At 46.0% G+C, this 144179-nt stretch overlaps 1 protein-coding gene across 2 annotated transcripts; it reads left to right on the forward strand.

Annotated features, from left to right (window-relative positions):
- The first annotated feature begins 54161 nt into the window (after window positions 1–54161).
- Window positions 54162–103612, forward strand: LOC146796223 (cathelicidin-1-like). Of its 2 annotated transcripts, none has more exons than XM_085628729.1 (5): window positions 54162–54389; window positions 69804–69911; window positions 73827–73910; window positions 79543–79687; window positions 103029–103612. In XM_085628729.1, the coding sequence occupies exons 1-4, from the start codon at window positions 54204–54206 to the stop codon at window positions 79669–79671; spliced, it is 507 nt and encodes a 168-aa protein (XP_085484855.1). In that variant the 5' UTR covers window positions 54162–54203; the 3' UTR covers window positions 79672–79687; window positions 103029–103612. The 2 variants fall into 2 exon arrangements, with proteins under 2 accessions (XP_085484855.1, XP_085484856.1); XM_085628730.1 differs by having other exon boundaries at window positions 79543–79691; window positions 103029–103098.
- The last annotated feature ends 40567 nt before the right edge of the window (window positions 103613–144179 follow it).

Raw genomic sequence — 144179 nt, forward strand, 5'->3', positions numbered from 1 at the left:
TGGCCTCTGTAAAATGGGCACGGAGCAGCCCATCAATTTAACATCAACACACAGAGAGAGGCCCAATACTTGCAAAACTCTCGTTTATTCAGCGTTCAGCACGGCAGTATCCTTCCAGTACCTAACGTTTCAGCCACACTGGCCTTGCTCACAGGTGGAAGGAGGACAAACTTTCAAATGCTCATTGCGCTCTGCTGCGTGCTTTTAAGTTCTTTTTAAACTCACGTGACCTGGTCTGAAATACTGGTCCCAGAGTGCACCACAAATGTCATTGCAATAACAGCTGGAAGTCCGCATTAATATTCATCCTGCGTATGATTAATGTCTTAATTGTGGTGCCACTCATCCACGGAAAATACTTCAAAGGACAGGTGAGTAAATATTCATTTGCACATTGCTGTAAAATGCTCCCATGACGTGAAATCACAAAAGTTCAGCAAGCACGATCGTTAGTGAAGGTCATTCACCTCGAATCCCTTCCAAAACGCGTTCCCTTTTACCACATTGGCATCTCCTTAGTAGGCTGGGGCGCGCTTCGTGGGTCATGCTCCTCGATTGAAATCACAAAAAACATCTCCTGTTACTGGAGCCTCCGACCCTTCAGGGTGGCCTCTGTAAAATGGGCACGGAGCAGCCCATCAATTTAACATCAACACACAGAGAGAGGCCCAATACTTGCAAAACTCTCGTTTATTCAGCGTTCAGCACGGCAGTATCCTTCCAGTACCTAACGTTTCAGCCACACTGGGCTTGCTCACAGGTGGAAGGAGGACAAACTTTCAAATGCTCATTGCGCTCTGCTGCGTGCTTTTAAGTTCTTTTTAAACTCACGTGACCTGGTCTGAAATACTGGTCCCAGAGTGCACCACAAATGTCATTGCAATAACAGCTGGAAGTCCGCATTAATATTCATCCTGCGTATGATTAATGTCTTAATTGTGGTGCCACTCATCCACGGAAAATACTTCAAAGGACAGGTGAGTAAATATTCATTTGCACATTGCTGTAAAATGCTCCCATGACGTGAAATCACAAAAGTTCAGCAAGCACGATCGTTAGTGAAGGTCATTCACCTCGAATCCCTTCCAAAACGCGTTCCCTTTTACCACATTGGCATCTCCTTAGTAGGCTGGGGCGCGCTTCGTGGGTCATGCTCCTCGATTGAAATCACAAAAAACATCTCCTGTTACTGGAGCCTCCGACCCTTCAGGGTGGCCTCTGTAAAATGGGCACGGAGCAGCCCATCAATTTAACATCAACACACAGAGAGAGGCCCAATACTTGCAAAACTCTCGTTTATTCAGCGTTCAGCACGGCAGTATCCTTCCAGTACCTAACGTTTCAGCCACACTGGCCTTGCTCACAGGTGGAAGGAGGACAAACTTTCAAATGCTCATTGCGCTCTGCTGCGTGCTTTTAAGTTCTTTTTAAACTCACGTGACCTGGTCTGAAATACTGGTCCCAGAGTGCACCACAAATGTCATTGCAATAACAGCTGGAAGTCCGCATTAATATTCATCCTGCGTATGATTAATGTCTTAATTGTGGTGCCACTCATCCACGGAAAATACTTCAAAGGACAGGTGAGTAAATATTCATTTGCACATTGCTGTAAAATGCTCCCATGACGTGAAATCACAAAAGTTCAGCAAGCACGATCGTTAGTGAAGGTCATTCACCTCGAATCCCTTCCAAAACGCGTTCCCTTTTACCACATTGGCATCTCCTTAGTAGGCTGGGGCGCGCTTCGTGGGTCATGCTCCTCGATTGAAATCACAAAACACATCTCCTGTTACTGGAGCCTCCGACCCTTCAGGGTGGCCTCTGTAAAATGGGCACGGAGCAGCCCATCAATTTAACATCAACACACAGAGAGAGGCCCAATACTTGCAAAACTCTCGTTTATTCAGCGTTCAGCACGGCAGTATCCTTCCAGTACCTAACGTTTCAGCCACACTGGCCTTGCTCACAGGTGGAAGGAGGACAAACTTTCAAATGCTCATTGCGCTCTGCTGCGTGCTTTTAAGTTCTTTTTAAACTCACGTGACCTGGTCTGAAATACTGGTCCCAGAGTGCACCACAAATGTCATTGCAATAACAGCTGGAAGTCCGCATTAATATTCATCCTGCGTATGATTAATGTCTTAGTTGTTTGTGAGGGACACCACATGCCCATATAGGGCTATATTTATGAAGTTTTTAACTTTACTTCTAATTTGGATTTGATTTTGAAAGCCGATACACGGCGAAATTAGTATTATTGTCTAATTGTTTTGACATTCCAAAATGGCGATGAATTACCAACTGTGATTCTTTTAATGTGTTTGTCCTTCTATGATGTCTATGAATAATGAGGTCATGTGATCCACGTAACGTTGCATTGAAATGTGCTGCTTCTTTGGCGCGAAATTTGTAAAACATCAGACTAAGGCATAGCCGAAACGCGTCATGTTTTCCATGCTCGCTATGCAATAAACGGCCTGAGAACTGCTAAAGTGTCCCGTGAGTGCTTCCCCGAGTTCTTGATGTGACTGGGATTGAGCGTGTATATATATATATATATATATATATTACCTACTGGCGGTCGCCAGTAGGTAGTTATAGTTAGGACCCCTTTTCCATAGGAAATCCGCAACATTCTATTTTGAATAACTTTGGCGCCGGTCGATGAATCCTCGCGAATTTCTCAAAATAGGTGGGGCGCTACGCTCCGCTCCTACCCTGAAAGTCTCGGGGGGATTCGTCAAGCGGGGGCTGAGATAAAAGGGGGGTCCCAAAACGCGTTTTTCCCATGCATTTTTCCATAGGACCTTTAGAACGAGCTACAGCCCGAACGGCTGAACAGAATTACTAGAAATTTGGCAGAGAGGTAGTCCCTAGGTCAAGGAAGTGCCTTTTGTAGGTTTGGTGTAAATCTGTTCAGTAGATTCTGAGAAAATAGCCTTTAAATCAATATATATATCTGAGCCCGCTTACGGTACGCTTTCCGTATGCTTACCGTAAGCGTACGGCGGCGTGCGCGAGCGCGATTCTGATTGGCTCTTAGATCTTAGTAAACATTCGAATCGGCCGAAACCAGGAAGCGGCGTCCGCCATTTTGTCTCTCGCACTGAGTATTATTTATCAAACATGATGGCCAAAAACATGTTACGGGGCTGTTTTGACAACTCCCTCCCACATAGTCATGTTGAGGGAGTCCCCAAACATCCCCCAAGATCAAAAACGGTATTATTTTTTTTTCGGCAATTTCGCCGATTACGCTTACCGTACGCTTACCGTGAGCGTACGGTAAAAAAATAAAAATAAAAAAAACACTATCCACACTTACCCCACCCCCTGTGCTTTTGGTGGCCGCAGGCCACCAAATGTGCAGGGCTTATTAATAGAGAAAAAAAACATAATTTTGGCAACATGAAATTATAAAATCGAAATAAAAAAAACACTATCCACATTGACACCACCCCCTGTGCTTTTGGTGGCCAAAGGCCACCAAATGTACAGGGCTTATTAAAGTTGATAAAAACCGTGCACGGAACGAACTGCGTTAAGTGGGCGCGCACGCCTCGAATGGCGTAAAGTAACTTAGCATTTAAAAAACCGTACAAATTCACTGAAAAAACCATAGGTTTCACACACGTTATAGTTAGGAATTAGCATTTAAAAAACCTTGCAAATTCACTGAAAAAACCATAGGTTTCACACATGTTATAGTTAGCGGAAATTTTACTGATAAAAAACCAGTGAAATTGCCCCGTTATAGTTAGTGCTGGCAACTATAACTCACGCGACCGCAATCTTCTGCTGATGACATATGTGTCTTTATGAAAAAAAAATATTTGTGATATATGTATAGCTAAAAATGTATGGAAGAAGACATGGGCAAATAAGTGTCTAAATACAGTATTAGCATCAGCAGAGGATTGCGGTCGCGGGAGTTATAGTTGCCAGCACTAACTATAACGGGGCAATTTCACTGGTTTTTTATCAGTAAAATTTCCGCTAACTATAACATGTGTGAAACCTATGGTTTTTTCAGTGAATATATATATATATATTACCTACTGGTGGTCGCCAGTAGGTAGTTATAGTTAGGACCACGTTTCCATAGGAAATCCGCAACATTCTATTTTGAATAACTTTGGCGCCGGTTGACGAATCCTCGCGAATTTTTCAAAATAGGTGGGGCGCTACGCTCCGCTCCTACCCTGAAAGTCTCGGGGGGATTTGTCAAGCGGGGGCTGAGATAAAAGGGGGGTCCCAAAACGCGTTTTTCCCATGCATTTTTCCATAGGACCTTTAGACACAGCTACAGCCCGAACGGCTGAACAGAATTACTTGAAATTTGGCAGAGAGGTAGTCCTCAGGTCAAGGAAGTGCCTTTTGTAGGTTTGGTGTAAATCTGTTCAGTAGATTCTGAGAAAATAGCCTTTAAATCAATATATATATCTGTGGCAGCTTACGGTGCGCTTACGGTGCGCTTACGGTGCGCTTACCGTACGCGTACGGTGACGTGCGCAAGCGCGATTCTGATTGGCCCTTAGATCTTAGTAAACATTCGAATCGGTCGAAACCAGGAAGCGGCGGCCGCCATTTTCTCTCTCGCACTCTGACTGGGGGTTAAAAAACAAAGGGCAAAAACATGTAAAGGGGCTGTTTACACAGCTCCCAAGCACCTAGCCATGTCGAGGGAGTCCCCAACGATCCCCCAAGTGAAAAAAGGCAATTTTAATTTTTTTGAAAATTTCGCCGATTACGCTTACCGTACGCGTACGATAATAAATAATAAAAAAAAAAAAACAATATCCACATTCTCCCCACCCAGTGTGCAAAAGGTGCCCGAAGGGCACCTTTTGTGCATGGCTTACGCGAACTAAACCAAACATATATTTTACCTGTCACAACGATGCTCATCATATGTCCTCCATGTGCGCACGGTGCGCGAAGCGCATCGTGCGTTCATGGCCCATCTAGCGTAACGTGGGCACGCGGTGCGCGAAGCGCACCGCGTGCTCACTGTGCGCGCACGGTGCCCGAAGCGCACCGTGCGCGCACGGAACGAACTGCGTTAAGTGGGCGCGCACGCCACAAATGGCGTAAAGTAACTTAGCATTTAAAAAACCGTACAAATTCACTGAAAAAACCATAGGTTTCACACACGTTATAGTTAGGAATTAGCATTTAAAAAACCTTGCAAATTCACTGAAAAAACCATAGGTTTCACACATGTTATAGTTAGCTGGACATTTTACTGATAAAAAACCAATGAAATTCCCCCGTTATAGTTACTGTAGGCAACTATAACTCACGCGACCGTAATCCTCTGCTGATGACATATGTGTCTTTATGAAAAAAAAATATTTGTAATATATGTATAGCTAAAATTTAATGGAAGAAGACATGGGCAAATAAGTGTCTAAATACAGTATTAGCATCAGCAGAGGATTGCGGTCGCGTGAGTTATAGTTGCCTACAGTAACTATAACGGGGGAATTTCATTGGTTTTTTATCAGTAAAATGTCCAGCTAACTATAACATGTGTGAAACCTATGGTTTTTTCAGTGAATATATATATATATATATATATGGGCATCCACTAGGGGGCGAAGACCTTAAAATGTGTAGAAAAACTTGCCGGTTTCACTGTCCTCAACAATGTCAGCGGCGCACCTTTGAAAAAGTTCAAGGCGAACAAAACATGTCAGGATTGCCGAGTGGATTAGAAATAAAATGGATACATCTATCATTGTGGAGTGCGGCTGATTCTCTGTAAAAGGAGCTTGTGTTAATATGTTATGGCTTGGTTCTGCCACAGCGACGCACCACCAGCAAGAGTGTCACCGTTTGCCCGCAAGAGAACCGTCTTTGTTTGAACGCGAAAGCGACAAGGGTAAACAGACACCGCCAAAGACCAACTTTGGTATGGATCACGGAAGCCTTGAAAATGGCCTGTTTCTGAGACGCAATGAATCCATGCAGATAAATGAAGTAAATCTCCTGACATCACCCACTGGAGGGAAAAAATTAGGGGAACTTTGAACCGCAAGGACCACAATGCACCAGACTCACTATGGGCATCCACTAGGGGGCGAAGACCTTAACATGTGTGGAAAAACTTGCCGGTTTCACTGTCCTCAACGATGTCAGCGGCGCACCTTTGAAAAAGTTCAAGGCGAACGAAACATGTCAGGATTGCCGACTGCATTAGAAATAAAATGGATACATCTATCAATGTGGAGTGCGGCTGATTCTCTGTAAAAGGAGCTTGTGTTAATATATATATATATATATATATTATCTACTGGCGGTCGCCAGTAGATAGTTATAGTTAGTACCGTGTTTCCATAGGAAATCCGCAACATTCTATTTGGAATAACTTTGGCACCGGTTGACGAATAAATTTTCAAAATAGGTGGGGCGCTCCGCTCCGCTCCTACACTGAAAGTCTTGGGGGGATTCGTCAAGCGGGGGCTGAGAAAAAAGGGGGGTCCCAAAACGCGTTTTCCCCATGCAATTTTCCATAGGGACCTTTAGTCCAAGGTACAGCCCGAACGGCTGAACAGAATTACTTGAAATTTGGCAGAGAGGTAGTCCTCAGCTCAGGGAAGTGCCTTTTGCAGGTCTGGTGTCAATCTGTTCAGTAGTTCCTGAGAAAATCAAAAGTAAAATCATATATATATGTGGGCGGAGCCTAACCACACATCTCATCCTGAGATCTGATTGGCTGTCAGCACTTCATCCAAGAAGTGTTGGCAGCCATCTTGGGACCAATATACATGATAGCACCTCATTAAAAAGCATTGCAGTTTATAGAAGGTTTTAAGACTTTAGTTACATTATAAATCATTTGTTGTTGGTACCATACTCATTTTAGGAATTGTGGTATGTTCTAAGGTGATTTCACCATGTGAAAAAGCCTTCTGCTGGGATATCATGATTGAGAGAAAAATATTTTCTCATGCTTTTCCCACAGAGGTTTGGAAGGTGATCTATAAGCTAAACTGAGAGCTTATTTTCTGTAAATTCACATTATCTTTCTCAGTCATGTGAGAATGAAGTCTGACATTCTCAGTAAAACATGTACATCAAACAAGGGCAGAGACTGTCAGTTGATTCCTTTGTGTTCTACTGCAGCTTCCCAGAGTGTTCCAAAGAACAACTAGAGCGCTAACAGTCCTACTTATGATAAACGTATGGCACACCTGAAGCCATCTTGCTTGGATTAAAGTGGTAACTCTTAAAACATTTAATTTAAAAAGGAACAAAATGAGGGGGTTCATTTTTCCATAACAAGTATGATTAGTGCTGCAGAAAGAAAAACTAGGGCACATTTTGACTTCTGAAATCCTCTTTTATTTCATTAAAAAATTCTGACATGCAGACTGAAACATGCACTTTCAATACATACCAGCAGCAGTTTTCCCTGGTGAGCAGTAGCTTTACTACAGTGATCTAATGAGCAAAAAGAGTGCTAACATTCTGAATTTATGGCAAATGTGTGACACATCTGAATGCCTTCTTGATGGAATCAAAGTAAAAAACTGAAAGTATTTCCTACTGCGGAGACTGCAGGAAATGAGGAAATTAGGAAACTTCATAACAAATAAGTCTCCCAAGATGGCCACCAGAGACAAAAGAGCCCAAATGTAGCCCAAATATCACCCAGATGTAGCCCAAGTATAGCCCAATGACAGAATGTCCCAGAGTGTTCTTAAAAACAACTAGAGCGCTTACTGTCTTCATTATGACAAACGTATGGCACACCTGAAGCCATCTTGATTGGAATAAACTGGTAACACTTAAAACATTTAATTTAAAAAGGAACACAATGAGGGGGTTCATTTTGCCATAGAAATTATGATTAATGCTGAAGAAAGAAAATGAGGGCACATTTTGAGTGACTTCTCAAATCCTCTTCTATTTCATTAAAAAATTCTGACATGCAGACTGAAACATGCACTTTTAATACCAGGAGCAGACTTCCATGGTGAACAGTAGTTTTACTACTGTGATCTAATGAGCAACTAGAGTGCTAACTTTCAGAATTTATGGCAAATGTGTGACATATCTGAATACCTTCATGATGGAATCAAAGTAAAAAACTGAAAGCATTTACTACTGAGGAGACTGCAGTACATGAGGAAATTAGGAAACTTCATAACAAATAAATCTCCCAAGATGGCCACCGGAGACAAAAGAGCCCAAATGTAGCCCAAAATCACCCAGATGTAGCCCAAATATAGCCCAATGACAGAAGTGTGCAAAACACTTATTATTTTGTGTTTTTGCAGTGTTTTATAGTGCAGACTTGTCAGGTATTGGAGTGCTTTACATGCGCATTGGTTACATCACACAAGAACAAATTCATTTTGGTTGTAGACATGGGGAGACTAAGTGATTTGACCAGAATCACAGAATGTCGAGATGAAGCAGAAACTCCAACCTGGTTCCCCAGTTGCAAAGTCTGCAGTTCTGGAAGTAACACCACATCCTCTCCCCTAAGTGCAACATTTAATCAAGTGGTCAACTGGATAAAAAAACATAGGGATAACAAATAATTTAAAGTGCTTTGTCGCTATTTGAAAACTCAGAAAAAAGTCCTTATTTTAGTCTTTTAGAGCACTAACCATAATTTTGATGCCAATAAGACCCTCTCATATATGTAATTTCTAAAGGAAATGCTCTAGGTATTACAGTTTTGATTACATCAAGATGACGTCAGGCGTTCCACACTTTTGTAATAAATATAGAATGTTAGCAATCTAGTTGTTCATTAGGATACTGTTGAGAGGCAGAGGCCAGGGGCACGGACTCTGAAAATTGAAGGCAGGTAGGAGGGTGCAAAGGCAACAATTTAACCACACTGAGCAGGCAGGAAGGGCCGTGGCAGCACAACAGACTATGGAGGGCAGTGGAAAGGGGGGTAGGGGCAACAAACCAACAATACAGGACTTGCAAGAGAGGCTGTGGCAATGACCATTGTGGGCAGAAGGAAGAGGCAATGGTAGTACAACCATACATGCCAACAGACCCGATTCAGCCAGGAAACGTCCAATGTTTTTAAGCTCAAATGGGCTTTATTTGATCTGTCTCCTGTCTACAATCTCCTCTTTTTCAATGTAACTCAAAGGGGAAAATCAATACCCCAGTTTTTTTTCAAAATCTCCCTCTTACCAAGTTCAAAATGTTCGCAAGTATGGTACATTGGATCATGGAAGGAAATGGGGTAGGGACATGGACTTGGATAACAGAGGACAGGAGGGACATGGAGAGGTGCACCAAACTGACCCTGCAGGGCAGGCATCAGGGTTTGCAGCAGCACAATACACCACACAGGGCATGCGGGACGGGAGTGCAGCACAACAATCCATAGAAAGCAAGAGGGAGGGGACAGGACCATGCACATGGACAACAGAGAACAGAGGGGCAAGAGGCAATGGTCGCTAGCTGACCATAATGGACAGACAGGAGAGAAAGCTGCAGCATAACAGACCATAAAGGGCAGGAGGGACGGATCAGGGGCATTACAATGGAACAGACAAGCCAGGAGGGAGGGAGTAGGGGTCTGCACATGTAAACAGAGGGCTGGGGGCAAGGGGGCAAGGGGGCAGGGCAGGAGCAGCAAGATAGCCATGGAGGTCAGGCAGGATGGGCACTAGAAGCAAGACACACCATGAAGAGCAACAGTGAGACTGTGATGGCATACACACAGACCATGGAGGGAAGGTGGGAGGGGGTCAGGGGCAGCTAACTGACCACACAGGGAAGGTGGGAGGGGCCATGGCAGCACAGAAGACCATGCACGGCAAGTGGCAGCAAAATGGCTATGATGGGCAAGAAGGAGGGTGCAGGGGCATGCACAAAGGACGATGGAGGATAGAAGGGAGGGTCAGGACCTGTGCACAGACAAGAAAGTTCAGGGGAAGGGGCCTCACAACAGACCGCACGGGGCAGGCAGGAGGAGCAGTTGCAGCACAACAGACCAGGGAGGGCAGAAGGGTGTGGCAGTACAATGAACCATGTAGGACAGGAGGAAGAGGATAGGGGCATGGCATGTGGACAGGCAGGGTGGAGGTGGCAGGGACAGGTTACAGTCACCTGACAATGCTAGGCAGGTGGGAGGGGAGTGGCAGCTCAACAGAACACTCACAGTAGATAGGAGTGGCAGGTCCATGGAACATGGTGGGCAAAAATGATGGAGCAGGGGCATGCACAAAGACATCGGAGGGCAGGGGGAAGGAGAATAGGGGCAGCAAGCTAAGCACAGAGTTTAAGCAGGAGGTCAATGATGGGGCATAGAATTGGGCAATGGAGGGCAGGAGGAAGGGACTGGTACATCATACTAAATTGAGGGCAGTGGCAGCACGTCAGACCATGCATGGCAGGAGGGAGGAGGCTAGTCCATGGATTCACACAACAGAGGATAGGGAGGAGGGGGATGGGGCAGCAAGCTAACTGTTCAGAGAAGGCGGGTATTAGGAACTTTATTGTTTTTAAAACGTGTGTCTGTGCGAACTACTTAAAATATGAACAAGTATGCAGCATAATCTCACTTTTAGTCAGGAAGAAGAGGACGTTTGTGACTGTGACTCCGGGCTCACTTGGCAGAAACACCCCCTGACCCTCCACCCCCTATCGCAAAATGTAATGCCCGTGGAAAGGGTAGGTGAACACAGTGTTATATAGAACATAGTCCTGAGAGCACGATTGAAAATGAAAACTAGATATAGTGTATGGTATAAACTATGCACCAAAAAGTGTGATATAAGATGAACCGGGCGTGAAATATAATATGCAATACATTGTGCGCAATGACAGATTCATTGGAGAGCGCGAGATAGCACAGGCACTAGCGCGTGCTATGCGATGTGCGCCTTGGAGTGTAATATGCACAGGGCAGTGGTGTATATCCTAACTAGTCTCTAAAGTTGTAATATAAAATATGTGCTGGGGAGTGTAACGTTGTATATGCACTGTGACAAAGATATGGATCCCAGATTGTAATATGTATGGCATAGCACTGTGCGTTATAACATAGGCATTGAGGAAGGCACGTTAGATGGGGCAATTTAACCCGTGCAAAGACAAGTGTGGCATGACATATTCACGGGGTGGTGTTACAGTGCACATGGGCTAGAGTATGTCATAGCATATGCACTAGCTGGTGGAATACAACACAGAGGTGTGTGGCACTCGGCAGGCAATGGTGGGTGTAACACAGCATTGGGCTCTGCCAGGAGCACGCTGTGACTCTCAAGTGATGTTCGTCCCCTTTCCAGAGAGTAAAATAAAAAGTATTACACATCCGGCAGTGGATGTGTGTTTTATTAACCGTGAGGGGGGTTTCTTACATAGTTTTGGTCGAATTTTTGTTGACTCCCCTTTGAATGGCTTGGTGTGCATGTGTATTAAATGTGCCCGTCAATAGCTACCCATGTTTGTATAAATAAACGACAAGGGTGTCTACCGGGATTAGGTATGGTAGGGCATCAGACATGTCAGAGCTTCACTAGTGGTGTAAATACATTCCACGTGGATTCATTGTATGCATAGTCGCCTTTTAATGAATATCACTCAAATCATCATGGTGATAGGTACGTACGGTTTGTCCAGCATGTCCTAGGTGTGTCTGTAAATATATATTTTTTAAAAATGATAAAAAACAGTGGCCAGCCCTGGGGATTGGGGTCAAACAAATATAATTAGGAGACTGGCCCTGGGGGATGGGGTCATCAGGGCCAATAAATTAGAATAAGAAGGGGAACCACACAGCCCGCTTTCTTAAAAAATTAAAAAAAATAAAAGACTGGCATCGTGCCGGAGGCCACGCCCCCTCCTTGCAGCACTCTGCAAACGCGCCTCCTGGCCAGTTGTAAGTTGGGGAATTAATTCCTCTTCAATACTGAGGGTCCCTGAGGGCCAACTAGCCCAACACGCATCTCCAGTATGTGCCAGGGAGCTGTGCTGCAGACAGGTGTTCTAAGGCCAAGCCCCTTTTTACACCTCTCTGCAACGCAGCTCTGTGGCGCTTTCTGGAGGTACCTAGTGGTCTAGTTTGACCCTAGGGACCCTTAGGATTCAAGGGGACTTAATCTCTCAACTTAGAACAGCCACAGGGTGCGTTTACACAGTGGTGAAGGGAGGGGACGGGGCCTGAGGTGACGTGTGCAAACATGCACTATGGCACGTTTTAAATTGGGGATATAATTTCCCTTCAATACTGAGGGCCCCTGGGGGCTAACTAGCCCACCAAGTGCTTCCAGTAAGCGCCACTGAGCTGCATTGCAGAGAGGTGGTCCAGGCTGTGACACTTTTTACACCTCTCTGCAACGCAGCTCTGTGGCACTTACTGGAGGTACCTAGTGGGCTAGTTGGACCCTAGGGACCCTCAGGATTCAAATGAACTTAATCTCCCAACTAAAAACGGACACAGGGCGTGTTTACACAGTGGTGAAGGGAGGGGACGGGGCCTGAGTTAACGTGTGCAAAAACGCCCTGTGGCCTGTTTTAAGAGGTAGTTTTAATCCCCCTGCCCTATTATATACTAGGGGCTTACAGAGGAGGTCATGCTAATCACAGGGGGACCCCAATGCATAATGTTCCCTAGTGTATGTAGGTGTTTTCACTGTATTCTAAGTGTCTTTTAACATAGCACTGGCTCTAGGACTGGTTAGTCAGACTCAGTTACCACCAGTATCCGTCTGAAAAAGTTGAGGGTACAGGATGATTTTGCAACAAGGATTCTTTCTGCTCTTCTTTTTGTTCTTTCTGCACGTTATCCTTCTTCCTGCACTTTTCTTTGTCTTTGAGGACTTCTGTTGCTTCTTCACTCACTCAGTGATGTCATTTGAAATGTCATCAGTGATGTCATGATTGATTGATGTCACTGACCATGTCATGAGTGATGTAATATGTGACGTCATCAGCAGTGCATTGCGGGCGCGCGAGTTATAGTTAGCTGAACTAACTATAACGGGGGAATTTCAATGGTTTTGTACAAGTGAAAAGTCCAGCTAACTATAACACCCCTGAAACCTATGTTTTTTTCAGTGAATATATATATATATTTATATCTACTTGTTGAGGAAATAAGTTTCTTAGTGGCAAGATTGAGAAATAATGTCTCTAGCAACCACTGCTGTTGACTCAATATAGTTGCGCAAATGATAAACAAAGCGTTTTTAAGAAAAAATGTCTTTGTGCTTAAGCGCTGGCATGTAGGCTAAAAACTGAGGCAGAACTTAAGCTACATGAGAACCTAGCACCTATTAAATAAAATTTGAGTAAATAAATACCTGAAAGTTCCTTGGACCATAGGAACTAGATAGGTGAAAAAACAATAACTGAATCCCAAAAATCCGGTACCTGAAGGACGCCCAGAAACTAGAAACGATTCACCTTGCTGAATAAACTACGGAATGTGAGCTAAATTCCTTCGCTCTGTCAGGAGTCCTTGAGTCTCTGTGGAGCATGAAGCGATGCAAGTTCTCTCAGAAAAAATGACAGTTGAAGTGCACTGAGTCCTGGGGGAGCGCACACAATGCAGCTGGGCAGATGACAGGCAGCAGAGAGAAGTTATGAATGAATCGTCAGTAAAAATTTGCAAAACCCAGAAAACTTTGTATTTCCTTAACTGATCGTGAGGCTGGCCAGTCTTTAATAGCCCTCACCTTGGAATTATCCATGGATACCCCTTCAGGAGACAAAATGAACCCCAAGAACTCAACTTGCGTAGCATGGAACACACACTTCTCCAGTTTGACAAACAGTTGATTTTCAAGTAAACGTTCCAAAATGACTCGTACATGCCGAACGTGTTCTTCCATATTTTCAGAAAAAATGAGGATGTCATCAATATAGACCACGGCGAATCGATCCAGAAATTCTCGTAGAATGTCGTTAACGAAATGCTGAAAAGCCGCCGGGGCATTACACAAGCCAAAGGGCATAACCTGGTATTCAAATAGGCCTGCGCTAACTATAACGGGGGAATTTCAATGGTTTTTTACGAGGGAAATGTCCAGCTAACTATAACATGTTTGAAACCTATGGTTTTTTAAGTGAATTTGCAAGGTTTTTTAAATGCTAATTCCTAACTATAACGTGTGTGAAACCTATGGTTTTTTAAGTGAATTTGTACGTTTTTTTAAATGCTAAGTTATGTATTTATTAATATATTTTTTTTATCAGGTTTTTCACCGCGCGCGCACGGTGCGCGCACGGTGCGCATCGCGCACCTTGCGTTCTCTGTGGGCGCATGGTGCCATGGCAAACTGTCCATCCTGCCCCCTTTTCACGTTTTCCACCTTTGTTTTTCACTGCCTCAGACTGCGAGAGACAAAATGGCAGCCGACACTTCCTGATTTCGACCGATTCGAATGTTTACTGACATCTAACAACCAATCAGAATTGCGCTCGCGCACGGCACCGTGCGTGTACGGTATGCTTACCGTACGCGCACGGTGCGCGCTTATAGATATATATGTACTTTTAACTGCAATTTTCTCAGGAACTACTGAACAGATTTACACCAGACCTGCAAAAGGCACATCCCTGACCTGAGGACTACCTCTCTGCCAAATTTCAAGTAATTCTGTTCAGCCGTTTGAGCTGTACCTTGGACTAAAGGTTCCTATGGAAAATTGCATGGGAAAAATGCGTTTTGGGACCCCCCTTTTTTCTCAGCCCCCGCTTGACGAATCCTCCCGAGACTTTCAAGGTAGGATAGGAGCGGAGCGCCCCACCTATTTTGAAAATTTCGCGAGGATTTATCAATCGGCGCAAAAGTTATTCCAAATAGAATGTTGCAGATTTCCTATGGAAACACGGTCCTAACTATAACTATCTACTGGCGACCGCCAGTAGATAATATATATATATATATATATATATCGCCAAACAAAGGGACCCAAAGTTCCGGGGCACACTGGCAGCGGGTGCTCTGCATACGGGCCGGATCCAGGCCCCAAAGTCAATTGTAAATCCAAAGATGCGGCACTCAGGAAAGAGATTTTCAAAGGTTAATTTATTTTGCAACACAGCTCCACCAACGCGTTTCAGCCAACAAGGCCTTGATCACGGTCAGTGAGTCCTTTCTCTATTGCACCTTTTATACACCCACTAGGCCTCAATGTTGCATTGTGGGTAATGTAGTGCATTAAAAAACAATAATGTATTTAAATCCAAAAGGAAACTCATTTTCGGCTGTTGAATAACAGGAAAAGATACTTTAAACTGAATTAAGGTCTAGTACCAGACATTTTATATACTAATGGTTATAGATTCTTGTGCTAGTAAAGAAACATTCAGTAACAGTAATATCATGATGTCTCAAAGAGTGTAAATTTCATCCTCATGTAGCTGTATAGTACAATTGTCATACAAGCGGCATAATTGATATAGAATAAAAAGGTTTCGAATTACTCTGTTTTCATGGACGGAAGTAAAGAGAAAGAGAGAGGAACACAGACAAGAGAAGAGAACAAGAAAAGTGAGAGAAAGAGGGTCCCAATCAGGTTCATCGGAGGTCAACAAGTTCGTCATGTAACGGGACGTTATTCTAAGTGTACATAGAGTTCTTCGTCATTATTCATGCCTCTCGGGTTCTTTGTTTTGAGTTTAATTATATAGCGTGATTCAAGTTGACGTAGCTTCTTAATTCTATTGCCACCTCGTTCGTTTGCTGGGATGGTGTCAATACCATAATAGCACATTGATCTCCAGTTCCCCTTCTGGCATAGTATCATGTGTTTAGCAGTTGCATAGGCAATGTCTTTGTTTTTAACTGCTCGAATGTGCTCAAGAATACGCTTTTTTAGTGGGCAGATGGTGCTCCCCACATATTTCTGTCCACATGTGCACTCAATGACGTAGATCACAAATTTGGTGTTACAGGTTATTCTTGTCCCTATGGTTATAACATTTCCGTTAGGCTCTGTAATAGTTCTTATGTTTTTGCCAATCTTACATGCCTTACATGAATTGCATTTGGTAAATCCATTTTGTTTTTCTGTTAGCCAAGTTGTTTCTTCTCTTTGTACGAAATGGCTTTTGACAAGCATATCCCTAAGAGATTTGGTTTTTCTGTATGTGACAGTTGGTTTGGTGCCAACTAATTTCCCTATATCTGGGTCTTTCATGATTAAGTGCCAATGTTTTCTAATTTTGCCCATGATGGTACTACTTTCTTTGCTGTAGGTAGTAACAAATCTCGGGATTTGTTTTTCGTCTTCAGGTATTGGTGTCATTTTAGGTATTAAGGTCTCTGCTCGAGTTTTATTGTCGATTCTTTTTTTATTTTTCTTGAGAGTATATATATATATATATATATATATATATATATTTATATCTACTTGTTGAGGAAATAAGTTTCTTAGTGGCAAGATTGAGGAATAATGTCTCTAGCAACCACTGCTGTTGACTCAATGTAGTTGCGCAAATGATAAACAAAGAGTTTTTAAGAAAAAATGTCTTTGTGCTTAAGCGCTGGCATGTAGGCTAAAAACTGAGACAGAACTTAAGCTACATGAGAACCTAGCACCTATTAAATTCAAAAGTATCATAAGCACTTCAGAAAATTTGAGTAAATAAATACCTGAAAGTTCCTTGGACCATAGGAACTAGATAGGTGAAAAAACGATAACTGAATCCCAAATATCCGGTACCTGAAGGACACCCAGAAACTAGAAACGATTCACCTTGCTGAATAAACTACGGAATGTGAGCTAAATTCCTTCGCTCTGTCAGGAGTCCTTGAGTCTCTGTGGAGCATGAAGCGATGCAAGTTCTCTCAGAAAAAATGACAGTTGAAGTGCACTGAGTCCTGGGGGAGCGCACACAATGCAGCTGGGCTGATGACAGGCAGCAGAGAGAAGTTATGAATGAATCGTCAGTAAAAATTTGCAAAACCCAGAAAACTTTGTATTTCCTTAACTGATCGTGGGGCTGGCCAGTCTTTAATAGCCCTCACCTTGGAATTATCCATGGATAGCCCTTCAGGAGACAAAATGAACCCCAAGAACTCAACTTGCGTAGCATGGAACACACACTTCTCCAGTTTGACAAACAGTTGATTTTCAAGTAAACGTTCCAAAATGACTCGTACATGCCGAACGTGTTCTTCCATATTTTCAGAAAAAATGAGGATGTCATCAATATAAACCACGGTGAATCGATCCAGAAATTCTCGTAGAATGTCATTAACGAAATGCTGGAAAGCCGCTGGGGCATTATACAAGCCAAAGGGCATAACCTGGTATTCAAATAGGCCTGCGCTAACTATAACGGGGGAATTTCAATGGTTTTTTACGAGGGAAATGTCCAGCTAACTATAACATGTTTGAAACCTATGGTTTTTTAAGTGAATTTGCAAGGTTTTTTAAATGCTAATTCCTAACTATAACGTGTGTGAAACCTATGGTTTTTTATGTTTAAAAACGTTTTTATTGAAACTAAACAAACCATGGGGGAGGGGGATAGGAGGTTAGGATACATAGAATACAATTAAAGAAAAAGGGTGCAACTCAAGAGGGTTGGCGATGGATAGCTCAGTGGGCCAGGGGAAAAACACAGTAAATGAAAGGCTAGAAATGCAGTCTGTGGAATCCCCGCATGCATATCCGACACGCCAAATCTAAGCAATGAAAGCCAGCAACAACTCAACAAAGCACAATCCCCCCCCCCATCCCCCATCCCCCCAGTAACGAAAAAACAACACCCCACCCCCCCCGTCCTATGGTCCCGCGCCAGATTAATCCTCACCAAGAAGCCCCGCACCCCCCCCCCCCCCGGGAGGCCCCCATCTCACATGTGAACTAGTCTGCCGGGGTCTCCGGCGGCGTCAACCTGAGAAGCCTAAGATACCTCGGGCAGGTGAGCTCCCGGAATTCAGTGGACAGCAGCGCTAGAAAGGGTTGCCACAGCTCTTCAAATTGGTCTATCCCCCCGCAACCGTAAGCGTCAGCTTCTCCATTCCCAGCACATGCCAAAGCCTATGCAACCAGCCCGTGATGGAGGGGACAGTGGTGGTGCGCCAGTGGATAAGAATGTTCTGGACCGCAGACCCCAGCGCAATCGCGATCTGCCTACCCCTGCGGGACTTCAGTGGGTACATTAGGTCATTGGGGAGGCCCAGCAGGACATACGCCGGGAAGCGCGGCAGCTCTATCCCAAAGTGCTTATCCACCTCGTCTAAAACTTCCTTCCAGTAGGCGGTCAGCACGGGGCAATCCCAAAGAATGTGTGAGAGGGTACCTTCCTGCCCGCAGCCCCGCCAGCACCCCTTGTCAGTGTGTTTATGCATTTCATACAGTCTCTCCGGGGTGTAGTACCAATATGTGGACACCTTAGTAAAGGTCTCCGTAAGGCCCGTGTGGTATGCAGAGTGCCGCGCCCGATACGCAATTTTGTCCCATTCCTTGTGGCTGAGTGTCCTACCCAATTCCCTGTGCCAGCGCTCCCTCCCCGGGTTGTAATAGTGAAACGGCGGGGGTTGTAGGTACTTGTACAGATCGGTAATTAGCTTAGCGTCGGAGGTCCGAGTAGCCAGCCACCTCTCATACGGTGTAATTTGACGGGCGGCGGTGGCACGCACCTGGGGCTGGAGGGCCCAATGCCGAACCTGCATGTAGCGCAATCTGTCCAGCTCCGTCAGGCCGAACTCCTGGCGGAGTTGCTGAAAAGGAACCACTCCCTCCGGGCCATAGATCTGGAAGAGTGCCCTGCAGCCTGCCTGCACCCAGTGGGAAAAAACCCCCGGCTCCATCCCTGGGGAGAAGTCCGGGTTGCCCACTATGGGCGTGAGCGGCGAAGGGAAGGTGGTGAGGCCCCGAGCCTCACAGACTGCGTCCCACACCCGCAGGGGGACCCGCGTGACAAAGGAAGCGTAAAGATTAGGGGGGCGATGCGCGCGGCGCAAGAATGGAACCTCTTGTAGGGTGCGGCCCGCCACTGCCTGGTCTTGAAAGAGCCAGTGTTTGTCGGACTCCCACCTGCTCCACTCCACCAGATATCGCAGCTGTGCCGCCTGAAAGTACTTACGGAGGTCCGGAATACCGAGACCCCCCGCCTCCGGAGCAAGCGTGGAGAGGACCCTCTTCATTCGGGGCTTGCGGCCCTGCCAGACAAAGCGGGAGACGTCAGCCTGCATTTGACGTATCCAGCCCACCGGGGGCTGGAGAGGTAGGGCCCGGAAAAGATACAGGATCTGGGGCAACACCGTCATCTTAACCGCCGCGATTCGCCCCAGCCAGGACAGTAGGCCCTTGCTCCAGCGACCAAGCTCCTCCTTGATCTTCCTGCTGAGGGAGGCATAATTGGCCGTAACCATCTCCGGTAATGTGGGCGCCAGCAGAATCCCCAGGTATGGCACCGTGGACGAGGACCACTGCATGGGGAAGAGCCGCTGAAGGTCCCTCCTGGTATCCGCAGCCAGGGACACGTCTAACGCCATCGACTTGCTCATATTCATTTTGAAGCCGGCCACACATGCAAAGGCGTCCAGTTCCCGGAGGCAAGCAGGCAGCGACCTCCTAGGGTCGTCCAAGGTCAACAGGACATCGTCCGCGTAGAGACTGACAGTGTGGACATACTGGCCCCTCCGGACCCCAATAGCATCCGGATTATTGTGAATCCTCTGAGCAAACGGCTCCATGTAGAGGGCAAACAAGAGCGGCGAGAGGGGGCAGCCCTGCCGCGTGCCGCGTTCGATAGCAAATCCACCGGAGCTGCACCCGTTGACCCGCACCGACGCTGAAGGATGCTTATAACAGTTGAATACCATGGTGCGGAACTTATCACCGATTCCCAATTTCTTGAGGACCAGCTCGAGATACGGCCAGTGAACTCTGTCGAAGGCCTTCTCCGCATCAACGGACAGCAACATCCGCTCCCCCGGGACCCGCGAGGCCTTCTCCAGAACATGCGTCACCCGCTTGGTGTTGTCAACCGTCTGTCTGCCGGGGACAAAGCCAGCCTGGTCCGCCTCCACCAATCCGGGGAGGTGTGGACCCAGCCTGGACGCAAGAATCCCTGTATACAACTTGAGGTCGACATTTAAAAGCGAGATGGGTCGATACGAACCGCAGAGGGCCCGGTCCTTCCCAGGTTTCGGGATTACCGCGACCGTCGCCCTCAGGAGATCCGGTGGGATGGCTCCCGGCTCGGAAAAGGAATTAAATAGCCGAGTAAGGACAGGGGCCACAGCCGTGCAAAAAGTCTTGTAAAACAGAGACGTGTACCCGTCCGGGCCCGGGGCCTTACCATGCTTCAGCCGCGCGATAGCGGAAATCACTTCCTCAACATGGATATCCCGCTCCAGGCGGTCCGCCTGAACCGGATCCAGCACCGGAAGGGTCACCGACTCCAAATAGCCTTCGGCATCCCGTGGCGAGGAGGGCTCTTCAGCATACAGCGCCTCGTAGAATCCGCGGAAAGATTCCGCTACCTCCGCGTCCCCAGAGACGACCCCCCCGTCCGTGCCCACCAGTTCTCTCACAACGCTACGCTGTTGCGTGACCCGGAGCCGGTGTGCTAGGAGCTTGCCACATTTGTCCCCCCCAGTGTAGTAGGCATGTTTCAAGCGCAGGGCGGCATACTCCGCCCTGTCAAGATCCAGTGCCGACAGGAGCTTCCTCGCTGCCTTCAACTGCCTCCACACCCTTGGCGCCCCCGTACGGCGGTGGACCTGCTCAAGCTCCCGGACCTGAGCTGTCAGCTCGTCCCTCTTCCGTTGCCACTCCCTATTTTCGGCTGCGGAGATAGAGATAAATTCCCCCCGGAGGACTGCCTTCAGTGCCGCCCACTGTGTCGCCTGCGAAGTGTCGGTGTTGCTATTGTGAGTGAGGTAGTCCTGTATGACCTCCCCAATGCGCTGCACCACCGACTTTTTGTGTAAAAGGGTATCCCGGAGGCGCCACACCCCCCGAGAGGGGGAGGCCGCCGGCCACCGGAAAACGCCGGTGACTGGGGAATGGTCCGACAGGGTCAGGACCCCGATGTCCGCCGCCGTGGCAGCGGCACGCAGCGGTCCACTCACCAGAAGGTAGTCCAGCCGTGAGTAGGTTCAGTGTGCGTGCGAAAAGTAAGAGTAGTCCCTATCCGTGGGGTGCATGGAGCGCCAAAGGTCGTGCAAGTCCATTTCCGCAATCCGGGCCTTTACAGCCTGGGACAGTTCCCCCGTCTGCGGGAAGCGCTGCGCCGATCTGTCCATCACAGAATCGAAGACAATATTAAGGTCTCCCCCCAAAATAACGTGGCGGTCGGGAGAAGCAGTGACATCCACCAACACGGAATCTAGGAAGCGCTCTTGGTGGTCGTTTGGGCTATAAACGGAGCCGACCGTAAACGCTATGCCTCCTAAGCGCATGCGATACGCAAGAAGCCTCCCCTTCTGTTCAGCACACTTATACAAAACCTCCCCCCGAAAGGAGCTCGCTAGAAGAATGGCTACCCCCGCCGTCTTGTTCGCTGCCGAGGAAAAGAACTGGGTAGGGAACTTAGCAGAGCGCAGCCTATGGCAATCCCGGGGCAATAAGTGGGTCTCCTGCAAAAGGCAAATGTCCGCCTGCGTCCCCTCCAGCAAAGATAAGATCGCCCTGCGCTTCACGGGGTTATTCAGACCCTGAACATTAAGGGTCACTACCTTTAGGCCCGACATTCCTCTCGGGGATCGGGAGCGCCATGCAATGGGCAGGGGATCAGTGGGTGGGGAGCGCGGGGCAGCCGCGCAGGACAAGCCAAAACAAGGTGGGCATGGACAACATCGGACGGGACCTCCCCAACCCCAAAACAACCCCCACACCCACCCAAAACACAACCCTGGCAACTAGCCACACTCAAACTCAAACACCCCATTGTCCCAGTCAAGCCCCAAGACGGGCAAGTCCGTAGAAAAAAACGAAGTGGACGTCCAGCCACTCACCTCCATCCGCTCCCCCCGACCCCCCGCCCCGTACCAAGCATGTAAAGAAGCTAAAGGCATCTCCCCCCGGAGTGAGTGTTAGGCCGTCAAGGCCACGCCGGAGGAGCCGGCCGAGTCCCCGGCCGCCGCCCTCAGAGCGTCGGCCATGTCCGCCCTGATGGTAGGGGAGTCAGGACGCCCTGCGCTGGCCGCTGAGCGCCGCCTCGTCGACCTCCGCCGGTTCCGTCTCTCCGAAGACCTCCACGACGGTGTAGCTCCTTCCTCCTCCGCCGCCGTGAGCCCCAGGACACCACAAATGTCTTGCAAGGAGCGTAGCTGGTGTAGCATCCCGTTCCACCGAAAAATCAGGCGGAAGGGGTGACCCCAAGAGTACGGCGTCTCGTGTTCGCGTAAAAAGTCAGTGGCAATCCTAAAGGACCTGCGTTTCTGCAGCGTGATGGCGGAGAGGTCCTGGTAAAGCGCCACCGGCCGATCCTGGAAAGTCAGGGGCTGTTTCCTGCGGGCCTCAGCCATGATGCGTTGCTTCAGTGGGAAGTCGGGCAGGAAGGCCAGAATGTCCGGTGGAGGTGCCGATGACTGGCGCTGCCGGCCGACCCTATGCGCCCTATCAATGCTGATGGGGAAGTCCGCGGCTTCCCCCAGGATCTCTCGGAACAGGGCCCGCAGGTAGCCCCCCAGATCGGACCCCTCATCCGCAGTCGGCACACCACGCACTCGAATGTTGTTCCTCCGAGATCTGTTCTCAAGGTCCTCAGAATGGGCCTGGAGCTCCACACACTGCTCCCGGAGGCGGAGAACGTCCTGTTGAAGATGGACTATCTCCTCCGCTCGGTGGTGGGCCTCCGTCTCCACCGTTTCAACTCGCTCACCAAGGCCCTCCACCTCCCTACGCACTTCCCGGACCTCGCTGGCTACCTCCCGCTTCAGTGTCTGGAAGTCCTCCCTGAGGGAGCTAAACAGTTCCTCCATAAAGGTCCTCGTGACGGGTGGCTCCCCACCAGTCACATCCGCCAGGGCCCGGGAGGACCCCGGCGAGGGCTGTGTTCTGTCCCGCAGTTGCTGGGCCCTGCCAAGCATGTCCGGCAGGGTGCGGTCCCCCTTCTTCGGGCCGCCTCTTCCAGACATCGCCAGCACCGCGGTCGGTCACAGGTCCGGCCGCCCCAGGGATGCCCAGCCGCTGGCAAGCGCTCGACGTGGGTGTCCCCCCACAAGCAGAGTCGCTGCGTCACAGGTGACAAAATGGCGGCCCAGTCCGGTCACCGTCAGCCGCGGGAGCCCATTCGAGACAGCCAAGGGAGCCACAGTGGGGGGGGGTCTCATCAGCACATCCCCCAGAAAGTCAGCCCAGCAGCAGCGGGGGTCACGTACATCCAGCAGCAAGGGCTCCGGCGAAGGCCACCACCACTGCTCCCTCGGGGACAAGATGGCGGCAGGGCGGAGCAGGGCAGAACGACAAGGCCCGGCGACACCACCGGGGCCCCCAAAACGCACAACAGTCAAATAGGTTCCACCGCCGGCTTCAGTCCGTCACACACAGGGGCCCAGGTGGTCCGACCCCATCAGAGAGTCCGCCGTACCTCGGCTAAGGGTTAGGGGCCCCGCAGTGCGAAGTGTCGCCGACACAAGTCCGAGTGCCAAGGCACCCGTCCTAAGCCTTCCGCACCGTCGGGTCCCCTCCCGTAAGGCTCCTTCAACCTCCGTCGAGCGGCAGGTCAGATTCCCTCCAGATCGCAACTTTCAGCACCAGGCCCAGCCGAGGCGCCCGGACAGCACTCGATCGGACTTTTGGGGGGCTTCCCCCGAGGCGATCCGAACCAAAACGGCAACAGCGTGCGCCCAGCGTGCCGAGCCTCAGCGGGGGGAGAAAAGCATAAGAAAAGGGCTCAAGCTTGGCCGGGCCGGAGGAGCTACGGGAGGAAGCGTCCGCTCACCCCGCCATCTTGGCCACGCCCCCCCACCTATGGTTTTTTAAGTGAATTTGTACGTTTTTTTAAATGCTAAGTTATGTATTTATTAATATATTTTTTTTTTTTATCAGGTTTTTCACCGTGCGCGCACGGTGCGCATCGCGCACCTTGCGTTCTCTGTGGGCGCATGGTGCCATGGCGAACTGTCCATCCTGCCCCCTTTTCACGTTTTCCACCTTTGTTTTTCACTGCCTCAGACTGCGAGAGACAAAATGGCAGCCGACACTTCCTGATTTCGACCGATTCGAATGTTTACTGACATCTAACAACCAATCAGAATTGCGCTCGCGCACGGCATTGTGCGTGTACGGTATGCTTACCGTACGCGCACGGTGCGCGCTTATAGATATATATGTACTTTTAACTGCAATTTTCTCAGGAACTACTGAACAGATTTACACCAGACCTGCAAAAGGCACATCCCTGACCTGAGGACTACCTCTCTGCCAAATTTCAAGTAATTCTGTTCAGCCGTTTGAGCTGTACCTTGGACTAAAGGTCCCTATGGAAAATTGCATGGGAAAAATGCGTTTTGGGACCCCCCTTTTTTCTCAGCCCCCGCTTGACGAATCCCCCCGAGACTTTCAAGGTAGGATAGGAGCGGAGCGCCCCACCTGTTTTGAAAATTTCGCGAGGATTTATCAATCGGCGCAAAAGTTATTCCAAATAGAATGTTGCGGATTTCCTATGGAAACACGGTCCTAACTATAACTATCTACTGGCGACCGCCAGTAGATAATATATATATATATATATATATTACCTACTGGCGGTCGCCAGTAGGTAGTTATAGTTAGGACCACGTTTCCATAGGAAATCCGCAACATTCTATTTTGAATAACTTTGGCGCCGGTCGAAGAATCCTCGCGAATTTTTCAAAATAGGTGGGGCGCTACGCTCCGCTCCTACCCTGAAAGTCTCGGGGGGGATTCGTCAAACGGGGGCTGAGATAAAAGGGGGGTCCCAAAACGCATTTTTCCCATGCATTTTTCCATAGGACCTTTAGACAGGGCTACAGCCCGAACGGCTGAACAGAATTACTAGAAATTTGGCAGAGAGGTAGTCCTCAGGTCAAGGAAGTGCCTTTTGTAGGTTTGGTGTAAATCTGTTCAGTAGATTCTGAGAAAATAGCCTTTAAATCAATATATATATCTGAGCCAGCTTACGGTGCGCTTACGGTACGCTTACCGTACGCGTACGGTGGCGTGCGCGAGCGCGATTCTGATTGGCTCTTAGATCTTAGTAAACATTCGAATCGGCCGAAACCAGGAAGCGGCGGCCGCCATTTTCTCTCTCGCACTGAGAGTGATGTTTAAAATATAAAGGACAAAAACATGTAAAGGGGCTGTTTAGACAGCTCCCACACACATAGCCATGTTGAGGGAGTCCCCAAAGATCCCTCAAGGGCAAAAACAGAATTTTAATTTTTTCGCTAATTTCGCCGATTACGCTTACCGTACGCGTACGGTAATAAATTATACAAAAAAAAAAATTATCCACACTCTCCCCACCCCGTGTGCAATCGGTGGCCGAAGTCCACCAATTGTGCATGGCTTATTACAGATGAGATAAACTATAATATTTAAAAAACAAAAATTAAAAAAAAAAATTCTCCACACTATCTCCCCCCGTGTGCAAATGGTGCCCGAAGTGCACCATTTGTGCATGGCTTATAAAAATTACGAAAAATTAAAATATTACCTTTCAAAACGAAGTGCATCATATGTCCTCCATGTGCGCACGGTGCGCGAAGCGCATCGTGCGTACATGGCCCATCTAGCGTAACGTGGGCACGCGGTGCGCGTAGCGCACCGCGTACCCACCGTGCGTGCACGGCACTAACTGCGTAAAGTGGCCGCGCGGTGCGCGAAGCGCACCGCGTGCTTACTGTGCGCGCACGGTGCGCGAAGCGCACCGTGCGCGCACGGAACGAACTGCGTTAAGTGGGCGCGCACGCCACGAATGGCGTAAAGTAACTTAGCATTTAAAAAACCGTACAAATTCACTGAAAAAACCATAGGTTTCACACACGTTATAGTTAGGAATTAGCATTTAAAAAACCTTGCAAATTCACTGAAAAAACCATAGGTTTCACACATGTTATAGTTAGCGGAAATTTTACTGATAAAAAACCAATGAAATTCCCCCGTTATAGTTACTGTAGGCAACTATAACTCACGCGACCGCAATCTTCTGCTGATGACATATGTGTCTTTATGAAAAAAAAATATTTGTAATATATGTATAGCTAAAAATGTATGGAAGAAGACATGGGCAAATAAGTGTCTAAATACAGTATTAGCATCAGCAGAGGATTGCGGTCGCGTGAGTTATAGTTGCCTACAGTAACTATAACGGGGGAATTTCATTGGTTTTTTATCAGTAAAATTTCCGCTAACTATAACATGTGTGAAACCTATGGTTTTTTCAGTGAATTTGCAAGGTTTTTTAAATGCTAATTCCTAACTATAACGTGTGTGAAACCTATGGTTTTTTCAGTGAATATATATATTTTTATATCTACTTGTTGAGGAAATAAGTTTCTTAGTGGCAAGATTGAGGAATAATGTCTCTAGCAACCACTGCTGTTGACTCAATGTAGTTGTGCAAATGATAAACAAAGAGTTTTTAAGAAAAAATGTCTTTGTGCTTAAGCGCTGGCATGTAGGCCAAAAACTGAGACAGAACTTGAGCTACATGAGAACCTAGCGCCTATTAAATTCAAAAGTATCATAAGCACTTCAGAAAATTCGAGGAGATAAATACCTGAAAGTTCCTTGGACCATAGGAACTAGATAGGTGAAAAAAAGATAACTGAATCCCAAAAATCCGGTACCTGAAGGACACCCAGAAACTAGAAACGATTCTCCTTGCTGAATAAACTACAGAATGTGAGCAAAATTCCTTCTCTCTGTCAGGAGTCCTTGAGTCTCTGTGGAGCATGAAGCGATGCGAGTTCTCGCAGAAAAAATGACATGTGAAGTGCACTAAGTCCTGGGGGAGCGCGCACAATGCAGCTGGGCTGATGACAGGCAGCAGAGAGAAACACTAGAACGCTAACTCCCTGCTATGTCCTCCATGTTGGGTGTCCCTGACTGAGCAAAGCTCATTGCTACCAAATCACGCCATCCAATAGGTGAATGCAAGAGCGTGTAACCCTGCCTACACTTAAAAACGGGACCCCTGTGTACTGACCTAGAGTAAAACTGCTCAGTCCTGACACCTATGACCGGTTTTGTGGTTTCACCCCTCCTTACCCAGGATAGCTTGATTCCAGTGGCATGGAGGGCACGGGACCCACGTCTGGGCATACCCTTCCCACTCGGGGTGACAAATGCAAAAATAACAGTTAATGGACAGAATGCAGAACAATGTCATACATTCACCCCAGTACAGAGATCTGGGCCTAAATCCATCGTTTTTTTGCTCACCATGCCGTTCCAGTTTGAACCCAGCCATATGCAAATCAGTTTTGACCCTGTGCCTCATGGGTACAGTCCAGCCCGAACTGCCAAGCCAGGTCCTCCCTGGACTGCAAACAAGCATCCTAGGACCGGTTTTGGGGTTTCACCCCTCTTCAGCCAGGGTAGCTTGATTCCAGTGGCATGGAGAGCACGGGACCCACGTCTGGGCATACCCTTCCCACTCGGAGTGACAAATGCAAAAACAACAGTTGATGGACAGAATGCAGAACAATGTCATACATTCACACCAGTACAGATATCTGGGCCTAAATCCATAGTTTTCTTGCTCACCATGCCGTTCCAGTTTGAACCCAGCCATATGCAAATCAGTCTTGACCCTGTGCCTCATGGGTACAGTCCAGCCCGAACTGCCAAGACAGGTCCTCCCTGGACTGAAAACAAGCATAATAGGATTGGTTTCGGGGTTTCACCCCTCTTCAGCCAGGAGAGCTTGATTCCAGTGGCATGGAGAGCATGGGACCCACGTCTGGGCATACCCTTCCCGCATACCCTTCCCACTCGCGGTGACAAATGCAAAAACAACAGTTGATGGACAGAATGCAGAACAATGTCACCCCTCTTCAGCCAGGATAGCTTGATTCCAGTGGCATGGAGAGCACGGGACCCACGTCTGGGCATTCCCTTCCCACTCGGGATGACAAATGCAAAAACAACAGTTGACGGACAGAACGCAGAACAATGTCATACATTCACCCCAGTACAGAGATCTGGGCCTAAATCCATCGTTTTTTTGCTCACCATGCCGTTCCAGTTTGAACCCAGCCATATGCAAATCAGTCTTGACCCTGTGCCTCATGGGCACAGTCCAGCCCGAACTTCCAAGCCAGGTCCTCCCTGGACTGTAAACAAGCATCCTAGGACCGGTTTCGGGGTTTCACCCCTCTTCAGCCAGGATAGCTTGATTCCAGGGGCATGGAGAGCACGGGACCCACGTCTGGGCATACCCTTCCCACTCAGGGTGACAAATGCAAAAACAACAGTTGATGGATAGAATGCAGAACAATGTCATACATTCACCCCAGTACAGAGACCTGGGCCTAAATCTATAGTTTTTTACTACACTCCAGAGCTCATCTCTAAATGGGCTCTGGACCAATCATCATTTAGGGAATGAAGGAGCTGTACAAATATGCAATGACATGCATTAGGAAAACAAGGCAATTGAGCGAGAACGACATCCAGGTCCACATATTGCTGACATGACAAAGCAATTAAATAGTGCAAAGACCTTCTCTCGCTGTGATTTAAATAAAGGTTGTCATCAGTTGGAACTTGCTGAAGAATGCAGGTACATTGCCAGATTTTCTACAGATGTTGGCCTGTTTTGATACAAGAGACTCTGTTTTGGCATGCCATTTGCTGTCCAACTTTTCCAAGGCATCAATCGCTGTGTCACAGAGCCTGTTGAATGCACTTAATTATAGCTATGAGATATTGATTTTTGGAGCTACACAGAAGAAGCATGATAAAGCTCTCATACAAGTACGTCAATTAGTTACTTGACTTTGAATACCGTCAAGTGTGAGTTCCACACGACAAAATTAAAGTTCTTTGTCCTTAACTTTTCAGATGGTGGTATTACACCTGATCCTGCAAAAGTACAAGCAGTGTCAAATGCAGTTCCCCCAAAAGATGTTTCTATGATGAGTTTATTTCTTGGCATGGCTTTTACTGTTCAAGATACATACAAGACGTTGCTACCATAAGTACTCCATTAGAAGAGTTAACAAAGAAAAATGGTTCATTTGAGTGGTCACAAGAATGTGAGAGAAGTTTCATGAAAATTAAACAAGCTTTAAAACTGCTGCTGAATTGGCCTATTTCAATCCAAAGCTTCATATGGAGGTTGTCGTTGTTGATAGTCCAGTTAGGTTAGGCACTATCGTTGCACAGCACAGTGGACACCCAAATGCACTAAGGCATATTGTGGCATATCAGTTTTATCAATGGTGGACGAACCCAACGGTGTGTGGTACGATCACTGTAAGACAGTGTTTGGGAACCCACTAGGTAAGTTAAAAGACCCCTCACACACCAACCTGGTTGGTGTCACGCTTCATCATTGGGGTCCCAACCGGGTGGCCGAATGCCCCCCGGTTGTGCTACGACGCCTGGCTACAGCGGAGCTGGTGTGGTGCAAGAGTGTGATGTCGTGAAGATTAAAAATATATCTCTGAGAGTCCTTGCCGTTGGGAGTTTATTGCTGGCGGCTCAGGATATAATAAAAACAAGATATGTGATGCAACTACGAAAGAAATTATTATCTAATAGTTGTTAGTGTTGTAGGTCTACATGTTTCAGCTCTCATGGAGAAGTATGGAGCTTTCATCAGGACCAGTGAGATGAGTGAGTTTCAAAGTGAAAAGTGCCACGTGATAAGTGAAAAAGTTAAAAAGGTTGTTTACCTACACATTCGCTAAGGTGTGTGGACCCATTGTCTGCGAACTTGCGGACACCGCAGCGAAAAAGACCTGTGGGAGGAAAAAGACAGCACAAGAACATGTATAAAACTGACACATGGGTGCCGAATATATCAGCAACTATAAAATGCAATCTTAGGTGCTGTGATGGAACAAACCTATCTGTAAGAGGATCGTACCTGTGGCAACACACAAACTGTGATAGTGTTGCATGCTGCTAAGCGTATGGTTTGTCGGAGGCAAATCAATTAAAGGTGCTAGGAAGACGCAAGCCTCTCTGTTAACTTTAGAAACCAAGTGGTTGCAATCAAGACAAGACAAACAGTGAAAACAGATGGTGGTGCAATCTTTGCACGTAAGATGCCTAGTGAGTAAGAGGCATCAGTCGAGTAGGTAGTAGTACCGTGAGGCCTCAGAGTGATAATAATCGAGGTGTGTCACAGTGAAAAACCCAGTGAGCGCATTAAGGACAGACCTGGCTGGGGCCGTGAGGCAGAGCGCGTTGCTAACTAAGTCTGGGTTTGTGATATTAAAAGAAAGGGAAGGGGGTTGCTATGCCCTTGTGTGCAGCGCTAAGGAAGAGGAGAGAGTAAAATAATTACACTATGGCTGAGTGATATCGCTGCTCAGGATGCGGGAGGAGTGCGCTCCTCACGCAAATTCTGTGAGGAGAAAAGAAACGAGCATGAGAGGCACAGCGTGGAAAGCCTGTGCAATCCACAGAAAAAGGCGCGCGACACCTTACTTGATCGAAGAGCTGCACCCGCCTGGCACCTAATAGGGGTCTCCCGTGGTCCCGGATAGTGTGGGACCCGTTGTGGAGGGAGGTTAAGTAGTACTGAGCTCCATAAGGTACGTGCAGGCTGGCCAGTGGGCGTGGGCGGGGAAGTGGAGACCGCGCATGTGCAGAGGAGAAGTGTTGGCCTTTCGCGCATGCGTGAATAAGTCACGTGCGCATTAGAGATGGAAGAGTGTGCCGCGCATGTGTGGGAGGTAGAGTGTCCACCCTACACCCGCGCGTGCGCAGTGAGATATGCAGAGCAAAAATGGCAAGTGGCCAATAAAATGTGCGAATCGGACCGCTGGGCATAAGGAGGACCAGTGGAGGACCGGTGCAGATGCGTGTGTAGAGACCAATGGTTAAGGACTGCAAATAAGCCAGATAAATAAATAAAGGGCAAAATTAGGATTTTCTGAGACTATTCCAGGGGATATTATCGTTTAAGCCGGTGATATGGCTGGACAGACGATATATCCACCTCTGTTCTTGTTCTAAGAGGCGGTTCTGGATGTTGGGGAGGTTGTGGTCTAAAGCTTTCAGTACGACCCATCTCATGTCATTGGTCGTATGGCCTTTTTCCAGAAAGTGGTTAGTCATTTTTGTGGTGTTTTTCTTGCAGCGTATCGTGCTGCGGTGTTCACAGATCCTGGTTTTAATTTTGCGGGTAGTCATACCGATGTAGATGAGGTTACATGGGCAAATGATCCGGTACACAACATGTTCTGTGTTACAGTTGGTGTGCTTGCATAGTTCCCATGTTTTTCCAGGTTCTACGTTGAGGTGTTTGGTCGTCTCATATTGTGGCATATATCAGAAAAGGTGTGTCCCAGACAGAACATTCTTACTCACACCCTCAGAAAGAAAGGTTAGTCGTGCTATGGGCTTGTGTACATTTCCATGTATTCCTGAACAGAAAGCCTTTTATGCTGGTACCTGATCATCAAACATTACTGACTATCTTTGGCAATCCAAAACCCAAGATGCCTCCTCACATTGAATTGTCGGGACTATGATGACAAGAGTACAATTAAACTATTATGCATCGTTCAAGGAAGGATCAGTACTGGCATGGGTCTGTGAATGGGTGTGTGCGGGGTTGTATGAATTGGCATACGAGAGGTTGTACGGGGTGTTAGTGTGTGTGTGTGAATGGTTCTGTGGATAATGTCATCAGTGATGTCATTTGAGATGTCATGAGTGATGTCATAAGTGATGTCACTGACCATGTCATGGGCGATTCAGTATGTGAGGTATTAAGCAGTGCATTGCGGGGGCGTAAGTTATAGTTTGCTCAGGTAACTATAACTGCTGAATTTATCTGGTTTTGTATGAGTGAAATCTGAGTCAAGCTAAAACGTTCTTGTGACCTTTAATTTTTTCAGTGAATTGTAACATTTTTTCAAATTCTAGTTCCTAACTATAATGTTGCTGTAATCTTTGGTTTTTTAAGTCAATTTCTAATGTTTTCCAACTTCTATTTCCTAACTATAACATCCCTGTAACCTTTGTTTTTTAAGTGAATTTCAATGGTTTTTAAAATAGTAGTTGCGTTTGCAGAGTTGTGGTGAAAGACAGCGGGATCTCCATCCAACTCCCAAGAAACCTGCTGTGTTGGACTTACTGGAGGTAAAAGGAGGGCCTCTGGGCCCCCAAGAACCCTCAACATCCAAAAAGACTTTATCTCCCAAACAACAGTGTGCCAATGGGCTCGTTTGCAGAGTGTTGGAGAAAGGGGGCATGGCCTCTGAACACCTCTCAGAAATGTTTACTGCAGTCAATAGGAGGGATTGTTGGCACCGAGGGACACACCAGAGCCAAGGGGACTTCATCCCACAACCAGCAGTGCTTCAGGAGGCATGTTTGCAAAGTGGTGGAGAAAAGGGGCGTGGCCTCTGAAGTCTTCTCAGCAATCGTGCTCTGTGGGACTTCCTGGAGGTAACAGGAGGGCTTGTTGGCCCCAAAGGACTCTCTGGAGCCAAGGGGACTTCCTCCCCAAACAGCATTGCACCAGGTAGTGTGTGTTTGCAGAGTGGAGGGGAAAGGGGCCGTGGCCTCCAAAGTTCTCTCAACAATTGCGCTCTGTAGGACTTATTGGAGTTAACAGGAGGGCTTGTTGGCCCCGAAGCACCCTCTAGAGACAAGGGGACTTCATCCCCCAACCAGCAGTGCACCAAGAGGTACGTTTGCTGAGTGGTGGAGAAAGGGGGCATTGCCTCCAAAGTTCTCTCAACAATCACCCTCTTGCCAGTCACTTTAAAAAATGTGTTTTATTATGGCCCCCCTTCCCTGGGCTGATTTTGGCACTGCAGACCCCATTCCCCAGGGATAGGCCTTTTCTGAATTAGGGAGGGGGCTGCGCAGCTCTCTTCCCCAGACTGATTTTGGCCCCGGGGACCCCATCCCTCAGGGCCTGACTTTTTCATTTTATTAAAGGGATGGGGGCCAAGCAGCACCCCTCCTAGACTGAATTGGCCCTGGGAATCCCATCACCCGGTGCACGGCCTCTTGTGTGGGTGCCCTGGATCCACCCAGGGCATCCATATTGTAGTGTTTTTAGACCGTGGGGGGACCCTCAAGACCTCTGCGGTCCCTGCCTGCTCTCTGCCTCCTGGGGGAGCTGGCATTTCTTTGAAAGAGAGGGAGCTGCTGAACATGAAGCTCCCTCTCTGTCAACGCAATTGTGCTCTCTTTCAGCAAGCCAGAGCATTTCCAATGCTCTCGCTTGCTGAAAGTAAGCACAGTTTGCTTTGGCTTGGCTGGAGCGGTAAAACTCCAGCCAAGCCATAGCAAACAGCTGTGTCCCAGGGATGGTAATCCCGGGACATAGCAGAAGCTCACCCTGGGTGGATGGTGGACCCCAGGGCCTTCTATGGCTCCTGGAGGTGGGCCACATGGCCCGCCTCCATTGCAGGACACAGTCCCGGGAAGGTGGTGGTCCCCGGGGCTGCGGTGGGCCGCCATCCCACATTAATATTATATTTAGGCCAGAGGAAGGGGCGATCCCCCTGCATTCATACAATATTTGCCCTGGGGAGGTGGTGGTCCCCAGGGCACAGTGGTTTCCCAGAATCCACATAAATGATTAAGAATGCCCTGGGTAGGTGACTGTCCCTGGGGCTTTAGAGCTCCTAAGAGGGGGGCCAGTGTGCCCCCTTCCTACATATTTTGGACATCCCCTTGGGACCTTGCCCTCCTGGGGGCCGACTAGAAACAAAGCATGGGTACCTCCATTTTTTAAAAATTTAAGGTGAGATTTGGTGATCCAGTGCGACTCCTGCTGGAAATTTCAAAATAAAAAATGCTTTTTTGGCCCTGGATACCCCCCCCCCCCCCCCGAAGGCGTAGGGCACCAGGGTGTTTCTACCCTGCTCCCTTTTCTTTTTTTAATGATTGTTTTGTTGTGACTCGGTGCAATCGAGTCACAAGATGGCCGCTAACACTTCCTGGTTTGAGGTGTTGGCAGTCAATCAGATCTCAGCACGGAGTCAGAAGGGGTCATGGATCTTCTGCTTCTCCATATATACAACTGTAAATGTCTTTACATTACTTCACAACTACTAAATGGGTTTACACCAAATCACAAAAAGATCCAACAGCTACCTTTCTGCCAAATTTGGTGTAATTCCGTTCAGCAGTTTGGGTTGTAGCCTTCTCTAAAAATCCTACAGATATTAACATTGGGAAAAACATGTTTTTTGACCCCCCTTTTGTCTCAGCCCCCTCATCACCCTGAAACTTTTAAGATAGCAGCTGAAGAGAGCGTCAAACTAGTTTCGACAACTTTGTGAGGATTTGTCAAACAATTCCAAAGTTATTGGCAAATAAAAAAAACACTCTTACAATGGAAACTTCATCCTAACTATAACTCCCTACTGGACACTGCCAGTAGGTAATATATATACTGATTTGTGAAAAAATTTACTTTTCTATTTAACAGAGGTGGAGATGTAGTGTCTAGCATGTTTTATGATGGAAATCCTTTTGGCTCCTATCAGACGCCGTAGAGCTGTGACGTAGATGTCAGAGCTGAATGCAATGAAACCTTGTTTTATAATGTTGATTTCATAGTTACACGCTAATGAATACAGACATGTAATATTAAGCTCCATGTGTGTCATAGTAATTTGTGGGTGCCTAGGCTGGTGAGGTGGCTTCACATGTTCGGGTTTCTGCTATACGAAAATGCTCAGAGAGCCTATTGCAGAACTAGCTTTGATTAAATAAAAAAAGGCTAATTCTACAGGAGCAATACTTGAAGATGGGGATTGGTCTACAATTAATTATATTACCTTTTCCGGCACTGCCCAGCACCATTTCCACTGTATGATGTTCTTGAACAAATTTTTGCTTTAATATACACTTTCTTAACTCTATAAATTCTACTTCAATATATCTTCTAAATATCCGAAATGTAGCTATCATACAGTTGGGATCTGCAGCATATGTTTATCCTGGCCACAGCATGCGCAGTGTTGGGCAGATATTTTTTCCTTTCTCTGCACAAAGTTTAAGGTCCATCTAATGCCAACCCCTAAAGGCATATCTTTCGGCTTGTTTGAGGATCCTTTACTGCTGAATTTTAATTTCTTTACTAATTGCCTACTCTTTACTGGATCAAAGTTTGACCAATAATTCCACAAGGTGCAAAACATAGGTTGTCAGGAATGATTGCTTTGCCAATATATAACTAAAGAGTCATATTACAATTTGGGGTTATTTGTTAGGATAATAACATATTTTAGAGTAGAACGTTTGTGTGTCTGAGAGTGGGCAGGCGTGTACAAATTATATATTAAAAAAGCGAGCAAATTTACTTACTGTGCACGAACAGGACATCCTCCAGGCCTCATCTCTTCTTTGGAACTGGAACAGGAAGCAGCAACTCCCTTGGCCTATCCTAGGGCTGCTCTCACCAGCATGAGAGCAGCCCTAGGATTGGTGAGAACTGTCTCACTCGGCACATCACATTGTTCTGGAGGCTTTGGCTTGCTCTAACCTAGCTGTTTTAAGACAGCTGGGTTAGAGCTGTTTAAATTGCGTATGTGCGGATTCCAAAAAGACATGCGCACTTTGAACAGTGCTTTGCCAGCTCACCCTCCGCCCTGCTGAGTGACATGCTGCTGTCCCTCTGCAGCGGCCCTGCCCCCGTCCTGACAACCTGTTCGGGATGGGGCATGAAAAATAAAATGGTAAAAAACTTACCATCTCTAGGGCTTTGGGGGGGGGGGGGGGTTAAGTGGGGCGACACGAACTGCCCCTGTAATTAGAAGGGCACAACATGTTGAACGAATCAATACACCCCCTCACTATATCAGCCACATAGAGATTGAATAGCAGATTCCCAAGCATAATTACCTTGTTGATTCTCTTATTTGTGTTAATCTATGCCAATCATTCATTGTATAATGACGAATTTGCTCACAGTAAGACAGGGTAGAGACCCCCAAGTATTTGTCTCGCTGCACAATAAACTGCTATCTATTAATGCATTTATGAAGTCAATAAATCTGTTATATAACTAATCCCAAAATCAGCCAGTCGTTTTAAAGTGCGTGGATAGTGCAACCTGCTTGAAAATAAATTAAAAGCTATGGGTCATATTTGTGGCAAAGTCGTGCAGCACGTAAGTCTCCTTGCTGTGCTACACTGTGTAAGACGGAAAGGGTAGGAATGTGTCATATTTAAAAGAATACAACGCATTCCTGCAGTTTGTCCCTGCGCTGGTGCTGTTTTACCAACCTAGCGCCAACTTCCTGCACAAAAACAATCTGCTGAGGCATTTTCCTCTGTCTAATTGAACTACAGAATGCAACACATAGAAAGAGGACGTAATGAGGAGAAATAAAGATACTTCTCCTTATTATACCTCACCTGGGAAGGCGTAGCATTTTTATATATTCCTAGGTCTACCACGTTTTGTAAAACTGAAAGTGCATCAAAATCCATAGATGTTGCTTTGGAACACCCAGGCAACACCCATGGAATGCCTCCCTGGCACAGAGTAACACAACGCGGTTTGCGCTGCATTGCGTTACTCCAGATTTATCAGGCCGCTCAGGTCAGCGCACGGTGGCCTTGCGTGGCTTGATAAATCACATTTTGGGCTTGCGACGTACATGCCCCACTTTGCGTGATGCAAGATCGATGCAACCTCAGTCATAAATATGCCCCTTACTTTCAAGACCCCAGTTGTCAATTCATCTAATAGAATCATGGTATAAAGTTTCACCTCTATATCAAACAGAACAATTATCATGTACCCACCAGGTTCCCCTGAAGAACCCTATTGTACAACATATGAAGTACAGAACCTCCCCAGGAGTTTGGGATCATGCTTTTCTGAAAACAGGTTTGGTATGGTGGGAAAATTCATCTAACCAAAACATGTACATCATATTTGCCATATGTAGGGCGACTTGGAAGAGATTGAGGTCTGAAGCCCCATCTATCCTGGAGGCCTTTATCACCTTTATTATACCTTCTTCCCCTACAGGAAGCCATACAAAATTCCATACAAATTTCATGTGAGGAACTAGTACCTATAGGTGTTGATGTAAAATTCACATTCTGCAAGGGTCACTATGCATTCAATGACTTTGTGAGAAAATCCCAGAAACTACTGGGATTTACAGTAATACTTATTTCATGGATTCATACTCATTGAGTGAGTTTCAACACATTACCCACTGCTTTCCAGACTGAGAAATTGACCTTTCCCATAGTGGAGATGTCGCCTTGATTTCTGTGAGCTTGATTGATTTCTTTGTTTAATGCGCTCTTTTTAAACCTTAGGATCTTTGAGAAACAGCTAGGATAATTGAGGTGAGGTGCTAGTACATATTAACTATTCTGCTAACAAGAGGGAAATTAACACGGTGAGCAAGGGCTGAATTCTTCCTTTTGTCGAAACAACTGCTGATTGTTTTACACCCTCGAACTTGTTCCTCCCGCTGCAATCCATTGTTATGCCTACTTACTCTATGAACTGTTCTCTTTTCAGTCGTATAAGTAATTGAAAACATATAGGGAAAGTGACTGATGTAAGTCGCAGGGCTTTCCTGATAACACATTCATGCTACACACAAATCAGGCCTGACCTACGTGTAAGATAAACTTTAGAGTATTCACTCTTTAGAGTCCCAGGGTCTAGTGAAACTATGGGGCAGATTTACATGCCCCTTGCGCCACCGGTGCGTCACTTTTTGCGACGCACCGGTGGCGCATTTTACTGCCCCATATTTACAAGGACAGGAAAAGCCACCCTGCAAGTGGCTTTTCCTGTCCTTGTAAATATGGCCCCTTTACACGCAGCACTTTGTGTGAAAGCGGTGTTCCAAGGGTTTTGCTGTGCGTGTCCCCACGCAACACCCATGGAACCTGACACATTTCTAGATTTATGAGAAATCGCGACTCTGGAAATGCGTCTGAATACTACGCCTCCCCAGGCGTAGCGAGGCACAACGAGGAGACATTTATTCATTTCTCCTTGTTTTTTCCTATTTCTATGCATGCTGCATTCTGCAGCACACATAGAAAGAGGAGATCGCCTTTGGTGATTGTTTCTGTACAGGAAGGTGTCCCTTTCTCCACATGAACAATCCTTTAAAAAAAGATGTTTTACAAGTTCCATGTGTGCTAATGCAGCACTCATAGAAGTTGGAAAACACCATTCTGGGAAGGGAAGCCTTCCTGCAGATAAACAACCATCTCCGTGACGCAGACAACCTTGAACCATGATGGCACATGGCAACAGTGTGTGCACCAGCGCAGGGGGAAGCACAGAGATGCGACGTTTTGTTGTAAATATGTTGCATCCCTGTGCTTTGAAACTAACGCAGCGAGGCGCAGCAAAATGATGTGCTGCACCCCGCTGTGTTAGTTTATTGTAAATCTGCCACAATGTTTTCAATAGGGTTACTAGCAAGATCACCTTACTATTTTGACAGCAGGTTGGCATTAGTCATAATAACAAAAACAACAAAAATGCATCAAGAGGAATCTTTCCTTCTGTTGTCTGGAGAGCTATGTGTAGTGAAAAACGTTACAAGACAATGTGGCCTTGCTTAGGGCAAATGTGGAAGGGAGGAGAAGATTGACTTTAGGCCCGTTTCCCTACATGTATCTGTTCAAACCAATTGCATTTGTAATGGCTTGCAAATGCACCAACCACCCAGAACCCACAAGTTAAGATACAAGTTGCTTGGAGAATCCATACAGCCTTTATTTTTTAGCCATGTTACGTATAAATAGATCTCTGTCGAATTGACTATACAATGCAGCCTGGTAAAAATACGCAGCTTCTCACTATTCCTATGAAACTGAAAGACAATAAGCTTGAAATAGAGTTAAAAGGCATATAAAAAAAAATCTACATAGAAAAAAATTACATTAGATTTCTCTAATTGGCTCCTGGGATGTGACCATAGCCGAAGGGCATCTGAGTTGCTTAATTGTCGGCACGAAGACTGCTGCCTCCTCAGAATGAATCAAAGAACCAAATCCACCAGGGCGGCGCCACAGTTTCTTTTTTGTTGCACTAATATTACATTTGTACAAAACAATGGCTTCTCCCACTGGAACTCCAACTCTATTTGTTATGCGGTTTCCATAAGGTACCTAGGTACAAAATAAGAGTTTAAGTGTCAGAGGTAATGTTCATTTTCATCATTTGCTTAAAGATTTGATTGATTGTGTCTTTTTAGGCCTTCATTGTTGGAGATACAGGGAGCAGTACAGCAATCTAGCACCCGAAAAAAGTGCAATAAAAGCACCTTCTGTACTTCCGATGCAGGCATAAATACGTGTTAATTCCCATAATGGAACTAGAATTTAGCCATATATAAGAGCCAATGAAGGCTTGTTCCCTAAAGTCTAGGGACGTCTGAAGTTGCTACATTGCAACTGTGTATCTTTGGATGAAACTTGACAACCTTGAGAAGTGCAAACTTAAGAAAGTGGGCAGTTTTAGTTTGCAGTAGCATGAAACCATACCCGTTTCTGCTAGTCTTTGAGTAGAAGCAGGTGGAACAATGATGCTTGGCGGTAACACCAGTGGCGGCTCCTCCGCTATGGTGGAGGAGCGTCGCCCCACGGCTTTCAAGCAGTGCAAGAAGCAAAAACATAAAAGGATAATAACTTTTAGTTATTATCATTTTATGTTTCTGCTGCTTTGTGGGCGGGCAGGTGGGTGAGGCTGCTCTGTGAGCAGGGAAGTGGAGGAGTGGTGTGCCCACTCCTAAGGGCACAATGACTGTTTGGTTAGCCCTCTCAGGCCGCCCAAACCAGTCATGCACACTTTCACACTTCTCCATGCAGGGTAAATTACAGCCTGCATGGAGAACTTGCCCACCCCTCCAGCCCCTGGCTGAGTGTCATGTCATAGCTCTCAGACCAATCTGATTGGCTAAGGGGAGGGTGCCTGGCTGCCTGCTTTATGTTCTTGAAGTCAGAGGCAGGAGAGCAGAGACAAGGGACCCGGCGGCGGCAAGGTAGGTTATTTGTTTATTTAAAAAAAAAAGAAATTCACTCCCTACTGCAATTGCGACCCCCGTGTCTGCCCCCCCCCCCCCCCCGCAAGCCATGCCAACCTCCACTGTGTAACACATTTGCTTTCAGGCCCTCAATGTATGGCTACAGTTGCCTACCAAACAATTTGCTGTAATTGGATTAAAGGAAGAAGTGGTGGCATGTGTAGACGAGTTTTAATTTGCTAGAAAATAATGATTAATTTTGGCATGCTTCAGTTTCCATAACTGGCCGCACATTTTCCATTTGCAAGCTACACGTTTACCATGTGCATGTGTCTTTCTCTATTTCAGAAATTCAATGAAAATATCACCTCAGCAATGGCCTCTGTTTATAAAATGTATCATCTGTTCTGCTTTCCGGAAGGAAGGATGTTAATACTATAACAATATCAATGACACCTTACTGAACTCTGCTGGTAGTTTAAGAAACCATTGCATTCTTATGTTTCATAACAATTGATTTTATTTTCTTAATTAATTGCTTGCAGCTTTAACCAATAGCATGCTTTAGGAAGTATTTATCTGGAGGCAGACCTTATTTCGGTTTGCTTAATGTATTAATTAACTACCTTTTCTTTCTGTAATGGTACCACATTTATGAATAAATCAACATGGTTATTAACTTTAGAATCTTGTCATGTTCAGGTATTCTTAATAGCCTTGGATTAACTCTATGAAAGAATCGGATAGTCCCATACCTGTCTAATGACCCTTACACCTCTTAATTAAAGAGTCAACATATGCAACAAAGAGCCAACTGCACTGGGCATCCTACACTCCACCTTGGAAGGGCTTCAGTAAAAAGCCCCTAAAAGCAAAGGAAAACAGAATCCTAAAACAAAAGAAAATAAGCTGATTCTGACTACCTACCAGTGGCCTGCCTAGGGAAAAGGTATTCTGTGCAGTACAACTGTAGGGCAAGCTAGTGGTAGCCAAGCCAGAGCCAAGAAAATGAAAGACTAAAGCGACTCTGCCAGTTGAAGTACTCATCATAGAGTAGACACTTTGTGGAACAGGTGAGAGACTGTTTACCCCAGCTAACCAAAGACATCCTTGCCTTGCCTTCAGGGGCTGAACATAGATGGGGTGAGTACTTTCCTCAAATGTACTCAGCATTGGTGGCATTACGGACCAATGGGCAGAAAAAGGGTCAGGTGACAGGACCAGGGTTCAGGGGTCATCTCTTCCTTGACTCCGTTAGCAAGAAAAAATACACATGAGCAAACATACACATCCACGCACACACACACACACAAACAAACTCACACACAAACACAGACACATGCTACACTAACACACACATGTTCCCACATCCAATGTGAAGGTTCCCCCAAAAAGAAAGACTAATTACTGAGGCCAACTCAGGGAAGCAAATGATGAGTGTTTCACAACACACACACACACCTAAAGGATCCCTTAAAAAAAAACAGACTATCTACCTTATCATGCCAAGTGAAAGGGTTTCCTTATTTGAGCCAGGCGAGCCCACTGTACCATCAGCAGCAGGGTTCAACGATTTAATATTTTTGATTAGCCTGAAATGGTATTGAACCTTGGCCTGGTCAGGGATGGAAAGATCAAATCTGAACTCACTAGCTTGGGTGGAGCGGAGAGGTAGGGCACACTTTACAAGCTTAAGGGCGATGCCCAGCGTGGTAATTGAGGTCAGACAATTTTGAATTATGAGCCAATCAGAATAATCTGTGTCTTCACAGGATTCAGACTGAGGAAGTGTTGAGCTATTGATAACTCTGTTTTTTCCAGTATGATGGGAATTTGAAGTCACAGTCAATGTGTATTGTTGGGACTCAATGCTAAGGTCATCCATTATGAAACGTAGAGGTTCCGCACATAGATTAAAAGGTGAGGGAGCAAGGACTGCTGCTTGCAGAATACCACAACAAACATGGGAGGGACGAGAAAGGGGCCCATTACATGTCAATTATTGGCTGCAGCCCTTAAGAAAAGAAGAAAACTACCTCAAGACATCATCTTTGGTGCTTAAGCGCTGTTCAGGGATGTTAACAAGTTATGATCTGCAGTGGTGGATGAAAGTAAGGAATTTAAGGAGTGAAAGAGGAAGGAAGGAATCAAGGAGAAATGGAAGGGAAAAGGGGGTAACATACCAGGAAACGAGCAGGGAAGGCAGGAAGGAAGAAAGGGATGCAGGTGTACTTTTCTTAAACATGACACACTACACTAACATTAGCAGGGCACCCTACATTTTGAGAACCACCTTGTAGTCACCTGCAAAGAAGCATTGAAAGTTCAAAGCAGTTCAAAAAAAATTCTTAGGAACCACCAATGGTGCAACAATATTTAGAGGTTACTAAACCCCAAGGCTGACGATTCTTGGTTTCACTACTTGTCTCATTCTCCCACCAGCCTACACTTACTGTCTTTTTATCTCATTCCTAGAGTAATTTTATTCTCAAATGTATTTCTCTTTGTCCTTCTTTTGTCTTATCTTTCTATTTCTCGTTTTCCCCCCTTTTTGACTTTCTCTCTATTCCTCTAGGTCACAGTCTGATTATAGAAAATAAGCCCCAATCCTCAAAAAATGAGTGCCGGTTACCACTTTCTGCAACTACGCAAAAACGAATCACTGAATACACATTATAATGACATGGAGGGTTCCACTGTAACAAACCTTAAAGATAGCTACACTCAGCAGGAAAAGATGCGAGAGGCACCATCGTCCACTCTGAGGAGGAATGTGTCCTGCACAACAGATCTGTTTCTTCACCCCGGGTAAACCAGAAAATAGACTGCAGGTCTCGCAAAATATATTTTTCTTCAACAGACAGCTGCGGCTACAAGTATGCTGCGTGAAACTGTGCCAACACTACTGTAGTGTCGCGGTCTAGTTGACGCGCACTATGGATTCACGCAATTACGTGGAGCAGCCATTTTGGACACTACTGCGCATGCGTGAAAACGCGCGCGGAGATCCGAGCGATCGGAGCAGTCTGCCCGGCGCTCTCTTGGTGTAATAATTATCTGGCAAATAAATATAACCCTACAACAGCGGCCAGACTACCTCTCTTCATTGGGGGGATGCAGAGAAACATTTCAGTGGCGACGAGGGTGGGATCAGTCAACCCTGAAGGACACACCCAGAAAAGGAGAGACCCCCACCAGCAGGAAAACCGGAGGTGGCGGCTAGGCACAGCCCTACTGTAGTAAGTGCACCAGAAGGCCACAAGAGGGGCACTAGGGACACCACGAGAGAGCGCGGCAGCGACAGACGGAAGCTAGAGGGAGGCACGAGGAAAGCAAATGTGCCGGCCAGTCGCACGGAAGCATAAGGAAGCAGACCGGAGCGAGACATAGTGGAGGCCCTGGCGGAATCAGGGAGGAACAGCGCAGAGGGCACGGAAGAGGCCCGGACGACCTGAAGAGGAGAAGAAGGGACGGAAGCGCCAGGCAGTCCTAGGAACCAGGCAGGAGAGAACAGGGAGCACGCCGAAATGTGCGCACAGGCGTCAGCGCTCACGACACCGATCCCGTTCCTGCCAAGACCCGGGGAGCCTCAAATGAAATGGGAGGACTGGAGAGAATATTTAAAAAATTACCTCGAAGCATTGGAGGACGAGAATGAGGAGGCGTTTTCCAGCAGCCGGAGGAAGAGGATACTCTTACATAAGCTAGGACCAGAAGGCATACGAGTATTCCAAAATTTAGTACCGGCCACCCGACCACCAGCAGACGATGATGTGTTCAAACACGCCATTGAAGACTTGGACAACCACTACCGCCCCGCCGTGTGCACGTCCATCGACCGCTACAATTTCCAGCAGAGGAAACAAGAAGCGGGGGAAACGATAGACGACTGCGTCGCGGCATTAAGGAAGCTAGCGATAACGTGTAAATTCGGAGCCCTGCACGACGAATTTATAAAAGACCAAATAGTAATGCACACAACAAACAAGACGGTGCAGGATAAATTGTGGGCAAATGGAGATGCGACGCTAAAAGAAGTGATAGCCATGGTGAAAAGGGCTGAACTGTCCAAGCGATGCGCAGACACAGCGAAGAGAGAACAAGTCCCGAGACCAACGATAAACAAAGTATAAGACGCCGACCAATATGGAAGAGGAAAACCGGCGCCAGGAGAGTACAAGGGAACGCAAAAAGTGAAAGGAAAATCAGGACAAACGTGGAAACAAGACAAAGAAGGCACGTCAAAGTGCTACCGGTGTGGTAGCCCGAACCATGCAGAACAGGACAAACGATGTCCCGCTTTCAGAGCAAAGTGTGCGTTCTGCGGCCTGATAGGTCACTACGAGAAGGTTTGCCGAAGGAAGTGGAAACATCGCACCGTGAAGTACGTGGCACAAGACCAAGGAGAGGAAGAAGAAGATCAAGAGGAAGACGACGACGTCCTTTGCGTGGAAGACCAAGTGCTAGGCATTGACTGCGGACGGTCTCGCAAACCCCAGTGCGACATGCGCATAGGAGGAGTGGAAATCACGATAGTGTCGGATTCAGGGTCCCCATACACAATTGTCCAAAGGTCCGTGTGGAATACGAAATTTGAACCTATAGTAGGCCCACATCTGGAACCTCCCGACATACGACCGGTCACATACACAGGGGAATCTATCCCAATGGTAGGGTTCCGAAGACTGCTCTTTCAATTCAAAGAACGCAGCGCCCAGTGCAAATTGTACGTCGCAGAGAAAGGACCCTCGGTCCTAGGGTGGATGGACCAAGGAGAATTGGGAATGCAACTGAATCCGGGAGGAGACACCCAAGTGTTAGCAACGTCGGAAGGAAAATGGTTTGAGTCAGAAGGAATGCGAAGCGAACACCTGAAAATATTTGGAGATAAGATAGGGAAATTGGGAAAATTCACCCACAAAATTGTGCTCAAGGAGAATGCCCACCCGGTGACACACAAAGTGAGAAACATACCGATCGCAGTGAGAAAGGCGGTGCAACAGGAGCTACACCGACTGGAGGAAGAAGGGATTATTGAACCCATCGACAGCGCGGAATGGTTGGCGCCATTGGTGGTGGCCATGAAACCGACGGGCAAGGTGCGCTTATGTGTGGACCTCAGAGAACTTAATAAATGATTTGTGGTGGAGAAGTTCCCTCTACCGCGCATAGAGGAAATGCTGGCACGGACAAAAGGAGTGAAGTGGTTCTCCACCATTGATCTCAAGTCGGCGTATCACCAGGTAGTCCTGCACCCCACGAGTAAGAAACTGATGTCCTTCATAACACCATTCGGATGCTATCAGTTCTGTCGCATGCCCTTTGGTCTGGCCTCAGCAGCAGCAGTTTTTCAAAAACTAATGGCCCGTCTGTTCCGAGACATAGAGGGAGTACAATACTTCCAAGATGACATCCTAGTGATGGGCAAGGAACAGGAAGACCACGACGAGAAGCTGAATGAGGTACTTAGGATATTGGAGAAGAACGGACTAACAGCTGAGTGGGAGAAATGCCGCTTTGGCATGTCATCAGTCACCTACCTGGGGCATGAGATCGGAGAACAGGGAATAACACCAAAAAAGGCGAACGTAACAGCCATCTGTGATGCTCCTCCACCCGCCACCAAGGAAGAAGTGAGATCCTTCCTAGGGATGGCAGAATACTACAGTAAGTTCGTCCAGCACTTTGCTATGAAAACGCACCACATGAGGCAGCTCACGAGAGAGAAAACAGCATTCATATGGACGGAAGAGACACAAGAAGAGTTCGACACCGTAAAAAGAGAAATCAGCCAAGCTATCCCGCTACAAGGGTTCGACCCCCTAGGAAAATCGATACTGATGACGGACTCCAGCGAAAAAGGGCTAGGAGCAGTGCTTATGCAAGAGAGACAAGATGGCATGAAGGAGACGATTAGTTTTGCGTCCAGGTCACTAACGAATTTCGAACAAAAGTTCAGCGTGATAGAGAAAGAAATGTTGGCTGTAGTTTGGGCCATGGGGAAGTATCGCCAGTTCTTGTGGGGCACGAGATTCCTACTGAAAACGGACCACAAACCATTAGTGAAGGTACTAACGTCAAGTGGACATGCCAGCGCGACACCCTGCATAGCGAAAATGACACTGAAACTCTTGGAATATCGTTATGATGTGGAATACATACTGGGCTCACGAAACAAGATAGCAGACTATCTCAGCAGAGCATCGGCAATGGAAAGTGCCACCAACAGCACGGAAGAAGACGATGTGATGGTAGCCTTGACAGAAGATCCAGAACGGTCAATAAGTATACAAGAATGGAGGGATGCATATGAGGCAGATAGAGACCTGGTAGAACTCAAGAAATGCGTAGTTCAATGGTGGCCCGAGAAGAAACAACAGATGAGTTGTCGGTGGGAGATGACGGAGTGTTTGTGTACAGGGGGGACAGAGTGGTCCCACCAGCGAAAGTAATACCATATCTATTGACAATATTACATGAAGGGCACCTGAGAATCGTGAAGACTAAAGCGAGAACCAAACAAACGTATTGGTGGCCAGGAATAGATCTACAAGTGGAGAGACACGTAAGAGACTGTGAGCAATGCCAAGGAGCAGACAAAATTCTGAAACCTATGAGACCCTCTCTAGGGAAGTTCACGAACCCCAATAATCCCTGGGAAGAAGTGGCGGTGGACATCCTTGGACCAGTACTAGACAACCAGGGAATTCCAAAGTACATGTGTGTTATAGTGGACAAATACTCAAAGTGGCCAGAGGTACACATTCAAGAGGAGATGGACACTGACACAATACTTCGATTTCTCACAACAGTCTTTCTCAGAGAAGGCATCCCCAGAGCCATAATTAGTGATAACGGACCCAATTTACTTCAGACAAATGGGTCAGATTTGCAGAGAGAAATGGCATTATGCTCAAACACACGTCGGTATATCACCCTGCCAGCAACGGTCAAGTAGAAAGGTTCAACAGGGTGATAATGGGCTCTATACAGGCAGCCATCTCCAGGGGCGAAGACTGGGAAAAGGAAATACAAAACACGGTGTGGGCCTACCGCATCACTCCTACTAGCACGGGGTACAGTCCGTTTCAAATTCTACGAGGAAGACAACCCTTCACCAAGGACAATGTCGCATGGAAAGAGAAGACAATCACGAGCAAATGGTCTCCAGCAGTGGTGCAACACAACCTGGAGAAAGCACAGAGGATCTACACAGAACATTAAAACCGCAGGAAAAACGTGAGAGCTACAGCCTTCGAAAAAGGAGAGTGGGTCAGAGTCAAGTTAGCAGTACCCAAGAGAAAGGGAGATAGCAAATATTCTCCACCCCTAAGAGTGGAAGAGGTGTACGACCGAGCGGCATTGCTCAGTGATGGCAATGTGTGGTCCCAAGACCGAATGGGCAAATGCAACAAAATCCTACAGTGGCCCCGCGAAGACAACGAAGGAATGACGCAACCAGAGGACACGAAAGACGAAGGAGAAGCTCCTCAAGGGGAGAAGGGAGAGAGTGATCCTGACGACCGTAACAGTGAGAGGAAGGTACGAGAAGGACCAACAACGGAGGAAAGGACAAGGGAAGTGGGCGAGAATGGAGACAGAGAAAGAAAAGGTACCCAAGAGGAAAGAAGGGGGAGCCCAGTCGAAGAAAGAGGTCGAGAAGGATACTCCACCCCGGTAAGATGCATCCGAGCTGGCAGAGCGGTGGTGAGACCATCCAAGTTTAAAGACTATGAACTGGAGTGAACTTTAAGTGAAATGTACATAGTTTTTGTGTGTTATAAAAGGGGGAGATATGTAGTGCCGCGGTCTAGTTGACGCGCACTACGGATTCACGCAATTGCGTGGAGCGGCCATTTTGGACGCTACTGCGCATGCGCGAAAATGCGCGCGGAGATCCGAGCGATCGGAGCAGTCTGCCCGGCGCTCTCTTGGTGTAATAATTATCTGGCAAATAAATATAACCCTACAACAGCGGCCACACTACCTCTTTTCATTAGGGGGACGCAGAGAAACATTTCAACTACGTAATGCTTTTTTCCAAGACATCCAACCTACTTTGCAAGGAATTTCCGATTTTATATTACAAAAAAAAAACCTGTGCTTTGCCCGTAGGGCACTTTGCTTGACTTGTTCTTTCCTGCCTGTGTCTTAATTCGAAGTATTTAAAACACGTTAACTCTAGGTTTTCTGAACGGCACGTGGTCTTTGACGTGAGGCCTCCAGGGGACATTGCGAGGGGAGCTGAAACAGCTGGCTATATAAGGGGCTTTCTGCACGGCGGAGGCGCATATCCAGTCCAGTCCAGTGGTCGAAGTGGGCGGGAACGGAGGGGCACGGCGTGCCCCTACTTATTTAATTTAACGAAGTCCGTTCCCCTACTTCTTCGTTTCAAAAATGCGTCCCGGGACGGCAGGAATGCTCTGAGCTTACAAGAAATACTACAGCATCATCCAGGCCGGTGTGCTGCATAGCGAGGAAGGCCTCTGCAGTTGACAGGACCCCCTCCCCCTTCCCCACTGTATCTGTGGGCAGGGACCTGTCCAGCAACACTGTAGGAGCCGTGGTGCACTGGAGGAGCAATCAATCGGCACAAAAACCCAGCTACCTCTGATGGGCCCGGCTGTGCGGTGATTTACACCTCATTTAGTGAGGAGGCCACCCACCTGCCCCCACTGTGACCAATACAATGGACACATTAGGACGCATTGGCGGCCCCGCCCTTGACCTCATCTGCCCTTTATTTTCGAGCTCACCCAGACAGGGCCGGTTTTAGGGCGGTGCGATCCACTCACTGGGTGCTGGCTTCCTGGGGGCACCGTGTTTGAAAGTTGTGCTTTTGAAGCACCTGCTGCAGCGTTTCTTTCCTCCACAATTACCAGGCCTTGCATAAATGTCAATAAAACTCGTGTGATTAATTATCTTCCTGGAGAGAGATGAGCATTTTGTATAGTTGAGGTTTTGACTTCGGTGAAGTTAGTGCAGAGGGTTAATATGCCTGCTGCAAAGAACGTGTACCAAGTAGATTACAGAGTGGGTATGATGTAAACAGATCAGCAGGTTACTGCTTTCAAAAGAGACATCTTTTTTGTTACTTGCAATTTATAACTTAAAGTCCTAATATAGAATAGTGAGCTACTAACTTTCATCCTAGAACTGCACTGCATACACACTGCAAAGTATACATTATTAGAACATTGATTAATGTTGCAAAAAGATGGCTAGAAATCGATTGTTATTAAAGAAAACTCCCAACTATGCTGTTTCTTGTTCGACTCCGAGTTTGTGCTTCTCCACACCAAGAACTCTTAAACTATACTAGTATGGATGACATGTGACTCCTACACTTTTAGTCCTTTGGGTTATGTAACATTTCCTATACACTGATTTACACACGTATGATTGATTGTCTCTGTGTAATGTGTGTGTGATGCAAAGTGCTTGGACACCCTACACTGGTATGATTGGCGCTATATAACTAATTCAATGCATCTGAGAGACTGTGGTTATGGAGACTTGGTCACTGTTAAAGGGTGCTAGTGAGAGAATCCGTGGTGGAGGTGGTCATTGGGGGGGCGCCAACAAACATTGTCGCACAGGGCGCCACCAGCTCTAAAGCCGGCCCTGCACCCAGACTGACAATACCACACGGAAAGGAAGAGGACTGGAATTCGTGGCAGACTGTGCTCAAACCTTGGCGCGTTTTAAAAATAAATGTGGAAAATGTTTAATGTCTTATCTGCTGTTTTCCGTATTATATTTTATAAAATGTGTACTGCTTCTCTGTCTATGTTCAGGGATGTGGTCTTTTTGAAAATACTGTTTACCCTTTTCCAAGGATATAACATAAAAGCAGCCCGAGGTGTCCATTTCTGTGACACCCGAGCACCAGAGCCCCTTGTGAGCCCCATCCAGGGTCTGACTGTGAAAACAAATAAGCCCTGGCTCCAAGGCCGGGCTGGTGTACTGGGCATCTGGTTTTATTACTGGAGGCTGCAAAATCGACCCCCAGTAACAAAACCCGCAGGGCTGTCCAGCACAATGACTCACTTCTCACTCTCAAAAACGCAAAAATCACTGCAGGATTCCTTGTAAGCCCAGCAGATTTCAGGCAACAATAAAAGAGTCAAGATTTATATCTCTGGTGGTTGATCTTCCTGTTGGAGAGAGATTGGAGTATTGTCTATTGCCAGTTTTGACCCATCCATTGTAGCAAAGAGGGTTAAAATGCCCGCTGCAAAGAACCTGTACCATACAAATCACAGAACTGTATTTAATGGGCAAAGCTCAGTGGGTTACTGCTTTTGTCACAGAGAGCTACATGCACACTGCATGGTGAGGGTTTGGAAGTTATGTTTTTCCCCAGTCATTCATTATCCTAATACTGCTAAAATTGGTTTGTTTGGGAAGAAATACATTCTTTTTAGAAAATCCAACTACTGTGTTACATTTTGAAACCTCGGGTTGTGTTCCAGATCTTAAAAAAATGCCAACCAGAATTGATGGCATGTGAATCCTAACACCTTGTAGCCCTTTTTGTGTTGTAAACATTTTCTAAACATTGATTTACACACGTATGATTAATTGTCTCTGTATGTGTGCATGATGTAAAGTGCTCCAAGTCCCTCACTGGTATGAGAGGCACTATCAAACAATTTAAATACATGTGAGAGAAGGGCAGTGGAGAGATGAGGGGCGCTGTTGGAGGGTGATAGTGAGGGAATCCTTGAAGGGCCCCAACAAGATTGTCGTATCCTGGTGCACCGTAAGGTCATCATTTACTGTTCTCTAAAAGCTAATACAATGGAATACATAATACAATGTGTTGTAGAATGCACCATTTATGTAATTTTTTCCAAAATTTTCTAGGGGAGAGAACACCCTCTCCCCGTGTCCCTTGTGCAGTCATCAGGCTTGCTTGCTGCGTTCACATGCATCACACTGTGCAGGGGATGGACACAAATTTCCCAGGGCTGCTTTGGGTTCCCAGTTTGGCCCTGTCTGGCACCAAAGTAAAAGTGCCCCATTTAGTAAATGAGATATCTAAACAAGCATTGGCAAAGCCAATAGGTCTTGCCCTTGGGACCTCTTAGGTTTGTGATTTTGTTTTAGCAATGCATTACAGCCTAACTAATGTACGATTGTGTCACCACAAAAAATAAAGTTGGATGTATCCTTCACTTCCCGAATGAAAATATAATTTTGCCTTTTACCCTCAAGAGCTCTTTCAAGTTTTTTGTGGGTAGGAGAGTTAGCAAGCCAGACAGTTCAAAAGGTATAGTTAGCAGGACACTTGAATACATAATGTCGATGTTTGAGCAGCTTGCTGGCTGACATGAATGTGGAGGAGCCCTGTGGGTTTCTGTGAGTCAGATCAGATTTTCCTCAAGAATCCCTTAATCTTCTGAGCCCTGCTTATGCCCTTCCTTGCTGTCCACGAGTACACCAAAGGCTTACCTGTGTACACTAAGAGCACCGTTTTCATGTCCTCAACGTTTGAGGCTAAAAACACTCATTGATTTCTAAACAAGGAGTGTAAAAACTAAAGTAGCCATGTTGTTCCTGCTTATTTCGCACGCTTTACATAATCTTCCTGTGCCTATGAGTGTTTGCTTTTTCCAGGATGTTGTTACTTTTTTCAGGCAGTGCGTAATTTGAATTGAGTCACAGCCAGGTGTTTATAATGGGGCAGAATTGGGTTGTAGCTGAAGGCAGTGCAAGTATCTCTCAGTGGGACAGAAGGGTGCTCAGGGAGGATAGGATGTGGCACTACGGCCAGAGCTACCAAATCTGGAACTGGGGAATCGGGCTTCATGACCAGTCCACCAGACCACTCTCCTGAGGGAGCACATTCCCCTACTAGACCTTAGAAGGCCATACTAGACCATAGAAGCCCTGGTCTCTAAGCACCAGCAAGTGGACCCTACCGGTGGCCAGTGTGGGTTAACCTTGAAGGCCTGTCCATCACAATCCATACTGAAGTTCACCTACAGTCTTGCGAGTAGGCCTACGAAGCAGCACACCCTAGAACAGCAGTGACTTTGTCACTGAGGTCACAGGACCCTTGAGGCCAGTCCGCCTCACACATAGGTGCCTCCATTGGCCTTGTTCCAGCAGTATTAATGCAACTCACCAGGGATTGGCAATGCAGGATTTGCATGCACACCAGACTAAGGGGCATGTTTACAAGGGCCTTGCGTCATGCTTGCACCATGGAACGTGGTAAATGCACGTCACAAATCTGCAAGTCATATTTATGAAGCCACGCAAAGCCACTTTGCCTGGCTTTGAATGGTTTCATAAATATGGAGTAATGCAACACAGCGCAAATTGCTGCTTTGACTTACTCTGCACAAGGGAGGCGTTGCAGTGGGTGTTCCCACTCAACTCTCAAGTTTTTTATGCATTCCCAGATTTACAAGGACTTGTAAACCTGGGACTGATTCAAAATCTTACGCCTCCCCAAGGGAGGCACAACAAGGAGAGAAATCTTTATTTCTCCCTGTTTTCCTCTTTCTATATGTGCAGCACACATACAAAGAGGAAAAAGCCTCTCAGGTTTGCTTTTGTGCACAAAAACAATGCTGCATGCAATGGAGGCACCCTTGCACCATGGTGCAAGGGTGCCTGCGTTGGCGCTAGGCTGACGAAACGGCACCAGCACACTTGGAAAGGGCAGGAATGCACCGTATTGGATAAAGACGGTGCATTTCTGCCCTCTCCCGGAGAGCCAGGGCAGCACAGCAAAGTAACTTGATGCGTTGCACCACCATTCCCGTAAATATGTCCCTAAGTTCTCAAACTTCACGATGTCTCTTTGCTTCAAGCAGCCAGCACTTTTAACATGTGCTGCCTGCTTTTGGGCCGCTGCAATTACGCAGTAATGGAGGGCAAAATTATGTTGCAGTGTTGACTAAATTATGCAGCAATGAAAGACTGCAGGTTAATGTGGTACATTTTCTGATACTTTGTCATTTTGAAATTTTACACATACTAACAGTCTCTGCAAAGCTTTCGCCTCATTAATAGCAGCCCTGAGAACATGACCAGTCAACCTTTGTAAAGGGCCCTCCACTTCACAGCAACACAAGTCACGTTGTTTTGATCCATTTGAGATACAAACAAATTTTTAGGTAAAACCATCAGCTTATGAAGCAGATGGTGCTTTATGTGGCAAACACGGCAGAGTTATAATTATGTGGAAAACATTTGCAAACTAGGATATTTTGCCATTCATGTTTGAACTTCTCTCATGCAGTCTCTGGTGGGTGGTATTCCTAGACACCTACAGTGCTAATGGAGAGACAAAGGAGGAAGGTGTCTAATAGTGATTGCAGAGGATAGTAGTCTGTAGGGGAGAAAATTACTGATTGAAATAATCGGAGGACCACTACCTATTTTTGACTCTACCAATGTCTGAGTCTCATAATTTCAGAATTGATGCATTTGCAATTCTGATTGCTATCTAACTTGAGTGGTAAATACACAAACTACTCATAAAATAGTTGTATCTCGTTCATCTGATACTGCTAAAAACATCTGCAAAACCAACAGGTCTGGGTTGTTTTATAGTGCTAGGTCTAGATACAATAACAGGAAACTAAGAGGCATCTAATGCTGGCTTCATGGCATGTTGCTTGAAGCATGTAAAAACACATGAATACAATTTTGCATTGACCGTGGGGCACAGAATGATGTCATCAACAGTGCTCCCCAACACGTGGGGCTTCCTGTCATCGAATCTAAAGCCAAATGTTATGTTCAGAATTGGTTAGAAAAAGGGAGAAGTGCTAATGAAAGAAACTGCATGGCTCGGACACAAATGGCTTATGATTCCACCTATATGCGTTTGGGACATTCTGTGATTGAATACGTATCCCAAATTGTAAATGTATTTTAATGTCAATAACTCATCTATTAAACCTCAAATAAACGTGTATCTATTGGTTGCATTAAATAACATTATAAGCTGTAACTCGTCAGTGAAATGCCAAACATACTAAAAATTGGGATGTTTTGCTCTTTCTAGCCACACCTCTGACTCCGCCCACTGACCCAATCCTCGGAATATTCCCGCCCCCTGATGCTCCGCCCACAGTTCCCCTACTTTTTTTTCCCCACTTCGACCACTGGTCCAGTCGCGTATCTCGCTGCAGCCACCAGGATGGAGCTGTGCCTCATACTCACGCTGGTCCTCGGCGGGACTTCGATAGCCACCTCGGCGTCCCTCCAGAACATTCCTGCAAGTAGCCGAGATGCCTTAATCGTAGGCAAGGCTCTCGAAATCTACAACCGAGAGCCCGGTGTGGCTTATTTCAAACTCGTCGAGTCTGAGCCTGACGCAGGTCTGGTGAGTACTATTTACTAAATTCAATTAAAGGCTACTTACTAACTACTGGCGCATTGGCTACTAAATAGAGGCGGTCCTGTGGCTTGTTTCCCTGCTTACCTATCCGAGCAGAAAAGGGGGTAGATTGTTTAAATATGAATCCCAAGCCAATACATATTTATTAAAAATAGGCAAGCGAAAGCTTTGTGCTGTGATATTTCATGCACTCGTCTCAACTTCAGAATTAGACTCGAAGTAAACGCTGGTCGAAAGAAGAGCGCGCGCAGTGGTGTTTCAGTAAGTTAGCTCAGAGGGTTAAAGCAGGTTGTGTCGTAGTTCCAAGTGCATGTTGAAAACTGTTTTTTCAATCTATACAAGCAGACTTTACAACTTGCACGTTGCCATCGTGTGCCAGACGATGCCGGCTCTCATCTCGTCCCTGTGTAAGAGAGCCGATACCACACGGTGAACACACGATCAACCACACGGCCTGTCCTACGGGGTGTGAAACTTCCAAAGCAAATCGGCGACAGCCTCAGAATGCTTTGTTCTGTTGTTGTGGGGTGGGTGGGTGGGGGGGAGGGGGCGGTGAATTTAAAGTGGCTAAACCTGTGTGATCTGCACAACACCCATCAACCAAGAACCGCTTGTTCAAGACCCCACCCTCCCCCCCCCAAACGGTGAAAATCGTTCCTTAATTGGCAGGTCTGGCACAGGCATACATTATGCACACAGAGCAACACGCCTTTGGGCACTCAATTTCACAGATTCCAACAGACAAACAGCCATGCACGCCGAATGCATGCAGGCATCCATGCATACAGACCAGCAGCCCCACATAAAAAAAGTTAAGCAGGCACAGGGTGACGTAACGTCAGCGGTGTATTTTCACCACAGTAGCACGAGCATAGCTGCCATGATATGCTGCTTCAGTCCATGATTTTTCTTTGCATTCTGGGACTTGTGGTCCAGTTTTATAATGGAATAAACAAGATTAAAGCTCCCAGAATTCAAAGAAAAACCTGGAATGGAGCAGCACATTCCTCATGGACCAGTATAACTTTATTGGATTGCACCAGTAATGCTCCTCAGAGAAGAACTGTGCATTACACTTCAGGGATACACTGGGCGAGACGCTTTAGGGGAACAGTGGGCGATGTACATCTCTAAAGAAAGGAGTGATGTCCAGTTCAGGACCACAAGATTCTATGCATTATGAGGGAATCGGGTGCGAAGCATCAGGGCTCTTAGGGCCATGATCTATGGTGTACGTGGCGATGGACAGCAAGGCGCGCACACCGGTGTTTAGTGGGTGAGCTGACTCAGGGTGATGTGAGGTACAAGTGTTTTTAGCAGCAGCAAGACCAGATACGCTCTTCATGTCTAATGTTGGGGAACACAAACTAGGACATGTTCAGCTTTCCTTTCTAATGTTTCTGAGATATTTGTTTTGCAGGTCAGAATCTATTGTGGGTAGATATAATTTCGTCTTTTTTGTGGGTAGCCGTAGACAGTTTACATTGGGCACGCATCCACTGACAGCTCATATATAAGTTCACAAACGTATACATTGCAGCAGGAGTGCTTATGTCCTGTGCGATTGCTCTTCCCAGTACGGCAGTTTGGTTAAAGTCTCTAACCTGTACTCCGTTAAAACAAGCATTGGCATAGCCAATAGGTCTCGCCTTTAGGACCTTATAAGTGTTTAGCCATGCAGCCAATTATCCTGGGTGCTACAACATCTACTGTTACTTCTCATAGGCTAAAATAACCCCACCTGATCAACAAGCTGAAAAAAAGGAGTAATTTCCAGGCAAGCGCATCAGCGCCCCACATAGGGGTATAAATGTGGCAATACAAAGTCAAAATAAGATATAATATGGTGCGTGAGAATTCAACTCTCCCCCACACCTTCCTTCCATGTATAAGCACAGCGACACATTTACCACAAAATTGTTGAATAGAACGTAACTCCTAACTTCACAGGCGACATCAAATTTCTTCCCTCAATACGAAACACACACTTTAACAACCATGTATAAGAGGGTGGCAGCTTACAGGCCCACCCAGAAAGCGTTTGAGGTCTAAGTAATGGTAAAAATGAACTATATAAAACGCTATGACATAACATATTACCTCCAGCCATACGGTGTATTGTATGAAATGTCAATGAGCACTTGCTAGATAGCCTCGAGTCCTGACTTTCAAAACCATTATTTTAGCAAAGCTGTATTATTAAACATGACCTAATGCTGACATGCAATTCAGACATGCCTCTATGTTAAGGTGAACATGTATTCTATACTTGCAAGGCGCGTCCATGAGCTCCAGCCTAACATCCACGGCCAGTTGTTGATATTCTCTTCTATGGTAGGAGTAAAGTAATAAATAATTATGTCCCTGTGCCTTAGCTGCGTGGTCGTGAAACGACAGTGCCTATATATTCCCTCTCGTGGAAGGAAAGTAAGTTTAAACATTTAAGTCCCCACAATGTGCATTGACGTTGAATCACAGTGGAATGTCCGAGGTGTGTATTTGTCATCGGGCGGGATGGTGTCCCCAATAACTACAGACTACATTCTAGTGTGGAAAAGGCTGCCTTAATGAAATAGGTGCACAACATGGCCCCCATCAACCTGCCTCTACGCCATGCATGCTAATCATAACATTGGCCTTGCTATACATTTTATTAACTATCCACAAACCCCTCTCCCCTTAGCAACCCTTCCAAACCAATCAAAATCCAATCACATACTCATCACTGGTAAATCCCCGCATCCATCCATCGTGCTTCCATCACTGTTGTCCTCTCATTCCATAACTCCTCTCCCCCCCCCCCCCCCCCAAATTCAACTGGATCTCAACATTGGCTAATGCTTTCTTTTATAAACCTTTTCAACTCTAGGAACCTACCCTAGAAAATCCCAGAATTTTTCTGTCCCCTCCCCCCGCCCCCCAACTAGGAAAACAAAAAAAACCTTCATTCCCACAGGCAAATGCAGCATCTCAGATCGAACATTCTTTATTTGCATCCGACAGCTCCACCTTATAAACCAATAAATTAATCCCGTCTTCTCTGAAAAACTTTACTGCCTCGTACGTAATGTAGGTGTGGTTCAAAACCCCATGCACCGTACAAAATTTCCAAATCTGTTTCCTTTTTGACTTGCTCTGTCTATGGTCCCTGGTTTGTTGGCTCTCCTACATACTCTGTGGCATAAACTCATTGAATACTATATTCGTGCCTGACCATGCTTTCTTAATCTCCAATAAGTCCTCTTTTATAGCATTTACTGATGCCAAACCTTTCATCTTGACTAAGTCATTTTCTCCTAATCACAACAACAAAATGTGTGGGCCAGGGGTTCCCCATATCAAATCATTCAATTTTGGCAACCGCTCGTGCCATCGCATGCTTCCTTTGCCAAACCACTTCAACTGTACTGCCGTATCCGGCAGACCCAGTTGACTTCCTCCTTCTCTTGACACTGCATGCCATACTGCCCACTTCACAAAAGAGTGCCTGCAGATCCAAACCTCTTTATGGCCTGTTTGAGGGCCCACAATGCAACCCAGGAGAAAATAAACTCATGCTAGTGAATGTTCTGCAACATCCACCCAAATTGCAAATAGCGCTGATAGCAACCAGATTGCAACCCCAACTGTATAATCTCCCCTGCTGTCCAACCCCTGCCTTCAGCCTCCATCGCTATTCCAATCTGTAATGAATGCATCACAAAATCCCTTGAACCATAGCCCACCAAACCCAAAGCCCTCCACAAAACCCACAACTCCTACGAAGCTGAAAAATGCACACCATTCTTGGGCGGAAAAATCTCTTCTTTTCCGCCACCTTGCTTTCGCAACATCACCCACCAAGCATATGGACAAACTGTCACACACATGCCCCTGCCTGACTGATAGTCTTGGACTTTGGTATCCAGACCTGCACCCCCCCCTTCCAGCATACGGACTTCACACCAACATATCCCTTTGTGTGCCGCAGATCCAACAACTTCTGTAAAGCAAAAAGCTCCAGAAACAGCCACACCATGATGACCGTAAAACGAAGCATCTACCATGCAACCCAACACACCCTTGAGAGCATTGCAACCACTTGCTTCAAAATGCGCAGTGTGATGGCACGCCTCAACCTGTCTTCCACACCCCCATCTCGTGACCACCCTTCAAGGATGTGCTCCCCATTTCTCCCACAGATGGCTCATATCCCCACTTCAGCTTTCCAAAAAAGGCTATGGTCCCCAACTTACTGGCTATCGTGACCACCAACAAACTCTTGTCAATCAAAGACATGATAACATTTACCACATCATCCCTGCAAGCTGGACCTCCATCCGGACTCCCCTGGGGCACTGCCCCCGACTGCTAAATATCCTTACACACCAGTCGATAAGCTTTACGCATTGAGTCCGATAGTGAACCCAGGATCAGCTGCGTCACATGATCTCGCCTACTGGCCAAAAGTGAGCTGGCATTGCAGTCTTCTCTCGTCCACCCCTGGGGGCACCCACGGAACCTCATCCACTGAAATTGAGAGAGAGAGCATCAGCAATTTAATTGTGTATTCCTGGAATGCTTTGTACCCTGTAAGTACCGTTTGCCCGCAAACACTCCAACACAAAAACTCTCAACTGCCACACCTTGGGTTCTTTTGCATATTAGAAAATCTGCTGTCCAATTTTCAGTGTTGACTAGTACCCTGGGCCTACAGGACAACTCATAATCCTTCTCCTTATAGCCCTCTATAGCCTGTATCTCCCGATGTAGCAACTCAAATAGCTCTACATATTCCCCTTTCTAAATACGCTCATTAGTCACAGCCATTAAGTGCGCCCCCAGTGGTTTGGTAATCCCCATGTATGCCATTCACTACCTCTTTACTCTCTCGTATTTGTCCCCATCCTCAACCTCCAAACCTTCATTGGTCCCTGTGACTTGTGACCTTATAAGCAGTTCTGCCGTCGCCTCCTCCTTGTCCCCCACTACGTCCATACCCATACGTTGGTCCTGGAGATACTTATCCCGCCGTAGCCTGGTACCCCCCCTGTGCTTGTGCATCTTACCTCGCAGCCTAAACCTCGACCTATACAACCCCCCACTGTTACCATGTATTCTGCCTTACCTGGCTTTAAGACCAAGACCCATGCCAAAACCGTCCGTCCTAACGCTGCAGTTCTTTCCTTTAGAGCAGCCGTTGAGCGTGTTGCTACTTCCTCTAAACCACCAATACTACCCCTCAAATTAGTCAAAACCCACCCCTTATGACCTCTGGGAGGAGCCTTCCGGCATTCTTGCCAGGCAGACATCTGTCTGGCCTTTGCTCGCTTGACTGTGGTCCATCGCCGTCCCAGAGCCGCCTGTAGGACAGATGCCCTGTCCTTGGGCCGGAGTGGACAGGCTGTACCAGACCTTCCTGATTGACCAGCATGTACCCAATCCTCCGCATCTACCTCTGGCCCCTGGTTGGCACTAAACTGTCCCTGGCCTACCTGCCCTGGAAACCCAGGGGGAGGCATATGACACCACATTCATCACCCTGTGCCCCCATCTTGAAAAACCTCTGCCCCTATCAAAACCATGGAGGAAGTTGGGGAGTGGGGGTCAGGAGCCACGACCCTCACAGCCTGGGACTCATGCCGGTGTTCGACCTGCACTAGAGCTTCATGCTCCTCCACCCACAAGGGAAAGGACCTGCCCTTCCCCCTTAAGTCCCACCCAGCACCAGAAAGCACCCTCCTTCCCCTTGTCCGGATGCCCCCCACTATGTCACCATGTCCCCTGGGGACCGATGTACCAGCCTTGGCGCTCAAAGCCTGCCCTGTACTTGTCTTAAAGGAGGAGAATGGCACCCCCTGAGTGGGCTACCCTGCTCCTGCCCAGTCCCCACCTTCACTTGCCTGAACAGGGCCTGCCTTTGAGGAAACAGGCCCTGCAGTTGCCTCGCCTCCGTGATGTCATGGTATGCAGTCTAGGCCTGGGCAAAAATTTCGTTCCGTTCGCGGAAATTGCGATAATTTGACATTTTTGCGTTCCGCGGAGAGCGCGAAAATGTCAAAAATTCCGGTTTCCGCAGCTTGGCGATAATTTGTTTCTTGCTCGCGCTGTAAAATGATACATTCTCGCGCGCGCGCGATCGCCTTACCTGAATCCCTGCGTTCGCCGACAAGTTTTCTTGATCCGGTCGCGTTCTCCATGAGATGTTGTATTGTTTTTAGCCATTTGCGCTGTCTCGCGACAGTTCGCGCCCGCAGTGACGTCATGCGTCGCGCGATCACGTCTTTCTTCTCGCGATCATGCACCGCGAGAACAACTCAAAACAAGATGGCCGCGCCCGCAAGCAACCACATGGGTAAGTTGGCGACCCGCAACCATGCAGAAAATCTCGCGAACATGCCGGAAAAAACCTTCCGCATCTTCGCGATATTTCTGCTTGTTTGCGATAATTTTAAACATTCTCGCGATAATTTGCGAAGGTTAATTCCGCAAATTCCGCCCACCCCTAATGCAGTCCACTCACGGTCCAATGGTGTCACCCCACCCTCTGGTGGCACACTTCCAGACAGGCCCAGGCTCTGGGGAACAGCTGCATCATGGGCTGGGCCTGCAGCCTCCTTCCCTCTGTGTGCTCCGACTGGCCCGGACACAAAAGGTAAGGGCCTAAAATGGAGATGCGCCCCGCCTCCCGACCCACTTCCCCTGCCACCTCTGCTGCCAGTTGCACTCGCTGCATTACGGATGATGCAACCTTTTTTACTCGCATTTCCGCTCCGTGGCACTCAAAGCGCGCAACGTGCTGAGCCCGCTGCCGACGGCCCCCACACCTGTATCTCCCATTGAGCTCAACGCGGAGCCTCATCCCTGGACCCACGGGCAGTCCCTTTTGCCATGCCAGAAGTCGACCCACCTTTTTGTACCTTGAGGGAAGTTTACCCACAAGCCATGGCGGCGGCCACCACCCCCCCCCCCCCCCCCCCTTTGGACCTGCGCTCCTGGGCAGTTAACGCGTCCTCCGAAAGCCGGTCGACTCTGCCTGCTTATTGTAAAATGAGCAGCACCTGCTTGATATCATTTTGGACTTCCATGACTCCACCACAAAACTATTGCCTGATGCTATTTCTGACCCTGCCAACCGGGACGTACTCAATAAAATGGGACCTAACCCTGGTAACTAACGCATAAAAAAACCTAAGAACCATGCCCAGCATCCAGTGGACCAAACACTATGCCCTTCGACCTTGGACCCTACCACCTGCCTAAAAATTCTGGAAATTTAAGGCCTTTTGCCCACTCCCAAAACCATCATTGGCATATGCACAATGTATTATTTGAGTCGGTTCTTTGTAGGTGTAATCTTGAACAATCACTTTTTGCATGTGCAGATTTATAAGAGAAAAATGATGCCCACTGCATAATGAATGTGTGTGTGGTCAAATGTGCCTGCTGATTAGGCTCACTGACAGCAGGCCCACTGTAACTGTACAATTGTGATGCCACAGTTTTTTCCCCTCATAATTGTAGATTTGCCAAATAATCCATCATCTGCCACGTACTCAGTAGTTTTTAGCAAAAAAAGATTAGTTTCAAGCTCAAACAGGTTCAAAAGTTACTAAAAATGCGACCACGTGTTGCAGCGAAGTGGAAGGCCCTTTACAAAACTGTGCTGGTCACCTTTCTTTTGCAGATTGTTATGTTTGGATGTCAAACTGGTACTAATGGGGCGCAGCCAATGCCAAGAGTGTTACCAAGTTTTAAAGAAATGATGAAATAATTAAGTGTTACTATAACAAAATGTGCTGCATTCTGCTGCATAATTTGCCTTTTCTTACCGCATAATTTACCCATCCCTGTCATATAAATTGGCCCTTTCCTGCCGCATAATTCCAGTGGCTCTGGCTATCGCCGAATATGCTTTGTGATTTATTCAGTGGCCCTCATATCTGAAATCCAGAAACAAAGTAGGTGTGGTACGCTGACGTATGTCTGTTCCACCACTAAGAAGGATGATGGGATAACTGAAGCCAGAAAGAGATGGAACATTGGAACTGAAGCCTTTCAGAAGTTGTGAGGATATTTAATTGGTCTAATTGCAGAGCTGGGCATTGTGGGAAAGGTCAGACTGGGCGGCTCTCATTTCCATTTCACTCACGGTACATGGCTACACCTCAGTGAAGCCTCAGACTGAACAGAGGCCTGGTTGCAGGGGCAGCGGGTGCACGTATCGAAGGGCGATTAAAGAAAGAGCTGTCAGCAGATTAAACTTCCTGCCAGTCGTTTGCAGAACAATTGGGCCTGTTTTGAGGCTGGCATCTTGATAAGAGAGGCTGGAGTGGGAGGCGGGGTCTGATGGGTAGATGGATGGGTATCTCAGGATTGATGAGGGTAATTAGCACTCGCTCTCCCTTTGTTCAGGCTCCCCACAGGGTTGCAGCTTGCCTCCAATTATGGCCAATGATTACGCAAAAGGCCGGAGCGGGGTGGGGCATGGATTGAGAGTGACAGTCTGCATTCCAGCATTCAAGTCCTGGCTCGGATCCCTCGAAATGTAGTGGATGGGGATCAAAATTAAGTCCTGGTGTATAGCAGGCGAACTAGGAGCTTTGTGGAATCGGGGCTCCGTGAAACAGAGGTGGGCAGTTCTTTTTCTGCTACATGTCTCGTCATGGTGTGGGTGGCAGCTTACAAAGCCTTCTTCCCCAGTAGAAGTACGAGTTTCATGGCCATTTACACTAAAACAAGCACTGGCATAGCCAATAGGTCTCGCCTTTGGGGCCTTATAAGTGTTTAGGCAGAGCTATTGACTTTGCCAATGTGTTTAAGCTGTGCTGTAGAGAAGTGCGGCTGCTGTGCAGCGTGCTGAAAAGTTGTAATAAAAAAGTGCCAGAAGCATTTTTGTTACTTTAAATATGACCAAGAAGGCATTATGTCCAACAGAACGACCATATTAAAAAATGTATGTACAATAAAAAAAATTCCTCATTTTTCTTTTGTTCTTGCAATGCTGGCAACTTGTTTTTGCCTATTTCACTGGTTGTTTGGTAAAGTTTTGTTTTTTTGAGGGGCATAAACAATTGGAGGCTGAAGGTTGTGAACTAGTAACTGTATTATAACACTAGCAGTGGCCAGACGCAAGGGGAGAATCCACAGATGGCAGATTCCGAGAGCAGGGTGAGGAGGTGTTGAGGTGGTGATGGTGGTGACTGGTGCTGAGATGATGCTGAGGTGATGCTCAATGATACTTAGGTCTTGCTGAGTGATACTGATGTGGTGTTGAGTGATGCTGTGGTGGTGGCGCTGAGTGATGCTGTGGGGGTGGCGCTGAGTGATGCTGTGGGGGTGGCGCTGAGTGATGCTGTGGTGATGGCGCTGAGTGATGCTGTGGTGGTGGCGCTGAGTGATGCTGTGGTGGTGCTGAGTGATGGTGGGGAGTGAAAAAGAGATTGAAATAAGGTGATAGAGAGAGTAAATGAAGGGAAGAGCAAGAGAGAGAAAGGGGGGGAGAGAGAGAGAGAGAATGAAGGAGGAAAAAAGAGAGAGAAGATGCAGTAAAAAATGAATACATTAAAACATTGCTAAATGCCTCTGCTTATGTCACCTTGCCCTGTATCGGCTGCTTGCTTCTGGAAAAAAAAAACTGTGCACGAGGGAATAACAAATGCTATCATTTCAAAAAACATCCATGTAACATAGATTGTGTCACAACAGAAAGCTAATAATAATATTTTAAAGCACACGCAAAATAAAAGGAGTGATTAACTAATGCTGATGTGCGATGTGCTCACGCAGTAAGGGTGCCCTAGAGCGATGCACTTAATTAGGAAAACAGAGGAAAGCTAGATGGCGCCTCTGCGCGTAACTGTGTGCGTGACCGCACGCTCTGGGCCACACAAAGCATGTGGTCGGATTTTTCAATGCCCACTTACTAAAAGCCTCGCCAGATCAGCGCATGCGCTGGCTCAGGCAAGACCTAAACAGGAAGGGGTTAAACAAGTCGAGCATAGCGATGTCGGATACATCTTACTATGAACTGCTATCTGGCCCAAAATAGCTGCAAACTGCATAGCACCGTTTTACGTAGGCCATCTGGAATAAATGCATCTGCTGCGTGCGTTTCATATTCAGCTGTGCCGGGCATTTGGCCTTCTTCAATTTCCATTGTAAAAGCATTATGTTATTGGATGTAACCCTAAAAGTGGATGCACTAACATAAATAACACGTTTTTTCAAAGCAGAACTTTAAGCAGCACTTCTGCCGTTTTAGCTCATCTCACGAGAAGTTAGCTTTTCTTAGTTGTTTTAACATCAATTGTTCTACTCACTGAGCCACCCTGCTAACTCCGAGTGTTTCGACAGCAAAACAGTGCTTTGTGATAAGTGGTAGAAATACTGCAGCTGCTACTACTTCTCCTAAGAACAACACCAACAACAATAATATTGTTGATAAAGTAGACTACCCCAACTTTATCCAATGCGTACTACAAAGCTAAAGATTCACTGTAGATGCACACAGACGTAACACGATTAAAACCAATGTTCACTAAATGCTCACACACATTCTTTATTGATCAGTATCATTTAATGTTGAGTGTGTGCAGTGAGCTCATTAACTTCTAGGCACCTGGTCTTTAGTATTCACGAAAAACGATTGAGGCAACTGAAGGAGGCATCCTCCAGTGAAAAGGAAGACCACTCACCCCTCCCAAACTGTCCAACCACTGGAAAATAATTACTTTATAAAGAGTTTGTACTAGTTTGCATCAATTTGCGTGACTTTATGGTACAATGCCCCGAGTTCTGGCCCTATGACTTTAATACCAAGCATTGGCAGAGCCGATAGGTCTCGCCTATAGGACCTTATAAGCATTTAGCCATGAAGTACATACGTACACATGAGGAAGGACACTAAAAAAAAAAAAATGCAAATATGAAGAAAAAACATACCTAGACATCTCTACTCGCAAAGACCAACAGACTTGCAGCCAAGAACACAAACTCACCACCTAATATGCAGGGACGTTGTTTTTGTTGGTTGAGCATGAAACCGCTTTCATGTCAGTCTTCGAGAAAGCTTCATATAATACCTGTCTGGAATGCCAAACTACAACATCTTCCTAATTGCAGGCAAGTCTTGAACGCTTGGCTTGCCCCTGGCGGGTAAACGTCCACGATACTGGACCCATCAAACCCTTGGATCTTAAAATTGGCAGCTCTCACCTCCACCTCAGAGGAGGCAAGAGGCTCTTCTATAAAGTTTATGACGGAATACTCTAATAGACTTTAGGAACAAAATAATATTCTGCATCACCTGAAAGTAATTTTTTTGAACCGACAGTCCAGATTCATATGTACTGTGTCTCATAACCCCGGTGACGGACGGCTGATGGAGTATAAACAGTCTACTCTTTATAAAGCATCGCAGGCACACTGGTCTGCCAGTGGGGCTCAACCAAAGCGTGGCATTATCCTAAACTTTCGATCCTGGTACTCTGCCCAAAAACCCACTTCTTACATGTAGCACTTTACCAAGATCTTCGTGCTGCAACCATCTTTGCTGGCACACCTCAATACGAAACCACTGCGCAGTCGTGCACTTTGTTGGGAATGTGTATAATCTTAGCCAGCAATGCCCAAACTGTGCAAATCCTTTACCCAACATATAGCATCATCCTTCAACATTCAAGATGGTCAGAGTCACTTTTGACAATTAATTGTACACAACGTGAAAATAGGTCTGTGACGTTTTAAAGACAATCACTTTGAAGTACAAACAAATTGGCACATTAAAGCATACAATTTAATATTGTGACTGGACTAATGGGTGCTTTGGAAGCAGGGTGTTAACACAAGGCAGAGATATGGCCTCTTGGGCACAGTGTTGACAGCAGAGGTAATCTTAGTTTCATAAAAACCACTCTGGCACCTATTACGTGTTTTTGGAGGAGCGGTTGCGCGGCGGTGCAACCCGGCGCACTACCGCTCCACCAAAGGTCACGCTGCGTGTTCGCCAGATTTTGTCTTTTTAGTAGTCTGGCAAGTGGGTGGCATGGTGGTCCCATGGCGGTGCCTTTTAAAGGTGGCGGTGCCATTAAAAAAGGCGTAGCAATGGGACCTCACTACAAGGTTCCTGAGATGCGCGGACTCGAAAGTCCATGCCGTGCAAGAACCTATGTGCATGCACACAGGGGGGCACATTTTATACCCACATGTGTGCATCTGCATATGTTTAAGGCATAGGGGGTCCCTCTCTGTTTTCCTCTCCTCCAGGGTTTTCATGGCGGTGGAACCACCATGAAAATCCTGGCTGAGAGAACTCTTAATATGGTTGGCAGGACCGTGGCTGTCCTGCCAAGCATATTGTGGCCTCTGACCGCCACTCCTATGCTGGGGAATAGCAGTTCCCGGGCGGAGCTGACCATCTCAGGACAATCCGGTTCCTCAAGTCGTAATCGGGCAGTCAGACCGCCAGTACGGTGGTGGCTGCATCTGCCACCGCCATGCCACCAATAATTGAGTCCTCAGTGTTGTAATGGGAACAATTTTTATGTACCTCATTTGTCAGCCGCTTATCTGCAAAACGGAAGTTGCTCAGACCTGGGCTGCTAAAACCAACTATTTGGACTCCGATGAGGCCTATCCCTGTAAATATTTCTGCTTTGGTTCAAATGTCTAAGGGATTGGGTTGCGCAGTTTTTCATCTGTATTACCTGTCTCGATAGAACCACTTCATTGTCTTTGAGAGGAGGAAAAGTTAGTTAAGTAGACACTCTTCGATTCTAAGACATGGCACGCACATTAGTCACATTTCAGCGCAGTTCATTTAAAACCCTAAAACATCCTTCGGAAATTGAAGCTTGTAATCTGCACGTTACTCATAAATCTTGACAGCTGACATGAAACTCTTGAGCACCTGCAATCTGCCAATTACAGTTTGCTGCAGTGTGCACCCAACCTGCTGTGCTATCTTATCGGTTCTTTAATTGTGTTTACTAGAATTTGAACACAAAGCAAATGAAACCAAAACATATTTACTTTGAGACATGCATTGCTTCCTATTAAATCTTCGAAGTTATGCATTACTGTAAAATAGGCCCACAGCCTTGGGTAGCATTGAAGTCGAATGCCTCTACTTTGCAAGCAATTATGAGCATTGTAAAAAAATGCAGGAACCCGAGAAGAGAAGCAATTCAAATTTGATATATACACACACAATGTCGGCGTTGCAGAAATCCTTACAATGAAAGGGAAAAGTGTGAAGAACCAAGAGCTCCTGCAATTATTCCAGATGTGCCCTCCCAGTGCATAAAATATTCATCTCCTCGTTAAATAACCCTTTCCAGTCCCAAAAGCCTGTGCTGTGCTGTGGGATCAAAGCGTCCGTGTGGTGGTGCCGAGTTGAGGAATAGTATGGTGGGGAACAGTCCCTGTGCCCAAACAGTCTCTTTTGGAGGCCAATGAGATGAAGATCGCCCCAGTGACTCGAGTAAAGATGCACTTGTGTTATTTAAGGTCTTAAAAATAGTATGGAAAAAGGGAAACAATGTCCCTGTATAACTAAATGGAGTGGCGGGAAAGTGATGGCCCTGGCAACCGGGAGATGGATATGCTTGCAGTATGAACTGCAGCGGTGATTTCGGTGCTGCCCCTGCGTGCCCAGAACAAGAGACAAGAGGCCCAGGAATTTACAACTTGGAATTGAAACATATGATTATAAATATGGGGCAGCGTGGGGGAGAATAAAAACTAAAGATTACCTACCTGCTGCCAGCCACCACCTCAGTACTCTTCTCCTGTCCAGTCAGTCTATGGGGGTGCACAGGCTCCCAAACTCCCCCACCCTAATCCAGACACTGTTCTCATGCTGGTAATACTATATTCCAGCATGAGAGAAGCGTTGGGATTGGTCTGAGCGGACTGGTATTGATCTCACACAGGGACTTTGAGCCTGTGCCTGTTCTCCCCAGCTCTGTAGCACAGCTCAGGTTGGAGAAATCTAAGTGCGCATGTCAGTTTGGCCATCCAAAGGCAGCAGGCCAAACCGGCATGCGCATTTCCTCTGCAGTTGGCAGATACTGTCAGGATGGTCTGCCCATCCCTAACTGGCTCACGCTCAGTAGGCCAGGCTGGAAGCCTGCAAGATGGAAAAATAAAATAATAAAATTGTTTTTTTATCATTTTTATTTTTCATGCTTGAATTTGCTGGCTCTCAGCAGTGGGGCGACACTCGCCCTCCCTAATGAAGGGGCTGCCACTGAAAATAGTATGGACATAGGGAAATAATGTCCCTACATAAAAAAAAAAAATGGAATAGCGGGGAGGTGATGGTGTTGGCAACCGGGATGAGGTTGCGCTTGAAGCATGGATTGCAGCGGGGATTTGGATGCCTCCTCTGTGTGCAACATACGAGAGACCGCAAGAGGACCAGGAATTTACAACTTAGAATTAGAACATATGATCATGGGACAGCACGGTGGAGAATAAAAATGTAAGACTACCTAATTGCTGGCAGACGCCACCTCAGTGCTCTTCTTCTATCAAGGCAGTACTTGGGGGTGCACAGGCTCCCAGATTTCACCAATCCAAAAGCTCCTTTTATGCTGGTAATGCTGTTATCCAACATGAGAGAAGTGCCAGGTTTGGTCTGCATGTGCTGGTTTTGAACTCACACAGGGACTGGGAGCCTGTGCCTGTTCACCACCTGGCTGTGCAGCACAGCTCTGGTTTGAGAGAGCTATGTGCGCATGTCAGTTTAGCTGTCTTAAGACAATCAGCCAAACCGGCATGAGCACTTCTGCTGCAGCTGCTGTCTGCCAGGATGGCCCGCTCCTCCCTAAATGGCTCAGATGCTCAGTAGGCCCGGCTGGCAGCCTGCAAAAATAAAATGATAATAATATTTTTTATTATCATTTTATTTTCCATGCTTGAATTTGCTGGCTCTCAGGAGTGGGGCAATGCTCCTCTGCCTAACGGAGGAGTCGTCGCTGGTAACTTCGTGAACGGCTGCCATGGAAATGGTGACCGGCATTGATGGAAAGGGAATTATGGTGTCCGAATCATGCTGGGAAGGCCTCCCCCAAGGTTACATTTGGCAGACGAAATGTAGCACTGACTGTGAACCCCCAAATGGAGTTATATTTTCAGGACACTTTACTATTATTGCATGCCACTAGTTAATTTTCCACCCAATGATTCCCAGGGAAAGTGGCCTTTCCCAATTAGGATTAAGACACTTTTGCGGATAAATCTGTTTCTATAATGGATTACTTAATATGACAAATCCTCCAACTTTGGCAAAGAAGTTGAAACCTCCACAACAGTGGATGGAAAACGAATTTGATAAATTGTAAATAAGGTCTATTTTGTAAAAGTGGAAACGTTATGTCTCTTACTCAAGTTCTCACATTCAATGTGTTCTTGCAGGAAATGCTTGTTAGTCCTGAGCAGCTGCGGTTCACCATTAAAGAGACGGTGTGTGTCAATCCGATGGACAACCAACACATGGACAAATGTGACTTCAAGGACTCGGGAGTAAGTAGCCGCTCTTGAAAACTGATGTACAAAATGGGGTTGTGTGGGAGGCAATGTAATTGTTTTCTACATTAATTTGTTTTTGTTAAGGGCAAGCAAGCTTCACCAAAGATTTTCCTCTAGGGTTTGAGACGCTAAAGGTTATGCACATATGCATATAAAAAGCTTACTGCTTTAGCAACATGGTTTTGGTAATTTCCTGGGGCATATTGTCCTTATGGAGTGATCATAGAAATATTATGCAATAGGGAATCATTAAAAAAAAAAGTCAAATTTCCCATCAGCATCACCAGCAAAGAAACGGTACTACCAAGAGTAGTCCAAACTATGGACTCTTCTATCTTTGTAAAGGCTTGAACTTTCCTCTGACATAAGAAGATGATCAGCTACCTGAGGTATACTGACTGACAGACTACCATGTCCGGCACAGTTAGCTTTGTGAATGGCAGTCATGGAAGTGGTGGTGGACACTCCTGAACAGGGAAGTATGACATCCCCCAACTGGAAGGGAAATGGGATGTGTGGGCACTGACAACATACCCCACTTTGGTGGCACATTTGCAACGCCCCAATTTTGTGACAGCGATTTCAGCGACAGTAATATGGTGGATTTGCAGCCGTAGTTTTTTTCACAAACATGTTTCTCTCACAGAGAATACGTCTATTTTGATGGCGAAACCTTTGTCTCCCAGGGAGAACCCTCAAACCGTGGTGTATTTTCCACTGCTACCTTAGTGGAGGTAAACATTTCCTGGTATTGGGAGGTGATCACTGAATTGTCTAAGCTCTAAATCATGACCTGAGAGTATCCAATAGAGAACTGTTTCTTGAACATTGCAAACATTAGCAACGGAGCATTAGAGGAATGCAGCACCGTGACTTGGCTATGGCAGTATGACTGGAGTTTCCATCGAAAAATGGAGGCGGAAACCGTAGTATTCTTGTTTAACCACACATCGAGCCTGTGTAGGAAATTGTCAGCACACGCAAAAGGTGGAATGGGGTGGAAGAGAAGTACAAAAAGGAGGGAATGATTTCTGGTGATGCCTATTGAATCATCTTGAGCTTCAATAAGGCATATTTTATATTGATGTGATATGTGCTGCTGTGGCAGTCAAATCAAGATATCACCACTGCTGCAATAAAGGGCATAGTTGATACTGAATGTTGTTCCTGGACTGCAGATGAAAAAGTTTCTTTAATTTTTACTGCTCATATCGGTCCTTCTCAGGGTACCCAAGAAAATGGAAGAAATAATGGTATTGCCCAAGCCAACATTGGCTGCAGGAGCAGAAAGTTACATAGTAAAAGTGCTGGATGTGCAATAAAGTTGAAGGGTACGAGTAGGGAACCAGACCTCGTGCTCACAAAGAAAGTGGGGAAGAGAAAAAAGGAGAATAGTCGAAATTTCCTGCTTAAAAATGCAAATAAAATCTAAAACGTAAAACATCCAAAAATCAAATTTAGATCTAAAACAATTATAACACATTGTGTTGGCATTTTTATTGCAAATGTGCAACAAAGATCTGGTCAAAGCAATGGTGGAGTTCAAACAGTTCCAAGCTTTGGAGCCATTGCATCTCAAACTTGGCTTCTTCTTGGAACCGGTGCATCACCATTGTAGCAATGAGAAAATCAACGTATCGCCTCAACTGCGTAATCGACACAACGCTCGGCTGCACCACGCATCTTCCCTGTTGCTACCAAGATCAAGGTACTTTTGTTGAGGCGAGCCTTGCGGTTTCCCTGTATCCGACCTGTGCTCTATTACAGTCGGCCTGAACTTTTGACTTTGTCCCGGTCCTGCGCAACCAAATATACTAAATAGGCTCTTATTGCTTCTAAGCACTATTTTCACTTTTAATCTTCAAACTACTTCATATCTCGACTTCTACTTATTGGAATTCTGGCATTTTATCAAAGTTTTGGGTCGACCTTGCACCATGCAAGGGGACTTGTGAGCCATGCAAAAGCTAAATGAGATTTATCAAGCCACTTAAGGCCCCCTTGCTTTGCCCTGAGGGGCTTGATAAATCTATAGTAACACAAGGCAGTGCAAATCGCTGCCTTGCCTTAATCAGCGGTAGGGAGGCATGTCATAGGGGAAGCTTGGATTCTGACATATTCTCAGATTTATCAACATTGTTAAACCTGGAAATGCGTTAGAATTGTACACCTCCCCACCAGAGGAGAAATATATATATATATATATATATTGTTTCTTCTTTGTACATGTGCTGCATTCTACAGCATACTTAGAAAGAGGAAAACGTCTGAGTATTGTTTTTGTGTAGGAAGGTGTCCCTTTGTGTACAAAGTGAATCCTGCCTGCGTTGGCGCTACACAGCCAAAAATGTGCCAGCTCTAGGAAAGGACAGGAATGCGCCTTACAATGGTGAATACTTTATGTGCATTCCTGTGGTGTTATGTGATTTTTTTTTTTTTTTTTATTTGTTAGCTTTTATTAATAAATATGACCCTTAGTTTGGAAGAAAGGGAGGGTGAGACTTAAAATTAAGCCATGGAAATTCCTAAAACAATGCCATTATGTCACATTTCTCAATTATAGCATGAAAGCACATGAACAACCTAAACGACCAGAAAGCAAGCGGCTGTTTTTGCAGCACTTTGTTTTGCGCAAAATGCATCTCCGCATCCTAAATAGACCTGAGGAAGCACTTTATGCTAAAATATAGCACCAAAGGCTGGTTTTGAGCTTGCATAGTTTTACTTAAAATGCATATTTTTATGAAATTTCACATTATTAAGAAAAAGTAAATTGTGCAAATTTTCACACTCCCAAAGACCAGATTTTGAGAGGCAAAGAATGGGGCTCGTGATTTGCGTGCCAGAAGATAACTTAACATTGTGGCTGGAGGAGGAGGAGAACTAAAAAGACCAGGGCAGAGGTTGTTACCAGTTGCAGCTGGCATCTATAAGGAGTTGTGGGGTGAGCACATGGGTGGTGGATTAAAAAAAAAAATCATTTACCTGGAACACGGCCTCGTCCACTGCATGTCCTCCTCCTGCTGCAGTCCGGCACGGGTCCCTGCCAACTGCCTCAACCAATCCTTTCACTGCTCTCACCATCATGAGAGAAGTTCCAGGATTGGAGGGAGGGGCCTCTTGTGCCACTCCCGAGCACACTGGAATCCTGCACTCGCTCTAACCCAGCTGGCTTGAGAGCTTTCAAAATGTGCATGTCTGACTGACCATCACAAGACCGCTGGCCAAAGGGACATGAACACTTTGAAAAGTGCCCAGGCAGCCCACCCTCCTCCCTGCTGCTGACTCAGCAACCCCTACAAAGTCCTGACCCTCGGTTCAGGACTGGGATGAAAAATACAATGGTAATCACTTTATTACCATTTTATTTTTCATCTGTGGGGCTTTTGGGGGGCAATTAGGTGGCAATGCTCCTCTGCTCTCACAGTTGTTACTTAATAAGGAATATTTGAAAAGGCTTGTTGTGAGCTCCCCTTCACCACATTTTCAACAAATTAGATCTAAAAAATTCATTTTGTTGAATATGGAGGAATGATACCTAATGCCCTCCTGGAAGGAGGGGGGAGAAAGGCCTACTTACTCTTGGGGAGAGGAGTTGGCCTAACGGCTAGGGCGGTCGACCTCGAATCTGGGGAACTGGGTTTGAGTCTCGGCAATGACGCTGAACATCCTGTGATTCTGGCCAAATCACTTAATCTCCCCGTGCCTAACAAAAATGAATGTGTGTCCTCCTGTAATGGAACTGGTGCTATGTAAAGTGCTCTGATACCCGATTCGGGTCAAGTTCGCGCTATATAAAACTCTGTAAACAATTTTTTTTAAATCTTTTTCACACTAGTGCTTTCAGACATGTAAACTGTCTTCTCAGCTCATGATTTCGTGTTGTAACATTTTGTTTTTCCCTTGCAGACAGTGAAAGACTGCAGAGCAACTGTCTCCTCTGTGCTCGGAGATGACGTAGTCATGGTGATTTGTGATACAGTAACAGCAAAGGTAGGTCGTGGTTCAGGGTTCACCTTTGGCGGAAACAACATCCTGTGGATATGCATGACTGGAAGTTCCAGGCTGCTGCATGGCTCCATGGTTCTGAGCGTTACTTAGTCCAAGTACTCCAGCTCTACAAACGCCTACAATTGCCTTTCTTCACTTAATGCTTCACCATCTCGGGCTATTTACTAGTTAATAGCCTCTCCATCTACATTTCCAGGCAAGGCCATACATTGTAAGAGGATATTTTATTGATGGACAGGATGAATATCGATTGGGTGGAGGGGCAGTGGTCCTACAGTGCTGTTACAAATATGGAGGTGTTAAAATACTTTCAGATTTTGCATTTGAGCTCTAAGACAATTTTATTTCAGGATATACAAAGATAACGCAATGCAACAGACAACATTGGGACTTAAAAAAATATATATATATATTTGGGCTGTATTCCATTTGAACTTTTTCCATATTCTGCAGATAGTCGCAGTGTTAAAAAAATAGGTCACGTTATCAAATGATCAAGTTGTGTGGAAAAATGAGTCGCATACAATAACTTGAAGAACCATAACATAACAGGTCATAATGGAGGCTCTTTGTCTTTGCATGGTGGCCATGTAATCTGGGAATTTGAAGACTTATGTGTTCGTCACCTGAAAGGGGCCCATCATGCGGACCTGTAGCAGCAAATAGTCACGGTCCAGGAAATGAGGGATGTGGGCCACCACTGGTTGTGGGAGATCCTGGGGGACAGAGGCGAAGCAGGCACCCAGTTATCCCTTTCAAGTGCATAGAATTCTGGGGCAACTGCTTTCTAGAGCCAGCCCTCAAGAAAGGTGAGAATCTATGTCCCCTCAATGTTTTCAAGGAGTCCAATCACTCGAATATTGTTGAATCTGGTTCTGCCTTCTTGATCTTAAATCTAGGAATCATGAGCCATGTCACTGAGTTATGATGCATGGGCCATTGTGGTGGTCATTAGCTCCGGCACTGTGATCTCGACGGAGTGGACCCTATCCGCAATTTTGCAATGATGACACACAATTAAAGAAACGATTTTTGACCCGAGGATTTAACTTGCAGAGCTAATAGCTGCTGGTATCATATCCAGTCTATCCCCCGGAACATGGGTCACCTCTAGTGGGGCATTGGAGGAATGCAGGTGGTAGTGGTTATGGCCCTCAACCACCACTAACGGCAGGGAACCCTCCTTCGCAAGGAGTAACTGCCCCATAGTCTTCAGAGGTTTAGATGTTGCTGCTCATAGTAGGTAGGGAGCAGTATAGAGCAAGTGCACCCATGAAGGAGAAGTAGCACAGGTGTCCCTGCAGGGGTGACAAAGTCTAGTGTGGTGCACCAGAGGCAAAGCAGCACTCACAAAGTCCACACAACAGAAGGAGGTGAAATATGCCCTGGCCCATGAGCTCCTCAAGCCACAGGATGCATCAGGTATATGAGATGCTGCCAACCAGGTGCGATTGCCACCACCAGGGACTCTTGTAAAAAGCAGGGCCTATGTGGTCTCCCAGGACTATAGGGTCTCGGACCACTCCAAGGCCTCATAGGATTCACGCGCACTAGTCAGTAGAACAAGAGGCCCAAAGGGCCAGGGAGCACGTTCCCCAAGGCAGCATTGTGTGCAGAGTGGGGGACAGCAAGGCAGTGGACTCCATGGCCGTTAACAGCGTGAGCAGGTTAGTTCTACAATGTACAGTACAATCCAACAGCCACAGACCAACATAACTAAAAGGTGGGCCACTCTCACCAGGGTAAGTACATCAGGCAATCTCTTTGGTACAGGGCTCCTGTGTAGTGTTTGTGCCAAGGCGGGACAGGGATTACACCTCACAGGGCAAGGATCAGTATCATTGCACCAGGGCCCAAGTGTGAGCCACCAATATGTATCCGGCAGAATCCTTCATCCGCATCTGCAGCCTCCAATCTCAGTGGACTTGTGGGGACAGCTGCACACTCATACCAAGCGGGAGGAACCAATGACACAGTTCATCCAATGATCTCTCATCCATGCAGGCCCATAGCCAGCCAACCAGCATGCTCTAGGCCAGGGACAAGGTCGGCCTCTGCCTCTCCTCTGTAGCATAGCCTGGCTATGAGTCTCTCTGCTGCAACAGCAGGGGTGGGTCCTCACCAGATTTCCCAGCAGCAGCACTGGCCAGAATGGAAGGTGAAGGGAGCAGCTCATATGCTGCTTCTCAGCTCTCATCCATTTCGCTCATCTGGTAGTACTGAGAAGTGCATCTCCCTCGCGGCTGCCGTCTTGCCGGCTCACTTGGTCGCACCTCTCCCTGTTTATTAATGGTCCTTGCTCAGTAGGGACCCCTCACAGCACCAGCATCCATTCCTGAATGCCTCACCACAGGATCCAACCCCCTCTGACTCTGGGGGTTGGGTCTTAACAGAGGAACAGGGCAAGGAACCTGGTAGCAGACGAGATGCTCTGAGGAAAGTGCTCCTCGTGGCATGTTGGCTAACTCTGTCCCCCAGTTTGGACAGCATTCCTTAACAGCTAATATACGCTCTCTTTTTAAAACTAGTATAAAAGCAATTTGGCTGCTGTGCTGCTCTGGCCTGCTCAGTGGTCCAGAGACTGGTGGGTGTCCCAACTTTGCATGTGAATATGGTCTTTTTATTGAGATTTCCAGATACTTGGTCATCAGATTGGTCCTAAATTATTGCATATTTCGATTTTACTTGTTCTGTGAAAGGAAAGATGCTTTATGTAGTTAAATATCAGATTCCTGATGCATCCTCTGGATTTGCTAATGAGGCATTCACAAGAGAGATGTACACAAGATGACCTAAAGTCTGCAGTGCAAGTGTTTATGATTGGAAGATGCAACACACTCTTCATATGGAGGGAGACTTTACTATGACTTTTATAGTCTGAAGAACACAAGGAGGAAAGGATGGATAATGGAAATATTTAAAGGCATCAGTATTATAAATACCTTGTAAGAGGGAGTATGAGAACTAACTGATAAGGCCAAGAATGTCATTTAGGGTTGAACAGGGATAGCATATTCACCCCTTGCTAACACTGACACTGCTCTTACAACCCCAGCATATTGGTCCCAGCAGCATCCTGGGGAAAAGAAGCTAACACTGATTTTTAAGAGCAGTGCTCAGATTCTACCTTTTTTAAGGTAGATCAAGTGTACATGTACAAGAGTAGCCGGGAGAACCTTAATCATACTAACAAAGGTGAGCAAACTGGAGGGGGAAAACTGGAGAGTGATTTAGAGGGGCGGATATAAAAAAACGGATGAGGGACTGCAGTGGGAGTCTCAGTAGTTAGTGTGATATTTCATACACTAATCAAGAGATGTCCGTGTGGAGGTTGGATTAACCCTTTATTTCACAATGGGAGCTTTTGCACTACAGACCAGCCTTATTTTAGTTTTGCTGTTTAAGTAAACCTTAACGAATATATGTTAAACCTGTTCCAAATAACTCAGTGAGCCTATTATCTGCTTTGCACATCTTAGGGCAGCATGTAGTTGCTGATTAAGTCCCAGCATTGCTCTGACGCATGTTATGTGCATTTGTAAAGTGTACTCCCGCGAGGGTATCCCCGGTGCTGAGCAGGTGTGTGTTCCTAACCTTGCCTATGGTAAGTTGATTAATTGACAAGCCAGGTCTTCAACTCTAAAAGAGAGGATGAGGCCGTTCCACAGTTTAAGAGTGATGTAAGAGTGTCTTTGATCTGGTTCTGTGCACACATACATGGGATGTGTGCAAATAGGAGTTCTGCAGAGCAGAGGCGTCTGAGTGGTTGGTGGAAGGAAATGCAACTGTTCAGGTGCTATTTATCAAAGACATATATGTTATTGGGTGCAAAGATCCAGGTGACTTCACTTCTTGGAACGCTAACAGGGTGATCGATCATGTGATATCACCTCCTGTGATGTCATCATAGGATTGAAGGGCAGGTGAGGTCATTTCCACTATCCCAGGCATTTTGGTGAATCAGCGTTCATGAAAGAGGCATTTAAATATGCCAACTGTGTAAATAAAGTGGAAGTGGCAGTAGGGAGTAATAATCAAGACATTTAAATACCTCCTGGGCATACATGAAATATAAAAGTTAAAGAGCAGATTTTAGAGAATCATTGGTACTCCTCAGTGGTAAGAACACAGTGCGGGACAATATGATAAAGATAGCTAAATAATCTCAATGTATTAGAGCAGAGAAGGTATCATTTTATAGGGGAGCCATAGTGAAAGGACAAAGGTTAATGAAGTAAGAATTATTGTGGGTGAAACCTTCCTGAAAGGAACTTCAATGAAAGAGAAATGCTAAATCGACTTTCTATTAACAGGACTTTTGCCCACTGACGAAGTTGTGAAGTGTTCACAATTTCAACTGCGGAATTTGAACTTCACAAACCCACTTATTTAAAATGGAGTTTGAGTGTTATTCAGTGCCAACAAACCTTACTTGCCCGGGAATCATGGGTAGTTACAATACTAATTTGCTGATCCCTTTATCATAAAAAAAGATAATTATTTCAGGGCTTTGTGAATATCATTACTCCAGATTGGCTTGTGCGTCCTAAAAGATGTCATTTTGTTAAACCAAATTCTTCCATAAATCCCATAATTCGTATTCTGTGGCCATCTCACAGACACTGTATACATGTATTTGAGATTCAAGATTATCTTGATTTTGCAGCAGTGCTTAATTTGTAACAAATATAAGTGCAGGGAATCCACGATCTTCTTATGAGCTCACAAGCTGTGATTGTAAATGCTGTGACTGCTGAATCTGTAAACTGCTTAGTCCTAATTCCACCTCATGCCTACTTCTTCCACCACACAACCTTTCCTTTCTCGTCTTCATTTTGCAAGTTCTTATTTAACCATGCCATTTCTCTTTGTCACTGATGTCCTGTCTTTCGTGGAGTGGTTTTTTCTCACTCCCAGAGTTTGTAACACCAGTAGGACTGGTAACGTATGTAATGGGGAAAATTTGTCCCAGTATAAAATGGAACCTGAGGGTGTTTTTAAGAAATGGGAAGTTACCAGAATCAATAACAAGTCAAATTCCCCTTGAGGTACCTAATTTCTCCAAGACTTTTACCTGCAGATTTCGGCTTCTTTCAACAAGCTGAAATCTTCTGGTGAAAATGATCACACCTGAAATGATCCAGTGGATCTCATAATTCTGCTGGGGCTGATAACGGCTATTAGCCGACCCAATGGAATTAAGTACCCACTTGTAAAGAGGGTCACAGTGTGGGAAAATTGTCATTTGAATCGACAGGCTCACATACAACTTGGAGGACGACACGTGTGAACTCTGTTCAGTGAGATTCTCCCGATCATAGTTTCCTCCATGTGACCTAGCTCTCTTATCATGCTGCCATTAGGCTGACTGAAAATGGTAAAGCTCCTTCTAGCCAAACATAAAATCAAGAGAGAGGCTTAACCTTTCCTGTATCCGAAGCTGTGCACTGGTTTTACATCAGTGCATTCCAATACTCAACAAAGTCTCAAAAAATAGGAAATAAACAGTAGCTGCTGATGGTTTGGCTGTACAAAAAATGTAGGACCTATATATAGAATTGATACTTTGTTACCTATCTGTGGTCCCAGCTTACTGAACATCTTGTCCTTTTAGTATCCAGTAAGAAGACCAAGGCAAACAAGACGATGTTTCTGGCAGAAGAACAAACGCGTGTGCGAAGAAAAGACCAAACCTGGTTCGTTGTCTGCTCTAAGTCATCATGAAAACATTCGGGTGATCTGATGTTCTCACTTTCTGGGTAGGTATGTTTAGCCCCACAAAAAGCAGGAGCTCATTCATTCGAATGAATATATTCATTGTTGTTATATCAAACCCAAAAAATTCGGATAGACAAAAATTTACCATTTGAAGGCAATGCACATAATAGTAAAACAAGACATCGAAATGCAATCCTGTACACCAAATAAGGGACAGATTTATGTCATGGGGGGGTGTCCCTCCGTTTCACCATCGTGATGGAGTAAATAACTCTGTCCCCTTGGTGAAGAAGCCACCCGCCTCATTTATAAAAGCAGCTATGTCAGCACAACGCAGCCCTGCAGCACAGTAATAATAATCTTTTTGTTACAAAAAAGAAAATCCCAAAATGAGTCTTCTTCCATGGCGGGGAGAGTATTATAATGTTTTTAATGTTCCCTACTGGTGGTAGAAACAGTAAAAAAATGACAATGTCAGCCCATCTAAATAGACGGAGTAGTGTCCGCGGTGGCCAAACATAAGGTGTGCCCACTATTACATTTCACAGGCGGCCCACTATATTGACAGGGAGAGAACTGTGGACGGATCACTGACATAATATTGTGCTAACAATACTATTGACAAAAGTATTTTGTAAAAAGATGTGGTTTACCACAATTTTGTGCTTCTATACTTATAATTTTAAGTAGACAAATGTCTGAAAAGAAAATGTATTTGACAATATCGACCAAAATGGGGAAGAAAAAAAAATATATATATATTTTAAATATAGAGTTTGAAATAGTAAATATTTGAAAATAAAAATTTAATATAATGTAAATTGAATATATTCCACTGATATTCAATACTATGGCCCTGATTTTGACTTGCGGTTGGAGGCTTTCGGATCGACATCTTCGGTTTCAATTCCGACCACCGTATTATGAATACGGCGGTTAGAATTGAAACCGGATGGTCATTCGGGCTGGCTTCTGACGAGCTGTTGGCCAGTCGGAGCTGGCATGTAATTCCTTAAAAACTGAGTTTCCGCCATCTGCATTACAATGTCTGTTTCTCACAGGCTTTTTATGTTGGGCTTTCCGACATGAAAAGCCTGCCGGAAAGCAAATTTGTGAGCCCCTAGCAGGGCCACCTAGCAACAGCGGCCTCTGGTTGTGGGCCTCGGGGGGCACATATGGTGCCCCCCAGTCAGTCCCTGCACCACGTGGCAGGCACCGTGTGACGCCTGCATGCAGTGCATGGATTAATAACACCTCCCATTTCTCTATGGGAGGTTGTGCTGCGGCCAGTTTCTGACCGCAACACAAGCTCCCATAGCGAAATGGGAGTGTGCGACGGCACCATGTGCGGTGGCATCCTATTACTGAGGATGTGAGTACGCCCGACATCGTGATGAGGCACTATAGACAAATATATACTTATGTAAACATACAAATCTATATGTATGTAAATTGTGTGTGTGTGTGTATATATATATATATATATATATATATACATAGTGTAACATAATTACTAAAATATTTAATTTAACATTATATTCTTTTCTATTTTAAACTAATTACTGTAAAAATGTATATTATTTGTAAAATATTTGTTTACTTTATTTTAAATGTATTAATGTTATATATTAAATTTAAAAAAATTAAAGTATCCTAATAAATATTTTACAAATTATATACATTTTCATAGTAATTAGTTTAAAATAGAAAATAATGTATATAATGCTAAATAAATATTTGTATTAATTATGTTACATATATACCAAACTAACACAAATATATATTTATATAGAGGGGCCTAATTATGATGTTGGTGGGTCCGACATCGGCGCCACGTCGGTGTCTGATCAACCAACATCTGTCCCTGCGGTCTGCCCGCCGCATTACAATATGGTGGGTGGAGGCATCTGGCGGAGTGACCATCGGAGGTGTGTCAAACAAAACAAAATCCCTTAATGACGGCGGCTCTGCCGTCGAGATTATGATGCAAAAAAAACTATTGATGGACAGAATGCAGAACAATGGCAACTCCAGTACATAGATCTGGGCCTAAATCCATCGTTTTTCTGCTCCCCATGCCATTTCTGTGTGAACCCAGCCATCTGCAGATCAGTCTTGACCCTGTGCCCAATGGGATTATGATGTTGGTTTCTGACAGCCATTCCAGGTCGGCCTTTCCATCAAATGACACATATGAGTAACCCCATGAATATATAAAAAATGATTAACATTATATATATATATATATATATATATATATATATATATATATTCACTGAAAAAACCATAGGTTTCACACATGTTATAGTTAGCTGTACATTTCACTCGTAAAAAACCAATGAAATTCCACGTTATAGTTAGTGCAGGCAACTATAACTCACGCGACCGCAATCCTCTGCTGATGATGTCAGATATTACATCACTGATGACATATGTGTCTTTATGAAAAATAAATATTTGTAATATATGTATAGCTAAAGATGCAGTATTAGCATCAACAGAGGATTGTGGTCGCGTGAGTTATAGTTGCCTGCACTAACTATAACGTGGAATTTCATTGGTTTTTTACGAGTGAAATGTACAGCTAACCATAACATGTGTGAAACCTATGGTTTTTTCAGTGAATATGCAAGGTTTTTTAAATGCTAATTCCTAACTATAACATGTGTGAAACCTATGGTTTTTTCAGTGAATTTGTACGGTTTTTTAAATGCTAAGTTATGTATTTATTTTTAATTTTTGCGCGCACGGTACCGTGCACGCCTCGCCATTTTTTTCAAAATATCTATTGTTTTTTTCTCCCTTGGGGGTCCTTAGATTTATATATTAAATGTGATTGTTAATTTTTTTTTTTTTATTTTTTTTTACCGTACGCGTACGGTAAGCTTACCGTACGCGCACCCCGCGATTTTTTTTAAAAATTATTAAATTTATTTTTCATACTTTTTGGTCCTTCGTGAACCCCCTGACGAACGCTAGGGGGTCTGCAACTCTCTTCGTTGCCCCCTTTTCATGTTATCAACCTTTTTTTTTCAGTGCGACAGACAGAAAATGGCGGCCGATACTTCCGGGTTTCGACCGATTCGAATGTTTACTTTGATCTAACAACCAATCAGAATCGCGCTCGGCACCGTACCCGTACGGTAAGCTTACCATAAGCGCACGGTAAGCGCACGGAGCGCTGCCACAGATATATTGATTTAAATGCTATTTTCTCAGGAACTACTGAACAGATTTACACCAGACCTACAAAAGGCACTTCCTTGACCTGAGGACTACCTCTCTGCCAAATTTCAAGTAATTCTGTTCAGCCGTTCGGGCTGTAGCTGTGTCTAAAGGTCCTATGGAAAAATGCATGGGGAAAACGCGTTTTGGGACCCCCCTTTTTTCTCAGCCCCCGCTTGACGAATCCCCCCGAGACTTTCAGGGTAGGAGCGGAGCGTAGCGCCCCATTAGTTTTGAAAATTTCGCGAGGATTCGTCGACCGGCGCCAAAGTTATTCCAAATAGAATGTTGCGGATTTCCTATGGAAACACTGTCCTAACTATAACTATCTACTGGCGACCGCCAGTAGATAATATATATATATATTATGTGTGTGTGTTTGAAAACACTTAAAACAATCAATTTACATTATTACCATTTATTTAAAAATAATCAATTAAGAATTGTTATTCAATTATTATCTTCCCACTCTGTACCCAGACATACCAAACAGATTCCACCTAAAATATACCCTAACGATTCCTATTTTAGATCTTGCATATTTCAAATTAATTACCAATTAATAATTGTATTATTAATTATTACTAAATAAACTTCCCACCTTTATAACCCTACAAATCGAGCATCCTGCAACTAAAATATAAGTAAAATAAATCAGTAGTCCTTATTTTACATAATTAGAAATCAATTAAATAATTATCGATTTACAAAAGAAATGAACTATTATTTAACTAACTTCCCAACCTATACACCTACAAATATAACAGCCTGCAAACAAACGAAAATAAATCATTACATAAATTATATAATAAATAGCAATCTTATAGTTAAACAAAATATATTAAATTCTTAATTATTACGGGATGAACTTCCCACCATATTCCCCCCTACAAACCCAACAACCCGCTACACCATAAATTACTATTTAAAATTAATGAAAAATTCTAAATCACTTAAAATTACAGGCTTTGTAATAATGTAACAAATTTAAATTTTAACACATAAAATTATTATACCACCTAAAACACATGAAAATAATTATAAAACAATATTTAACCTCTATATTAGTAAATATGATTTTCAAAACATTGATAATTATGACTTGCCTCCTAAAAACAATATTCTTGTCACCAATATTTGTGCATCATGATATTTGTGTCACGATATTTAATTTTTAAATCAATATTTTGTCCAAACACAGGGAACCCTCGCCGCCACTTTATTATGCCGGTCCTAAGTGATTAAAATCCACCTCAATTTTTCAAAACCTCTCAATTATTTTACAACTTGTTTTGCACACAGCACCATGAGAACCCTGAAAGATGGTCACCCTTCCCTGTCATTGAAAAGCAATATAGGAAGTGCTACTGTACAAAGCATCTTTATAGAAAATAAACTATAGAACAATTACTGGCTTGAGGCCCTGGCGAAATGTTCGTTATGTCAACACGTCATGTCCTTTTCTGTCTTTTTGGGGAAAAAATATTTTGTAGCAGGAGCACATCAACAACAAGCAGAAGCCAGGGGCTGCAGTTTGCATCATATATAATATTTACAATTGTATGTACAAATGTTAAGAATTGGTATTCTTTGCTAATCGCAGTTAAGAAATTTAAATTTCTAATGTAGGAAACCTATTGAGTTTCATTTAGTGATTCCTAATAGGGTTACATTCGACCTACCTCATGAATATTAATGAGGTAGGTCTCAATTTGCGACCCATTATGAATCTCGGCCATTACAGGGATGTTGGCCTGCTGGGGTCAGCAGACTATCATGACTGTGATTGCTTTGAAATAAGGCAAACTTTAAAATTTAACCCATTTTCCTTAAAGAAAAACTGGATGCATTTAAAAAAGAAAAAACTGTAGGCAGTGGTCCCTGGGACTACCTGCTTTTACTAAATATTTATTTCAACATTCCAAAAGGTAAGAGGCTCCAGAGGGGACGTCTTTCTATTTGCAAATGAATACCACAACCCTTGAGGTGTCAGTAAAAAAATGAATGTTTTCAACCATTATGTGGTCACAATACATTCATAGATACTATTGCAATTTGGTAGTGTGAAAGGATGACCCTACAAACAGCCCTTCCAAATACTGAATCAGTAACCACAAATTGCGATTTGGCAATTTGTGCTCTGTTCTTATGAGAAAGCATTTTTGCTGTCAGTCGGCACGCAGCCCCCCTACTTAAGCTGTATTCGGCACAGAGGCCCAATTAAATTAATATGGGGCATCGAACACGCAGCCCTCTTCCCAGAGCCATTTTCCGCCCCAGGGTGCCCAACCTGGGGGTCCTATATATTTGAAAGGGGGAGGGGGGCTGAGTGCCACCTGCAATCCTTAGAAAGGCACGGGGTCCATCCCCCAGAGCTACTGCATAAAATTAAATGGGGGACCACACAAGCCCCTTGCCAAGCCATTATACACCCCAAGGAACCCATGCCTGGGGCTGCACTCAATAAGGGGAGAGGGCCAGTGCCCCCCTTCCCTGAGCCAGTATATGCCCTGGGGATCCTACCCCGGTTCAGAATGGAATCAAAAAAGGGAAGGGGACCACATGGCCCCCTAACAGGGCCTTTATAGGCCCTAGGGAGCCGACCCCCCTGGGCTGCATTTAATAAGGGGAGGGGGTACTGGTGCAGGCAGGGAAAATGATGTGTTCCAGGGATTGGCTGTCCGGGACTCAGTGAGTGGGCCAGCACCAGAGGATTGAGTCCCAATGGCTGATAGAGGCTCAGGGAAGGGGAGGGCTGCATGAAAACCCTCCCATTTTGTGAAGATTGCGCCATGAAGCATGGAGTTCCCAGGGCAGTGTCCCCCCCCCTTTATTTATATATATATATATATATATATATGTGTATATATATATATATTTTTTTTAGGATTTTACCCACAGGGTGGGCTCTCCAGGGTCTATATTGGCTGGGAGGGTGGGACTCGCATCCCCCTCCCGTATTAAATACAGCCCAGGTTGTGGTCCCCCTTAATGTGTGTGTGTGTATGTGTATATATATATATATATATATATATATATATATATCGCCACAACTCTCCCACAATCCGTATACTGGAAAGACGAGGCGAACCCAAATTCTGTGAATGAAGATTTATTTCGTGCCCAGCACCGCCGCCATTACGCGTTTCAGCTCCACAAGAGCCTTGATCACATGATACACCACATGATTGTCATTACACCTTTTAAAGAGACAATACACTAAAAGGGACGGCGTATTCTGCCGCGTCATAGTAATAGACATAGAAAACATCTTTGACTGATGCATCGTAATTCCCTTAATATATATATATATATATATATATATATATATATATATATATATATATAGCCGAAACGCGTCATGGTGGACTGAGTTGGTGTAAATTAACTTATCTGCACAAAACGTTGGGTCCACGCTAGTTTTCTTGAAAAGGAGCTACTGACTAGGCTTTTGGATGTGTTTGTGTATATATATATATATATTCACAGAAAAAAACATAGGTTTCAGGGGTGTTCTAGTTAGCTAGCCTTTTTACTCGTACAAAACCATAGAAATTCCTCCATTATAGTTAGTTCTGCTATCTATAACTCGCGCGCCCGCAATGCACTGTTGATGATGTCACATATTACATCATTCATGACATGGTCAGTGACCTCACTGATGACATCACTGACATCTCAAATGTCATCACTGATGACCTCACTGATGACCTCATCCAGTGAATGTGGTAGCTGTCTGTCTGTTTAAGTGAGTAATTAAAACTCTCACTTAATACATGGATTAGTAACTAAACTATGTGAATGTGTGCATCACTGTCTCTGTTGTTGTATAACATGCTGCATCAGTTGGTCACTAACTACATGAGTGTGTATATTAGTTATTTATTAGTTGGGTGAGTATTTGTATGGGACACTGAGTTTGTGTGAGGTTGGATGGTGTGTGTGTAACTCTATGCATAGATGTGTGAATGATTGATTGACTAGGTGTATAGGTTTAAGAGTGCGTGTGGAAACAGTTGTTTGGGTGAATGAGTGTATTTATTTGTGTGTTGTTGAGCGGATATGTTTTAGTTGTACATCTTCAACAAAGTAAAAAAATAAAAGGCATTGTATGTGAGAGTTGGTGTCTATAAATAAGTATGTGTAAGAGTCAGTGATTGTGAGTAACTATATGAATGAGTGTATAATTGTAATGGTGATTTTTTAACATATTAACTATGAGTTACTATGTGTTTGAATAAATGAGGTGTTGTTGGATAAGTGTGTAAGTGTGATTAATTTTTTTCATGAGTGAGTAGGATGACTGCATAACCGACTAAGATGACTGCTGATGTGTCAATGTCTATATATGTGTAGAAGTGCATTTGATAGTGTTCTATTAATTAGTGACTGCATGTATAAATGATTCTGTTGTTGAATGGGTAGTTGTGTGTGTGTGTAGACTTAGGAATCAGTGAGTCGGTATGTAGTAACTGGTATTGGTGTGTCAATGGTTTCAAATATGGAACAATGTATTTTACAGTGAGTGATGAAAGGTTATACTAGTGTATGATGAGGTGTATCACATTGTCACGTGGATGATGTCATCAGTGATGTCACTGACCATGTCATGAATGATGCAATATGTGACATCATCATCAGCAGTGCATTGCGGGCGCGCGAGTTATAGTTAGCAGAACTAACTATAACGGAGGATAACTATAACGGAGGAATTTCTATGGTTTTGCACGAGTAAAATGGCCAGCTAACTATAACACCCCTGAAACCTATGGTTTTTGCAGTGAATTTCAAAGCTTTTTTAAATGTTAATTTCTAACTATAGCGTCTCTGAAACCTATGTTTTTTTTTTCAGTGAATTTCAAAGGTTTTTTTAAATGCTAATTTTTAAGTGTGATAGTAGTTCTACCTATTTTTTGTACTGCTTTTCTACAGTTTTTTAACTGTTTGTTTATAAACTTTGTATTCATTAAATAACATTATATATTCTGAAAATTATTTTTTTTTAAAACTGAATTGATTAATTTTCTTGTTTTCATTTTTTATTTTAATATATTTATATTTTCTTTTTTTTAAAAAGGCTTTTTTTTCGGAGTCGCGCACTCAAAGTGTACACATCACGGTGGGTGCGTGCATTCTAGCCGCCATTTTAGAAAAGTCGTGAAGGATCTGCGTACGGTGTGCGACGGCTGCGTGTTTTTCAGTTACATCATATACATTTAATATTACGTGATGTGCGCGATTGGTATGCGACCAGTCCTCGACTCCTGCTCCCACGTATTCACGACACATGCGCATTACGGTACAAGATGATTGCGCGGTTGCGGGTCCCGCGTGACGTCCTATATGTGCTGGGGCGCGCTGGGTGTGCGACTCCCACAAAAAAAGTTATGTTCCAAAATGATATGTATGTGCCTTTAGTATACATATTAGGGCAAGAGATTATCTAAGATATTCATAAAAATAATATATTTGTACTCATAATAAACTTATATTATTTTTAAATATATTTTCGCGAAGTCGGGTGCGTGCATATTCAGTGCAGAGAACCAGGTCAGCAGAGCTGCTGTAGAGCCAGAGAAAGCAGGTCAGCGGAGCTGTTGTAGAGCCAGGGAAGCAGGTCAGCAGAGCTGCTTTAGAGCCAGAGAACCAGGTCAGCAGAGTTGCTTTAGAGCCAGAGAACCAGGTCAACAGAGCTGCTTTAGAGCCATAGAACCAGGTCAGCAGAGCTGCTTTAGAGCCAGAGAACCAGGTCAGCAGAGTTGCTTTAGAGCCAGAGAACCAGGTCAACAGAGCTGCTTTAGAGCCAGAGAACCAGGTCAGCAGAGCTGCTTTAGAGCCAGAGAACCAGGTCAGCAGAGTTGCTCTAGAGCCAGAGAAACAGGTCAGCAGAGCTGCTTTAGAGCGCCAGAGAACCAGGTCAGCAGAGCTGCTCTAGAGGAAGAGAACCAGGTCAGCAGAGCTGCTCTAGAGGGAGAGAACCAGGTCAGCAGAGCTGCTCTAGAGCCAGAGAACCATGTCAGCAGAACTGCTTTAGAGCCATAGAACCGGGTCAGCAGAGCTGCTTTAGAGCCAGAGAACCAGGTCAGCAGACCTTCTGTAGAGCCAGAGAAACCAGGTCAGGAGAGCTGCTTTAGAGGGAGAAAACCAGGTCAACAGAGCTGCTTTAGAGCCAGAGAACCAGGTCAGCAGAGCTGCTCTAGCTGACACTGACTGATTGACACAGACTGACACTGATTGACTGAAACTGACACTGATTGACTGAAACTGACACTGATTGACTGAAACTGACACTGATTGACTGACACTGATTGACACTGACTGAATACTCTCTACTACTCACTCTCTACTACTCTCTCTCTCTCTACTACTCTCTCTCTCTACTACTCTCTCTCTCTCTACTACTCTCTCTCTCTACTACTCTCTCTCTCTCTCTCTCTCTCTGCTTCTCTCTCGGTCTCTCTCTCTGCTTCTCTCTCTCTGCTTCTCTCTCTCTGCTTCTCTCTCTCTGCTTCTCTCTCTCTTTCTCTGCTACTCTCTCTACTACTCCCTCTCTACTACTCACTCTCTACTCACCTCTCTCTACTACTCACTCTCTACTACTCTCTACTACTCTCTACCTCTCTACCTCTCTCTCTACTAATCTCTACCTCTCCACCTCTCTCTCTACTAATCTCTACCTCTCTACACACACACATATGCACATATATATATATATGCATTTATATATATGTATGTGTATATATATATAATCTGCATATCAATATAAATGCATGCATACATGTACATATATGCATGCATATGCCTGTTATGTACATGAAAGTTTGAAAAACACTAATAAAAGCAAAGCTAAAAAGCCACCTAATTACAAACAGAATTGCTTTAACTTAAATGAGGGCGAGACCTATTGCATTTTCAATGCTTGTTTACTTTGGTTCCATCAAGAAGGCATTCAGATGTGTCACACATTTGCCATAAATTCAGAATGGTAGCACTCTAGTTGCTCATTAGATCACTGTAGGAAAGGTACTGCTCACCAGGGAAGTCTGCTGCTGGACTGGTATTCAAAGTGCATGTTTCAGTCTGCATGTCAGAATTTTTTAATGAAATAGAAGACGATTTGAGAAGTTAAAATGTGCCCTAATTTTTCTTTCTGCAGCACTAATCATACTTTCTATGGCAAAATGAACCCCCTCATTTTTTTCCTTTTTAAATTAAATGTTTTAAGAGTTACCACTTTATTCCAATCAAGATGGCTTCAGGTGTGCCATACGTTTATCATAAGTAGAACTGTTAGCGCTCTAGTTGTTGTTTTGGAACACTCTGGGAAGCTGCAGTAGAACACAAAGGAATCAACTGACAGTCTCTGCCCTTGTTGGATGTACATGTTTTACTGAGAATGTCAGACTTCATTCTCACATGACTGAGAAAGATAATGTGAATTTACAGAAAATATGCTCTCAGTTTAGCTTATAGATCACCTTCCAAACCTCTGCGGGGAAAAGCATGAGAAAATAATTTTCTCTCAAACATGATTCATGATATCCTAGAAGAAGGCTTTTTCACATGGTAAAATCACCTTAGAACACACCACAATTCCTTAAATGAGTATGGTACCATCAACAAATGATTTATAATGTATCTAAAGTCTTAAAACCTTCTATTAACTGCAATGCTTTTTAATGAGGTACTATCATGTATATTGGTCCCAAGATGGCTGCCAACACTTCTTGGATGAAGTGCTGACAGCCAATCAGATCTCACGATGAGATGTGTGGTTAGGCTCCGCCCAGATATATATATGTGATTTTACTTTTGATTTTCTCAGGAACTACTGAACGGATTGACACCATTTAAGCAAAAGGCACGAGTCTGAACTGAGCACTATCTCTCTGCCAAATTTGGTGTAATTCCGTTCAGCAGTTCGGGCTGTAGCTGCGGCTAAAGGTCCTGTGGGAAATTGCATGGGGAAAACACGTTTTGGGACCCCCCTTTTTTCTCTGCACCCGCTACACGAATCATCCCAAGACTTTCAGGATAGGAGTGGACCGGAGCTGGCCAAAAGTTTTGAAAATTTCGCGAAGATTCGTCAATCGGCGCCAAAGTTATTGGGAATAGAATGTTACGGATTTCCTATGGAAAATAGGTCCTAACTATAACTACCTACTGGCGACCGCCACTAGGTAATATATATATATATATATATATATATATATATATCTTTATATTATTCTAATCTATTTTGATGTCATAGATCATGTCATGAGTGTTTCTAATATGTGAGGTCCTAAGCAGTGCATGGGGGGGTCAAGGTATAGTCCGAAACGTTAATGGTGTCCAAGACATATTCACCCAATTATAACGTTACTTTAACCTTCCAATTTTTTTTAGTAAATTTCTATGGTTTTGCTTTTTTTTAAAAAACATGTTATTTTTCTCATACTTATCTCTAACATTATTTTTTTGTTTTTTTCTGTGCATTTCTAGGGGTCTTTTACCATAAAGTTTCATTACAATTTTTTAGGCCAAACCCCCACCATGCACAGCCTTCGGAGGGCCTGCATCCAAGCCCAGAAGCAAGCCCCCCCCCCCCACAGGACCACAACCCAACATCGCGCATGGCCTTGCACAACAGGGGGTTGGCAACAGGGCCTGGCCTGTGACCTGGTCCTGTAGCCAACCCAGCTCCAGAGTCTGCCTCCCCCTGCAGGCAGCCAACCGCATGCTGCACACAGCCATTCGGTGTGCTCTAGGTGAGGTTAGCAGAAGGCCTGGCTGCATCTAATTCCCCACAGGCAGCTCCCCAGAGGAAGCCAACGCCATGCATGGCCTTTGCTCGAGCTTGGCATGGGGTTAGCTCCAGGGCCTGGGTTGCTGCCGGACTCTGCTCCCAACTCCCCACAAAAAGCAAAGCCCACGCTGTGCACGGCCTTTGGACTTGTGGAGCAGGGTGTTGATCACAGGGCTCGGCATGCCACCACGTCCTATGGACAAAACCCCAGCAGGCTGCCAACCCCACACCAAGCACGGCATTTGGTGTGAGCAGTGTAGGGTGGCCTTCGGGCCCTGGAGACCCATCACCTGGGTCCAAAACATATATGATAATGGGAGAGGGGGTGCAGCCCCGTTCTCAACCCTTAATTGGCCCCAGGAACCACAACCCCAGGAGACAAATGCATTTAAACGGGGGAGAAGAGCAAGCAGCCACCCTCCCAAACCCTGAAGACCCCATCCCCTGAGGGCCATGTGTTTTTCTTTTTAAGGGATTGGGTGCCACACAGCCACTTTTCCTGAGCCTTCTCATGCCTCAGGAACCCCATGCACTAGGAATGTATTCTTTTAGCGGGGAGGAGGGACATGTAACCCACTTTCCTGACCCCCCATTAGGCCCTGTGGAGCCCATCCTCCAGAGCCATATTTATATTGAAACGGAAGGGGGCACACGGTTCCCTTCCCCAAACCTCAGAAGACCCTGGGGACCCCATCCCCTAGGGTCATATGTATATAAAAAGGGGATTGTGTTCCCCCCCCCAACTTGAGCCAATGATGCCCATGGGGACCGCATCTCCCTGGGCCTGTCTTTATAATACGTTGGGTGCCCCAGGGAGCACCCAGACACCCACCAAGCACACTTCGGGGCTGTGGAAGGCACCCCAATATGGCTCCAGCTGGCTCCCTGCATGTTGCAGGAGCCAGCATGGCTCTCGCCTGGAGGGAGAATCTATTTATGCTGCTCCATACACGTGAGAACAATCTGTTATTATGTTTCCCTGCTCACATCAGTGCGGGCAGGTAGACAGAACGCAGGCTGCTCCCAGCCGACTGGAGCATTTTTAAAGCTCCCACCCGCTGGGAGCAGACTTTGTGAGCGCCTGTTTCGTGGGAGAATTTGAAAGGCTCCTGCCAGATGGGGCCAAATACATGTTTCCTTGCCTGTGCCGGTAAGGGCAGTGAAACCACTGTGTCCCAGTGGGTGCATTCCCTCTGGCCACTAAAGGCAAAGGGAGGGGCATGCAGCTCCCCTCCCTTTTTTTTTTTTTTTTTAAAGTCGCAGACTTAGGGGGGGAATTAGGTCTTCAGGGCCTTTTGAATGCTAGGGGAGATGGGCCACATGCCCCCCCCCCCTGCCCTTAAAAATAACTCTGGGCCTCAGGGGACTGGGACTCTGGGTTGAATACGGCTCAGAATAATAAAACAGGGCAGGGGTTGTGTGTCCCCCTCCCTGTGACTTATTTGGCCCCAGGGATCCCATCAGCCCAGGACAAACCATTAAAAGAGGGAAGGGGTCATGGGGCCCTTTCCCCAAGCCTTTATATGCCACAGGACCCCATCCTCCAGGACAAAAGTCAATTAAAAAGGGGAGAGGGCTTGGGGCCCTCCCTCCCCAAACCTTTTCGGGCCACAAGGACTCCACCCCCCAGGGCCAAAATGTTAATAAAAAGGGAGGGAAGTGGAGTGGTCCTCTCCCCAAGCCTTATTCGGTCCTGGGGACCTCTGCCCTTGAGGCTACATCTAATAATAAAGGGCAGGGTGCCATGCAGCCCACCTCTCTGAACCTTATTAGGTCCCGGGGGCACCATCCCCTGGGGCCATATGTTGTTTTCTAAAGGGAGAGGGGCCATTTGGCTGCCCTTTCTGTGCCTTCTTATGTGCCGGGGACCCCATTCCCCCAGGCCTGTATTTTTATAGGGAGTGGAAAGGCATGTATCCTCCTTTTCTGTGCTTCATTAGGCCCTGGAGAACACATCCCCCAGAACTTTATCTATATTAAAAGGGCAGGGGATGCCTGGCCCCCTCCCTGAACCTCATTAGACCTTCAGGACACCATCACCCAGGGCTGTATGTATATGAAAAGGGGAGTGGGGTCCCCCTCCCTGAGTCTATTATGCTGGTAGGGACCCCATCTCCCTGAGCTTGTCTTCATAACAGGTGGGTGCCCACCCAGGGAACCTGCCATGCTCATTCTGGGGGACGTGGAAGGAGCCCCAGCCGGCTCCCTGCATGGTTCCAGAGCTGGCATTGCTCCTGCTATTTATGCTGCTCTATATGGATGGGAGCAATCTGTTCTGCCCCCTGACCACATCAGTGTGGGCAGGGCAACAGAACACAAGTCTGCTCTCAGCCAGTGGGAGCAATTTTAAATTTCCCACCCGCTGGGAGAAGACTTTGTGCTTGCTCCTGTTTCTAGAGACTGTGACCACTGTGTCCCGACGGATAGGTTCCCTGAGGCTATTAAGGGCTCAGTGAGGAGGAGCAATGTGCACCCTCCCCTTTTTTCAAAGTCACAGTCCTCTGGATTGGGTCCCAAGGGCCTTTTGAAGGGTAGGGGGAGACGCCTTCTGCTCATAAAATACTTGGGGTCCCCTGCACTGACTACCACTTGGGGAGAGTGTCCATGTTCCCCCCCCTCCCCAAAATAATTAAATTGGGTCCTGGTGTTGGGGTCCCTGGGCTGAAACAGGCTCAGGAAGGGGGGACACGTACCCCCCCCCCTATGAAAGACATAGGATCTCCAGATTTGGTGTCCCTAGGGCTGAAAACGGCTTTGGGAAGGGCTGCACCCCCCTCTTCTTATCTATAAAATGTGGGCCCTGGGCTGCCATTTCGTTCTTATGCCAAATTCTATTGTTTTGGTTTTGGCCCCAGGTGGGTCCCTCTAGGTCCTCTATAGGCATAGTGAGGCAGGGTATCCCTACCCAACCCCCTTACACTATTTCTTTTTAAAGTTCAGGACAGGGGACTAAATACCATAGTCCTGTAATGGCTGCCAGCAACATTTTTCTCAAGGCTGCTGGCAGCCAATGAAAGCACTCACTCCTGCTGGAGTCTGGCTTCTGCAGGAGCAAGATTGCTCAAGGGCAAAAGCTCCCTGAGTCAATCAGAATGCTCTACTTTTAAATTTGCATCCACACACCAAACTGTCCAGATATACAAATATTTTTCAACTTTAATTCCTCAAAAAATACTGAATGGATTTGCACAAAAATACCACAAACACAATCTGCAGACCAAAATGTAGATTCCTGCCAAATATGATGTAATTCCTTTGAGCAGTTTTTGCGGTAACTCTTCTCAAAGAAGTCTTTGGAAAATGCATGTGAATTGTGAGTTTTGGGTCCCCCATTTTTTCTCAGTCCGATCGCCACTGGGTAACACATAGTGTGTATGTATGTGTATATATACATTTGATATATAACATCAACTAGTCAATTTATGAAAATGTACACAATTTGTTATATATTAGAAACATAATCTCAATGCCCTCAAACAATAGCTTTTTGGTTTCAATAAATTCATATTTGGTGTGTATATATCAATGTGATATTTTCAGCTGATGCTTACATGTATGACTGTAGATGTGCATTCTGCCTTACTTGCTCATGTATCACTTAAATTCTTAAATTCTCTAGTGTACATCACATCCCATGCCCATAGATGTCCACCCTATGTCATGCTTTGTCATCATTATGCGATGGCCATCACTGTTAAATGTGAGCACCATCAAACAATAGGTGCCCGACTTATACCAAGCAGTACCACAATTATTGCATGGCCAGCAATACTGCAGGTGGTCACCACCCATCACACTAGGGGTGCACAAACATTTTTTTGTTGTTGCGGTTTTATACCCGAAGGGTTCAGATTACTCTACATGAGCACTATTTGCATTAGCGATTTACATTATTATTATTAATTTTTTTTTTAGACACGGGTTGATGAAGTGATTTGCCCAGAATCACAGGGTGCCTGAACCTCCCACCAGACCTGGTTCCCCAGCTTTAGAGTTAACTACTCTACCTGTTAAGCCACACCCTCTCAATGCCAAGAAAGATCAGCAAAATAACAGGGCTAGCGTTATGTCGGGGCTGGGCCTTATTACATCATAGATGCCCTCAATATACCACATATTCCTACCAATTTGCAACAACCAGCATTGGTCCACGTGGATACCGTTCGCACATGCGTACTCAAGAATGCTCGTATACCTAAACAAATGCAGGCAGTCTTACACAAAAACATAGACCAAACAGCATTGTAAACTTTTTTTTAACTCCACTTATTATGGCAGCTGTATGGATCCACCTAAAACAGACATCTCCAACGAGTAGATCATTAGCTACTTGAAGCTCTCCAACTACCTGGGGAGAGGAGTTGGCCTAACGGCTAGGGTGCTCGACCTCGGACCTGGGGAACTGGGTTTGAGTCTCGGTAATGACGCTAAAACATCCGGTGATTCTGGGCAAATCACTTAATCTCCCCGCGCCTAACAAAAATGAATGTGTGTCCTCATGTAACGTACCTGGTGCTATGTAAAGCGCTCTGATACCCGATTCGGGTCCAGTTCGCGCTATGTAGAACTCTGCAAAAAAACAAATAAGTAGATTCCTGTACAGCCAAGCCCACTAAATTAAAATGTTATACTTGGTTGAATTAATCTATGTATGCCAAAGTTGAAAAGTGTGGATTTAAGACCATGTGCCTTTTTTTTAGAGCTCATAAACTGATTCTTGGAGAAAAATGATAGATTTTCAAAATATATTGAAAACTGATGCTATGAGTGCTTTAAGCATGTAACGTTGGGGATTTATTACTAATATTATTACCTTGGTGCAAGAGGGATTGCAGCTATGGCTGTTATGTATTTCCCATATGGAGGAATTCCAAAGTGATAAAGCCCATTTTACATTAATGCTGGCAATCCTGCCTGTTGAACTGAGATGACTACTTCCAGCAATCTTTCATATGGCGCCACTAATACAATATTGTCTAATATGAGCATAATGACAATACTAATAGCTTGGGATGATTTTCATTGAACATCAGTAGAGGTTGGAGACCTCTGCGCAAAAGACAACAAGGCAGTTGTCTGTTGATTTGGCTGATGCTGTCTGGCCTTCTTGCAGGAGGCTTAGAGTCAAGGGCTCTGTCAGTGGTAAAGGGAAGTCTGCAGGGCGGGCACGTGGCTGATCCATCAGAAGGGTGGGCGGGCAGCATGGTCCCAGAGAAAGCATCGTTGCCAATGAGTCTGCACTGCAGGATAGCGCGTCAGCCACGTCATTAGGTAGCTGCTTGTTGTGCAAGGAGGGTAAGGCCTAGCAGATCTTCATAGAGATGAATGGAGCATGGGCTGCTTCAGGCACCAGGGCACAGACCACTAAGCCAGCCCTGACAAGATGTGCTATGTGTGCAAATGGGATGGGGAGTGCTAAGTTGGCACTCCCTATGGAAGAAATCCGATTATGGGAGATGGACTATCAATCCCAGTTTATAGGGTATGGGTGGAACCCAGGAAAGAGTGTAGAACAGCTTCTGTAGTACACCGGAAATTAACTGTTACTCTATGCAAAGGTGATGTAAAAGAGTATTTGGCATATGTATGTTTGCTGGCAGTCCAGACTGGGACCCGTGGTCACCTCTTCAGATTACTACTGTTATCCAAGGGATCACTAAAACGCAGGCTGTTCGAAATTTACACATATATGAAGCACTATATGAATTAAGGCCCAGGCCCCAAAATAAGTGCTGTCATGAACACCTTCATCCAATGGCTCAAATAAAGCACAGCGTGTGAAAGACCGAAGACAACAATTCATTCATCTAGACCTGCCTGCTCCCCCTTTCTTTGTGTCGAAGGCCACCAGAGAAGATTCAGGGAAATTACGTGAACAATTGTTGTACGGTCTAGTGTTTTATGCATCATAGAGACGCATGTCTCGTTGTCCTCTGTCACGTGACGCCCCGTCCTATCAGGACGGGCGTTTCCGTGACGCGGCGGGGGACGGGACATTGAAGGAGAGCGCGGCCGGCGAGTGGAGATCGCAGCTCCTCGTGGGCCCAGTATTTTACATGTTGTTGGAGTTATACATTTAATAAATCACCACGCTATAACTAAATCGATGCCAGTGTCCTTCCTGTACTCCTGGCACAACAAATGGCGACGAGGGTTCTTGAATCTGGGCCCACGAGTGTCTCTCCATGACCTGCTGCCTTCGCCGGTTGAAGCGGAGCCCTCCCACGTGGTGTCTGCTGCTGAAGCCCCTCCCTGCATCCTCTGGTTCCCGTGTTGCTGCCTGCCTCGTCCGTCTTCTGGCCACGTGCTCCTGTCTGCTGGTGCTGTTCCCGGGGCCTTTCTGTGCTGGCGCCCCCACCCCCCCCCCCCTCTGGCCTCGGTTGGCCTGCAACCTGCTGTCTCCAGCCCTGAGTGCCAGGTACTTTCTGTTGCTGCGGGGTCTCGCCTAGCGGTGCTTGCGCCCTCCTTGGTGCTTCCCCATCGTGCTCACGTTCTGCCAGGCCTGGGGGCTGCCGCTGCGTGGGGGTGCCTGCCTTCCGTGCCACGTCTGTGGGGAGTATACGTCGTTCACGATGGCGCACGGGGGCAACATCTGTGTCCCGCCTCTCTTCCTGGAGGTTCCCGGCAAGCCGTGCATGAAGTGGAAGAGCTGGTTGAGGGCTTTCGAGAACTATATTGTCTCCATTGATGGCGCAGGGTACACGGCGGAGCGGAAGAAAGCGCTTTTGTTCGGACTGCTGGGGAAGGCTGGGCAAGAGGTCTTCGACAGTTTGCCCGTGTACGTGAATCCGCCTGGGGTTACCACTCAGCTCCATGTGTTCCAGGAGGCGGTGAAAAGGTTAGAGCTGCAGTATGCTGAGGAGACTAGCATCATGGTGGGGCGCCACACATTTGCTCTTCGGAAGCAGGATGAAGGGGAGACCATAGAGGAATATATTGCTTGCTTGCGCGTTCTGGCCCAAGACTGTGAATTTGCGGGCATGACGGACACGTACATCAGGGATCAGGTGGTATTCTACTGTCATTCCAAGAAAGTGCAGGAAAGATTACTGACATGCCGTGATCCTACGCTGCAGGAGGTGGTGGCGATTGCGAAGGCCATCGAGAGATCACTGGTGTCCGCAAAGGAACTTGCCAATACTAGCCACGCTGCCAATGTGTTTTATGTGCAGGACAGAAGCAGGTCCGCCCAGAGGCCTCCTGAAAGAGGGGCGAGTGACAAGGGGGCGGGTAGGAAGCCGCTCGCTTGCTTCAGGTGCGGAGCGCTGGATCACTTGGCGGACAGTAAGGCCTGCCCCGCGCTTGGTAGGAAGTGTACTAAGTGCAAAAGGGTGGGTCACTTTGCTGCCGTATGCAAGACCAGGAAGTCGGCTAGCAGTGTGAAAGTGAGTTCTGTGAGCGAAAGTGATCTCGAGGCGCTTGGGGATATTGTACTCTCTATTGATGCGGAGGATGGGCGAGTGAAGGGGCCCATAGGCTCCGTTATGATCGGCTCTGTTGAGCTTCCGTTTACAGCTGATTCAGGTTCCCCTATTACCCTGATTTCCGACACCACGTTTGATGCGAAGTGGCATGATGTGCAGTTGCGTGTGACGGATGTTAATCCGAAAGCGTTTGGGGAGCAAGACATAGTGATGAAAGGGTATTTTTCCGATACCCTCACTTTCAAAGGGAGGGCCATCACTACTAAGATTTACGTGGCCGAGAAAGGGAGGAGCCTTGTGGGATGGAAGGATCTGGCGAAGTTGGGAGTGATGCTAATCCCAGGGGCAGCTGATCCCATAGTCCTCAGGGCAGACTGGGTCAACTCTATTCAGGCAGACGATGAGCCGGGTGGGTTGTCCGGAGTCCTTGAAAAATTTAATTCAGTCTTCACGAATGAAGTAGGGTGTGTGAAGGGCTTTGTGCACGACATACAGCTGAAGGAGGGGGCTATGCCGATCAAACACAAGGTCAGGACCGTGCCTCTCTCGGTCAGGGCGGAACTCAAGGCTGTGCTGGACAAGTTGGAAAATGAAGGTGTGATAGAAGGTACCGGTGCTTCGGAATGGGTGTCCGCAATTGTCGTGTCGAAGAAGAAAAGGTCCGGAGACATCCGTCTATGCGTGGATCTGCGTTCCCTCAATAACAATATCCTGGTCAATTGCCATCCCCTGCCCAACATTCAAGACATTTTGGCGTCAACATCAGGGTCCCGGTTCTTTACCCTGATTGATCTGAAGTCTGCGTACCACCAGGTCTGCCTCACCGAGGGCTCCAAGAAGCTGACCACGTTCGTCACTCCGTTCGGGGCGTACAGGTACGTCCGGCTGCCCTTCGGTCTCGCCTCTGCTTCGGGGGTGTTCCAAAAGTTGATGGATCTGCTGTTCTGTGACATGGAGGGGGTCGAAGCGTTCCAGGACGACATCTTGATTCACACCAAGGACGAAGCGGAGCACCTGGTGGTATTGGGCAAGGTGTTGGAGGTCTTGCGTGAGAAAGGGATGACTGTCTCCAAGGACAAATGTAAGTTTATGGAGACCAAGATCGAATACTTGGGGCATGTCCTGACCCCGGATGGTATTGCTCCCAAGGATGACCTGGTGAGAGCGATCAGAGAAGCTCCGTGCCCTGGCGACAAGGACGCCCTGCGGTCTTTCCTGGGGCTCAGCGAGTACTATTCAAAGTTCCTGCAGGGGTACGCGACCACGGTGGAGCCACTGAGGGCCTTGCTGAGGAAGAATGTCGAGTACGTCTGGGCAGCGGAGCAGGACGCAGCGTTCGAGGCCGTCAAGAGGGGTATCGCATTGGCTCCGGTGCTGCAACCTTACAACAAGGACTTGCGGAATGTGGTCACTGTCGATGCCAGTGAAAAGGGCATTGGGGCGGTATTCTGCCAGTTCCACGGGCAGAAAGAAAACACCATCGCCTTCATATCCCGCTCTTTGAGCGACGCCGAGAAGCACTACAGTACCATCGAGCGCGAGACGCTCGCCTGTGTCTGGGCGGTGGAGAAACTGAAGAACTACTTGTGGGGCAAGGTGTTCGAAATCGTCACGGATCATAAACCCCTGATCTACATGATGGCCGGCGAGGGCCGTGGTAATGGGAAGGCTAGTTCGCGGCTGCTGCGCCTGCTGTCCAAGCTGCAGGAATACCACTTCACGATCCGGCACATCAAGGGTGGCCTCAACTGCAGAGCGGATTGTTTGTCCCGCTTGCCGGTGGCAGGGGATGATGACATGTCCCTCGATGATGCGGAGTGTGTGGTGGCTCTGGTGGATGCCACGACGATGTGCGAAGGTTCCATCTCAGAGGAGGAATGGCTGGCTTCTCAGGAGAAGGACGTGATTCTCCGCACCGTGATGGGTCACATGACATCCCATTGGCCTCCTGTTCGGAACTTACACGGTTCGCTACGAAGCTTCCAGCAGGTGAGTGCGGAGCTCACTCTCGAGAATGGTATCTTGAAACGGCACGAGCTGTTCGTTCCCCGGAAGGCCTCAGGAGCAAACTGATAAGAATTGCCCACAAGGGTCACCCTGGCGGCACCGCGACCAAGAATCTGCTGAAAATGTACTACTGGTGGCCGGGGATGACCAGCGACGTCTGCGACTTCATAGACCGATGCGAGCAATGTCTGAAGGCGGACAAGCATTGGAAGACCATCAGAGGGGAACTGCAGAGGGTTGACATTCCGGTTGGCCCATGGAGCAAGATTGCCATCGACTTCGCGGGTCAGTTCTCGTTGCTGCCGGAGGATTGCAGATTTCTCATCGTGATCACCGACTACTACTCCAAGTGGATACAGTACAAGTTTGTCCGAGAAGTTACCACGGACCGGGTGATTCAAGTGCTACGAAAAAGTTTCGCCCAGGAAGGGCAACCGAAGGTCATGGTTTCTGATAATGGCACACAGCTCGTATCCAGGAAGATGACGGACTTTCTCGCCCACTCAGGGATCAAGCAGGAGAAAACCCCGTTGTACAGCCCGAAGAGCAATGGGCAGGTGGAGAGAATGAACAGGTTCCTTAAAGAGGGCATTCAGCTAGCCATTGCGTCCAATTTTGACGTCAAGATGTTCCTTGCGGACAAGGTGCACACTTACCATAACACCCCGAATGCTGTTACAGGCCATACGCCCTTCTATCTGATGAGGGGGAGAAGGTGCACCAGCGAGCTTACTCCCAAATACAACAAGTGGTATGATGTAAGAGAAGACACGGAGGGTGTGCAAGAGGAGTCGCTAAGAGTCAGGGAGCGTATCATGGCCAAACAAGAGTGTGCCAAACGATACGCTGATACTGTGAACAGAGCCAGGGCAAAGGACGTGGAACAGGGAGATTGGGTGCTAGTAAAGAAGCCGCATAAGGTGATGAAGGGGAAGTCAGTCTTTCAAACTCCTGTACGGGTGCAGGAGGTTAGGAAAGGGGCAGTGTGCTTGGAGGGTGGAGGATGGAGAAGCAAAGATGACATCGTCAGGCTCAAAGCAGGCCAGGAAAAAATCATCATGAGTAGAGGCCGTGCGAGTGGGTCTAGGAATGACGATAATGCACCAGAGTGGCAAGGAAATGAGGTTGCGGATAGGAGTGAGAGGGAGGATGATGGATGTTTGCACACCTCGCCTATCGATAGAGCTAGCAAAGGCGAATCTGCATGTCGTGAAGAGATGCGATTTGTGGCATGTGGTGCCGGTGTGCGGGGTGGAACGAAGTCTGTGCCAGAGTGTGAAGGCATCCAGGGTGCCCAGGACTATACCAGATGTAGTAGCACTCCAAGCGCCGAGGGGCAACCTCGGTTTGTGACTCCGAGGAGGCCTACCAGACTTGTTAGGGCGCCCAAGCGTTTTGAAGATTTTGTCATGACATAAATAATGTTTTGCTGTTTATATTGTTGAGGGGGGAGATGTTGTACGGTCTAGTGTTTTATGCATCATAGAGACGCATGTCTCGTTGTCCTCTGTGTCACGTGACGCCCCGTCCTATCAGGACGGGCGTTTCCGTGACGTGGAGGGGGACGGGACATTGAAGGAGAGCGCGGCCGGCGAGTGGAGATCGCCGCTCCTCGTGGGCCCAGTATTTTACATGTTGTTGGAGTTATACATTTAATAAATCACCACGCTATAACTAAATCGATGCCAGTGTCCTTCCTGTACTCCTGGCACAACAACAATAAACTCCCGACTCATTTGAGGGCAGTGTGGATAGTTTTATAGGTCAAATTAGAATGGTTTTAAGGGGGTGCTAATGATTGTCAATTTTGCTGGGTCTGCAAATGCGTCTTATCGGACGGATCAGTCTCTTCTGAGCTCATGAGACACCACGTGTTTATTTGTATTAAAAAGTCTTTAGTCTCTGACTGACTGCGCATTTTGTTTCTTCTTCCTGTAGATTCCAGTAAGGACACCAAGGCAAGCTACGCAATGTGTCATCGTTAATAATAAACGAAGATGCAAACCCAGGCCTGGCTTCGGTTCATCTGTTGCTCTTATCGGCAAGAACGCGGTCGCATAATTGTCCCGTTGAGTTCCCCTTCCCCCTGCGTGTAACTCACTTCTGTCTGCTATATTGGCAACCATACTGTTGGGAAGACTCACCCCCTCTGGGGAAAGCACTACTGTTTTCCAGCATTACCTGTAGAATCTCAACATTTTTCACACATTAATTCGCTAAAATTACCGATTTTAAGGTCCTGGTAATTGCAAAAACAATATGAGCAAACACATCTCTAGGGTAGGGTGAAGTGAGATGAATATTTCAAATGATAATTTTCAAAGCAGGCTCGCCTCTGTGACATTATGTGAAGATAAAGAAAACCGCATTAAATACCATATGTACAAATAGAGACAATGAAGAACAACAAGAGGCAATGCTCATTAATCAAAAAAGGCAGAATGATTACATTAGGGTTACTGTTAGGTTTGTTTTTGAGGTTTGGGTTTTTATTATGCATTAAAACAGGATCGCTGGATTTTTCTGATGTGTGTTCTTTCCGTTTTCCATCCAATTGTGGATTTACTGCAATTGAAACATATTCCACCATCTGCTGCGGAACAGATTTCAACAAAAAATGTCTCTGCCTCTAACGGATCACAAGTTACTAAAAACCCGGCAGCACAGGTGGCAGGCAGGCACCATGCAGAATGTAATTAGCTACCTTTCTGTCCTTGATTTTGGTATTCAGGTATTAACTGATGCATAAAAAGTTAAACTTAAGGTCCCCAATTGACTGACTGGGAAAATACTTTTGTTTACAACATGAACAACATCCTTAAATATTTTTTTTTTTTCTCAGTTAAATAATTTTTATTAAAGACAAAAGCGCACAAGATAAGCGATACAAAGTAAGCTAGTAGGAGTAAGTAATGTGAAAAACATGTGAGCAAGTATAGCAGTTGTCTAAAAACAAGTTAATATAATCCGACAGAGGAAACAAGATTAAACCAGTATAAAGCAGTACAAAATAACAGTTTGTTAAGAACAAGCAATAAAGGTCAAAGCATAGTATACCATAAGAAATATAAAACTCCTAAAAAGAAAATGTAACAGTGCAAATATATTATTTAAATAGCAGAGTGAAGATTTTTATAAAAGAAAAAAGGAGAAAAAGGGGAGAGAGAGAAGGAAAGGATAAGAGGAGAGAGAAAAGAGAGGTACAGAAAAGAGAGAGGACAGAGAGAAAGGAGAAAAGAGTAAGATAATGAGAAAAGATAAGGACTACGGTGGTGATGATAAGAATAATGTGAAGGGTAACCATAGTAGGTCGGACTTAATCTGTAGGTGAATGGAGGATTGAGGGATAGATGCAATTCTATGTTCGTCACATATATAATTCCACCAATGCAGAAAGGATAATTTAGAATTGTCTTTACAGCAAGTGAGAATAACCTTAAAAGCCACAGCAAGAAACAAATCTAATAATGGAGAAGCAGGGGTATCTAAAACAAAATCTGGTGAAACAGTACCTAAAAATACATTTTGAATACTAAATTGTACATTATAAGGAAAGATCTGAGTACATTTTGACCATATCTCCTTCCAAAAGGCACAAACTTTAGGACAGTAAAATAATAAATGTAATAAAGAGCCCTCAACTGTAGAGCAAGACCAGCAAGATGATGAGGTAGAGTGATTGATTTTATGTAACAAAAGCGGAGTGATGATGACTCTATTAAAAATAAAGAAGAGGGATTGTGTGAGATTTGCAGCTTTGGAAGTTTTGAATAATTTCTGCCAAAACTTATCCCAATGTGACACAGATAAAGTCAAGGAAAGGTCAAGCTCCCACTCTAGTTCCACCTTAGATTTAGCCCGTGTGCAGATAGGAGTAGACAGAAATTTATAGATATAGGAGGCGCTAGGAGTAGCATCAGCAAAAGTATGGCAAAATAAAGAATCAGAAGGAGAGGCAGGGGGAGTTGGGGAAGAGGAGAATTTCTGTAGACACTCCTGCAGAATTGGGGCTAGTGTATTATATTGCAGAATACAGGAATCAGGGAGATTGAAAGTAATTTGTAACTGATGGAAGGAGAGAATTACATTGTTGACAATTAGTTGATGTACAAAAAGAAGGCCCTTCTCTTTCCATTGTTTGTAATAGAATGACTTATGGCGAAATTTAATGTACTTGTTAAACCACAGAGATGAAGCTAGAAAGGATTCATAGTTATTCATGTTCTTAAAGAAAAGAGCGTGCAACAACATATGGGAATGTTTCAAAATGGGATATTTGGAAATAAAAGTACAGTTAGACATGCTAACAACATCTCGCATTGAAAAATCATTCAGTAAGGAACATTCAACAGTAACCCAAGAGGGTTTAGGTAAATCCTGATAATCCCTAGACAAAGCAAAAAATTGACGAATCAGGAAGGCATTGTGATACAAATTAAAATCAGGAAACCTTACACCACCTTCATTTTTAGGACGAATCAATTTAGCCAGAGCAATACGTGCATGTTTGTTATTCCATAAAAACTTTGAGCATAGCGAGTTAATCTGGGCAAAAAAATATTTAGGAATTTTGAAGGGTAACATTGACAATAGAAACAAAATTTGAGGAACAATCATCATTTTAATTGTATCAAGTCTACCCCACCAGGAGAGGAATAATGGAGACCAGAGATTCAGCAAATTAGTAATTTTAAGTTTTAAGGCAGAGAAATTTTGAGCGAGTGTATCACGAATGGTGGGGGTAAACCATGTACCAAGGCATTTTATTTTTTGGGGACACCAAGTGAAATTAGACGATGCAAACATATATCTATAGCATGAAGAGTTTAAAGGCAAAACCTCCGTTTTAGAAAAGTTCAATTTGTAACCTGAAACCTTAGCGAACGATGCAATTTCGTTCAAAAAGGGGGGCAGGGAGGATACAGGGTTAGACATATAAATAAGTACATCATCAGCATATGCGGACAGTTTAATATGTTGAGATTTAAGATGAAAACCAGTAATAAGCACATTATTTCTGATACGTTCTAGGAATGGTTCTAGACATAATAGGAAAAGTAATGGGGAGAGGGGGCAGCCCTGGCGTGTACCTCTTTGAAGGGAAAAATAAGGGGAGAAAAGACCATTGACAAAAACACAGGCTTTGGGATTGGTGTATAACAACTTAACATAAGAAATGAACTTTGGGCCAAAGCCAAACCATCTTAAGGTGTGAAGCAGAAAATCCCAGTTGACACGATCGAAGGCTTTTTCAGCGTCCAGGGATAGAGCCGCTAACGGGGAGGGATATTTTGTACTGAGAGCAAAGATATTGGAAATCATTCTGGCATTGTCAGACGCCAAACGACCTTTAACAAAACCAACTTGGTTAGGATTAATGAGATGAGGAATAATTTTCTCTAAGCGGGAAGCCAAAATTTTTGCAAAGATTTTACAATCATAATTAATGAAATAGGACGAAAATTTTTACAGTAGGAGGGATCTTTATCTGGTTTGGGGATCACAATGATAAGAGCTTCCAAAAAAGAACCACAGGCTTGGGAATTAGAAATAAATGAATTAAAAAGTTCTAATAATTTGGGTGCAAAAATTGAGGAGAAAGCAGAAAGTAGTTCAATAGAAAAACCATCCGTTCCGGGAGCTTTGGCTTTCTTCATAGATTTAAGTGCCTCAGTTAATTCTTGCAAAGACACTTCATCTTCAAGGGGTTGAAATTTATCGTGGGGAATTTGAGGCTTAGGGATATCCCTGAAAAACGTAGCAAAATCCTCTTCAGAGGGATTGGTGGATTCTGTGTATAGGAGTTTATAATATGATTGAAATGTATCAATAATATCTGAGTCAGAAGAGAGGAGAGAGTCATCAAATTCTGAATGGATTGGGCCAATCGCTTTTCGTTACGATTTAATTCTTAAATAGTTTGCTAGCATTTTCCCGGCCCTATTTTGGCCTCCATGATATTTAGACTTAACCTTGAGGAGGATATTACAGGCCTCCGTTGTGGCAATCTTATTCAGGGTGGATTTAGCTTTGATTAATTCTTGTAGAGATGATGAAGATTTGGAAGAGTAGTACTTGTGTTCTAACGCTTTTATGTGGATTAAAGTTTCTTTATATTTAGCATGCAGCAACTTTTTCTTTTTCGAGGAATAGGCAATCGTAAAAGCTCTGAAAGATGCTTTAAAAGCATCCCAATTGTTGTGTAGGGAGGTATCTAAAGAATTATTAAAAGAAAAAAATTCCTTAATAAAAGAGGTCGCTTCTGAAATAAAAGTACGATCTGATAAAAGAAAGTTATTGAAACGCCATCTACCTTGTTTGCAAGTGGTGAGAGATAAATCAATGTGGGTGGAGACAGGAGCATGGTCAGAAATAAAAATAGATCCAATTTCAGATGACTGGAGACAAGGTAGCAGTGATTTGGAAACAAGAATATAATCAATACGAGATCTAGTATGATGTACAGGGGAAAAAAAAGTAAATTCTGAGGCATCAGGGTTACAAGTTTTCCAAGAATCGAATAGCGGGCGAGAAGAAATGGCTGTTTGAAAGGATTTGTGGGACTTGTCAGGTTTGAACTTGCATTTGGATTGCCTGTCAGTGAACGGGTCCAACCAATTATTAAAATCACCACCAATCACAATACTATCATTAGGAATTGATAATAATTTCAATTTGATAGAATTCCAAAAGTCAATATCAGGTTTAACAGGTCCATAAATATTGAAAAAAAACAGTTGTCTTTTATTAATGATAACCTCAGCCAATATCCAGCGACCATTCGGATCACACTCAGATGACAGAATTTGAGCATTAATGGATTTATGAAATAAAATAGCAACACCTCCATGTCTGTCATTATCCGGAGAGAAAACAATCTGGTTGACCCATTGACGTTTAAGTTTAAGTGATTCTTTATCATTGCAGTGGGTTTCCTGTAAAAAAGCAATCTGGGTGTTAAGTTTAGCAAGATGAGACAATACCTTTTGACGCTTGACGGGATGACCCAGACCACGAACATTCCACGACACAACGTTAATCATATTTGCAGGACCAAGGGAACGTACAAACATAGGACCATAAAACTGCAGGATTGACAAGAAGAAGAAAGGAAAGACATGTTACATTCAGTAAAACATGAAGACAAGTCATATGAAATAAGCCAGACCTAGATACTAAGACTAGAAATGAGGGGAAACGAAGAGGAAGAGGGGAGTAGAAATAGATTAGAGAGAGAAAAGAATACAATGGGAGAAGCAGGTGGAGTAAAGTAGACAGATCAAGGAAAAACATCCAGATCTGTAAAAAGGGAGAAGATCTAAGAACGGGGAGCAAAGTGACACCGGAGGACACGGACCACCAGGAAAACAGTTGAAAAAGACAATGAGATGAAGCCGAACCTCACAAGTAGAAAAAGAACAAAAAAGCAAGAAGGAAGACATGCATATCAATATAACAAAGAAGCAAAACAGATAAGCGTATCAATATAATAATGAAGAAAAACATTCCGACAATAGGGAAGAAGGAAATCAAGAGCCAGTGTCCATGCCATGTGCAGAAAAATTTTGAAGAAAAAGTTTGAGTTTTTCTGGATCCTCGAAGGAGCGTGTGCGACCTTCATGCGTAATCTTGCACAGGCAGGGATGAAGAATTCCGTATTGAATGTTGAGCTGACGCAACTGAGGTCGAAGAGTAAGAAATTCTTTACGTCTGGCATTAGTAGCGTTGGAAATGTCTTGAGATATAAAAATATTATGGCCTGACCAGGTGAGGCGACGCTTGAGCCTGACAGCTTTCAAGACTTGCATAAGATCGGTGAACTCCAGGAAGAGCATTATGATTCCACGCGGTCTATTAGCAGAAGGTATAAGACGACCCAAACGGTGTGCTCTTTGTATGTTGAGAGGATTTGCTGGGGATGGAAGATCAAGAAGCTCTGGAAGGAATTTCTTTAGGAATGATACTAGGTCAGCCCCTTCAACATTCTCCGGCAAGCCAAAAAGGCGAAGGTTGTTTCTTCGGTTACGATTTTCAAGATCCTCCGTGTGGAGCTTTAGTTTAATGACTTCCTGTTCAAGAAAAGGGATCTTTGTAGATATATCCTGCAAGTCACTAACCCTCTGTTCGATATCCAGTACCTTACTCTCCATAACGATCCATCTTTCCTCAATTTGTTTAAGTTTGTCATTGGTAGCGGACATGAATGGCTGGAGGCCACGAACCTCATCTAAGATGGAGTCGAGGACAGGATTCTGCGAAGATAAAATTGGTGAAGGAGGGTCATTTTTGTGCCTCTTCGGTTTGGTACCTGAGCTTGAAGCTCTAGGGACATTAGGCTCGTTTGACATCCTGGAGCAGTAAGGAGACCGTGATACAGTAATCCACAAGCAACAGAAGCTAGCGCCACTGAAAGGCAGGAAGTAGGGAATTCAGCAGAAGCCGGAATATGCCCTAAAGGACTGTTATGCAATAAATAATAATCCTGGAGCAGCCAGACCGAATGGATACTGGAGCACAGATCAACAAGATCTCACCATGACTGGAGCTGGGACAGCGATGTCAAAAAGAAAAATGCCTCACATAATCCGCAAGAAATTAGGTAAGGATACCGCAGCTTTGAGGAGCTTCAAACCTCTTGTGGGAACATTGTAAGTAAAAGAGTCACACTTCCATATTCAATTTTTGGTTGAGGGCATGTTAGAAGATAAAAAAAGAAAAAAGAAAACTAGCACCGCAAAAGGGACAAACAAAATGGCGGTCACTCATAGCCCAGAGGTAAAAGACAGCATCAACTGTGAAAAACAAATAGAATGGTGGCAAAAACAGCTCACTGCACCGACCCCATCACAAAAAAGTATCAATAGGGAGGTCAAAGACACCAGGCACCGGGCAGCAAACAGTTGAAGGGCAAAACGCTGGAAAAATCGGAACGCGAGCGCCGCGATTCAAAATGGCGGACGCTCGCGTTGTGTGAAGGAAAATTCACCGCCGCGGCTCCTGGGGCGAAGAATAGAGTAGGAGATGCCGTTTGTAGTCAGCCGACTCACCGACCCATCATGCGCCTGGAGAAGTCTTCCGAGCAGGAAGAGGTGGTGTCCGAGGGTAAAGAATGGACACGGAAGCTCCGCATTCACACGGAGCTCACTGAAAAGCCGCCATGTCACTGCGGCGTCGAAGCCACGCCCCATCCTTAAATATTTAATTGTAATTCCAACAGAGTGGAGATTAAGATTTTCTCTGGGTTGTTAAAATGTTTTGTTTCATTATTCCTCCAAATTGATGTTGTACTACGAATACAAACCATGTTTCTAAACAAAACAATCCGATACATTATACTCCGTCTTTTCTAAAGGTGATTTCGTAAATCTCAATATCTTCTAGGGTGATACTTATATTATAAAAATCTAATTCTGGAGGCATGCTTCCTGATGATAAAAGTTGATTCTGGTAGACCCTACTGAGGACATAGAGTACCACAAAACTGAAGACTAGTTCCGAAGGGCCAATGGAACACACAGAATAAAAGAGGAACTCTTAATTTGAGATGTAGGCTCCTTTTTCTACTGGGTGGCACATTGTAAGCTTAAAACAAGGTATACTACGCATGGGATTACAAAGGGGCAGTTTCAATAAAATGGCATTCTTATGTTTTCAAGAAATGCAAAATGATTATTAGTTGGTACATGACAATTCCAATATGATCTGAATCACTATACTTTTCTTTCCTTTGAAAACTAAGTATTGTGCATACTGTTGCTATCAATCAGTATTAATGAGTCTTACAACAACAAAATGGTGAGCTAATGCTGCCATAGAAAGTTCTAAAAAATGCACACAATTTGCTTTTTCCTGCCACAGAATGTCGTTGTCTTTCCATATAATTCCAGTGGACTTGGGTAAGGTTCAGAGGTTGTATTTGGTTTAGAGTCAATGCTAGCACTGCAATTAAAGTAGCATTAGAGTTAGGTTATGAGCTAGATTTACAGGTATGACTGTGGTAAGGGTTAGTTTAAGAGTTAATTGTAGAGGAATGGGCATATTTAAGATACGTGTGATGGTAATAGGGTAGGGGTTAAGGTTGATGCTATATTGTACTCCAAATGCAGTCTTGATTATTGAAGTGTCATTGCCAAATGAAACGTTTGTCATTATGAAATTGACTTCTTGTGTTCAGCATTGTGTATTTTTACATTATAGCATTCTTTACTTTCTCTGACACACACCACTGTAGATGTATTTTGTATTGCTTACCCCTTAATCAAGAGGCGGGTGGAATAATAAACTATTTACATTTTCAATTTCTAATATTTATTTTCATTCACCAATGTTGCTGATATTGCAAATATACTATTGCTCTGATCACCTTCTCTTCAGTACACAGAAACTATTGAGCTATAGTCGCTGGTGCTGCTGACTGTTTCGGTTGCAGAGCTCCAATGATGACTAGTCTTCACCCAACCTCAGGCCCCTTCTCCCGCCATCCTGCACTTGTCTCTTTATTTCCCTTCTCCAGCTTCTTTTCATCACTGCATTCTCTCTTGGTCACTGCTCTCCTATATTCTCTTCTTTCTCTTTTCTCCCTTTTCTGCCTTGATCTGAGGCTGAAGTGACAAATGAATCCCAGTACCAAAAATATGTGCTGTTGTCCATCACACGCTGGATGTGGATATTGTTAAGGTTGGGACCAATCCGAGAGATACAATAGAATAGTACTCTATTTCTTGTACTTCACTGAGGAATAAAACCCATTGGATCTATAATTATCAGTGCTTCTTGAGCTACCTGGTCTTATTCATCATGTCTGAAGAACAGTACAAATAAAGAGAGTGACTCTTCCTGATTATGGTTAAATGTGTTTTAAAGTTATTCCTTGGCTGACGTGCAAGCATCCACTATTTTGCATGCTTTTTGATATCTGCGTTTGCACCCAAACCAAATAAATGAGAGATGTGGTTCAGTCAATGGCAAATATTATATGGTTTTCTTATTACATACTTATAATGCGATGTTGCATCGCTTGATTAGCTGTTATTTTCTAAATAATTATCAAATGAGTTGTGGGTCTGTTCTATTTCTTTACCATGGCACATACACCTTTTCTGTGCATGTTTACACATGCAGGTTGCAGGAATATTAATCTTCTGACCAAGTTGTGCTCTATAGAAAAGTATTTCATTATGTCACTCTTGACATGTACTCCGCACTCCTCTAGCTTGTGTAACAATCCATGGTGCAGAAGATGCAGTGGCACCAAGGAACACAAGAGTAAGGGACCTCTGCTCCCCAGTATGCTTGCTTTTGGACTGTTGGGTTCCTTGCTGTTCTACTGCTCCTGACAGAGGCCTTCAAACACAACCAAAATGGTGAAGATCGAGCAAAACAGAGCTCCGCCATACTGGAGTACTTTGACAAGTTCTATTCCATCTTTGTGAGGGCCCTGACATGAATTGAACTTCCTTTTCAGAATGCTCCATGGAGCAATATCACAGTATATGTGGGCAGATGATACCCCAGAGTATACTGTCCAGTTCTGAAGGACAGAAATCTGGAGTGCAAGTAAAAAACTGAGGCAATCTAAAAAGATCTTCTAAAAATATTATATATCTGTGTTATTAACCCTTTGCCCGGAGACTGTGATTAGTGCCAGATATACAGTGAACCTTTATACGTTATAACAGAAAGAATACAGGCGAATGGACATAAAATATATGGAATGTAAAATTCTAAAAAGCATAAGCATCCACTCATCCTGAGATGTGCTTTTGTTTCCCAAATATCTTCCTATTAGATGTGAGCGCACCATTGGATCGAAACGTTATCCTGCTCGGATACATTTTTGAATTTTTATGGAATTTTGTGATGTTTGTGGAGCTTTCACCACCACTCACCCTTGAAATGGCAATGAAAAAGCTTTACATACCACTAACCGAAAAAATTGAATGTTTGTTGTGGCTGCAGAAAACCACAATAACAGGCAGGTGAGGAACATTTTCCGTTTCATGACTTGTAAAACAAAAAAAATACCCAAGAACTAATACATCAAATGATTTATAGCTCCTAGCTAGAGCACATGCAATACCTCACACTCCTATTCACTTGCAAGTGATGATTTGTTCTAGGTGCAGCCTCACTGTTACACACTATTACATGAACTGTAAAACGCCATTCTATTTTCAATTTGGATGCACATTATCCAACCTTAGTCTGTGCACAAAAAGTTCATTGCCGTTCATGGGTCATTTAATACCACAGTATCCTATTCAAGTTTAGTAATCCATGCAAAGAGATTCCAGAATTCAGAATTTATGTGTTCTCTATCCTTTTTTTCCTACTCCAAATCACATTTGGCAGACCAACATGTTTCATCCCCTTTTCCTGGGAATTTCTTCAGGGCTGTGATTAAATTCAATATACAAAGTCTTACTAAAATCAATGTCAATATGTATGTAACCCTTGAAAATAAATCCTTTGGCATTCGACCTAATATCTGCAATGGACATAACTATACAATTTTATCATCAACATCAAAATACATCATTTTTCTTTCTTCCTTCATATAACCCTTTGTATTAGAAAGTTAGACACTCATTTATTCATTTGAAACACATCACCTCCAATTTGGATGTGTTCAACTTCTAAATATTTTGTTTCATCACTGAGACCATTGTACATTTTTATCTTCTAAATTTTCATTTCATGCAGGACATCCTGTCATTAAGTATTTACCATCCTAAAAGTCCACCAGTGTGTCCCTGTTGATACAGTAAACTTCAAATGTTCCTGCATCATTAATAAATGTATGTAAATATAATAAGAGGATGAACTAAGATTCACAAGATACCCTCAGTTTATGTTTTTATTAGTTGATGTTTCATACAGATAAAAATATTTTCCACTATAAATGAAAGACCATGTCTTGTTCCACCTTTTATTGTATCTGAAATGTCTCCATGTTTTCGATATTTGTGTACAATTATTTCATAATTACAAGGCATATATGGCATTCACCATTCAAGGCCTGGTTTGAAAGAGGTGGTGTCAAGTTTGAGATGTATTGTAAAACATAATTATTAAAAGTGCAATAAAGATGAGAATTGCAGCCTCCGTAGCTGTAATATGAGAGGTTCATTATGCCCCTCTCTCAACAATAGCTATACAAAGCATATTACAGTCTACATACCTGCATATATGGTTTATGATGCAGTGTTTTCGTTAATTTAAAAAGAAAAAATATTTAAGTAAAACCAGGGTGCAAGGGGTTACATTCGTGCAGTGAGGTCAAATTGAGGAGGCCTCCTGACTTGTGGCAGAACTGTTTCCTCATGTAAAGTCTTGTCGCATGCATTTGGCGAGGCGAGGCAGTGAACAGCATTTTTCTTGCGTCAATTCAGCTGTGCTGTGGTAATGAACTAGAATTTGACCTATGCGTTGTACTAATACCTGACTACATGTGTGATTATTAGTACACTTGCTACAAATAGCGTGTGTGGTTGACCCACATTTCTTTTTACTGGAAGTGTGTGTGTGGGGGGTGTGTAGCTGTGTGTTGCTAAGTTGTTTCCTCCTATGAAAACCTATTTTTTTAATTTGGACCTCTGATTTTTGACATCTGGTGTGGTGTGAGACTCTCAAATGGAGTCTTCCTCACTTTAATGGCCCCGTAGGTCCCAGTGAATTTGGTCTTGAACTGCAAACTCTGATACCTACCTTTTGATATAAGGTCAGCTGCTGCAAACAGCTTTTGGCAGGTTGCAAGTGTCACATGTTAACCTGTGTGTACACACATAGACTAAGAGAGGATAACTGCTTACCGACTCAGCCTGCCATTTGCATATAGGCAGACCTGTGGAGGAGGAGACCCAGTCTACAATGTGTGTTGCCTGGCACATAGTGATACCAAGAACATATAATTCAATTGGATACTGAGAGGAAATGCTCCTTTTCTTATGGGTAAACTGTTTGATCTGTAGTGTTTCAATGTTGCTATCAGATCAGCTGGCACAGGAAGGTGGTGATCTGTGAGTTTTGTATGATTATATGATTATTAATCTTTTCTTACATATAAGGGATATATCCTAGAAGGGGTAGTGAGGATGGAACATCCCTCAAACATCTTTGTTGGGTCACATGCCCACATACGTGCTTATTCTGAAAGGCAGGTATGGGCCAGGAATGTCTGGGAGTACTCCAATTTAACATTTCCCACCTACAGGGCCCCTGGGTGTCCCTCAGTCTCATGCTGCGTGATGACACTAGTGATCTTGTTCGCATAAACGCAAACTGTGGAGATATTTGTCATCTTCGTAGTGGCACTTAGGTTTGTAGATGCTTCATTTTAGTCAGCTACAGTTGGGTAACAAGGGTCCACTCCAGCACCAACTCTACTTTCCTGCCCGCCTGTGCCAAACCAGAGACGAAATGCCTCAGACAGTAATCCAGCAGGTAATGTCCCCAAGTTGAGCCTTCATATAGCAGCTCTCCCATGTGTCTTGTCACTTGTCAGACCATGCCTTCACTTGTGATTCAAGCAGTGGACATTTGTGACAGTGGTGCAACACACTAGCATATAGGAACCCATCACATGGAGAGACATGTTTGAGCCAGGACTCAACTACATGGGTTATGTGTTTTCACATATTTCCATTTCATCCTAATATAGCTGCAAATAATTAATGTGTCTCCTGCCAGCACTCACGCTTGATAGCTCTGCTGGTTAATGGAGCTGCTGGATAGTTTTTAGTGTAATTGTATCACTGTTTAAAACACTATGAATTAGACTGGAGGTCTAACATGCCAGCTGCAAAGGATTAATGGAGTGGTGTGGCTCACTGGTTAGAGGCGGCAGACCTGGGAGCAGAAGTCGGCCCGGGACCAGGGTTCGATTCCCGACGCGGCAGGGTCTTGGGTCAAGGTCAGCGGACTCGACAATTCTCGCCTCGGTGCCTACTCTAACCATGGCCCCACTCAGCAACTCTGGGCAATAGCTTGCTTAATCTCCACTTACGGCCCCATCAGCGCCGGGGATGCTTGTCTTCACCTTGGAGATGCCCAGTAGGGACCATCTCACAGGGAAAGCCAGGATGGGTTCCCCATAGCGCTATACAGCGCCGGGACGCCCCGTTGCTGGGCAGCTGTGCGCTTTACAAGTCTACTACATTTACAACATTTACATTACAAGTAACATTAGGGATAATCTGTAATTATGGTAGAGAATTCAGTAGGTTAATGCTGTTGCACAAATCCTATTGTAACCTCGCAGCCACATTTTCAGTCATGATAAAACAGCTCCACAAACAGCGGCATGTATCGTGTAAGATATTATGGTCTATATTTATGTCCCAGTTTGCGTTGCTCTTGGACCACGCAATATGGTGCAAGAGTGACTCAAACCTTAAGTCATGCTTTTGAAGCCATGCAAAGCCACTTTGCATGTGAGAAGGAAGAGACAGAGTACATAATGAATTTCCACTCTAAGATCTCCTAAAAAAAAAAGGCACTCTGTGCTCCATCTTGATTGATTCCGTTTTTAAAATGATCAGATCGCAATTGTAAGAGTACCACAGGCTTTCAGCATTATATCTTACTCTTTCACCATAATTGGTCCTAATGTTTTATAAGAACGGTCCAACTGCTTTCGTCTGAGGAAAATACATACTTTTTGTCCCTCCATGCCACACTCAGATGGACAAGGTACTTGAACTTGAGGAAAGATGCCACACTGTGATTCAAGAGCTATTTTTTTGCACCTTCAACAATTCCCTCATCCTGATCGGAGTACTGCTAATCAGGTCCAGAAATATAGCATGTGTTCTCCCAAGACCCGGATGTCATCTTTGAACATTAGTCCCCAAAGATTGTTACATTTTTCACATGTAACTATGAAATATCCAATGAAGTGTGTTTTTGCCTTACAAATTTACACGTTGTTCTAAATTTCAAAGTTTAGTAGAGAGTTGAACCCTTCATGTTTAATGTTCACACATCTGTGCAAAGCAATCTTTCTGCATTTTCACCATTTAAAGTAGTTTATGAAATGTATCCCAAAATTTGGGTTGGGTTTTTGAATCGTATTACAACGAGATAGCCCGCTAAAGATGCATATCAAGGAACTGATATGCATTAGATCTAGATCTATGTTAAGAAAGGTAACATAAACCCTCCATCCACTTATATATTCACTTCTTTCATTGATGTTTCAGTAAAACTATTTTCCAATGTTGTTGAGGAAGCCATGGGGGATTAGGCATTAACTAATCAGCTAATTCCATTTGAGCAATCCGAGTTGTGTGCTAGTTCTTACAATGTGTACCATACATTTGTTTTACATTATTTCATTTAAAAGTGTATGCACAAGCATTTTAGAAGTGTGTTTCATGGATGTTAAATCTACTTTTGATATGGTCTCAATTTATTATGGACTAAAATATTCAAGAAAGAACTCTTGTCATGTTTTTATCACTTTTAATCGAGTACATTCTGAGACTTGGGAAAAGGTGCATGAATGGAATTAGGGAGTGAGAACTCAGAGACTGAATGGTTACTCTGTCACCAATGTAACAGATATACCATCAGCCCTACTATGTATGGGATAAAGTACCACTAGACATTCATTATAAGAATATTGCAAGTGACTGAAAAGTTACATTGCCATATATAGGAACAAAGCCAAAGGCAGTGCTCCTTTATATGGTCCTTGAACTCTGAGGTGACTTGCAATATACTTAAAATGTATGAGAGATGGCATTTTATTTCTTATACTAAGATATGAAAATGGTGAGTTTTGTGCATGCACTCCTAATTATATAACCAAATTAATCATTTATTTATCAAATGTGTCTGCTGTCAAGGTAGCTCTTGGTGTAGAGAGCTGAAGAGCTACACATTCTTATGTTCATTCAACATGTTTATACTCAAACTCCACCATATCATATACAATTGCATTTATTTCTTCATACAATCTTAATTTCTTTAATATTTTCAAACCAAATTTTTGTACATGATATTATGCTTTTTTCAGAATTTAAAATCCCTATGCTTTCCAGATAAATCATATTCTTTAGCAAATATTTTTACGATGTCATCCACTTCTTTCTGAAAATGAAAATACAAATTGGGATTTATGCTCTACACTTTATATTTTGTCAATAGCCACTCATTTTGTGGGCTCCTCATTAAACTGTATATTGGGGCAGCTCCTCTGTAGGATCTAAAGAGTGTTGCCTCACTTAAAATCCCACCAAAAGCCTTAAAAATATAATGGTAATTTATTACCAGTTTATTTTTCTTTCCTGTCCCAAACAGAGCGTCAGACAGGAGCGGGGTTGCTGCTGAGTGACAGCAGCAGGGAGGAGGGTAAGCTGTCTATGCACTAGTTTAAAGTGTGCATGTCTTTTTGGCCCACTGTTTTGTGATGGCCAGCCACACATGTGCACTTTAAACATCTCTAACTCGACTGTTTTAAGACACCTGGGTTAGAGCAAGAGAACCGTAGAGCGCTGAATGAGGCCACACCCTCCGATCAGGGTGCTGCACTCATGCTGCATGAGAGGAGCCATGATTGGTCAACGGATTTGCTGCATCTAATTCTGGTGGTGGGAAGAGGACCGGCGTGGAGGACGTCATGTTCATCTACGTTTTTATTCCTTTTTTTTTTCCTGCACAAAATCCCGCCCCCCCCAGTAGATGGCAGCCGCCACTGCTGGATATCCTCCACCAACTTAGCTTCAGTATCACTAAGTTTCTAAATGTCATTCCAGGGTTATCATTCTGAACCACCACCATGTCGAACACCTCTATCTCAATGCTATTGGTATCTAGATTTTGCTTATATGCTGTAAAGGAAAATATGTCCTCTGTGTAACTATAAAATTAGCACTTACCTTTCAGAAAAATAATGATGCATTCATGCTGGATGCAAGACTGGTGGTTCATCGGCTATTCCATGTGCATGCTACTATGCCAGGACGCAATATTATGATGAAGGTATCATGTATACCATTTGGTATTAAGTGTGAGTAAACTATTTAGGAAATTGATAACAGAGTGGACCTAAACATAAATAGACACACTATAAGACCAGAAAGGAGCAAAGTTATTTAAAAAATATATATTTTTTATTATATTTATAAGTTAGATAGTAAACAATCCTATATTTTCACAATTTTATGAAGAAGAATAAATGACATACAATTTTTAGTTATAAGGATACATCAATAATCTTGTATGCAGCTTACACATGATAAAACCAAAACTACTGTAACTGTTTAAGAGGCTAATCATACACACATATCCATACACACATGGCCTAGGTTTGTTTAACATATATCAAAGCATGATGTTGTCGATATAGTACCTGAATGTGTGTGCCAAACAGTAGATGACCTTTAACAAGGGAACAAATAAAATTTATCACACGTGAAATAAACAGACATGGTCATTGCTATCATAATTCATGTCTACGCGCGTTTCGGCTCAACACCTTCATCAGGTAGCCATGATGGTCTAGGAAAGTAATCTGTAAAAACAATATAATTGTAAGAATTGATACTGGTCATAGAAAGTACTGGTCCTACTCAAATTCAAATACATTATTAAGACGTTATACAAAAGTTAAAAAACGTGTCACCTACAAGATACTAAAATTCTCCCTTTACAATGAACAAGGAGAAAGAAAGAAAAGTAGTAATGATAATCTAATACTGAAAAAAACACTCAAAGGCTTTTTTAATATATAGTACCATAACGTTTAGGACAAACCAGTGAAAACAGGAAAGAGCCGACCCTTAAATTGAGACACCAGTGTGGTACACAAGGAAGCATCCCAAAAGGTTAATAGAACTCAAGCTATTTGATATAACAACTCATGATAGGAGTGTTATGCCTAAGCTTCCGGATATCTTTCCCCAGTTTATTGCTGCATTCTTAAGGTATTTGGCAATAATATCTTTCATTGCCTGCATTTGCCACAGTATGTCATGTGGCATAACTGTAGTAGTTTGAACCAAGGTCTGTTTTATCTATCACCAACTTTGTTTAAGGGCCTCATTGTAAAGGACATTCTCAGTCAATTCTGCAGTGTTCAGTATTTCAACACTTTGGGCTGCACCTGACATCGGGCTATGCAACGTTAGGAGCCCTGTTTTCCATATACCATCACCATACAGCCTGGTTTGGCCACTCGTGCATGTACGGATGTTGGGCCTCTGTTCAGTGACAAAATGAAAGTCATTCCACAGACTTAGGTGCCGATTCCGATCCGTTAAAAATTATCCCCGTACGACTCGTATCCGGTCTTTTTACCGTACGAATCGTACAAGTGCCGTACGAACTGCCAAGTACGATTCGCATGGGAAAAAGTCCATACGAATCGCATTGGGAATAATTCCCCACACGTCCTCGGGTCGTAAAATGTGTCCGACACGACCCCGGACGATTTACCGTACAAATGTGAAAAGTGAAGTCCGACCGCGCAAGTACGATCCGTCCCGTGCGTCCGATGTTACAACCGTATGGAAAAAACACCGTCCGCACCGAACTCCCATAGCAACCATGGAGACATGTGCCCACATACGCGCCGAACACCCCCCCAGCCCCCGTATGTACGTGCCGAACCACCCCCCCAGCCCTCGAATGTACGTGCCGAACCCCCACCCGTGTATGTATGGAGCGTACCCCCACCCCAACAGTGTATGTACGGACCGTACCCTCACCCGCGTATGTATGGAGCGTACCCCCACCCCAACAATGTATGTATGCACCGTACCCCCACCCGCGTATGTATGGAGCGTACCTCCACCCCAACAGTGTATGTATGGACTGTACCCTCACCCGCGTATGTATGGAGCGTACCCCCACCGCAACAGTGTATGTACGGACCGTACCCCCACCCGCGTATGTATGGAGCATACCCCCACCCCAACAGTGTATGTACGGGCCGTACCCTCACCCGCTTATGTATGGAGCGTAACCCCACCCCAACAGTGTATGTACGGACCGTACCCTCATCCGAGTATGTATGGAGCGTACCCCCACCCCAACAGTGTATGTACGGACCGTACCCTCACCCGCGTATGTATGGAGCGTACCCCCACCCCAACAGTGTATGTACGGACCTTACCCCCACCCGCGTATGTATGGAGCGTACCCCCACCCCAACAGTGTATGTACGGACCGTACCCCCACCCGCGTATGTATGGAGCGTACCCCCACCCCAACAGTGGTGGCCGAACTCGCTGGGCGTATGTCCTGAGCCCACCTTGTCAGCAAAAAACCTGGGAGTTATGATCGACCCCAACCTTAGTATGTGCCAACAGGTCAACAGGACTGTTTCGACCTGCTGGGGGATTATCCACATTCTGAGGAAAATCAGGCACTTTTTGTCTCCCCAGGCAAGAAAGCAACTTGCTGTCGCCCTTTTGGGTTCGCGACTGGATTACTGCAATGCGCTGTATGCAGGGCTGAACAAGAGTCTTCTACAGCGCTTGCAGGTGGTCCAGAACGCGGCAGCGAGATTTGCTCTTGACCTACCAAAACGTGCCTCTGCCACCGAAGCCCGAAAACAACTGCATTGGCTCCCCGTTGAATACCGGATCCTTTTCAAATCCATGTGCCTGGTGTATAAAGCCTTAGCTAAACCCAGCCCTACAAGCATGGGATCCATTCTTTCTCGGCATAACCCCAGTAGAAATCTTCGCTCCAGTCACAAACTTCTCCTCTCTGTACCCCGTGTCAGAAAAGCAAGATGGGGAGGTAAGGCCTTTTCCTTCCTGGCACCTAAGTGGTGGAATGCCCTCCCTTTGGAAGTAAGATCCAGTTCCTCTCTGCAAACTTTTAGATCCGCGCTTAAGACTCACCTTTTTACACGTGCATTCCCGTAGTGGTGCTTTGTATATTCTGTTTATTGTTTATTGATTTTGATAGGCGCCTTGATACCTTCGGGTTTAGTCTGCGCGTTATAAGTTGCATAATAAATAAATAAATAAATACGGACCGTACCCTCACCCGCGTATGTATGGAGCGTACCCCCACCCCACCAGTGTATGTATGGACCGTACCCACACCCGCGTATGTATGGAGCGTACCCCCACCCCAACAGTGTATGTATGGACCGTACCCTCACCCGCGTATGTATGGAGCGTACCCCCACCCCACCAGTGTATGTACGGGCCGTACCCACACCCGCGTATGTATGGAGCATACCCCCACCCCACCAGTCTAAGTACGGAGCGCACCCCAGGCCCCAACACCAGCACCCTCACCCAACATGGCGCATGTACGAGTCGTACCAAGCCAGAGACAAGGACAGCACTGTACAACAAAATGGCCGATGTACGCACCGTACAGACGCTAAAAACACACGTACACAACCAGGACAAAGCAAAACAACACAAGAAGACTCCATTCAAATCGCACAAAGCCACAAAACATGTCCAACAAGCACAAATACAACCGATTCACTGACCTGCAACTGCCAAACTTCCAAACAGAGGCCCAAAACACAACCACTCCTTATAACACTCCCACCCAAAGTTCAAACACAGCCACACCCACCAATGGACCAATAAAAAGGCCCAACACACACAAACCATGATCCTTTGCAACAGACCCACTGCTGCCAGACCACACAGAGAAACAACTGCACCATACTACAACCTCCACTACACCTTACACCTGCACACCTTCACACAACCACCTTCACAAACACCCCCTCATCACATTCACACACACACCTGCACAACCACACCCACACACCCACAACCATCCACACCCACACCCCCCACAACCATCCAGACCCACACTCCTCACCATGCCCACTAACAAGAATCCAAAGTTCACTAGCCGAGAGTTGGAGGTCCTTGTCGACGAAATCATCAGAGTCGAGCCACACCTCTTTGGAACATTGGTCAGACAGACCAGCATTTCCGAAAAATCAGCCATGTGGCAGACGATTGTCGATGCTGTGAATGCTGTTGGGTCCACCAGAAGGACCAGGCATGAATGCCAAGCCAGGTGGTACGATCTGCGGAGGAGGGTCCGAGCCAAAATGACCGAGAAACACAACCAGGCCAACACCACTGGAGGAGGGCCGCCCCGCAGACACGTACAATACCATCCCTGGGAGGAGAAGGTGATGGCCACGCTGCCGGTGGTGGGAGTGGAGGGAGTAGAAGGACTCCGAGAGCCTGGTGAGTACACAAACAACTCACATCACATGGGGGGAACGTCACCCACAACCAAACTCACAATCATGCACGCAACCACCACAAAGCTATCGCATGACTCAACCACACTCCATAAACACGCACATGCCACTAGCGCCACCATGCCCCATGCACCCAGCTAGACAATGCCAAGTCACAGGCCACAGAAAACACCAACACAAGACACGGTAACCCGGATGGCAGGAGTGTGGGCCTCAAAAATCACATAGTGCAACTCAGAAGCAGACAACTATGCCCTCAGCCCATAGGGCCTAGGTCACAGCCAGACAAACTGTGTGTCCCCACACAGGAAAGACTTGCCTCCAAATGGCGGACGCCATGCATGAAGACATGGGGGTGAAGGCACTTTTTGCACATGACAGCAGCTAATGAACAGCCAACACTGTGAAAGAGTGGCAGCACACACCACCACAGCAGCAGCGCAGACACAGACACTACACCCAATGGGTGCCTGGAGATCAGAAACAAACTCACATGAACAAGCCAAGGGCCATTCAAAGACCTGCAAACTCTGTGTGCCTAGGAAGCTGGGCTGAGGTGACAGAGGGTGACAGACAGAGGGAGGGAGAGGGGGAGAGAGAGGGAGGGAGACACAGGGAGACGGACAGAGGGAGGAGGCATACACAGGGAGGGAGGGAGAGGGGGACAGAGAGGGAGGGAGACACAGGGAGACGGACAGAGGGAGGAGGCTGACACAAGGAGGGAGGGAGAGGGGGACAGAGAGGGAGGGAGACACAGGGAGACGGACAGAGGGAGGAGGCTGACGCAGGGAGGGAGGGAGAGGGGGACAGAGAGGGAGGGAGAAAGGGAGACACAGGGAGACCAATTCACCCTTGGGTGGTGTGGGAATGTCTGCTCGTCAGCAGGTGGACTGCGTGCATGTAGACAAGGGTGGCCAGTGCCTGAATCCCCCTCTCTTCTCCATGGCAAAACACTGGGCCATGTGTCAACCTGTGCACAAGCACAACGCCAGCTACCTGCTTTATATAAGTGTGTGGAACAACTCCATTTGCCCATGTACAGTGCAACACGGAAGGCGCCAATGCATGGCACGCCAAACCTGCTCACTCCACTGCTGACTGCAGTCACAATTGACGCAGCAAGTAAGACTGTGTCACACATAGGTAAAGTCTCAAAAGCTGTGGCCAAGGGACATACCCATGCACAAGTGCACTGTGAGTGGAATGCAAGACATATCCAAATACCCAGAGGAAATGTGCCAACTTTGAAAGGAATGAAACATGGATGTTGCATGGAACAAAAATAACATTGTCACTCTCACACACAGGTCAACGTCGTGGATCACCCCCCAACACTGGGGGAGAAGACTCACAGGACCTGGCTCTGCGGGATGACGATCCCACCGGCAGCGACGACTCTCACCACTCTGTGGACGACCCTGACCAACCTGGCCCCTCTGGTGTCCAACCACCTGCAGCACCTGCGTCAGGTACAACTGGGCCAACCACCACCCCCACTCCTGCCACATCCCAGGAGACACCCAGGATCCCTGCCCCACCACCACAACGCAGCCAGACATATGAGGGGTGGGTGCCTATCACTCCCAGCAGTGCCCACACATAGGAGGGGTGGGTGCCTATCACTCCCAGCAGTGCCCAGACATATGAGGGGTGGGTGCCTATCACTCCCAGCAGTGCCCACACATAGGAGGGGTGGATGCAGAGTCCCCCCAGCAGTGCCCAGACATAGGAGGGGTGGGTGCAGAGTCCCCCCAGCAGTGCCCAGACATATGAGGGGTGGGTGCCTATCACTCCCAGCAGTGCTCACACATAGGAGGGGTGGGTGCCTATCACTCCCAGCAGTGCCCAGACATATGAGGAATGGGTGCCTATCACTCCCAGCAGTGCCCACACATAGGAGGGGTGGGTGCAGAGTCCCCCCAACAGTGCCCAGACATATGAGGGGTGGGTGCCTATCACTCCCAGCAGTGCCCAGACATAGGAGGGGTGGGTGCCTATGACTCCCAGCAGTGCCCAGACATATGAGGAATGGGTGCCTATCACTCCCAGCAGTGCACACACATAGGAGGGGTGGGTGCAGAGTCCCCCCAGCAGTGCCCAGACATATGAGGGGTGGGTGCCTATCACTCCCAGCAGTGCCCAGACATAGGAGGGGTGGGTGCAGAGTCCCCCCAGCAGTGCCCAGACATATGAGGGGTGGGTGTCTATCACCCCCAGCAGTGGACAGAGACATGGTGGTGTGTACACCATCCTACAATTAGCAAACCTCCATGGGTGCATGAAGGCATACACATAGTGGGACTAACTTGAGAGTGGCATGACAACACATTACTGACAGCAGTGTCTCACTCCCATGAGTGCGAATGTCCATCCCCCACTGCATGACAAACCACATGTGGGTGCCATGACCAATTACACATGCATACCCACCCCAGCAGCTGGCAGCACAATACACACACTCAGAGTATGCAACAAGACTGTATATTCATGTGCCAACCCACTAAACTAAGAGACCCAAGGGAACACACACTGACACGCATACTCCAGGACTCATAGGAATGTACAGGTGCTGGGGCAGCCAACAAGTAGATGTCTCCCATGGAATGAACAGGGTGTAGTACCCACAGATACAATGCCCACAATTGTCAGTCAGGTGACCTAAGACCCTGCAGAACACGTAACACATGTGTGCGAGGCTGGGAGTACACACATGCATAGTGCGTAAAAGGGTACATGTCCACATGAAGTCATGGCAATATACCCCATACACAAGTACAGTGAGCACCAAGGATGCCACAAATGATGCAGGTGGAGACATTGCTGAGCATGCATGCCCAAAGTTGAAGGGATCCGTCACACACCTAGGAAATGTAGACACAGCTCAGCACAACAAGATGGAAACACCCTGCAGGGAAGATGTCAGGGTCCACAGAGGAAGGAACACACCTTTGGACAATGGCACCATACAGTAAGAGCTCACACGACCAAAGATAATTTGCAGATACCTTGGGATGGCACACAGATACCAGGGTCCACCCCATGAGCAGCACATTACCACAGTTCCCAGACACCTAACACATTATCACCACCCCAAATCATGGAGCAGCACCACCAACAGCAACACCAGAATAACATCAGTGTGCAAAGGAAAAAAAAATGCTTTATTCAGCAGGAACAAAAGTATGATAGCAAAATTAAACTATTTACATGGCTCATAGGCCAGTCCATCATTGACATCCAGGTGGGGGACACATTGGGACGCATGTCCCCTAGCTTGCCTGCACAGTTCAGAGTTCCTGTTCATCCACAGGGGTGGGGGCATCATGTGGGGGGGTAGGACTAGGCACCGCAGGGACAGGAGGGTCAAGGGTAGGCGTTGTGGGTGCAGGGACAGAGGACTCCACCACAGGGGGTGGGGCAGCGCCAAAGGTGGTGGTCAGGATGGCACTGCACACGGTTGCAAGGTCCCCCAGCGTCTCCCCTGCACCCGAAGGAACCACAGGCCCCATGGAGGGGGGGGTCAGAGGGATGGGTTGCAGCGCTACTGGGGGAGGGTGTGGACAGGGGGGGGACTCAACTACCCTGCCCGGGGAATCCCTCAAACGCTTGCGGGGTGGTGTCACACTGGGGCTGAGGGACAGACTGGCCATGAAGGACTCCTTGTGTGACTGTTGGGCAGGAGAGCTGAGGGGAGTGGATTTGGAGGAAGTGGGACATGAGGACTGCGGACTCCCACTGTGGCTGCGTGTCTTATGTTTGCCCCCCGCCCCAGTGGGTGTGCCAACTTCACCCTGTGCGTGCGTGACAGGGGGTGTGCGCTTCGCCTTCCCTGGTGGTGTGCTGCCTGTGTCTGGTGGGGTGCATGCATGGGGACGTCTGGGTGTGCTTGGGACAGGCATGGGAGTGGGAAGTGTGGATGGGGCAGGGGTAGGGGTGGGACAGAGCGCTGCAGGAGACCCACTGCTGCAGACAGTGACAGTCTATGGACCTCAGCAAATTGCGTTGGTCAGACATCGCAGCTGACATGCCCTCCATGTACGACACCATCTGTGTCAGCAGTGTGGTGTGGCCATGGAGGACAGTCAGGATCGATGTCTGCCCAACCTGCAACTGCCGCTGAATGTCCACAGACTCAGCATTGACGGCAGCAGGTGGGACAGGGGCAGGGGGTGCGGTGCCTGGCATGAAGGAGACATGCCGTTGCCTAGCACGGACGGAAGGGACCCGAGCAAGTGGGAGGCCGGTGATGGGAATGGAGGGGGCGGGGAGAGATGGAGTGCTGCTTACAGCTGTGGGAGAAGCCTCTGCCCCCTCTGGGAGCTCAGCCTCGGACCCGTCTGCGTCATAGTCGGTGGTGGGACTGGACAGGTCCTCCGCCTCACTCCCTTCGGCCTCCGTGCCACTCGCTGAGCCAGACTCGCCAGCACTGGTGGCAGCGCTGCTGGATCCCTCCTCAAGGTCCGTGCCAGTGTCTCCCTCGGTGTCCCCCCAGTGATGCTGTGGGCAAGGTGAAGAGACAGAAAATAATCAGACACCTGTATACATATGTCACATGAACAATACTACATAGGTCACAATGCATAGCATGAAAAGCAACATGAGTAACAACTACAAAACTCTGCACATATGTAGGCCCTGCACCACTCAGTGGGTTGACCCACCATGCCACTGAAAATGAATGGAGAGCATGACACAACAACAAATAACTTGATATCACATTATACAGGGGAGCTAGTGTCTGGGGACAGTCGAGCACAGCCTCTGGACCACACACCGTTGCCAAATAAAGGATGAGCAGGAACCATGGCTTAAAACTGTTGACACATGCTGCTAAGCTAATACATGAAACCATGCACAACATGACTGGTACAATACATGTTGAGTGTCTGTTCAGACATCCATCACACACAGGCCAGACCTGGCAAGGATACATAAGGGTTGGCCATGTAGGCCTTTCCCGCACAAACCCCACCCTACCTGAGACAATGTGATTGAAACAGAGGAAGTACTTACACCTGGAACTCGGTGATCCAAAAAAATGGCCCTCCAGAAATCCGGATTGCATACAAAAAAACCCTTGTGCGCCTGACCACACATATCATTGACAAACAACCATCATCAGATAGTTGTAACAAAACTCACAGGCACTGGCCACTGTGAGTATGCACAAGCCAAATTGGGTCACCCTGTACAGTGGACACATGTAGCACACCTTACGTAAATACAAATGAGGCCAGGGTACAATGCCACAGAGCCCAACCTATACTTAACACACAGAGAATGTCCACATTGTTGGATGACACACATGATACCTAGGAAGAGCTGCCTCAGGGGACTGTAGTGGCGACACCCCTACATGGCCCTGTATGGATATGACTGCAACAGAATCGACCGTCCCTGCACTATGCATATCTCACACTCAAGAACATCATGTCTGAGGGCACAACATTGGTCATGCATGCTGTAAGGCAGCACACATGTAAGACACACTCCTATGTCGGGACTCAGCATCAGTGCCAAATAACATGGACTCCCAAGACTGAACTGGACAGGGCACAGACAAGGTGCCAAAACATGTTACACAACACCCCCACACATGATGCTGCAAGCATTGGGAACTTGGATTAACTGCCAGCATAGATAACCTTGTGCAAGAGTGACTACCCACAGTCCACGGAACACATGTCAAAGAGGGGAAGGGAGGAAGTACAGCGCAGGCTGATTTGGGGAACAGGATATGCACTGCACATATTAACCCTGGCAGTGCATCCATGCAACTGCGCACTTACAAAAGCTGGTGAGAGACAACACACACACATGTACCTACCCCCTTCCTGCTGCTGCTTCTCCTGTAGGCGCCTATCCAAGTCAGGGAAGACCACTGCCAGCACACGCTTCATGATGTGGGTCAGGCGCCGGCGCCCACGGTTCTTATGGCTCTCAGGTGAGTCCCCCAGCAGGACACGGGCGATCCTCCGGGTCCAGCACCGGATGTCCTGCCAGCGTTTCCTCACCTGGGACAGGCGCCGCTTCCGACCCTCCACCTACCTCACGGCACTGACGGCTTGCTTCCATATCTCCCCCTTGGCATAGGTGCCCACCTGTGATGATGAGAAAGTGAGACAACATCAATACACCTGCTACATGCCACAGAGACACACATTTGAACAATTTGGCTGTTTGGAACAGGGCATAGTATGCAGCAACCTCATTGCACCTTTGTCATAGGGACATTATCCTCTGGGGAAGGCCAAATGCACTACGTGGCATTGAATGTACACAGGTGGCATGAGGGGTGCAACACAATCACTAATCCCGGCTCCCACTGTGCATCAGAAGCTACACCACGATCATGTACAGCACCTCAAAGCAGTCACATGCCGCATCCCACGGACCCAAACTCAGCAGGGTACACAGACACACACAGGCACAGGACAATCACCTTCCATTGGCAACTGCGGGTACAAACCTCACTCTGCACATGTGCCACTTCACAGGTGTTGGCCTAGCACAGCACGTCAGACACACAGCACTGCTCCCTGCTCACATCCGATGGGTACAGTATATGCATCCCTCATGCATCTGGGCTGCTACACTCCACATAGACACTCACCCACATGACATGGGACTGACACACACACCAATGTCCAGGGGACGAACACATCATTTGGACACTCTCACCACAGTTACACTCAACTCACACACATCTGTGGGTACAGTCACCTGTCACACTGGGGGGGAACACATATTCACATCAGGACTGTAGAAACAACATTCCCAAGAGGTTTAGCCAGGCTGAATGTGGCATGCACCATGCACTGATTGTCACAGTAAGCACTATGCAAGTGAGGAGTGCAGACTTGCACTACAGCATGCGCTGCATGGGAGACATGAGACATTCCCCCCCTGGCACCCACTCTAACGTACATTGCATGTCTGTCACACCTGGACACATTGGCAGAGGTGACAGTCACAGAAAAGGGGCACAGTCCAAGCTAGTGGAGTCAGCACTCACCTGCTCCCCTGGTCTCCCATACAGGCTGGGATACTGTGGGAGGATCACATCCAGCAGGGCATGGTTCTCCTCCTGTGTGAATGGCTGGGCCCTCTCCACAGACCTGGACATGGTGCCAGAGGAATCACGAGCAGCAGCAGTGGTGTGGAATGAAAGGTTGTGCAGGCAAGTGCCCTCTCATGGGTCCTGGCTGCCTTATATTTGCCTTGGAGACCTGTTCAATATACAGGAGTACAGAGTGATTGGTCAATCTCATTTGCATCCTACGTTTCCTCCAATCCCTTTAAAGCTACCCCAGTGTGTGCCTTTGCATGATTTAAAAATTGAGCATGATGTCAAGTCAACAACCACATTGCAACATTGTATATGATCTCCAACCGACTTCTGGTGGCCACATGATGCAAAAATTTGAACTAGAAACTCGGTCTCCATGACAACCAGCATGCATTTAGGGCCTTATTCTTGTCCCTCGTGTGTCCCCTATGTAATTTCACTATTCACACACAGGTACGGTGCGTTCCACGGCCCTAGGGCACCACTACTTCAGTGATACGGACCGTACACGCGTGTGTATGGCCCCTATCACTGTGTGAGTGCGGGCGTAGGTGTACGCCATAGTGATACGGACCGTACATGCATGTGTACGGTCCCTATCACTGTGTGAGTGCGGGCGTAGGCGTACGCCATAGTGATACGGACCGTACACGCGTGTGTATGGTCCCTATCACTGTGTGAGTGCAGGCGTAGGCGTACGCCATAGTGATACGGACCGTACACACGTGTGTACGGTCCCTATCACTGTGTGAGTGCGGGCGTAGGCATTCGCCATAGTGATACAGACCCTCAGGGCGTGTGTACGGTGCGTTTCACACCTTACACTGGTGACAGGCGGCACACAGAAAGGATTTGAGCTGCCATACTTGGTCAAGTGGGTACATCAAGGCATTGTCAGTGCAGACCTACATGTCTAGGGCATAGGTGTGTCAGGCTGTGATGTGGCACATTTCTCCTCATGTTTGAAGCTAATAGATGTGTCATGATCTGTGTACACATGTCATGTGCAATGGTGCACCATGTGCCACACATCCCCTTCACTCCTGTGACATGTGTGCATGTAGTTCAGACTTGTTGACCAATGCGTCACTGGCATGGCACAGTCACCAACAGCCGCAACTGTCCCCTGATGGCAGGTACACAGATCATTACACCTGACATGTGAGTACCAGCGTTGCAGGATGTGACTATGTCATGTGTGTGTCATGTGTTCCCATGAGCTTGCTGTTGGTGTACCGTGAAATGCATCAGCAGTTGCTGCATCCAACATGTGTCTGTGTGTAGATGGTCATGGCACACTGTAACGCACACCAGGCCACATGTGGAATCAGACGTAAGGTGTGTATGTATGCATCGAACATGGACTTTGCTAACAAGGACATATCTGCATAGTCTCAATGTATGTGTGAACAGTCTTGACATCTACCCCTTCATGGCAAGGTGTGTGGTCTGTCCTTTTTTGTGGGACATGTGACCTGTGCCTCTAGTGTTCGGCAACCTGTCTGTAGGATTAACATTTTTGTTATGCAGATATGTGGTTGTCTGTCACTCCTGTAATGCGTCTGCCTGTTAACTTACACTGGCCCACTGCTAGTATCATGCCATGTAATGTTGAGCTGCAGAATCCACGTTTCTAACTTGCTCTTGGTAGGAGTATCACCTGGCTGGCATACGTGTCCAGGATATACTGCACAGACCTGACTCTGTATGTAGCATATGTGTATTGGCTGTTGAACATGTGCTCAGTACATTGACATTGTTGTCGTACTGTACTCACTCTTCGTTATCCCTTCCAAATTACTGCAGGGCTCCGCCTCTCCCCCGACTAATGCCAGACTTGGCTGCCCTGAGGGAACGTGACTGTATACGCCGCTACCGCTTCTCCCAACCGTTGATTGAGAACTTGACCGCAAGGCTGGCACCACACCTCCAACCGCTACACAGGTATCCTACTGCACTGACACCCAAGATGAAGGTGATGGCTGCCCTACATTTCTTTGCCACGGGTACGTTTCAAAATACCATAGCTGATGTTGGTGGCATGTCCCAGACCATGTTCAGCCATGTCCTGCATGATTTTTTAGAGGCCATGTTGGTTCACCTGGATGAGAACATTCATTTCCCAACTCGTGAGCAGTTGAGAGGTGTCAAGGGTGAGTACTATGCCCTGGGAGGGATGCCCCATGTCATTGGGTCCATTGATAGGACACATGTAGCTTTGGTACCACCACAGGCACAGGAGGTGGCCTATAGGAACCGCAAACATTACCACTCCATTAATGCCCTTGTGGTGTGTCTTGCCAACATGGTGATTTCCCATGTCTGTGCTCGTTTTCCAGGATCAGCACACGATGCCTACATCATGAGGTGTAGCAGGGTCCCTGAAATGATGCTGCAGCTGCGCAACGAACGTGCATGTATTGTGGGTGGGGATACTCTGTCAGTCCCGTTTTTAGCGTCATCTTCATGTCTTACTGCTTCTCCTTACCCACTTCTGTCCATGATGTTTCCATGTAGGGGACTCTGGCTATCCCAACATGCCATGGCTGATCACGCCTCTCCGCAACCCCAGAACGGCTGCCGATCACCGCTACAACAACGCCCATGGGCGGACCAGGCGAGTGATAGAGAGGACCTTTGGCCTCCTGAAGAGCCGATTCCGCTGCCTCCACAAGATCGGTGGCGCACTCCCATATGCACCGGTGAAGGTCTGCAAAATCTTCATCGTGTGCTGCATGCTGCACAACATGGCTGTGGAGAAAGCTGTGCCACTCATCCTGGATCCGGATGAGGAGGAACATCCACCCGTGGAGGATGAAGGGCTTGGTGACGAGGCAAGTGACGTGGAGGAGGAGGAGGAAGAGGACATTCATAGTGGGCTCATACGCAACTTCTTTGCTTAGTGGTGAGTTGCAGTGTCTGAGTGTCCACGCATTGAGCGTTGTGTGGCATGTGTTGCAATGTGTGTGTCCATCTGCATGTGTGCCAAGTGAGTCAGAGGTGTGTTTGTATGTGTCACTCGAGTGGTGTTGCAATGGAAGAATGAATTTACTGAGACATCATTTTGACATAGCATGTTGACGACCCTATACGTGTCGAGTACATGCCCATGCATGCGGATGTGCTTCTTTTAGCTGACTTCTTGTGTGTCTCTCATCCCCAGGTATTTGCGCATGCTGGCTGCTGGTGGCATTGTTGTGCTCCTGCTATTCCTCATGAAGACAGCAACGTGTGCAGATTTTGCGTTACATGCACGGACATGTTGAAAAATCTCCTTAGGGTAAGGGATGCAGCACGGCTTTTTGGGTGTGGGCTTTGTTTGGTATGTGTGTGCACTGCTCCTGTTAATGTTTGGTTACTTTGCATACATGTAGAATCACCATGGGGCACATGACATGGATCTGGATTCACCTGAATTGATAGTCACACTTGGTGACAGCATCTGTAATGGGATAGTGGATTGTGATGAAGGCATCAATGTGTGTAACACTGCCCTAGCAAACATACGGGATGCACCAGGTTGACATAGTGTGGGACATCCCCATCAGAGGCTCAAAGGTGAATAGCAGACTCTCCATGAGCAGCAGGGGCTCTTTAGCTCAAAGCCGTCACTTGTGTGCCAGTACAATGGATTTCTAGCATCTGTGGTGCAAAGGGGGGTGCCAGTGTAGGTCCCACATGTACATCCACATGACCTGTGCAGCTGTTGATTTGGATCCATTTGCCTTCCGGCACACATGACTAATAAAGGTGTCCCTCTGCCTCCAAGGTGCCTCATCTCTGTCAATGGCTGTCTCTTGCCACTGTGCATGCGGCAAGTCTGGCATAGTTATCAGAGATTGTGCATATGAGTCTATGTGTGGAGTAGCAAGATGCAAGGTGTTGGTCAGGGATGATAATCTGTTTAGTGCATGTTGTACATGGCTGTGTAGGTATTTTGCCATGTGAGTCTCCACGACGGCCACTGTGCTGCATGTGCATCCATTGTCTGTGTGTGTGCCATGTTGAACCAGACACTCCTTCCTTAACATACAGATGTAGCATATTTCCTTTCTGACATCCTTGTCTTTGTGTGCAACTTTTGGCATGGTTTTCTGGACATGGCGCATGCTGCTGCAGGCCCTGCAGCAAGGGCACACACAGTTTCTAGATTTAGCCTCACACACATGCCTCTAAGACGCATCCCCCTTCCTCCATCCAACCATTGTTTTTGGTGTAATGTTTTTGTGTGTGACACAGTTGCGTTGGCAAAGGCTGGACCGTCTGCACATGCTTCGTGCACATTGCACGTGCCTCATTTCCTTGCATGTGCCACATCATGCTTCACCATGATGTTGAGGCCACCCACCAGGCACTGTCCATCCAATCCATATGTTGCATGCACTCAGGCATGCACTCATCGGCCACACAACACCTTTGCATCATGAGTGTGCAACTCCAACTGCCTACACGCCACTGGCACGGCTTCCAGGCCCTGTCACACCAACCAGGTCATGTCCCTCCTACTCCCCAACGGGTCTGTACCCCAACAAGACCACGGTAGTGGTACTCCAGGCCTCTGCATGTAGTATGTTGTCATTGTGGGACACACGGCAGAGGCATCATGTGTCAGCGTGTCAATGTACAAAGTGTCCAGGATACCCCTCTACACCATGACATGCGCACTGCATCTCATCTTCATCTGGTGCCCCATTGACAGCCAGGTGCTCCTCACACTCCCCAAAGACGCAGTCCTTGCCAGTTCTCATATTGAATATAGCATGGTATACATTGGCAGATGGCTGTACATCAGCCACATGATGCTGTACTTTTACACAACTGTGGTGTTCATCTGCGGATTGTCCCCTTACAGCTGGGTCAACTGCTTGTGTCCCACCCGCAAGGGCCCTGCACAGGCACACAGTGTCCACGCTCACGAGCTGGTGTTCAACATGTATTGCTTGCTCACATGTGCTATGCTGCTCACCAGCATCTGTCCCTCAGCGTGCAGCACACTCTGCATTTTGCACACGATCCACAGTCCGAACAACGTCAAGGCAAGATATACCATCCCCCAGGCCAACTACAACATCCGTGTCTAATCCTAGCCTGCAATCTACGGACAAGTATGTTACAACTCTAAGGATAATTGTCCACATCCAGGGTGCATCTGCACAGCTCTGATTCACCATCCGGCGGCCCAGCCACATCACCGTCCAGCAGAGATAGCTGCAATGGATCACTGTCTACTGCAGGATGACCTTCACACTCCACACCCACACTCAGGAGGCAGGCCACAACCCCGACCCCAAACCAACCTTGTACCACTGCCATCCAAGACCCCATTGGGCCATCTCCGTGCATCCAACCTTGCCCTGGCCACCATTCTTCACATCCAACGAACTCCAGCATGCAGGACATAGTTCTCACACCTGGCTACACATACCTGGGACTCCCTCCCCAGGAAACTCGACATGAGCCCTGACCTCTGCGCATGAATGTTGTTCGTCAGGATAGGTCTGTCCGCACAGTTGTGCAGGCACCCCCTCAGCTGGTCGGGCCCATCACGGGTGTGTATGGTGCTCCATGTCTGTATTGGATGAATCTTTGTGAGCCATGTGTGTCCTGTGCCAGACTCAGACCCCAGGGTATGGTTGGTTGGAGTTACTTCAACACTCAGGCATGGTTTGACATTACAACACACACATGTAATGGAATAATGCTAAATGAGGGCATCATCTCGTTATTGTGATGTCTTTTTATTAGTGGTGGTGTACATGTTTGGGGGGATGAAAAGGGGTGCTCGCTGGGTGTGTGGAATCCAAAGTTCACTGGGGGAGTTGGTATCCTTGGCATTGTAAGTCATCAGAGTCCATGCCACAGTCTTTTTCAACATTGGTCAGACAGTGACCAGCAAGTCCATGTGGCAGAGAATGTCATATGATGATGTGCTGCTGTTGCGCCAGGGGCCGGGTGCCAGGCCAGGTGACCTGGGAGATGGTGATGTTACGCTGACTCTCATGGTCTCTTGCATGGACGACCCACCTTCCCCCGGGGACCCTCAGAAGCAGGCCGTGACGATGTCTGCGATGCTCCGTCGGATGAATCCTCCTCCTCCTGATCCCTCCCTGTGGCTGGTGGTGATGTTTGCCTGGTGGCACAGGGAGGGTTGCCCATGTTTTCGGCAATCCGACGGAGTGAACGGCTCATGTCCGTTTGTACCGCCACAAGCTCATCCAGTCTTGCCTCCATCCGTCCTTGGTGTCGCTGTTGACTGGCATATTGCTCGGCCTGCATGTTCTTGATGTCGTTGAGGGTCTCCACTACCTGGCTGATGCCCCTGGTGTCACGCCGGTATGTGTCCGGGATGTTGCGGACGTGAGTCATAACCGGTTCCTCAGCTGGCTGGTCAGGTTCGCGCCTCCACCATCCTCCACTCCCACCACCCCTGCCCACTTGAGCCTGGCCTGCCGTTGTGGGCACATCGGGTCTCCGGGACCCCTGAGGGATGGCATTTGCGGGTTCGCCTGCCTCCTCCTGGGTGCCCGGAGTACCTTGTCCCTCCTGGTCAGACTGGCTGAGTTGTTGTGTGCGAGCGGGGCTCCTGGCTGTATCCTGGGATGTGGCAGGAATGGGGGTGGGGGTTGGCACAGTTGTACCTGACGCAGGTGCTGCAGGTGCTTGTGCACCAGAGGGGCCAGGTTGGTCGAGGTCCTCCACAGAGTGGTGAGAGTCGTCGCTGCCGGTGGGGTCATCTTTACGCTGCTCCTGGTCCTGTGATTCTTCCCCCCCAGTGTTGGGGGAGATCGACGACGTTGCCCTGTGTGTGAGAGAGAGGCAATGTTAATGGTGTTTCATGCGACATCCATGTTTCATGCATAATCAAGTTTGCACAGTTCCTCTGGGAAGTTAGATATGTCTGGCATTCCTCTCACAGTGCACTTGTGCATGGGTATGTCCCTTGGCCACAGCTTTCAACACTTTACCTATGTGTGACACACTCTTTGTTGCTGCATCATTTTGTCACACAGTCAGCAGTGTAGCGAGCAGGCGTTTGGAGCCATGCAGAACCCCCTTACATGTAGCACCATAGGTGGGCAAATGTTGCTTTTTATTTCTATTTGAGACTGCAGGTAGGTTACTTATGCATTTGTGACTGGGTTCTAACAAACACAGTGAGTGGGTATACTGGGTGTAGGTTTTGTTTTTGGCTGCAGCAAGGATCTACTCGGGCACAGATTGACATACGGGCCAGTGATTTAACAACGTAAAAGGGGTGGTTGACACACTGCAAAACCTTGTCTACATGCACACAGTCCACCTGCAGACGAGTGTGCATGCCCACAACACTCAAGGGTGATTTGTTCTCCGTCTGTCTCCCGCTCTCTCCCTCCCTGTGTCACCCTCCTCCCTCTGTCTGTGTCCCTCTGTGGCCCTCTGTCTCCCTCTGTCTCCCTCCCTCCCTCTCTCTCCCTCTCCCTCCATCTGTCTGTGACCCTCTGTCACCTCAGCCCAGCTTCCTGGGCACACACACTTTGCTGGTCTTTCAACGGCCATTGGCTTGTTCATGTGGCTTTGTTTGTGATCTCCCGGCCCCCATTGGTCAGAGAGTGTCTGGTGTACGCTGCTGCGGCGGTGTGTGCTGGCACTCTTTCAAAGTGATGGCTCTTAATTGGCTGCTGTCATGTGCAAATTGGGCCTTCATAGCGCTGTCATCCTGCAACGCGGCCACCATTTTCAGGCGACACAGTAGTGTGTCGGGACAGACTGTTTTTATAGTTGTGCCCTAGGCCATATGGGCTGAGGGCATTGGTGTCTGCTTGTGAGTTGCACAATGTGTTTTGTGGGGCCCACCCTCCCGGCGTTGCGGCCATCCTGTGTTGTGTTGGTGTTTTGTGTGGCCTGTGACTTGGCATGGCCTTGCTTGGTGCATGGGGCATGGAGCCGTTTGTGGCATGTGCGTGTTTATTGAGTGTGGTTGTGTCCGGTGATGGCTTTGGGGTAGTTGCGTGCATTATTGTGAGTTGGGTTGTGGATGCGGTTCCCCCCATGTGATGTGAGTTGTTTGTGTACTCACCAGGTTCGGCGACTCCTTCTACTCCGTGTACTCCCACCGGCGGCAGCGTGCCCATCACCTTCTCCTCCCAGGGATGGTAGTGTACCGGTCTGCGGGGCGGGCCACCTCCAGTGATGTTCCCCTGGTCATGTTCGTCTGTCATTTTGCGGCGGACCGTCCTCCGCAGATCGTACCACCTGGCTTGGCATTCCTGCCTGGTCCTTCGGATGGGCGCAACAGCATTGACCCGATTGACGATCCTCTGCCACATGGTTGATTTGTCCGCTATGCTGGTCTGTCTGACCAATGTTCCAAAGAGCTGTGGCTCGACTCTGACAATTTCGTCGACAAGGATTTCCAGCTCCTCCCTTGTGAACTTTGGATTCTTGTTTGTGGGCATGGTGTGGGGTGTGTGTGTGGATGGTTGTGGGTGTGTGGGTGTGGTTGTGAAGGTGTGTGTGTGTATGTGATGAGGGGGTGTTTGTGAAGGTGGTTGTGTGAAGGTGTGCAGGTGTAAGGTGTTGTCAAGGTTGAGGTATGGTGCAATGGTTTGTCTGTGTGGTCTGTCAGCTGTGGATCTGTTGCAAAGGCTCTTGGTTTGTAGGTGTGGGCCCTTTTTATTGGTCCATTGGTGGGTGTGGCTGTGTTTGAATTTTGGGTGGGTGTGTAATAAGTGGTGGTTGTGGTTTGGGCCTCTGTTTGGCTGTTTGGCTGTTAAAGGTCAGTGTATTGGATGTATTTGGGCTTGTTGTACGTGTTTTGTGGTGTTGTGCGTTTCGAATGGACTCTCCTTGTGGTGTTTAGCAGTGTCCTGGTTCAGTACGAGTGTTTTTGGCATCTGTACGGTGCGTACGTCGGCCATGTTGGTGTACAGTGCTGACATTTGCTATGGCTTGTTACGACTCGTACATGCGCGATGCTGGGTGAGGACGCTGGTGTGGGGGCCTGGGGTAGGGTGCGTACAGACACGGGGAGGGTGGTGGTCCGCACCGTCCACGGATGGTCGGGGTAGCCTTCGTCCATACACGGGTGGGGGTCCGCACCGTACATACATGGGAGGGGGCTCGGTGTACGCTTCGTACATACACGGGTGGGGGTACGGCGCATACATACACGGGTGGGGTGGGGGTATGCTCCGTCCATGCACGGGTGGGGGTACGCTCCGTACATACACGGGTGGGGGTACGCACCGTACATACACGGGTGGGGGTATTGTGAGATTCTTCTTACTACCGAAGTAAATCATTAGGAGAAAGAAGTTCTTCAGATAAAAGCAGGTTTATTCATAAGATACATTGGGACCCATCCAATCCTACATCCAACTCTGACACTATCTCAGTTTGTCCTTCCAACTGCCACAGTAGTTAGAATCTTCTTACAACATGGCATTCTCTAACCTAGGCAACAGACTGAGCATTCCTACACCCTCACCATAGGCAAGAGATTACCAGGTGCTAGAGAAACATAACAATAACGCCCAAGATGCCACACACCTCCCCCCGTTAATGAAAAAACACAAAAAACAAAACATTATGTACAATAATCTCTCAAATATTCTGGCCTCCTTTGTGATCTAACAGATTTACGTGGAAGCTCAGACAAAGCAGCATCATCTGTTAACATGTTCTTTTTGTCCACCTTTACATCAGAACATACAAAAATCCTCCCCAAGTTCCAGATCTTATGATCATGAGTCCTAACTGCATTATTAAATACTTTGACAACTTGCATAGGCTCAGAAAATTTCACTTTTGAACAAGGAAGTCTTACAACCACGCTATCTCCAACATTCCCTTTCGTTTCTTTAGCAGATTTTCTCAACTCAAAATTTTCCTTCCTATCCAAACATTTTCTCTTTTCTTTTTCTCTCCACTCTTCATCATTACCCTCAAAGGAACTAGAAAAAGTTTCACCCAAACGTCGAACCCATGAAGGTTCCACACGAGTACAAGGAGCCCTCCCTCTAAAAAGAACGAAGGGAGACTGACCCGTTGAGCTGTGTGGAGTCATCCTATAGTCTTCAACTTTCCTCAAGACTTGTTCTTTCCAATTCTTCCCAGAACTCTTTGCCAAAGAAATGCTCTCCTTAATCACCCTATTGAACCTTTCAACCATTCCATTGGTTTCCGGGTGATACAGGGAACATTTTTTATGTTTTATGCCTCTATCCTTAAGAAACGTTTCCATTTCTTTCGAGACTAACTGCACCCCGTTATCCGTCAGTATAGATTCTGGAAAACCTTCTCTACTCATGAGATTTTCAAGAAACCTAATAACATGAAAAGTTTCTATCCCAGATGTAAATTGTATCTCAGGCCACCTTGAGAATAAATCCAAAAGCACAATTATAAAACTCTGTTGTCCATTGTAATGAATAGGACCCACAATATCCAGTGCTACTTCCTTCCAAGGTCCCCTTTGAAGTTCTCTGATGATCATGGGTTGAACTCGAACAAACTTCGACTTTTCACTAGCTGCACAGACACTACAATCTCTAACAACCCTTTCCACATGTAGGTCCATACCAGGCCACCAATAAGTGGCACGAAGTCGCTCTTTCGTCTTTGACATACCTGAGTGCGAATCATGCGCCATATCCACTAGAGCCTTTCTTACCTCACATGGTGGTATTAAACGTTTACCACGTACCAAGACCCCATCACACACACCCAGCTCATCCTTCACACCCCAAAACTTTGTAGCTTCCAAAGACCCAGCATTCTTCTTGTTCCAACCATTCCTCATTAAAGACATCACTTCAGATAAAACAGGATCCTGAGACAGCTTAATCCGCCACTGATCTTCACCAATGATACCTCCAGTAACCAAACATACATGCACATCACTCTCATCCCAATCATCCATGTCTTCTTCAACACTAGATTCCCCAACCAGCCTAGACAAAGTATCAGCCACAGTATTCTCAATACCTGGGATGTATTTCATCTCAAAGTCATACTCTTGAAGAGCTATGACCCATTTACTTATTCTCCCAGAAACCTGATCAATACCCTTCCTCAAAAATATCTCACATAAAGGCTTGTGATCAGATTTGACCAAGAATTTTGTACCCCACAAAAATTTCTTTAACATCCGGATTGCCCAAAACACAGCAAGAGCCTCACGCTCAATTACTGAGTAGCACGTTTCCGTATCTTTCAACCCTCTAGAAATAAAAGTTATGGTTTCCAAACCTTTCTCACCCTCCTGCTGTAACACTGCACCCAATCCTTTTACACTCGCATCTGTGGTTACCACAGAAGCCCTAGAAGGATTAAAACCTTTAAGATTAGGTGCATTCTGAAGTTTTTCCTTAAGCTTAACAAATTCTTCATCACACTCCCGAGACCAATTGAATTCTACATCTTTCCTCAACAGTGCTCTCATACTTGAACAATGTTCTGCAAAACCTTTTACAAATTTGTTATAGTATTCAGCCATCCCAAAAAACTTCATAAGTTCCTCTCTAGAAGATGGAGGTGGCATGTGAGAAATCGTGTTAACCAACTCTGGCTTTGGAGAGATCTCTGCACCTGAGATCGTGTGTCCCAAATAATGAATCGAGGAGGTTTCAAAATGACACTTCTCCAACTTTATAGTTAAATTGGCACTTTCAAGTCTCCCCAAAACATCATAAAGAATCCTCCTATGATCCTCGTGATCCTTTGCAAACACCAAAATGTCATCCTGATAGACACAAACCTCATCACTCCCATCAAGAACTCTCTCCGTTGCCCGTTGAAACACAGATGCCGCCGACACTAACCCAAACGGCATCCGAACAAATCTAAAAGTTCCAAAAGGCGTAATAAAAGAAGTTAAATCTCTCGATGACATCTCAAGCTCAATCTGGTGATACGCAGAGGCCAAATCAATCGTGCCGAAAACCTTCGCTCCACCAAGTAAAGTGAGTTGCTCTGATATGTTGGGAAGAGGATACCTATCCACAATCACCCACTTGTTTAGCTGTCTTAAATCCACACACAAACGCAAAGATCCATTGGCCTTGCGCGCAGCTACAACCGGAGCAAGCCACTCAGTGCTTGAAACCTCTTCAATTATTCCACCATCTTTGAGCTTATCTAATTCTTTCTTCATCTCCTCCCTAACCGCTAAAGGTACACTCCTTACTTTACACGTAGAAGGTTGAGCATTGGGAAGCAGAGGTATACTCAATTTGAAATCCTTAAGACACCCCAACTCCTCTCTAAACACTTCCTTTTAATGTCACTCACAACCTGTCCATCAACATCAAAATGAATCGTCTGAATTTTCTCTTTAAGAATGACTGGAGAGGGACTCCCTGGATCCAACATGACTCCCAAATCTGCCTGGTGAAACCAGCTGATGATGCTATCACCTGTTTGAGAAACATATACTTTACCCGCAACATAACGTCCACCATATTCAATCAGACCTAGAAAATACCCACACAGAGGTATAGGTTCACCCCCATATGCTAAAGGACGTATATCTGGTTTCAGTAATTTGACTTTTCCAGCAAGCTTTGTTTGAAAGAACATTTTAGACACAATGGTAATTTTAGCCCCCGAATCAAAAAGTACTTTTGTAGATTCACCCTCAACTTGTATCATATCCAAAGGACAAGTTGTTTGCTCTTCATTCATACTTTGTTGTACATCAGAAGTTACCTGTACCACAATTTGTCCACATACACAATCTTCCTCACAAGACTCTGTCTCTACAGTTTTGATAATGCTAGGAGCAAATTTTGTTTTACAAACAACAGATAAATGGCCCTTGCGCTTACACTTTGCACAAATTGCCTTTAGAGGTTGACATTTTTTATCATTGGCATAATGTCCCAGTTTGTCGCATCTAAAACATTTCGGCACAAAGGCCTTAGGCTTATTTTTGACTGTGTCATCTCCTCTCATCACAACTTTACTTATAACACCCTCCTTAACTGTCTGAACAGAAACTTTCACGTCCCGTTTCAAAGTGTCAACACACTTTACAGAATGTTCAATTCTTTTAGCCACCTGTAAAACCTCATCTAAGGAGGGTTCATCTCTTAGCCAAAGTTCTTCATGAACCTTTTCTAAGTTGCACCCCAAACTGATCTCTCAATCTCTCCTCTAATAATTGATCAAATTTGCAAGAAGATGCCAGCTTCCTTAATTGTGTAACATACACTTCTACTGACTCACCATCATTCTGTAACCTTTTAGTAAACTGATACCTTTCAAGTATCGTACTAACCTTTGGTAAGTAATGATTGTCTAACTTCTTAATACACACATCATATTCATTCAGACCCCTGGCTTCCGCCGCAGTAAGATCAGCTAGATGATCAAAGACATCCTGACCCTCAGACCCAAGACAATGTAAGAGAAGAGCAGTTTTCCGCTCTGCACCCAGATTCGCACCACAGACTTTAGCATACCGCTCAAACACCTTCTTCCACTTTTTCCATCTGATAGTTCACCAGGTTCAGACAAAAAAAATGGAGGAGCAGTCACATTCTGCATGCTTCTACAAATAAGTATGCTACTGCAGAACAAATTCCAATTTAGATGAATGAGATCGTAAAAATCACAGAGAAATGAACTGAAAATTAAATGAAAATGAAATATTATCCATATAAACCACCAAAGAATGAAATGTTAAGATCACAAGTGCCCAGGAGATGGCAGCGTTGAATCAGCAAAATTTCAAGAAACATACATAAATGTCACTGTTATTCAAAAACATAACGCCCTGAATAACGTTGTAACAATACAAGCCTCCCAAATATTAAACACAACCACTGCGGGAGTAGTC

This window comes from Triturus cristatus, chromosome 10 (genome assembly GCF_964204655.1).
Source record: "Triturus cristatus chromosome 10, aTriCri1.1, whole genome shotgun sequence".
NCBI lineage: Eukaryota > Metazoa > Chordata > Amphibia > Caudata > Salamandridae > Triturus > Triturus cristatus.

Excerpts from the sequence above, each read along its gene's own strand:
- LOC146796223 (XM_085628729.1), top strand. The coding sequence starts at position 54,204 with ATGGAGCTGTGCCTCATACTCACGCTGGTCCTCGGCGGGACTTCGATA. Across the intron at positions 69,912-73,826 it reads GTGACTTCAAGGACTCGGGA|ACAGTGAAAGACTGCAGAGC; the intron begins GTAAGTAGCCGC and ends TTTCCCTTGCAG. Across the intron at positions 73,911-79,542 it reads GTGATACAGTAACAGCAAAG|TATCCAGTAAGAAGACCAAG; the intron begins GTAGGTCGTGGT and ends TTGTCCTTTTAG.